General features: G+C 50.1%; 3 protein-coding genes and 1 non-coding gene across 6 annotated transcripts; 3 read left to right on the top strand and 1 right to left on the bottom strand.

Moving 5' to 3' along the window:
- Positions 1 to 20630: 20630 nt before the first annotated feature.
- On the top strand, positions 20631 to 20735 carry LOC117017150 (U6 spliceosomal RNA). The gene has a single exon (XR_004422024.1). It is a non-coding gene; the product is annotated as a U6 spliceosomal RNA (small nuclear RNA).
- A 2349-nt stretch (positions 20736 to 23084) lies between these two features.
- On the top strand, positions 23085 to 27798 carry RPS14 (ribosomal protein S14). Of its 2 annotated transcripts, none has more exons than XM_033096965.1 (5): positions 23085 to 23238; positions 24416 to 24566; positions 25236 to 25397; positions 26482 to 26558; positions 27673 to 27798. In XM_033096965.1, the coding sequence occupies exons 2-5, from the start codon at positions 24418 to 24420 to the stop codon at positions 27738 to 27740; spliced, it is 456 nt and encodes a 151-aa protein (XP_032952856.1). In that variant the 5' UTR covers positions 23085 to 23238; positions 24416 to 24417; the 3' UTR covers positions 27741 to 27798. The 2 variants fall into 2 exon arrangements, with proteins under 2 accessions (XP_032952856.1, XP_032952857.1); XM_033096966.1 differs by lacking the exon at positions 23085 to 23238 and adding an exon at positions 23285 to 23442.
- A 15755-nt stretch (positions 27799 to 43553) lies between these two features.
- CD74 (CD74 molecule) lies at positions 43554 to 52227 on the top strand. Of its 2 annotated transcripts, XM_033096567.1 has the most exons (9): positions 43554 to 43878; positions 47281 to 47453; positions 47662 to 47741; positions 48273 to 48335; positions 49077 to 49172; positions 49499 to 49586; positions 50578 to 50769; positions 51276 to 51338; positions 51614 to 52227. In XM_033096567.1, the coding sequence occupies exons 1-9, from the start codon at positions 43802 to 43804 to the stop codon at positions 51619 to 51621; spliced, it is 840 nt and encodes a 279-aa protein (XP_032952458.1). In that variant the 5' UTR covers positions 43554 to 43801; the 3' UTR covers positions 51622 to 52227. The 2 variants fall into 2 exon arrangements, with proteins under 2 accessions (XP_032952458.1, XP_032952459.1); XM_033096568.1 differs by lacking the exon at positions 50578 to 50769 and having other exon boundaries at positions 43618 to 43878; positions 51614 to 51687.
- A 1232-nt stretch (positions 52228 to 53459) lies between these two features.
- Positions 53460 to 91356, bottom strand: TCOF1 (treacle ribosome biogenesis factor 1). Its single transcript, XM_033096663.1, has 27 exons — positions 91164 to 91356; positions 88727 to 88782; positions 85751 to 85890; positions 82390 to 82463; positions 81504 to 81672; positions 80838 to 80911; positions 78704 to 78934; positions 77230 to 77256; positions 76641 to 76835; positions 76303 to 76503; positions 75984 to 76166; positions 75566 to 75817; positions 75317 to 75475; positions 71039 to 71176; positions 70683 to 70844; positions 70339 to 70545; positions 67692 to 67802; positions 63367 to 63550; positions 62103 to 62236; positions 60419 to 60532; positions 59899 to 60142; positions 59284 to 59366; positions 58564 to 58741; positions 56107 to 56634; positions 55354 to 55451; positions 54611 to 54654; positions 53460 to 53838 (listed from the first exon to the last, which is right to left on the bottom strand). Exons 1-26 carry the CDS (start codon positions 91269 to 91271, stop codon positions 54628 to 54630), a joined length of 4077 nt encoding a protein of 1358 aa, XP_032952554.1. The 5' UTR covers positions 91272 to 91356; the 3' UTR covers positions 53460 to 53838; positions 54611 to 54627.
- Positions 91357 to 121886: the final 30530 nt, after the last annotated feature.

The raw sequence follows: 121886 nt of genomic DNA, 5'->3' as shown, positions 1-121886 counted from the left end.
GACAGGTCTTGCAGGGGCCGTCTCCTCCCCACCTTTGCCTTGACTCTCGAAAACCCCTTTATTTCCTTTATTTTGATTATCTGGTTCACTTACTGGTTTCATTGTTTACTAGAACATCTGCCCCCAACAAGTTGTTCCCAGCTGAATCCCCACAGCCTGGCACATAAACAGGCAAATGAAAAGGTGGATGACCTTCGAAAATCTTTTCTCCCACTGAGCCTCAGTTTCCCGCCTCCAGTGTTACTTCAACAATCTAAACGACCCTGCAAGTTAGGCAAGGTTACAGTGCCCGTCCTGATCAAACACATGGGGAGGAAGCCCAGAGAGTGAGATGGTTTCTGGGAGTGTCACATGCAGCTGAGAGTCCCAGCCTGCACTCAGCTCTGACTGCTCCAAGCAAGGGCCTTTGGCCATCCATGAGCCAGCCTGTAATGGGGGTGGGGGGTGGGGCGTGTGGATTTGATTAGTGAGCCTTAAGGAGCTTGCAGTTATGCAAATCATCAGTCACCTCCCCTGGGGATGCTGATTCCCTGGGCCTGGGGTGAGGCTGGGGCACATTTGGAAAACAGTGCATTGGCGATTTCCTAAGGACCTCCAGAGGCTCAAGATTATCTAAGAGCAAAGCAAAAACATATGAGCAACCAGAGCAAAGCAAAAGGGAGGTAGAGAAGACAAGCTTGACCAAGACAGACTCATCCTGCTTCCGTCAAAGGGTAAACTCCTTGTGCTGGGTTTGGGGAAGGGGAGTTCAGCTGGCCTGCTCATATGGGGTTGGGGGAGGCAAGATGCTAGGAGATGGGCCCAGGCTTCTAACTCCTGGACATGTCCATGTGACAGCTTTGGCTACAGTGTAGTCAGACAAGACCAAGCTTAAGCTTCAGTCCACGTTCAAATACAGCCTGTGCCCACCAGGGCAGCCAGGGAAATCGCACCCACCAGCAAATTCTCCTTTGTAACCTGTGTTCCTGTAGTCCTCGGGTCCTTGAAGGTGGTCTGGGTCTTGGGCAGGTTAAACAGGCCCCTAGATTCTTACTCATGTAAATCTCTACTTGAGAAAACCATTGCCGTCCACCTGAGGCCCTGTGGCCATCTTCTCTGCCAGGCACTGTGCTCCCAGTAAGGAGATGCAAGGTTGAAAGAGACAGGGGTTTGGAGATGATCTGTGAGCCCCTCGCTGTGTCCAGAGGCTAGCAGAGCTGAAGGCCTGCAGGGGACGCCGAGAGCAAGTGCCATGGCCCCCAGTAAGAGGGAAGCAGAGTGAGGGAGCTGTTGGGGGCGGCAGCCTCTGAACAGGGTCAAGAGGAATGGGTGGGATCGCGGTGGGGAGATGGACATTCTCAGTGCAAAGGACAACCTGTGCAAAGCCGCAGGGAAAAAGCTGAGTGTTACGAGGGCAGGAGGCCGGGGAGGGGGAGAAAAGTGGGGGAAGCAGGAAAGAAAGAATGAGCAAGAACACTGGAGAGGAGGGTTAGGGGCAGATGATGGGTGACCTTGCGTGAGGGGCTCCAGGGATTGGACATCTGAGGGCCTGGTGGAGTGAGAAGGCTGTAAGCAGGGGCAGGAGGTGATACGAGAGGGGAAGGGAGGCCACCTGAGCTGAGCGAGAGGCTGCATTTGGCCAGGGGAGCTGCAGATCCACCCAATTTGGGGAGCATGTGTGAGCGAGGGAAACTTGTCACTAGCCGCTCTTCCTATTCTCTTTAAGTCTTCAGAGTCGCTGTTCACCATGCTGGACCCAAAGCCTTCCGGTTCACTCTCACCCAGAAAGCCTGTAAGGAGGCCAGGCCCAGGCCCCACTCAGGGAAGTGGCCTCCCCAGGAGGTTCTGAGGAAGACTGTTGAGATGTCCTCCTCCTCTATCCCCTCAGGACTCACCATATCTCCCAGGACTTTAGGGACTTCCTTTGTGCTGGCAGCTTCCCCTACACAGACCCCCTCCTCTGCCCCAGATGGTCTCACTGCCCACTTGACACTCCCCTTAGCTGTCTCAAGGGCGCCTTTATCCAGCTCCACAAATCAAAACCTGAACTCATTATCTTCCACCCAAACTTGCTTCGCCCCCTCTTCCTGTGTGCCCAACTCACATGTCCAGTCCAGAAATCTGACACCAGCCCCTTGTCCCAAATCTCACCCATGAGCCAGTCCCATTGGTTCCGCCTCCAGTTTTTTCCTGTAACGCAACCTCAATTCGTCTTCATGACTACCACCCTAATCCAGGCTACCGTCTTGTCTTAATGTCTTGTCTTGATGGTCTCTTAGCTACTCTTCCTCGCTCTCCCACTTTGCCCCTTCTAATGCAACCTCATCATGCCTGTTTCTTACTTAAAACCACCAATGGCTTCCCGCTGCTCTCAGGAGAAATTCTCCGTTTTGTTTTCCCAGCCTCATCTCTTGTCCCAAATAGTACACCCCACCCTACCTTCCTCTTTACCTGACTAATTCCTCAGTAAGAGTATGGACTCCATCCAGACTGAGTTTGAATGCTGGCTCTGCCGGACAAACTGTGTGACCTTGGGCCAGTTTTTCAACATCTCTGTGCTCAGTTTCCTCATCTCTAAAGTGGGAATAATAATAGTATGCGCTTCATAAGGCTGTTGTGAGAATTAAATAAATTAAATATGTAAAGTCCTCAGTGTGGTGCCCTTCACATGATACGCACTATATAAACATTAGCTAAATGATTAATTATGATCCTTTGGATATCAACTTAAATTTCATTTCCTCCTGGGGCTTTCATTACACCTCTAATCCAGACCACGCTTCCTGGTCTACATGTCTTCATCACCCGTGTAGTAAGTTGTAGGTTGCCTATCTCTCTCTAGAGTGTAAGCTGTGTGTGGGCAGGACCACCACGCTTGTCTCACAGTGCCAGGCACAGGATAGGCAACCCAGAGATACTGGCTGACTAAACAGACGAAATGAAAGTAAATAGATTCGTCACAAAACAGAGGACACTGTCTGCCTACAAAATGCCCAACCATGGTACTTCAATCATTTATTCATTTGACATTGATGAGTACCTCTCGTATAGTCTTCCTCACACCATCCTGTGGTGACGGGAAGCAGAGGGAAACAGAGATGAACAAGACAGTCGTAGCCCCTGTCCTCCGGGAATGTATAGTCTACTATAGAGACAGACATGTAAATGCATCAGATGATACAATGTAGCCTAACAGGGTTGTTACACTGGCCTGTAACAATTTTGTTCTGTGAAGCCTTTGGAACAATAAAAATAAAAAGTAACTGAAAACAGACACTGTTGCCTATTTTAGCTATCATCCCCAGTTCCCCACAGGGATGTCTTTATAGCAGGAAGGGTAGGTCCTGTCCCAAGGGCATTTAGGCCACCCACTCCTTCTCTGCCTGGAGACCTCCTTCATCCTTCAGGGCCTCATTTAAGCAGCACCTCCTCCAGGAAGTCTTCCTGCTCCTGCCAGGGATCTGTATGGGCCTTAGTCATGGCTCTAGTGATTTTCTTGGACTATAGTGGGATTTGTCAAGAACAATCCAAATTTCATGTCATTTGCTTCTTTAGAAAAGTAAAAGGTGATTCAATGAATGTGTAACTACATGTGATTTCATGTTGGACTTCAGTGGAGGCAGAAAATAGCTTCTGTCAGACCACGTGACCTGATTTGTGGTTTAGAGAACATGGTCACCATAATTACAGCACTGACCACATGGTGTAACAGTTTCCTCTCTCTCTCTCTCTCTCTCTCTCTCTCTCTCTCTCTCTCTCTCTCTCTCTCTCTCTCTCTCTCTCTCACACACACACACACACACACACACACACACAAACAGCAAATCCTTCAAGGATGGGACTATTTGCTTCCTGGCAGACTTTGACATCTGTTAAACAAGGAGAAATAAGGAGAAAATCTGTGAAATGGGCAGGTTATCAATGCTTCCAATGGACAACGGATATAAAATGTTCTGGAAACCAGGCCAAGACTGTCTGCGGTGGGAGATGGGAGCAATTAACAGCAACTGATTACTGGTGCATGTCACCTGCTTTCTATTTGTTACTCAGCAACCCCAGAGAGCGGGAAGCTCAGAGAGGTGAAGCAACTTCCCCCAGGTCACCCAGACAAGAGTGGCAGAGGAGGTGTCAAATCCTGATCCACACAACTAACAGACTAAGTTCTTGTCACGGTTTGTTTCACTCCACCTCCCGGTGCTCAGGGGCCACAAGTCAGCGAACTGTGCACGACCACCTGGGTCTGTGCCTCCTCTTTGCTTCCCCGGGGTTTCCTTCCCTCTCTTCCCTCTTGTGCATCCACTGGGTTAGAAGTTGCTGCTGCTCGAAGGGAAACCAACTTGCAGCTGGTGTCCAAAGCAGTCCCACCTCGGGGGCCAGGTTTCCTGTTCCAGGCAGAATCTAAGGATAGGTGTCACACCTTCCCCACGCCATCCCTCACTCCAGGAGCTGCCACTGGGCCAAAGACTCTGGAGCACAATCCCTTTCATGTACAGCATTTTTCCTGGGTTTTTGTTTTGTTTTGTTTTTCTTTTATAAAGCATTTTTCCATTCTGTAAACCAATTCCTGGGGACCCCACAAAAGTCCTGAGAGGTAGTCACAGTGGAGACTTTTCACTCCCATTTTAAAGATGAGAAAATGGAGGTTCAGCCAACCTGTGGGAGATCCCCTCAGCTTGCAAAAGAGCCAAGCTGTGCTAAACACAGTTTCGGACCACCTGCCCACATTCTTCCAAGTCCCTGGAGGGTTTAAACTTGACTTAGAGAACAGGGTTGGGGAGTGAAAGATCTTCAGAATCCTCACACAGAGAAGATAATGGCTTTTGCAAACAAATGTAAATCGCTTAATTTCCCTTTTTACAATGCTCATTGTGATGCACCAATTACAACCTCACAAAGAAAAACACTCAGAGGCACGTGTGGTCTCTAAACGACATGACAGCTATCAGCTCCAAGTCCTCTGAAGGCATGGCAGGGCGGGGCCGAGTTCAGGCTGAGCAACCAACGTGGCAGGTGCCAAGGTCTGCGGTAGCTGGACGCACTTTACCAAACCTCTCAGGTGCTTCTCAGAGGGGCTTTGTCCCGACCTTGCCTCACCCCCAGGCCATTTCTCAGCCAGTCCTCCACCATCTAACCTCCTTATTCTTCAGTTCTCTTCACTCGATCACCTGGAGCGAAATACTTTTAAGGGCACGCAAATCAAAAGATTGATCAAAAAAAGGGGGTGGGATTTCTCCACAAGATTCCCGTTGATTGTTCTAGTTCATTCTCACCACTCGCATGGGGTAGGGGGTAAGCATTACAACTCCCACTTCCTACTTAAAGAAACTGAGGCTCAGGGTCCTGGTACCCCCACAGCAGAGATCTAGAAAGATCCCCCCCAAGTGAAACAGGGAAGGGTGGTCGTTGAGTCATCTGGTCTGGGGGTTTGCTGCCCAGTTTTCCTCCCTCCCACCACTCCACACACCACCCGCAACATGTTCTGTTCATTTGCGTTATTCTCCTGGGCCCCCTTGCATCTTAGTTTATAATTCCTTAGAAAAAAATCAATCCACCTCCTTACAGAAATGGAGAAACCAAGGCCAAGGGGGGAGCAGGGGCCTGCCCCCATCGCCCGTGACAGAGCTGAGCTAGGATGACCTGGGGAGGCCTTGAGTGATTTACTTGTCACCTGTCCCCACCTGCCCAGCTGTGTGTGCACCAGCAGCTGACAAGGAAGTAGCACCAGCAAGGCAAGAACTACCGAGGTCAACTCTAGATATCATTCCTGGGCCCTTGGAGCTGAGCCAGCGTGGGGGGTGGGGATGGGAACAGCGTTGACTCCAGCGGGAAGTTGACTCTGGACTGGCCTAGTGGTCAGACCTTTGTCTGGGGCTCTCTGCTCCAACAGGCATGTGGATTCTTCTCATTCCGAGGTCCTCTGCACACCCACCTGTCTGGGCTGGGTCTGTCCTGAAGTGGAGCTGGGGTTGGGGAGGGAAGAGTGAGGGACATGGGAGGGATACTCCACACACACACAAACACACACACACACACACACACACACACACACACACACACACTTGTACACTGCAGACATCGCTCACCCCCACCCACCTCCCTCCATCCAGTGCTTAAGAGCTTTGGAGCCAGACTGTCCTGCGTTGGAATCTAACTAAGGTCAGCCCTCACTTACTGTCACTTAACTTGGCTTCAATTGTTTATTTTTAGAACCGGGATAATAGTACTTACCTCAAAGCGCTGAGAAGATTAAATGAGATATTAAGGAGCCACTTAGCATAGCTATATTGTTACTGTTATTTTATCTGACACGTCTCTGTAGCTCAGTGGGGTTCCCTTCTCTCTATTGTATACACATACATATGCACCCACGCACCCACGCACCCACAGACACGCACACACCACAGGCTAACTCCCAGGCTAGCCTTAGCCAGCTGACCCCCCTCACAGCCCTGCCACCCTCTGACCCCTCTGCTCTAGGCAGCCTGGAACTTTCAAGGCCTGGGTATGTGCCACGTGTGCCCAGCATCCCCTCTGCCCAGAATGCCCTCACCTCGACCTCTTCACAATTCTAACCCCTCCCCGCTTTCCTTCAAGTTCCAGCTCCAGTCCCATCTCCTCCAGGAAGCCTTCTCTGACTGACCTCTGCTCTTCTTCCCCCGAACAGCTGAGGCCATCTGAGTGAGTCACTGCCACTTGGTACTGCTTTGGAATGCCTGACTTTGTTGGTGACAAAGCCTCTTCCTTCTTCCTCCCCAGAGCCTGTTGAAACTGAAAAAAGTATTTTCCAGGCAAATATGGGATACCCTAAATCAACCTCAAGATTCCTGTGTCACCCCACGTCCTAGCAACTGTAGTCACCATCATACATCTTCCTGGAGCTGGACACAGGGCAGGACCTAGAGGCCCCAGGCCAGTGACCCAGGTGGACAAACAGGATAATTACAAATTGGGAGAGGCTGGAAGGACCCCCACTCCATTATTGGGGTCCCAGGAACAGTTCTGCTGAGGGATGGGGAAGCAGAGAGGGTCATGTGGAGCTGAGAGTCCCTGAAGCCCACCTGTAAGAAAAAGTGTCAAGGTAGGCCCACAGCCTACAGGTCAGCAGCCTGAGGTGAAGGGGAGAGGAGGGCAAGACCCAGACTCCCCACCTTTCATGGGGAAGGGGATGCAGACTTGTTCTCAGAGGCCTTGGAAGGTGCTCTGGGAACCAACCGTGAGGGTGGAAGAAGCTGCGGGAAGCAGATCCCACCTGATGAGGGGAAACCACTCAGAAAGCCCAGTAGACTTGGGCACCGTTTGTTCTTCACCAGGCGACAACTGGGAGAAAGGAGGGGGTAGGCAGAAGCTGGTCAGCCCTGGTCAGGATGGGCTGGAGGACCCCTGCGTTGGGTGGGAGAAGGGCCAGGACTCCTCAGATTCTTCCAGGTTCTCAGAGTAACTAACTGCCTAAGCTTCAAAGTCATTGACGTAAAAATCTGGAAGTCTGGTTCTAAAATTCTGTCCCTTTAAAGTTCTGAAATGCGACACACAATTTTAATTGTTTTAGTAGATATTTAAAAAAAGTAAAAAGAAACAGGTGAATTTTTATAATATATTTAACCAAATATACCCCAAATACTATCATTTCTACATGTAACTGATATAAAGAAATTATTAATGAGATGTTTTAAATTCTTTTGTGCCAAGTCTTCAAAACTTGCTGTGTATGTGACGCTTATAGCACATCCCCTTTTAGACAAGTCCGATTTCAATGCTCGATGGCCACACGTGGCTAGTGGCTACAGTGTTGAACCGCACAGTTTAGAAACCTAAAATCTGTGACTCACTTCTCTAAAATTCTACCATGTTGTGCCTCTGAGATTCTAGAATTCTGCAGCATACTAAGTTTCTGTAATGCTACAACTGTGATTCCACCAGATTAAAATGTTTCCCCAAGTCTGCTCATGGATAAGACTTCCCCCCACACGTTTTGTGTGTGTGTGTGTGTGTGTGTGTGTGTGTGTGTGTGTGTAAAGAAATCCAGGTCCCTGCAGAAGTTTTGGGGGTGAGGGAGCAAGGAGCCCTCCCCTCTGCTGCTCCATCAGGCCCAGCTGGTGGAAGCAGGGGTAGGTGTGCCCACGTGCCCAGGGTGCCGGCCTCTCCACGTGGAGCTGCCTCACCCGCCATCCCTCTGGCTCGTCATCTGTCCATCCATGCGCACAAGCCTGGCAGTGAGACTCCTGTCTTTGAGTCCCTCCGGGTGGGGGTGGGGAGTGTGCCCTTGCCTCCCTCCGACTCTGGAGAGCCTCTGGGGGCAGGTTGTAGCAGATGGAGCTGGGGAGTGTGGTTAAAACCCCAGATGGAATCCCCTGAGGGTGGAACTGGTTTCCATTTGCTCGAGGCTGCAGCCTGGAGGGCAGAAGTCATGCCCGAGGAGGGCAAATGTCAGAGACCCACTGTTTGGGGCTGGGAGAGCCAGAAAGGCTCTCTGAGGTCGTATGATGTATGCCTCGAATGGTGCAGATGGGGAAACTGAGGCCCGAGAGAAGAAGGGGTTTCCTAAGCAAGCCACAAGGTGAATGTTGTACACAGCCAGATGAATGCCTCCTGGTTAGCCATGGCTTTTCCTCTTCCTGCTCCAAACTCCCGTCTCAGTCTGGGGAAAGTCAAGGTGCAAATCTGCATGGCAGGATGTCAGGGAGGCTGTGGGAAGGCCCCACACGTGTATCCAGGTGACTTCCTGGGCCTGCTTGCTCCAGGCCCAGATATCTCCTGGTTCCAACCTTGCTCTAGGCTCAATCTTGCCCCAAGTTCACCCTTGCCCACAGGCCCACAGGTCCTACAGAGGGTCTAGGAAATCAGGGTTTAGGCACAAGCAGGGGTCTGGGTGAGGCAGAAGCTGGAGCTGGACAGGGAGACTCCCAGTCAGCAATGGCTCTGTTATCCAGCTCTGGATTCCATCTCAACGTCCTTTTGTAGCCACAGTCCCATTTTATCCTCACAAGAGCCCAAGAAGCAAGCTGGGCAGGAAGACTTGCCGTCCGTACATAAACTCCCAGCCCAAATGCCATGCAAAGAGCCAGTGCTGGAGCTTTGTGACTGTTCCACTTTTTGCAGGTGGGGACTCTGAGGCCCAAAATGGGGCTATGACCAGTCTCAGCTTACAGAGCCAGAGAGAGGCCCCTGGGGGATTCACTGGCTCAGCACCCATCCAGGTGGCCCTCCACCTTGAGCTGCTACTAGGTACCCAGATGCTCTGCAGCCGAGAAGACAAACATCAGGAGTCACCTGCAGCCACATTTTCCAAGCTGGGCTGTTTCCAGGCCGGGTTTCCCCTCCAGAGAGAGCCCCAAGGCCATTCCCCATGGTCAGGAGAACCAGGGAGGAAATGACAAAGATCCTGCTATAGACGGCAACAGAAAGCAGCCTGAGCTTTGGTTTTTGGGATCTGGCTCTGCTAAAGTTGGGGGGGAGGTACAGCAGAAAGATAGACCTGGAATCTAGATTTGGAAAAACAAACTTAGGGCTGAGGTGGGCCTGGGTTCGAGTCCCAGGGCTGTTACTTAGCAGCTGTGTGATCTTGCGTCTGTGACGTCACCTGGGCTTCTTCCTCTGTTGCCGGGCTAATACCCACCTCCAGAGTAGTGGGCGTCTGCGTGTACACAAGCTAAGCCCATAGTTAGTGCTGAATAAATGTTAATTCTTGCTCAAATGCCCCTCCAGGAACCAGTCAGGTCTGCGCCAACACCCCTCCCCCCGCCCCCACAGCTGCTGCCCTTTGCTGCCATAAATATGGTCCATAAATATTTATTCAACAAACAAATGAATGAATGATTATCGCCAGTCCAAAATACAGCAAACTATAGGGGAAGGCTTTGAATTAGTCTATCAGAAGATCTGACAGACTCTGTCACAACTCACTGGGTGGCCTCATTTTTTTAAAGGACATAATAATAACTAACCTTTCTAAAGCACTCACTGTGTGGCCAGGCTTTGCTAAGAACCTTAGCGCTCTTAGTTCTCCCAGCAGCTCTCTGAGGTGTGACTATCACCTTGTGTTCCAGATGAGGAAACTGAGGCACAGAAAGGCTAAGTAGCCCCACCGTCAAATTGCTGGTTGGCGGCCATGCCTAGATGTGGGCCAGCCATCCTGTCCCCTGAGCTCACGGTAGTCATTCTCGGTGGCCGAGGGCCCTTTTCATTCTCCCTTCAGGGTTCCTCCAGCCAGCGCTCCTCTGGGGGACGGCTCCCCTCCGCAGGCTGCTGCTGCTGCTACTCAGGGCTTCCCACAAGTTTTGGAGGCTCCACAAATCAACCTTTGGGGTGTACATCAGAGATGAAGTGGGGGCTCCGAGACTGTCAGACTGTCGCTTGGGCCTTTTCTCAGAGACTAATTCTCACCCCTTTCTGGGTGTTTCCTGTCCAGAGGGAGACAGGAAGCTCTCAGCTCATCCTCCCCCACCCTGGCCCCAACTTCTGGACCTTCCTCTTCCTTGTGCAACCACTAACCTTGAACTTGAGGTTCAATCCCGGGCAGACTTCCCAGTGTGAAGACAACAACTCAGCACTGGGAATCCAGGCACAGAATTCTGTGCTCTGCTAAGAACCAAAGGGTGCTTTCCTCTTTGTGGGGGCAGGTAGAGAAATCCTGCCCGAGACGGGCGAGACAGGATCAGGAATATGCCAACAACTCACATCAGTTTACAAAGAAGCTCCACGGTGATGGTGCGAGACTGTCCCGACCACCCGGCTTAGACACAGGTTAGACGCTTATCACTCAATTTAACAGGAAAGGAAACTGAGGCCCGGGAGGATTAAGGGACTTGTTCATGATTCTGCAGACATTTAGAGGCAGAAGCAAATGTTTATCCAAGTCTCCAGAGTGTGCATGATAATAATAACTATTATTATTGCCGCAAATATTTACCAAGCTCTGACTCTGTCACGAGCTTTCCTCTCATTACCTTATTTAATCCTCTCAGCGACTCTCAGCAGTGACCCCCATTTTATAGATGAGGACGGAGGCACAGAGAAGCAAATCCCCTGCCCAAGTCCAGTTATTTGCATCCAGTATTCAGAGTGTCAAAGCCAGATTTGAACTCAAGTCTGTTTGGCTCCAAAGTTTCAGTCCTTACAGGCAACGTAGGGCCACCTCTTACTGGGGTGGAGGAGTCACCCTGTTTCCCAAAATGGGGCCTGGTATGTGCCTGGCCTTACCCCCGTCATGGAGCTGCTCTAAATCTGGTGCACACAGCTCCTGGAAGCCCCTCACGCTGCGGGCCCTGGGAAACGTAGCAGGCCCTGCAGGACTTGGGGCATGTGGAGGCTTGAAGCACGTGTGTGTGAGCCCTCTACACGTAGCAGCAGCCACTGGTCTAGGTCAACGTGGCCCTGTGACAGCCATAGAGATGAGCTCACACGTATGCACAGATTCCTTCCTTCCTTCCTTCATTCACTTAAGACCAGCCAAGTGGCCCTCATGTTTCTACACACAGATATTCACTTCTTTTGCCCACCTCCCCAACTCCGGACAGCTACATAATTTATGGGGCCCAGTGCAAAACAAAAATGCAGAACTCCTTGTTCAAAAATTAAGAATGTTAAGACAGTGACAGCAGAGCATTCAACCAAGTGCGGGGCCCGTGCGAGTGCAGAGGTGGCAGCCCACGCATGGCCTGCCCCAGCGCCTCTCACTCCTCCCCTCTAGCTCACCCCTCCTGCCACCCTACCCTCCTTTCATATCCTCGGCATTCCGAGCTCTTTCCCACCTCAGGGCTTTTGCAAAGGCTGTTCTCTCTGCTGAGAACCCATTTCTCAGTCTTCTCTCATAACTGGGCTTTTCTCATCGTTCAGCCCAAATGCCGCCCGCTTAGGGAGGCCCTCGTGGCCCCTGTCTAACGTGGCCATCCACATTGCTCTCCATCGTATCTGCTGTTTATTGCATCCCAGGGTGCATCACAATCTGTGACCTCACACGTACCGGTCAGTTTACTGTTTATTGTCCATTTCCCCAAGCGGAGGGCCCATGTCTGTCCCATTCAGCACCAGATTGCCAGGGCCCAACCCAGTGCTTGGCACATAGTAGGTGCTCGATAACTATCTGTAAAACAGTAAATGAATACATGAGTGAATGGACACAGACATCCTAACACACCCCTCTCCCCCCCAGTCGCCTCCCACCCTCCCTCTGCAACCCAGACAAGCCCCTGGCACCCCAACACAGAGAGCTGACAAGACCCAGAGGGGTAGATGGCTACTGAAGCTTCCAAGCAAGAACAGATGGAAGTGGCAAGGCCTGGATAAAAAGGGAAAGAAAAAGAAAGAGGAGAGAGGGAGGAGGAGGGAAAGAGGAAAGAAAAAGGAGACAGAGTTGGAGGAAGGAGAGGAAAGGCAGACAAAGGGGGGAGGATGAGTTGGGCTTGGTGATAATCCTGTTTCTTCTCTTTATTAGTGAAACTAATAATTACTATTAATACCTGGCCTCTCCCTGGCCCTTTCATCCAGGATGGTGGGGAAGTTTTGAAGATGAAAGTCTGGGGGAGCCTCTCAGATGCAGGTTACAGGGCTTCACAACCACTAATTAAACTTGGCAGCCCCTCCAATTACCCCCTACCCCCACCCCCAGGATGCTGAGCCACCTAATTCAATGCCTTTCCAGGTGGGCACGCAGTAGCTAGCAGTAGCTACTCTCTGGGTCTGGCCCTCCTCCAAGAGATGCTGAGTAGCTGCCATTGGCGTGGGGTGGGACTGTCAGCAGAGATGGTCATGGGGGAGGTGCCAGAAAGAGGAACCTCGTACCAGGTGGCGCTGAAACAGAGGAGCCTTTCCCTCAGCTGAAATTACAGCCCCATGCCTGAGGCTGCCCCTCCAACCCCACCCCGGGGTCTGTGTCTCTGGGCCCTGCCAGATGGCAGTGGGGGACGTGCCACTGGGAAGGAGGACCTAACTAGACAAAGAGACGGAGTCAGCATGTCCGGCTCCTCCGTGCAGCCCCAAGACCTCCTGGGGTCTTGGTTTCTGGCATCCTCAGAGGCCAGTTTGTTCCACTTCCCTCAAAGGGGCCTCCCCTCCCTAGCCTCACATAAGCCAGGCTCCCCTGCACGTGTGCAGGGATGGGCCCTCACTATCTCCTGTTGTTGAGCTGCCTGGACTGTGGGCTGTGTGATCGCATCGAATCCCTTGACATTCAGTACAATCTAGAGGCTCCTGAAGTTATATTAGCAGCCCCCTCCTTTCAGATGAGCCCCCACTGCCTGCCCCATCTTTCTACTGGGAAATCACATGGGTGGCTCCAAAAATAACAGGGCCTGAGCTTGATTCCCACTCTCCACAAAGGTCATGAATTTCCCACCTTGGTAAGTGGCCCCACCGTCTACCCTATTGCTCAATCCTAGGACCTGGAACCATCCTCACTCCACATCCAGTCCATCTGGAAACCCCAGATTCTCTTGCCAATGTATCTCTCAAATCTGGATGTTGTCCTCGTGCTCACAGCTGCCATCGTGCTCTGAGCCATCCTCATCTCTGTCTGAACGCTGGAGGTGACAGGGGTGGGCTCATTCTCTTCGAGGGGGTGGGAAGCAGGCTCTGAGGAAGAGACCAGAAGGGTGAGAAGGTGCAGTTAGGAGACGGGCTGGAGAACCAGCCAGCGTTAGACAGAGGGAACAAGAGTGCGCAAGCTGCCAAGGATGAGAAGGGCTGCAGGACTGTATGGGGGTGGGGGCAGGTAAGGGGAGGGGGAAGAGGCGAAATCATCCAGGAGGCCAGGGTTCTGGTGGGCCCTGGTGAGGAGCATGCATGGTGTCCTACACACCGTGGGAAGGCCGTGAAGAACTCTGAGCAGGGGGCGGCGTGTTCTGATTTGTATGTGTCAAAGTCCGCGCTGGCTTTGTTTGGAGAATCAGGTAAAGGTAGTCGTGCTGTTCCCTCTGTCTGAACGCTGGCTGGTTCTCCAGCCCTCCTCATAACTGCACATTCTCACCCTTCTGGTCTCTTCCTCAGAGTCTGCTTCCTACCCCCTCTAAGAGAATGGGCCCACCCCTGTCACCCCCTCAGTTCTACCTGTTTCCTTCACAGCACTTAGCAGGATCTATAATGATAAAGTTGCGGGCCAGTTTACTATATACCACCTATCTGTCTCCCCCACTAGACTGTGCCTTCATGCCTATGCTGTCCACTGCTTTTCATTCACCAACGCCTAGCACAGTGCCTGGCATATAGTACATGCTCAACCAATGTGCTAAATGGATAAGCAACCCAGGATCTATATCCTAGTACCACCAGCCCACTGGGTCCCGTTTTTCCCTTCTGGGCAACTCAGAGCAAGTCCTTTGCAGCCTGGTCCTGCAGTGTGGCAAAGGGCATGCAGGGATGGCAGCAATCAGTGTCCCTTGATTCCACTGTGAACCACCCGAGTGGCCTTAGGCACATCCCTGGCCTCCTGCCTCAGCTTCCCACTCTGAAAACGGAAACAATCACCTGAGTGAGCTCCTGGGGGTGACGAGGCAAAGGGGAGAAACTACACCAAGGCCACGTCACACCCACGTCCCAGGCACATGTCTTGACTGAAGTGCAGATTTACACACTGACTGACACTCACACTCCGCAACCGCCTTCTAGGCTCAGAAACCACAAAGCCCCTCCCTAAGAGCCCCCTTCACCCCCAAACACACACACACCAGCCTCTGCCAAGGCCCATCCTTGCCCCGCAGTGTGGAGATCAGGCGCCATCTAATGGGCTCCTCGGGGACAGGAGGCAGGCTCCGCCCCTGTGTTCCACTTAGGGTGGGGCCCCCACTCTGGACGGAGTTGGGCCGAGCAGCAAACAGAGGGGCTGCCCATCGGGGTGCTTAGCCTCCTGCCCAACATAAAATCTTAACCCTGAACCCCGCAGGCCTCCTTCCCCCCAATCTTTGAGCTTACCTTCCGCCCTTCCCTCCACTGCAGCCACACAGAACTTCACGAATGATCCTGAATGATGGGAGTTTTCCTTTCACTCAGCACCCTCACACAGGCAGTTTTCGTGGTCTGGGAATTCTCCCCACCTTCGTCTCCCTGTCCTGGCTGGCTGAGCTCTACTCCCACACTGGGCCTCTACTTCAGGCCCTGCCCAGGCTAGAGCTGCCCTCCATTGCCTGAAGCCCCCGCCCCACGCCCAGGGGCTACACCTGCTGCACACGATTCTCGCCTTCCTGCTCGTCAGGCGAAGACCTTGACAGAGACCTGTAATTCTCTCCTCTCGCTCAGTGCTGAGAGAGTCCGGGGCCCTGTGCTCAGACTGCAGTGAGTCCTGTCAGCATCTGAAGCAGGAGGATCACAGCCTGTGGAGGATGGAAACTAGAGGTTTCCAGGAAGGATGCAGCGTGCTGCTTCAGGCTGGGCCCCACCTCCAGGCCCAGCACCCATTGGGCTGCAGTTGGTCTCTGACTCCTGTATGTGTGTCTACGGTGAACTAACTTAACCTCTCTGGACGACAGCTACTGCTCCCCACCTTCTCCTTGCTACTTCTTGCAAGACTTCCTTCCAAGGGGAGGAGAGGACAGATCCCACGGACTAATTGAAGTAGGAACTGTTGCTAAGAATTGGAAGTATGGAGCCTTCCAGGCTGGGCTTGAGGGTCCAGGAAAGGGCTTAGGTTTGGCTTTTCAAGGACGATTGCCGGCTCTTCATTCATGTACTCGACAGATATTAGGACAACGCCTGGATCCAAGATTTAAAACATTTGGGCTCTGGAGTTAGATTGCCTGGGCTCAGATCCCAGCACCACTACCTACCTGTTGACTGCTTACTGGCTTCCTCAGTTGTAAAATGAGGGGAGTAAAAGATTTCTACATCACGGGGTTATTGAGAGCATTCAATGAGATGATACATACAACTCGCTTAGTACAGGGTCTTGTATATTGTAAGTGTTCAATTAACATAGGGCTGTCTTTGCTACTGTTATTCATAGAGCAACTACAGTGTTCAGTCTCTACTCTCATGCTGCCTTTATCTGCCTCCTTCGCACCCAGGGCCTCCCTTGTCTGCAGCATTTTGGTTCCCATGGGGCCCTGGGCAACCCCTCCCCGGCCTCCCCTGGATTCCTCCCGAAGGCCTCAAAGCCTTCTGCCGCCTTCAGGACTTCCAGAACCTCTGCAGTGGAATCTCCTCTCTCCTAGTCTTTTCTCTGAGTATTTCCATCTTGTCCCAGGGAACCTGGCTCTCCCCTGAGGATGCGACATTCCCCCTCAGGCTTCCCAGTGGCTTCTCCTTTTTCTTCCACAGCCCGTGGAAGTGAGAAAAGGGGGTGGGGGCGAGGGAAGAGGGACATTACAGGACGTGAGCACATCGTCCTCCCTGCTCCCCACTGTCACTTTCAGGCCGTTCGCCCTCTCTCCTCTCTAAAGGACACTAGGTTTGAAGCTTGTCGCTACCCCGTAGTCCTCCTTACCTTACCTCAGCACAGCCGTCCACCAAGCTCTGGCTCACACCTCTCATCCCGGAGGGCTTTACCCTGGACTCAACGCCACTCTCAATTGGTTTGTCCATGTCTTAGTTCTTGGCCATTTCCATATTCACATAGATGATGCTGCCATCACCCTTACTGTTTTCTTCTCTAATGACCTTGTTCCCCGGCCCATCTGGGCCACTCAGTCCCACGGTCAGTATCCACGCCTGCAACTCCTCCCTAAACCACCACCTCAATCTCACGGCCCCCAGTCCCTGATGGCCAATCAAAGTGGCAGCCAGTCCCGGACCCCAGCCGTCCCTTGCCCCATCAGGACCACTAATCCCTTTGCTCCCCTAAGGGCCTGTATACTGTCCCTTAGCCCCTTGATGCCCCCACTACCCGTTATCCACCTTCCGTACGACTCTCACTCGTGCTCATTGCTCCTGTGCACTCACCCTTCATTTCTCTGCCCTTCTCTCAAGTTCTCTTCTCTTGATAACACCACAACTCTGGTTAAATCCAACACTCTGCCTACTCCATGCCTACATCTATGCAGCTGAACATGGCTGCGGAAAATACCAAGCACCAAACTCCAGGAGACCCTTAATGCTACCCCGGAATCATGCTCTAATCCCTTAGACCTTCATGATCATTCAAAACCTTCTCTCAGCTCCAATCTTCACTATTCACTCCACTGCCCAGCCTCATAGCTGCTGGATTCCTACTTCCCTTTTGAGAATGTTCACAGCTCCCACTCCCGATGCGCTCAGCCTCCAGCGTCTTCCTTCTCCCTATGTGCACAGATGCACTGTCCACACTCCTATACAGCGCCAATTCCTCCCTCTGCACTCAAGGATGTGGCTCCATCATCAGTTTTTCTCTCTGGACTAGACCATTCCCAGTGGTGTGCAAGTATCTGTTATTGATGAATCTTAAAGGAAAAACAAAGAACCTCTTGATCTCACTTTCTCACTCTTCTGTCCCTTTGCACATTTTACCTTCCTCTTTCTCTCTTGTTTATTCCATTCAAGTATTGGCACTACACACACACACACACACACACACACACACACACCCCTGAAACTGCTCTTGTCGAGGTCCGCAGTGCCCTCCGAGTTGCTACATCAGCCGTCATTCTCAGCCCTCGTCTTCCCTGACCTCTCAGTGCGTTGCCATGGCTGCCCATTCCCTTCTCCTTGACTCCCCTTCTTCACTTGGCTTCCTGGACATCCCCTCTCTTGGTTTTCCTCCCTTCTCCCTGTTCCCTGCTCCTTTTCCCTTGGCTATCTCCTTCTCTTACCCCCATGTTTTGATGTTCAGTCCTTGGATCTCTTCTCTAGCTACACTCAGGCTTTCGGTGGTCACAAACAGTCTCATTGTTTAAAATATCACCTCGATACAAGCCGAAGACTCCCAAATTCACACTGCGAGCCCAGATCCTCTCCTCAGTTCCAGACTCATCCATCCCAAACCTCCTCAGCATCTCCACTTGGCTACGTAATAACATCTCAGGGGCGGCTGGTTAGCTCAGTTGGTTAGAGCGTGTGCTCTTAACAACAAGGTTGCCGGTTCCATCCCCACATGGGCCACTGGGAGTTGCGCCCTCCACAACTAGATTGAAACAACTACTTGACTTGGAGCTGATGGGTCCTGGAAAAACACACTTAAAATAAATAATAGTTAAAAAAAACCACGTCTCAGACTCAGGCCTAAGACTGACCATCTGCTCTTCCCTCCAAAACCTACTCCACCATCGACATTCCCCATCCCAGCTGATGGCAACTCCACTCCTCCAGTTCCTCCAGCCATAAATACTGGAATCATCTTTTTTTTTTTTTTTAAGATTTTTATTGGGGAAGGGGAACAAGACTTTATTGGGGAACAGTGTGTACTTCCAGGACTTTTTTCCAAGTCAAGTTGTCCTTTCAATCTTAGTTGTGGAGGGCGCAGCTCAGCTCCAGGTCCAGTTGTCGTTGCTAGTTGCAGGGGGCGCAGCCCACCATCCCTTGCGGGACTCCAGGGATTGAACAGGCAACCTTGTGGTTGAGAGACTTTATTGGGGAACAGTGTGTACTTCCAGGACTTTTTTCCAAGTCAAGTTGTCCTTTCAATCTTAGTTGTGGAGGGCGCAGCTCAGCTCCAGGTCCAGTTGTCGTTGCTAGTTGCAGGGGGCGCAGCCCACCATCCCTTGCGGGACTCGAGGGATTGAACAGGCAACCTTGTGGTTGAGAGCCCACTGGACCATGTGGGAATCGAACTGGCAGCCTTCGGAGTTAGGAGCATGGAGCTCCAACCGCCTGAGCCACCGGGCCGGTCCTGGAATCATCTTTGATAATCTCATTTTCTCATGTCCTTTGTCTAATCTATCAGAAAATCCTGTTGGGTCTCCTTCCAAAATACAATCAAATTTTGACCACTTCTTTTTGGCCCCACTGATGCCACCTTGGTCTTAGCTACCAATATCTTCTTTCTCCTCTTAACCATGATCCCTGCTTCTATGTTAGCTTTTTACCCCCGTCACTGAGAATCTATTCTCTACGGAGCATCTATAGGGAGCCTATTAAATCATAAGTCAGATTCTGCCACTCCTCTGCTCAAAACCCTCCAATGGCTCTGCTCAGAGTAAGAGCCCAAATCCTTACAATGACCTAGAGGCCTACATAGTCTGCCCCCACTACCCATTATTTCCCATCACTTCATCTCCTTGTCACCCACCTGTCCCCTCACTCATACTCCACTCCAGCCACAATGTCCTCCTTGCTATTCCTAGAATATACCAGTGGTGATTCCACCTTAGGGCCTTTGCACGTTACTCCCTCTGCCTGTAATAATCTTCCCTTAGATATTGGCATGTCTCGCTCCCTTTCCTCCCTCACACCTCGGCTCCAATCTCTCCTCAACGTGGCGATCCTGCCACCTCTGTTTAATTCCGCCACCTGCCCCACCTCTTTCCTCAGACCTCCAATACCCTTTACCTTGCTTGATTTTTATTTTTCCCATATTACTGATCACCTTCTAACATAATAGAAAATTTACTTACATATTATGTCTCTCTTTCTTGCCAAATGTTAACTCCCAGAGGATGGGGATCTTGTTTTGGTCACCAGTGTATCCCAAGTATCTAGAAGAGTGCCAGACACATACTAGGTGATCAATAAGAATGTACTGAATGGGGGCCGGCCTGGGGCCGGCCCGGTGGCTCAGGTGGTTAGAGCTCCGTGCTCCTAACTCCAAAGGCTGCTGGTTCGATTCCCACATGGGCCAGTGGGCTCTCAACCACGAGGTTGCCAGTTCAGCTCCTGTCCTCTCAACCACAAGGCTCTCAACCACGAGGTTGCCAGTTCAGCTCCTGTCCTCTCAACCACAAGGTTGCTGGTTCGACTCCTGCAAGGGATGGTGGGCTGTGCCCCCTGTATCTAGCAACAGGCAACTGGACCTGGAGCTGAGCTGCGCCCTCCACAACTAAGACTGAAAGGACAACAACTTGAAGCTGAACAGCACCCTCCACAACTAAGATTGAAAGGACAACAACTTGACTTGGAAAAAAAGTCCTGGAAGTACACACTGTACCCTAATAAAGTCCTGTTCCCCTTCCCCAATAAAATCTTTTTTTTTTTTTAAAAAAGAATGTACTAAATGAATGAATGAATGAATAAACTACAAGAGAGGATGGTAAACACATTCCCTGTGCTCACAATGTTGACAGTGAGTGGGGTGGGATAGGATGGGGAAAAAAGACAAGGCAACAGGGAGCGAAGACACTGCAGAAAGTGCCTCCTGCCATTCCTCCAGCCTGAACTTCCTTCCATCTCTCTTTTCTCACACACAATATCCCAGCCATATTGGCTGTGTTTTGAATTCCTTGAATTCTCCCAGAGCCTTCCCACCTCAGGACTTTTGTATAAACTGTTTTCCCTGCTCAGACCAGTCTTCCCCCGTCATGTCATTTAGCTAATTCCTACTCTGTTTTCAAGTCTTAGCTTAAATGCCATTATTATTGTATCTCAGGGCTTAACACTGAATAAGACATATGTTTCCCAATAAAGACATATGTTTCAATATACATTTTTTTCAATACTGTTATTATACCATTTTACAGGTGAGAAAACGAAGGCCCAGAGAGGTAACAATTTTTGCCCAAAGACCCACCACTAATAATATTTGTAGAAGTAATAAACATGTTGATTAAATAATCAAAGTGGAGTTTGAAAACAGTGACTTTGATGGTTTCTGGGATGCTGATTTCCTGTGCTTGCTTTGGAAATCTAAAATTGAAACTACACAGAGAAGAATAACAGGGCCCCTGTGTGAGGATGACATGCAAACTCGTGAAGGTTTCCATATTTTTGCCAGATGGGAGGGGGCTTGGGGGATAGGGGAAAAAAGAAAAGGGATTAAGAAGTACAAATTGGTAGTTACTAAATTGTTATGGGGATGTAGGGCACAGCATAAGGAATATAGTCAACAATATTGTAATAACTATGTATGGTGTCAGATGGGTACTAGATTTACCAGGGTGATCACTTTGTAAATTATATAAATGTTTCATCACTACGTTGTACACCTGAAACTAATACAACATTGTATGTCAACTGTAATTGAAAAAAAAGAATTATTTGTAAAAAAAAATTTTCCTGTGGAAAAATTTGTCCTGAGGGGATGGGGTGGACGGCCTTCAGCCGCAACATTAAGCTATGCTCTCTTCAGCAAGCCTTCCCTCTCTGAGGTTTAGAGGTCTGTTTGTTTAATACAAAGTGGGACCCACTCCACAAGGCTCCAGTCTCTGCTAACATAAGGCCCCTATTGGGGAGCTCACTACTCGAAAACAAAAAGCCCTCTTTTTCAAAGAATATAAACAGGCAATTCACAGAAGAGATGCAAATGCTCAAAACAATCCATAAAGACATGTCTGACCTTACTAATCCTGGAAGAAGCACAATACAACAAGGAGATATATTTAGTTTCTCAGTTTAGCAGAAGTAAAAATTGATGTGAACTTTCTGGAGGGCAGTTTAGCAACACATATCAGTACATAAAATACCTGTTCCTTTTGACTTCTGGCAGTTTACCCTGCCAGAAGGAAATAGCACAAGTGTGTTCTTGAGAGTTTCGTTTATATTTGCAAATTCTGGAAATAACCAAAATGTCCAATGATATAGAACTGGTTAAATGAATACTGGTACAGCCGAATAGCGGCCGAATAGCTCAGTTGGTTAGAGCGTGGTGCTCTTAACAACAAGGTTGTTGGTTCAATCCCCACATGGGCCACTGTGAGCTGCACCCTCCACGAGTAGATTGAGACAACTACTTGACTTGGAGCTGATGGGTCCTGGAAAAACACACTTAAATAAATAAAAGTTAAAAAAAATTAAAAAGAAAAAGGCCTCTTCTGTAAGTATATGCATAGATGATATTGGAGAAGGACATACACTGAGGTGGTAATAGCTGTGGGTAAAAATGTCATTTCTTTTCTCTTTTTTGTTCTCCATTCTGCATGTTTCTATTTTATGGGTTTTTTTGTAATTAATTTATTTTGTGAAGGGGAAAGGAGGCACTACAGCTTTAAGAAGTTCTTCCTTAAATGAAGCTCAGGTTGTTCAGTGGCATCAATTCCAATGCACAAAGGGCTATATGCTATTGTGCATAATCGCTCATTTTGTTCAAAAACTTACAGATATATGCAATATATATACACGTACATACACATATGTATATGTACACAGAGGGTGCCAAAAAATGTATACACCTTTTAAGAAAGGAAAAAACTGAAACACTGGGCTGGCCCGGTGGCTCAGGTGGTTGGAGCGCTGTGCTCCTAACTCCGAGGTCACCAGTTCAATTCCCACATGGGCCAGTGAGCTGCGCCCTCTACAGCTAAGATTGTGAACAACAGCTCTTCCTGGAGCTGGGCTGTCGTGAGCAGGTGCAGGTGGAAGAAAAGGGGGGAAAAAAAGAAAGGAAAAAACTGTATTAAAATCGTAGTCACGTGTATACACTTTTTGGCACCCCGATATATATATATATATACATATATGTATATATATATATATATATATTCCATTTCATGGGTTTTACATACATGTATAGGTATATATATGCACCTATACATAAATACATATACACACACACACACACACACACACACACACAGCTATAACCTGCTTTTTGGCCCTTCCCCATATCTCTATCTATACATTCTCCCAATGTTTCAAGGTCCTCCAATATTGTTATTAGATCGATATATAGAAGTAGCTATTCAACCTATAAGCTTTGAAGTCAGAATTCCAAATTGGCCACAAATGTATGATCGCAGGTAAAATTCCTCATCTGTAAATGGGAAATCAAGACAGCATCTATTTGATCATGCTGTAAGGATTAAATGAAGCAATGCATATTGCTTAGCTCAAGTTGGTATATAACAAATACTGAATAATTTGTTCTTACTTTCCCTAGCACATATCTAGTAGGCCTAACTCGGTTCTTTGTTGTTGTTGTTCCCCTCCGCGCCACGAGGTGCGCTGTTGCTTCCAGGCTGACCAGGCCTGGGGTCAGACTGGCGGAAGTCCTTCGAGTCGCGGCAGCCGCCATCTTAGGACATAGATGTAGCTGCTGGTACAATCTCAGAGGCCGACCCGCTCGGGGCGACACCCAGCTCCTTGCCACCTTTGGCGCTCCCTTAAGTAAGAGTCTTTTCAAGAGCGAGGCTTAATCTCCTTGGAAACGCTAAAGCCAGTGTCTTCCGTGAGGCCTCGCCCCGTGACCTCAGACGTACACTTCCGGGTACGCAACGTGACCCATCGCCCCGCCCCTCCTCTCTCTTTCCGGTGGCGGAGTCTGGAGAAGACACGCAGGTAGGATTGCTGGTCGAGGACAATCGGGTGGCATCCTGCGGCAAGGGGGTCCAGCGGAGTTAGGGGCGCGGGACTGAGGTCTTTCCGTGGAAGTTGAACCAGGTGCTGGGCGAGAAAAGCGCGGCCAGTGGACCCCATACGCAATTTTTCGCCTTGTCTCGGGAGGCGGCCTCCTTGCTTCAGGAAGGAGCCTGTAAAGTGGGGGTGAGTGAGGGTCTAGCTTTGAAGGCCTTGGCCCTGCGCTACGACCCCCGCTACGTTTAAGTGGCGTTGCGGCGTTGTTGGGAAGGAGCGGGTATCCTAGTCTAACGTGGGCTCCCGCTTCTATTCCGTCAGTTTCTTCCTGAGCGGTCGCAATCAGGCGCCTAATCTCTCGTTTGGAAAATTAAGCATAATTATGGCGCCGATTTCGTGGGGTTGTAGTGTGGATTCAAGGAGGGAAGGCTGGGGAAACAGCTCCGTGTTTCTTAAATCTGGGCGATTGCAAAGTCGGGTACGTTGCAAGTTCAGGGCGCTCAGGGCCGGCCTCAAAGCCAGAAATTGGGTGTAGGGACGGCAGGCACCTAAGTGTTCGCTGAGTACCTGCCATGCGACTGTTGCCCCTGAAAGCAGAGCAGAGAAGGGGGTGGAACTCAGGCCTGTTGGGAGGGGCTGCGGCGGGTATTTTGCAATAAGACCCACCTGGGAATCCTGTTTGTGGGAGTGTTCGCAGCTGCTGAAGGCCCGTGCGTGTCCTGGGCACTTCTCCGGGTCCTTTGCAGGACATTTGGTCCCTGCGGAAGGGTCCTTGATCACGTGCCATTGCCCACCTAGGCTAGTTAGGCAAGAAGGGTTATTGGTAAACAGCCACAGTACGATTAACTGGACCAGTAAAACAGAATGGTGGGGTTTTTTTTGTTTTGTTTTTTAATAATCTTGTAACCCAAAAGTATAAACGTTATGGGCTATTTGAACCCAGGGACGTTTTCTAAGCCTGGATTTTTTTTTTTTTTTTTTTTTTTTTTGACAAAGCCAAATGTCTCCATGGGCATTTTGGACAGAACCAAATGTCTGCTAATCCTTGGGAGCAGGTGCTCATAGAGAAGCAAAACTTGGGGTTTTCTTTAATAGCCAGGGAAAAGGGTTTCTGGAAACCCTTTGTATGTTAACTTTGTGATGTTTTAAAATTTTCTTTTAGAAATGGCACCTCGCAAGGGGAAGGAAAAAAAGGAAGAACAGGTCATCAGCCTCGGACCTCAGGTAGCTGAAGGAGAAAATGTATTTGGTGTCTGCCACATCTTTGCATCCTTTAATGACACTTTCGTACATGTCACGGATCTTTCTGGCAAGTGAGTATCTGGGTGGAGAGGTGCAGGACCCAATTAAACAAGGGGTGTGGGGGAAGAAATGGTCCTGGAAGAGGGTGGCAGTGTAAGGGGTTTTCTTGAAAGAATTAAAAAGAATGTTCAGGTGAAATGTGCTTGGTTGTTTAGTCCACAGATAACTCATTTCCTAGGCACTGGAGTTACAAGAGAGATGTTTTGTGCCCTTCTGGCCTGTCAGTGTGATTATTGAATCCTGTCTCTTGGTACTTTGTAGAGGCAATGGTGGACTGGACGTTAGCCCTAGGTACAGGTTTGGGCTGCCATTAGCAAGTTTTTGTGACTTGTGTGATGTCACTCATTTTAAGTTTTGTTTTCTGCAGATGTAAATTACGATAATAGTGCCTGCCTCACAGAGTAATTGGGAGAAATTAATGCAAAAGTAACTAACCATAAAGTATTAATACAGACTTTAGCTGTCTTGTGCCTTTGAACCCCAGTAGACTGAACCCCAGTAGACTGAACCCCATGAAGGCAGAACCTGTAGCAGTCTTGTCAGAGACCAGGATGCATGTTCCAGTTGATTTTCATCCTCTGTCATACCAGAGCTGTGGATCTCTTTACTCATTAAGGCAGGATATGCACTCTGAGTCCTTGTTAGACAGAAAAGAAATGACCCTGTGCTTTTGTCCCCAGGGAAACCATCTGCCGTGTAACCGGTGGGATGAAGGTAAAGGCTGACCGAGATGAGTCTTCTCCATATGCTGCCATGTTGGCTGCCCAGGATGTAGCCCAGAGGTGCAAGGAGCTGGGCATCACTGCTCTCCACATCAAACTCCGGGCCACGGGAGGAAATAGGTAGGTAAGGCTGGGGCTGGGTTGTAAGCTGACTGGGTTTGGCTGCCAGAACATCTTAATTTGAGGCTTAGTTTTTCTTTTCTGACTTTGTACAGGACATCTTAGCTACGTACGTAATTAATAACTGGTTCCTATATGCTTCCTCCGCCAAGCAACTCACTATGTTTATTAAGCATTCACTGCATACCAGGCTGTGTGTTCTGGGTACGAGAAACGAGTGATGGGGGAAAGTAAAGATAGCCTCCACCCTCTTGTGTGGCACCTAGGCTTTTGGAGACTTGGAACAACATAGAGCAGGGGAGCACGTGATTTCTGTTTGCAGAAAGTGCTGGGAAGTGAAAATACAGTGTCACGGGTGGATTGGTGAAAAAGTGTAGTTTAAACATAAGACCTAAATGTGCCAGAAGTCAGTTCAGTGAAGGAAGGATGAGAGTATTCCAACCAGAAACAACTGCAAGGAAAAGGTCCTAACAAGGGAATGAACTTGGCACATCTGAGGGAAAGAGTGGCATGGGGTGTGATCAGAGAGAGAGGCTGGAACAAGGTCCTGTTAGATCATGAAGGATCTGGTAGGGAAGAATTTGGACCGGGGGCGGGGCATAAATACTGTTTAATAGTAATGACCTGGTGGGATTGGGGGTGTGTGATTGTTTTTTGTTTGTTTTAAGATGACTTCTGTGAGGAACCGACCAGATAAGAAGTTAAACTGGTCCAGTGGAGAGATGCTGGTGTCTTGGGTGGGTGGAGCAGTGGGAAATGGACAAGGCACCAAAGAAGATTTAGAATCACAGCATGTGGCTGGAAGGGCAGTGCCTTAAACAGGCTGTAGGCAGAGCAGGGTGCAAACTGACCCATGGCTCTAATGTGGCCTGTCACTTATTTTTGTATGGTCTGTGGACTGAGAATAATTTTTACATGTTTAAAGGGTGGTTTCTTAAAAAGTACGTGACGAAACTACATAAACCATAAGTGACCCGCTAGACCTAAAACATTTACTATCCGGCCCTTTATGGCAAGTGCACATCCCTGAACTAGAGGGTTGTGAGAGCTCGCAGCCTATGATAACTGGGTCTTCATTTCCTAGGACCAAGACGCCTGGCCCAGGGGCCCAGTCAGCGCTCAGAGCCCTTGCCCGCTCGGGAATGAAGATCGGACGCATTGGTAAGGGCCCTCCTCTAGCTGGTGCTTGCATTAGCTTTGAAGCGTTGGCCCCAGAAAGCACGTGGTGTGCCCACTGGACATAGGGCCTGATCTGGTGACTAGGCAGTTAGGTTACTTAATGCAGGCTGCAGCACGCACGGTGTGACAACATCTCTGAACACCGGTCACCGTGACGTGAATGTCCTTCCTTTCTACATTCGGTCAGTACTGTGTCACTTCTGAACCTCTTCCTGACAGTGGCAGGTGGGACTAAGAGGTGAATTTTTACAAATTGAAGGTTTGTGGCAACCCTGTATATCCAGCAAGTCTAAAATCAGCACCATTATTTTTCTAATGTTCTCGGTGGTTAGCTTTTTTTTTTTTTTTTTTAGCAATAATGTATCTTTTAATTGAGGTGGATGTACATTATTCTTATAGATAATGCTGTTGCACACCTAAGACACTGTAGTTTAAACGACTGCATAAGCACTAGAAAACGCCCCAAATTTGTGTGGCTCACTGTATTGCAGTGGTCTGGAATCGAACCCGCAATATCTTTGGGGTATGCCTGTGTCAGTGTGGAATGTCAGTCGATGTGATAATGAATGAAGGTGGGCAGCAACTCCCATGGTTGAGAATCACAGCAAGTTCCCTACATTTGTGTAGTCACAGGTCTTAGCCCTATTCTGTTGTTTGTGTACTTGGTGGCAACATATCCTGATTCTTCAGTCTGATGGTCCAGTCCTCCTATTTTAAGATTTTTTTTTTCCAGAGTGTTTTCAACTTCCTTTTACCTATTGAAAAGGAGATAGTCTTCAGTTACACTGTTCAGGAGGGCTTTTCTACTAGACTCTGGGCTAGGTGTCACGCACCTGGATTTGTTGCCTGCCTCAGACATCCTGTGCAAGTTGCTTAGCCTCTCTGAGCCTCAGTTTCCCTTCTGGAAAGTGAGTTCAAACCACATTGAAAGTTTTGAGGAAGCAGCGGGGAGGAGGTTGCAGCTCCATGTCCATCTGTTACATCCGGAGGACTCACTTGGGGACCAGCTCATCCACTGCACTGCTAGCCTAGGGAGGCCTGGACACCTTCCCATCTACCTTCCAGGCAATGATGTTTTTTCTCTTCCTCCCCACAGAGGATGTCACCCCCATCCCCTCCGACAGCACCCGCAGGAAGGGGGGTCGCCGTGGTCGCCGTCTGTGAACAGGACTCCTCAAGTTTCTGTTTTCTGTTAATAAATTGCCTTTATATGAGCTATTTCGACTGTAGTTTTCTCTCCTTCATGTAGAGGCCACCCCTCAGGGAAATTTGATTCCTTTCTCCTGTCTGTTGAACCAGGGTGTGGGACTGAGTTGAGATCACAGGTACAGTGCTAAACCAGCAGGCATTTAATACATACGTCGCTTCAGAGGTCGCTTCAGAGGACGGGTATAACCTGTCCAACAGGAACTCCAGAGGGTTTGATTCAGCCCCTGACGTGGGACGGTGTGTGAGCCTGGTTCTGCCAACTGGCTTCCTGAGAGGAGGAGCCTAAGGAGAGGTGAGAGGTTGGTGCTGCGGTGGACTCGTGCACACACTCGTGTTGTGGCGTTAAGTTACCTCAGGTATCTAAAGCAGACCAAGGCCTCGGAGCTTGTTTTAAAAGTGGAGGTTTTGATTCCAAAAATGGACCAATTCTTAAAGAGCCAGAGTGGAGTGGAAACTTGAGCCAAGTGTAGCCTGAGCAGAGGAGGAGACTTCCAGACTTGAGCCATATATACACATGTGTGGGTGTAGACTCGTCCCCCATACCTTCTGTGCAAAACTGGTAGCGCACTTTTGCATCTTGCTTTTTCTCACTTGGAAGATCTTGGAGACTGTTCCACAGCAGTACATAAAGTACATAAAGATCCAGGCATCCCACAAATACATACCAAGCCCTATTTTCATCAGCGATGAAAAAAGTTTTGCTTTCCGGAAGCTTGTATCCAGCTCCAAGGACCCAGTGGCACCAGAAGGTACTGAGTGTTCTACAAGGGATTGGCACAGGGCCCTGTGGTGGTGACTGCTACACCAATGGATTATTAGGAGACGTAGGACAGCAGCAGAATGTTTCCAGGTTCATCACATAGCTTGTCAGTACTTAACATTCCATTGTCTGGAGACACGACATTCCCCCTTGGAAGAACCTTGGAGACCCAGGCCTAGCCATGGCTCCTACTAACTTACCCATGGGGGACAAGTCAACCTTTTTGGACTCTTCATCCTAAAAATGAATGTGATTACAACCTAACGTATAAAAGGAATCCATGTTGATAATTGATTTTAGTAAGTGAAGAAAATACAAATCTAAAGGAATTCCAAATAATACAGAAACTCCCCTACCAGTAAGTGGAAATTAATTTTCCCTCCCCTTGAGTGTGGGCTGGGCTTAGGGACTCACTTCCCAAAGAATAGAACGTGGAAGAGGGAGATGTTCTGGAGAGACCTTAACCAAACTATTGAGGGTGATACTGCTTGTGAGAAATGTTGATGACCACGTACTCTGATTTGATGAGATGAGAGCACCACCTCTGGGATAATTCTTGCCGAAAACCCATAACCCAATTAGAGGACATTCTACAAAATAACTACTTGAATTGTCAAAAGTCATGAAAAACAAGGACAAAGACCAGAGGAGTTTAAGGAGACATAATAGTGCAATGAGACCCTGGATCAGAAAGTGCATTTGTGTAAAACGAAATCTAAATAAAAGTCTGGTGTCTAATTAGTTCCTTAGTTTCGAGAAGTGTATCATTAAAGTGTTTAGCACAGCGCCTGGCACCGAAGAAGCTGCTATTCTTACGCTGCTTCGGTTCTTATTGCCAAGCAGCGTGAGTGACAGCTGGCTGGAGTCCTGGTGGGAAAATGCTGGCAGGTGCTGGGGCATTCTTTATTTCCTGTGATGGGGCTTTGCAAATTGGCCTGCTGTTTCTTGGTAACCAGCGATGCAACCAGCCAGGTCTTTGAAAGCAGTTCTTTTGAGGGTTTTGTTTTCAAGGAGAGCTAATTTCTGCAGCTCAAGTTGGAATGTAGCGGCCTATAGGCCCTGAGGCGGGCAGGACTCCATGAGGTGCTGGCCACCTGCGATTACAGACCTTGGAAGCCCAGCCTTGGCAGATGAGCCTGATGTCCCTGGCTGTACCTGCAAGCCCAGTCAGGCCCCTAGAGATGGTCCCAGCTTCTCTCCTGGCTCCTTTCACCTGAGCTCCTGCAGCGGTCTCCTGACAAGTCTCCCTATCGTCTCTGGCCCCTGCCTACCCCCACCCCTCCACCCCCACCTCCTGCCCTAGCTAGGTGATCTGAAAGTAACTGGATTATATCACTTCCAGGGGCTTATCACTGCTGCACCCTGTTGTCTTCAGCCTAGAATCCAGTCTCCTGCAGGAATCGCCAGTGTTTTTTATCTGGCCCTGCCCTACCCCTTCACCCTCTGCCCAAGCCAAACCTAGTCCTTTCACTTGACCAATTCTTCATGTCTAAAGTGTTTTGCCCATGCTTCCCTCCTCCGAGCTTGGCTCTTTTAATACCTGCTTTCCCTACTTGTCCTCACTACCTTCTGCTAATCTGTTAGAATCAGTTTTTCATCGCTCACAAAGTTATCTTCCTGGCTGCCCCTCAAGGTGCTTTTCCACTGAATTTCCAGAGCACCCTTATTCTCTGTATGGTCACCCTTTATCCCAATAGCCTGTTTTCCCCACTAACCTCTGAGCTCTCAGAGGACAGGGAATATGTCTTGTTCAGTGTCTGCCACCCTAGCACCCATCCCAGTCTCTGCAACAAAGTCGGAGCTCGATAAAGATTTGTTTGATGAATCATTGAAAGAATAGATGAATGGGCTTCCACATTCTGTAGTTAAGTCAACTACATAGTTTGAAGGGCCTTTCTAGATCATGGATAAATTAAAATCCGTAAGTTCCTGGGCTCCAAAGAAGTAAAGGGCATTAAAGAAATGAGAAAGACATCAAAATGAAATGGATTAGGGAGCAGAGAGCTGTAGGTAACGAAAGCTGTGGTAGCCATTAGGGCAAATACCAGAACCAGTGCCAGGAAGTTAAACTTAAGCTCTGTCCCTAACCCCAGGGTGAGGGAGCTGAACTTGACCTTCACAATAAGCGGGAAATCCTCAGATTTCTGAGCTAAGGTCCCAGGTAGGACTGTCCCCGGGCTCTTGACAGAAACAAAAGCATATCCTCTGCGGAGAAAACCACTACAATTGAGGCCTTGCCAGCTGCTTCTGCTTCTAGTTAGTCTTCATTGACCTGGGTGATGAGGTGGCTCTCTGTCGTCCCGGAGGCTACTGTCAAGGCCATTCTCAATCTCCTAATGCAGGATCAGGAAAATCTTTCCTGATGTAGCTTCAGGGGAGTATTACTGACCTTAGGTGGTTCAAAGAGAAGATGTGTAAGGGACTTCAAATAGGGAAAGTTCTATCCTGGGGAAGAGGGAGCAAGCAGTCTTATTGCATGTAGGACTTGGCCAGTGGGAAGGAGTTGTAGAGAGGTAGACTTGAGCATCAAATAAAGAAGTTTCCTAAGAGCCGCTCGGTGGGAATAAAACTGCTTCATGAAATAGTTATCTCCCCATCATGGGAGGCATGGAAATACAAACCAGACTCCAAAGCCTAGTTACATCAGAATTTCTTAGTGAGGCAGAACCCCAATTGTACCCCAGTTGTACCCCAATATGCTATTCCTTCATCTTCTATTGTAAATAGGAGTCTCCACTTTTAGCTGGATATATCGCTGATTAGAATAAAACTACAATTCCCAGCTTCCCCAGGCAGCTAGGTGTGGCCCATATGACTAAGTTGTGGCCAATAAGTTAAGCAGAAGTTGTGTATGCAATTTACAGGAAGTATCTTTAAAAATTTTTTTTTTACGTTATGGTTACTGTGCTCTAGATACAAGGTGTGATCAAAGAAACAATATGGTGAATGCTGCTGCCGAGTGCCATCCAATGGAAAGGCAGGGATCTTCAATATAGTAAACAGCACATCAAACCTTAGTAAGTGTGTGTGACAAGTTGCAACTTGTTCAGTGCAGTCAATCGGGTGTGAGCTACGGTTGAGAGATGTGTTTTAAAGAGTGCGTAAATCATCCTCTATCATGACAATGTTCTGTGTAACATCGCTTCTGGTAATATATGGCAATTTCTGTCAAAAAACCTTACAGTATGTTGTCATCCATCTTATTCACTGGATCTGGCACTGTGTGACTTCTGGCTTTTCCCCAAAGTCAAAATGACCATGAAAGGTAAACGTTTTGAATCAATTCAGGACATCGAGGCAGCATGACAGTGCAACTAAAGACACTCATGAAAGAGGACTTCCAGAACCGCTTCAGAAAGTGGCAAGAACGCTGGGATAAGTGAGTTCATAGCGAGGGGGAGTATTTTCAGGGTGATTAATGGCAATGTGTCTTTTACTGTAGTAAAATTTTTTTAAATTTAGACATTCATCGTAGTTTTTGATCACACCTCATAACATCCCCAGGATCTATTTATCTTATAAATACAGGAATTGTTTTGAATGGGAAAAGGCATGTGCTTTTCCCCTTTCCTCTAGATAATTGCTTTTAGATCTTTGCTGAAACTTGTCACCTTATCTATTAGTCTTTCACAGATCAATTAGTGTTCCCCACTACTACCTCCGACCATCATTCTCAAACTGTTCATCCATTTTCCTGCCATATACACGTAACCCCACCTGATATGTATGTCTGTCTCCGAGTCTAGTGGTGCTAAACCTTGAGCATGCGCCAGACTCAGAGTCAGCAGATCTGGGATGGAGGCCTGAGGATTTCCATTTCTAACAGGTTCCCAGGTAGTGCCGATCGCAGTGGTCTCAGGACCACACTTTGAGAACCACCAGACTCATCTGTTTAGGTCACTGCTGTATCTTGACCCTGGGAACAGTGCGTGAGTGATGGTGCTCTGTAAATATTTGTTGACTCCCATTTCAGGCATTATCTCTTTCAATTACTTTGAGGTAAGTACTGTTACCCACATTTTACATATGGGGAAATTGAGCATCAGAGGAATTAAGTGACTTGTTCAGGGACACATAGCTAGGAAAAGGCAGAGCTGAGGTGCACACCTGTGTTTGTCTGTAACCACAGATTGTGCTCTTACTCGCTCCTGTCATACCCCCCTGGCAGGTGGGGTTCAGTGCAATCAGTCTGGCTATGAGGTTGAGGCAGAGAAGGACCCTCCCTGTCCCTGTGTGTCTGCAGAGGGTTGGGCAGTAGATGGCAGCAGAGTGCTGCACCTGAAGGGAGCTCAGTTGCACCTGGAGCTTGCAGCCATCAGATATCAGTGACCACCAGGTGGTGGCATCATTTTGACAGGAAGCTCCTGCTGGGATGGGGCGGCATCTGGGTTCCGCTGTCATTACTTATGTGGCTCTAGGCATATCCCATTTCCTAATGGGTCTCAGTGTCCCTGTTTTTACGGAGAGGAAATTGGATCTCCATAATCTCCAAAGGGCCACAGAGTTTAAATGCATCTATGAGACAAATGTAGCCACTAAAATTCAAATGCCCCCAAATCAAATGTACGAGTCTCTTCTCCTCCACTGGAAAAAAACAAAACAAATCACCAAAAATAAATAAATAAACCCCACTATCATAGCACTATCCAAAAGAAATATAATGAACGTCACAAAACTGAGCCACATATGTCATTTCAAATTTTCTAGTAGCCATATTAATTATAAAAATTAAGTATTAAAATAAAATTAAGTATAAACATACTTTAAGTATACATTAAGTATACATTAAGTATAAAAGTAAAATTAATTGTAATACATTTTATTTAACCTAGTATGTACCAAATATTTTCAACATATAATCAATATAAAAATTACTATCAGGATATTTGACATCCTTTTTTCATACTAAGTCTTTGAAATCGAGTGTATATTTTATACTTAGAGCACATGTCAGTGTGGACTAACCGTGTTTTAAGGCTTCACCTGCCACACGTGGCTCGTGGCTGCGCTGTTAGACAGTGTAGCCCCAAGATATTAATGGCAACCATTTAGTTAGGTAGGCACTGTGCTGACTGCTTTCTATAGATTATTTTAATCCTCACAACGCCCTGTGAAGTAGGCAAGATGATGAGTCTAATTTTGCAGATGAGGAAACAGGTTCAGAGAAACTGTCTTGGCCAAGATCATAAGCAAGTAAGTGGGAGCGTCTTGAATTTGAACTTGGCTCCGTCTGGCTTTGGTCGGTGCTCTTTATCTTAACATAATCCTGCCTTGATGGTAGATGCTTAGGATGTGTAATCAGTGGGCCCACTGACAGGGATTCCAAATCCAGGGCATGCAAAAGCCTGGGAGCCAACAAGCAGGCCTTTGTGGGCAGGAGGCCAGGCCCTGAAGCTTTCTTTCTCCCACCCCCAGTTATGTGTTTGACAGCATCAAGCTTGCCTGGCAAACAACCAGTGACTCTGTCAAGGAGAAATCATGACATTAGGAAAATCATGTTTGTGTGATGAATAACTGAGCTTGAAGAAAAAAAAAAAAAGTCTGGCATCAGGAGAAAATGAAAATTGAGAAATGCAGAACAGGAATAACCTACAGGTGAGTGCAGAAGAGGACAGAATTCTAAGGGACAGGGCTAAACCCCAAGTGTGGAGGTTACAGGGAGGCAAATTGTAGCTCTGCCTCAGGAAAAATATCAATAATGGTGTTGTCAGTAAGTAAAATTTATTAAGCATTTACCAAGCGACTTAAACGTAGCATCTCTTTTAATTCTCATAATCATGCTAGGAAGTAGGTACTACTATTATTGCCGTTTTATAGATGGGGAAACTGAGGCACACAATGCTAGTAGGTAGCAGAGTTGAGATTCAACCAAAGCAACTTTGGCTGGCGTCCGTGCTTTGGACGGCCATGCTGCTCATGTGCTTAGTGAGCTCTCTATCTCTGGAGGCATGCAAGCATGAGAGGAAGTGCTCAAGAAGGGTCATTCCTGAGTGGGAATCTCGATGGATGCTGCTCTCCATTGTACATCAGTGCCTGAAACCTGGGCGCCCTCTTTGACCTCACTCCTAAAGCAAGTCCTCACGGTTCTACCTTCAAAATAGCTACGAATCTGTCCGCTTCTCCCTCTCCAACAACCTGAAGTCACCACCATCTCTTAACTAAACTATTTCAACTTCTAATTGGTTTCCTGGCTGCCACTCCTGCCCCCCTTAAGTCTGTATGGCACATGGCATTTTAAAACATAAACCACAGCCCCTCCCTGCCTGACACTCTCCATTGGCTTCTTACTGTTTTTAGAATAACACCCAAGCAGCTAACAGGCCTATCCAGTCTGGCCCTGGCCTAACGTCAACATCCGAAATCACTCTCCCCTTTGCTTACTAGTTTTCTTTCTGTTCCTTAAATGTGCCAGAGACTTCCTGTTTCTATGAATGACGTCATCTTCTCCATCACCCAAATAGGAAAGTTCAACAGCGTCTTGGCCCTCACCCCCACCCCCACCTGTTATATCCAGTCTGGCCTGAGTCGTGTGGGCTGTCATCCTGACGCTTTTACTCTTCGTCCCCTTTCTTCCAGCTTCCAGCCACAGCCTCCACCAGGCCTGCTTCTCCAGCTTAACTTTGCACCACAGCCTCCTGATTGGTCTCCCTGTCTTAGCTTCAGCTGTGACCTGACCCCAGCCACAGAAGGACCCCTGACCCTTAAGCCCCACCTGTCATTGACTGGTCTCTGACTGAGATCTGAGTCCTGTACCACCAGAGACGGGGCTCAGCCCTCGCCAGGTGTCTCCAAACGCCCCTGTACCTTAGCGCCTGGCCTAGAACTGGTGTTTAACACAGATTTCTTAGATGAATGACGCTTAGGGGAGGACTCAGTGCTGCTCAGTTGCACTGGTGGAGATGACGCGTCCAAAGGTCATGCTATTTACCTACCTGCCAGATGGTGCCTCGCCCTGGAGAAGAGGTGGGGAGTCCCAGATCCTGAATTGGTTGTAGGACATCTGAGCTTGGGCAAATCAAATCCCCTCCCGGCTCAACTGCCACTTCAGTAAGATGGGAAGGAGCCGAGCAGCTAGTCTCTTTCTCCCAGAAACACTGTATTATATCCAGGGCCTTTTGTTACCCAGTAATTTCCCACCCAGGCTCTCCTTGAACCTTCACAGCAGTCCCATGAGGCAGTGGGGCTTATCTGCCCCTGTTGTGGTGATTCTCAAGGCAGCAGCCTGGGCCACCCTTTTAAAACACAAGTCAGATAATATCTTTTATAGCTTTTTTTTTTTCTTTCAAACCAGAATGTTGTCAAGGTTTACCAATTACATGTGGTGGTTGTTTTTTGAATCTTTTTAAATATAGAACCCTGTCTACACATACACCTTTTCTCATGACATTGACTCTGAAAGTACCACTGTTGTCTGCAGACTGTCCCTGGATTTGTCTGTTAGCTCGTAGTGTGACTTGTTCTTCCATCTCCCGTGTTTACTGTACACTGGAATTTAGGTCTAAAGGCAGATTCAGTTTAATGATTTTTCAGCAAAGATACTTCCCAGCTGGTGCTGAGGATTTTACCCCATTAGGAAACATGTGATGTCAAGTTGTCCCACTATTGCTGATGCTAAGTTTGATCACTTGGTGGTGACAGCAGGACTGCACCATTGTAACGTCCCTTTCCCTGTTGGCAACCAGCAAGGAGCTTTGGGATGATACTTTGACGTATTCTCCTCAGACATTTATCTCATGGTTTTTGCATCCATTGGAGGGCTTTGCCTGAATTAATTATTATACTGGGGGTTACAAATAGGTGATTTTTCTAATTCTATCTTTCCTTTTACATTACTTAGCTTACATTTCTGTGGAGTGTTCCCCCAGCAACTGGGATTGAATTATAGTTCCTTCTAAAGATGTGGGATAAATTATTCTAAATGATGCTGGAATTGTCCTATATTTGGCTGGCAAGTGCCCCTTCAAGTTGGCTCTGGGGTCCTTCTGACAAATGCCAGTAGTCTTTGAACACTTCTTTGCTTTCTAGAAAAAAAGATGTCTCCGACTCACCTGTATTCTCCCTTCCTCAGCTCTGCAATCTGCCATGTTGGACTGGGACATGAACCCAGGAAGTCTGCCTCAGAGCTCTTTTGTTTAACACTCATGTTGAACTGTGGGGGTCAGTTTCGGTTCTGTGTGACCTTGGGCCAGTTCTTTCCCCCCTCTCTATGCCAGACTTTCCCCCTCTCTATGCCAGACTTTCTCTGTATGAGCAGTGGGGGAGCTGAATTCTGCCTTAATCCTGTACCCCCCTAAGGGTGCGGCAGATACTAAGCTCTCCTTGTCACTCTGTCTCTTTCCCCAAGCAGGAAGAGTGGGTGGGACAGGGCTCCCCCACTGGGTAGTGGGGCCTGTGTGACAACGGAGACCTCCTACCCTGTTAGAACAGGTTGGGGGAGCCCTTGTCTGGCTCACCCTGGGAAATTCAGAAATCTCTAGCCTATGGCAGACAAGGACAGGATGACCTTTGGGGGTCACCCTCAGCCTTAGCCAAAGCTGCCTCAGAGGAAAAGGCTTCAGACTGCCATTTGTTATTGCAGTTGGCTTAGACTCAATTGACTTGGATGCATTTTTTTCTTTTAAATTAAGTTTTACGTTGTATCGAAGTTACAAATTGCCATATTTAAATAATCAAATCCTTCTATAAGGCTGGCTGTGAAAAACAGTGCCTCACCTTTCACACCATTTTTAAATTTTTAGCCGATTTCTTTGATTTTTACCTCCATGTCTCTGAATAACTTCTGGTATTGTTACTTCCTGATTTTTCAGTTTTAAACATTATCTGGTTGGCTTTTCACGATGGAAGATGAAGATTTAGCCCCGTTTCCTCCTTGGTCCCCCTAGGTCACTCTTCTTGTCCTCCTAGTCTCCCGTATGCCTCTATTGTATGTTCGGTTAGATCGGTATTCAATGTTTACCACATTATGACAATGTAAATGCTATTCATGGCTGAGCTACACCGTCTACTAGGATTCCTATTCATTTCCTAAATAACTTGTTTTCCTAAGGATTAAGAGTTGTCTTGGTTTTTCATTTGCTTTTCTATGAAATTATTGTAATTTAACCTCATATTCTCCACAAATGATCTCACTTTCCTCTGAGCACATTCAGGCATATCCGATATCTATCAGTCTAACTTGCCGAGGAAATGTCTTTCAGAGCCTTCAGGCCTCGTCCAATGAGGATCTGCTGCTTTACTCCTGGGATTTTTCTGTCCTGTCATCCTGGGGGGGGTCCCCATTCTCTCTCATGAGTTGAATTTCAGTTTCCCAAGTCCCAGGTCTTCCTTCATTTTGGTTGAGCATACCTTCCTGAAGCTTTCTGAGAAAGCAATTTTTTTAAAGCACTGAATGTCTAAAAAGATATCGAGGACACCCTCACCCATTTAATATTTTGGCTTAGTAAAGATTCTAAGATGAAAATCATTTCCCCATAGAATTTTGAAGGCATTGTTCCATTATTTTCTGATTTCCAGGGTTGCTGTTTAAGAGGTGCTAAGTCATTTTGATTCCTGGTACTTTGTCTTGTTTTTATCTTTCTGGAAATTTGTGGAGTCTTTTTTTGTCTTTATTTTTCTGAAACTGGATGTGCCTTAGTAAGAAATTATTTTCATATCTCGTCCTCAGAACTCACTGGGCCCTTTCAGTTTGGAAATTTATGTCTGAGTTTTGCAAATCGTACTGTTTTATTTCACTGATGATTTCTTTCCCTCGATTTTCTCTGTTCTCTATTTCTGGAACTCTGATATTTAGGTGTTGGGCCTACTGAATGGTCTTGAGTTCTTTTATCTTTTCTCTCTGATTTCTTTTTATCTTTCTGGTCTACTTTCTGGGAGATTAAAAGAAAACCTTTACCTTCCATCTACTGATTATTTAATATCTGTCCTTGTATTTTTAATTTTAAACAGTTATAGTTTTGTTCTTCTAATAGTATTTATATCTTTATAGTATTCTATTTGTTTCATGAGTGTAATACGCACGTAATACCTTTTAGTTCCCTACGGCTATTAATAACCCTTGTTTCCTCCATGCCGCGTTTTGGGGGTTGGTTATTTGTTTTGTACATTCTGCTTTAGTGGCTTTCTTCAGATGTTCCATGATCCTTAATTTTCTAAAAAGCCAGGTGGGAGCTGGAAGCCATGAGTAGGGCTTATCCACTGAAGGCTTTCCTGGAAGGTTATTTGGTTGGGTTGTTTCATCAGGGAACGCTGATGTCAGAATCTTTAGGTCATTCCTTCTGGGATGGTCGTGCTCCTCTGAGAAGGATCCTCCCGTTTATTGCCTGGAGGGAGAAGGCCCGGCTTCTGGCATTCTGGGAACGGGGTTGAGGAGAAGGCTGGGGCTCTCAGCTTCGGTACCAAGCCTGCGCCCTGCACTTGCCTGGGGATAGCCTTCCAGGCTCCTCTCGGACGGGAGGGGTGTTTGGGGAGGGAGAGGACACAGGTATCCAGCTGTTTCATACACCAATCCTCCTCTCTTTAGCCCACCTTTACTCCCACCCAAGTGCCGAATACCCAATTCCTGAGCCTGTCCTGCCACAGAAACAGGAGACCTCTCAGCTTTTCTTGCTACAGGTTTAGGATTCAGCTTCCTGGGGTCTGCTGAGGGTCTTACCTCTATTCCACCTGCTTTCCAGCTCCCCTAATTCTGCTGCTGTTTTCTCATCTGTTCCTTCGTCCTTTAGATTTACATTTAAACAAACAACCCCCCCCCAAATATTTGTTATTTAGTGACAGAAGTAAAGTAGGAGGGAAGCAGATATGTGTGTTCTAGCTATCATTACCAAGAAATCTTTTTTCAAAGTAAGCTATAATTCACATACCATAATATTCAAACTTTTAAAATTGTACAAGTCAATGGCTTTCTGTATATTCACAAAGTTGTGCCTCTATAGAATTCCAGAATATTTTCATCACCCCAGAAGGAAAGCCCGTACCCATTAGCAATCATTCTCCATCCCCTGCTTCCTCCAGCCTCTGGCGACCACTGTTCTACTTTCTGTCTCTATGGATTTGCCTATTGTAGACATTTCACATAAGTGGAATCATGCAATATGTGGCCTTTTGTGTCTGGATTATTTCACTTGGCATGATGTTTTCAAACTTCACCTATTTTATGGCACAAATCAGAACTTTGTGCCGTTAATAAATGTTTTATTGAGACATTAATTCCTCTTTATGGCTATATACAATATTCCATCGGACCAGGATACACCGCATTCCAGTTACCTACTCATCAGTTGATGGACATTTGGATTGTTTCATTCTGGGGCTATTATGAATATTGGTGCTACGAACATTTGTGTACAGGTTGCTGTGTGGATGTGTTTTCATTTCTTATTTAGATATCTAGGAGTGGAATTACTGGGTCATATGTTCACTGTTTAACTTTCTGAGGAATTGCCAAGGTGTTTTCCAAAGTAGCTGTACTATTTTACACTCCTACCAGCAATATATGAGGGTTCCAACTTCTTCACATCCTTGCTATCCCTTGTTTTTGTCTGTCTTTATTACAAAAATCATAGTAGGTGTGATGTGGTACCTCACTGTGGCTTTGATTTGTATCTCCCTAGTGACTAATGATGTTGAGCATCTTTTCATGAGCTTATTGGCCATTTGTGTATCTTCATGGGAGAAATATCTATTCACACCCTTTGCCCATTTGAGTTTGGGTTGTCTTTTTATTGTTGAGTTGTAAATATTTCCTCCCATTTTTGGGCTGACTTTTCAATTATTTTGATAGTGTCCTTTGAAGCGCAACTTATGTTTTTTTCTTCGTTGCTTGTGTTTTAAGAAATCTTTTTAAAAGGTCTTATTTTTAAAACAGCTTTACTGAGGTACAATTGACACATAGTAAACTTTACATATTTGAAGTGTACAATTTGGTAAACTTGGACATATGCATACATCATGCACATATGCCCCACAATCAAGATGATGAACATAACCATAACCCCCCAAAGTTTCTTTGTGCCCCTTTGTCATCCCTCCCTCTTGTCCCTTCCTGCACCCCACACCCTCAGTCCTCAGGCGACTATTCATCTGTTTTCTATCACTATAAATTAGTTTGCATTTCCTATAATATTACCTAAATGGGATTATACAGTATATACTCTTTTGTTCTGGCTTCTTTCATAGAGCACAATTGTGTTGCGATTCATGCAGGTGTGGGTGTCAATAGTTCAGTCCTTTTAATTGCTGAGTAGTGTTCCATTGTATGGCTGAACCACTATTTGTTTAGCCACCTGTTGATGGATATTTGGGTTGTTTCCAGTTTTGGGCTATTCCCAATAAAGCTGCTATGAACATTCATTCATTCATGTGCAAGTTTGTGTGGATGGATGTCTGACTCCATTTTCTTGATTATCCAGAAAATATCTTTTTAAAATTATAGTTTGCATACAATATTAGTTTCAGGAGTACAACGTAGTGATTTGACATTTATGTATCTTACACTAAGTCTAGTAACCACCTGTCATCCTGCAAAGTATCACGCTATTATTGATACATTCCCCCCACCTTTTCACCCCTCCCGCCACCCCCCACCCCTCTGGCAATCATCAGTTTGTGCTTTGGTTCTATGAGTCTGTTTTTTGTTTTGTTCCTTGTTTGGATTTTTTAAAAAATGCTACATGTAAGTGAAATCATGTGGTATTTGTCTTTCTCTGCCTGACTTTTTTCACTTAGCATACCCTCTAGGTTAATCCACGTTGTTGCAAGTGACAGGACTTTATTGTTTATTGCTGAGTAATATTCGTGTGTGTGCACATGCGTGTATCCGTTAATCTATCAATGGACACCTAGGTTGCCTCCATATCTTAGCTATTGTAAGTAAGGCTGCAGTGAACATAGGTTTGCGTGTATCTTTTTTTGCGTGTATCTTTTTGAATACTGATTCATTTTCTTCAGATAAATACCCAGAAGTGGAATTGGAATTGCTGGGTAATTGCATGTGGTAATTCTATTTTTAGTTTTTTGAGGACTCCCAATACTGTTTTTCCGTAGTGGTTGCACCAATTTGCAGTCCCACCAACAGTGCTCAAGGATTCCCTTTTCTCCACATCCTCGCCAACACTTGTTATTTGTTTATGTTTTGATAATAGCTATTCTGACTGGTATGGGGTGGTATCTCATTGTGGTTTTGATGTGAATTTCCCTGATGATTAGTGATACTGAGCATCTTTTCATGTGTCTGCTAGCCATCCGTTTGTCTTCTTTGGAGAAATGTCTCTCCGTGTCCTCTGCCCATTTTTGACTGGATTAGATTTTTGTTATTGAGTTGTATGAGTTCCTTACATATTTCGGATATCAACCCCTTATTGGATATATCATTTATGAGCATATTCTCCCATTCAGTAGGTTGTCTTTTCATTTTGTCGATGGTTTTCTTCACTGTGCAGCTTTTTAGTTTGATGAAGTGCCATTTGTTTATTTCTGCTTTTGTTTCCCTTGCTTGAGGGGCCATATCCAGAAAGACATTACTCAGATCAGTGTTAAATACTTTACTACCTACGTTTTCTTCTAGGAGTTTTATGGTTTCAAGTCTTACACTTAAGTCTTTAATCCATTTTGAGTTTATTTTTGTACATGGTGTAAGAGAGTGGTCCAGTGTCATTTTTTCCCCCGTGTATCTGTCCAGTTTTCCTAACACCACTTGTTGAAGAGACTGTCATTTTTCCATTGTATAGTCTTGGCCTTTGTTGTAGCTCAATGGACCATATAAGTGAGGGTTTATTTCTGGGCTGTCCATTCTGTTCTATTAATCTGTGTGTGTTTTTGTGCCGGTACCGTACTATAGCTTAGTAGTGTAAGCTATTTTGTTATAGCTTAGCAGTATAGTTTGAAGTCAGGGCAGAAAATACCTTAATAGTAAATATTTGAGTAATAACAATTTCATTTCTTGAGTGTCTCCTATTGTACCAGGCTCTGTACTTAATGCTTATTTAATCTAGCAACTCTGCAAGTTTAGTATTATTGTCCTTACTTTACAAAGCAGAAAACCAATTCAGAAAGGTCGAGGGACTGGGTCAGGTCGCGCAGCTAAGATGTTTCTGACTTGGTGTTTGAACTCGGGTCTGGCTGCATCAAAGGCCATGTCTGCTCTTCTTCCTCCTCCCCACAAATAGATAGATATACTATCTCCTTTAATTCTTGAAATCTGAAACTCACTGAATATTAGAACCACAAAGTCTTTAAATAAAGAAAAATACATTAATGCAAATTTTAAAACATGCCAATTTAAGATTAATGAAACCAACATGGAATACACGCCATAGATAGTAAGAAACCAAACCTTGCCAACACAGTTAAATGTCCCCTCGGTACCGTTCCCAGTCCCCCTCCGTGCCTCCCTGCAGAAGCCCCCACTCTCCTGAATGGGAACCACACGACTCGAGCATCAGGAGGCAGAAGGGGAGGGTGGTTAAAAACACGGGCTCTCCCAATTCCTGGATGCACGGTCCTGAGCAGCCTAGCAGCCTCTCACAGCCTCCAGGTCCCTATTTGGACATGAAGAGCAAATAAAACAGTCCTCAAAGGGTCACTGTAAAGATGAAATGAAATAAAGCATGTAAGCTGATTAGCATGTGGCCTGGCACACAGGAGGGCTTAGAACATGGTGGCAAGTATTAGTACCAGAGCCTTAGAACCATGGACTCAGGTTCATAAAATGCTCAGCTTAGAAGGGAGCAGAGGGAACACTGAACCCAACTTTCTTCCCGTTTTTGAGATGAGATCAGAGAGAGGAGAGGGACTTGACTAAGCTCACAGAGGGTGAGAAGCCACTGTCTGTGCCCATTCATCTATCAGTGAGAAAGGGAGACAAACAAAGGCATTTTCTGCTTCAAAGTGATTTCCTGTCTAGGGACTGAACATTTCTGGAATATCCAGAGAGACTTATGAATCCAAAGGTCTGCCCAGAAACAGATGACGAGGGCCCTGGGCAGCCAATGGACATGTGCTGGCCTTTCTACCTGCTTGGGGAGCTTCCCCCCGCATCCTGCCTGTCAAAGTCTGCTTTGCCCCAGTCAGGGTATTTCCAGCTTTGTGGGTTTCATTTCCACTTCTACTTGGTGGGCGGAGTGGCCTTCTGTGGACGAATCAGATTCCTCCTCAGCCCCAACTTCAAAAGTGAGCCAAGGATTCAGGGTCTCAGACACGCAGGCAGCAGCAGCAGTGGCAGCAGCAGCAGGAGGCGTGGGGAAGACCAGAGGCCAGAACTATGGAAGACCAGCGAGACCTCATCTCCAACCATGAGCAACTGCCCATGCTGGGCCAGCGCTCCGGGGCCCCGGAGAGGTATGTGTAAGCTGCGGGAGACAGCACACCAATCCTGGGCCGCACAGATGTGCACAGGTGCTGGGGAAGCAGTCACCAGAGGCATGGAGTCAGGCTCTGACTCTAACACTACTTGGGTGACTTTGAGCAAGTCTCTGGCCTGCCCTGGGCTACGGTTCTCCTTCCTATAGAATAAGGGAGTTTCTCTAGGGCAGGGATTTTAACTTTGTTCCCATCATGCGCTTCCCTTCTCAAAATCAGAGGAGAGCTCTGGACACTCCCTAGAGTTTCATGCAGTATCAGGGGCTTCATGGATCACCCCCACCTAAAGCTGAGCCGTGAACCCTAGGTTAGAAATATTGGACCAGATTTTGAACATGCTATGGAGCCTAGATGGAGAAATAGGGTTTCTAAAAGAGAATGGAAGAGCAGCTCACCGTAGAGGAATTCTTTCCTAATAAGCATGGCTGGCTATAGTACATGTTTGTATGATGGGAATTATAGTTGCAGGTGTAGATGGAGACATCGGCCATCACAGGAGGGAGTGAGAGATGTTGGAAGGCGGGTCAGAAAGGGCAAGGAGGGGCTCTGGCTCCACTACTAGAAGGGGCTGAGTGCTGACGTGCGTCATGTTCTGCCTGTGCCCCTCTCCCTTGCAGTCAGGGGCCGGCACGAACATCCAGAGGACCCTGAGCCCCTTCTCCCATCCCCTAGATGGCCTTACTTATGTGTTTTCCTGAAAAAATAGGGGGGGCTAGAATGCAGTTACCCCAATGCCCCCCACGCCCTTCAACCTCCAAAAAGTACTTTGTGAATTACTAGGACTTACAGCTAGATGTGATGTCAGCTGTTGCTAGGCAAAAGGGGTTTGAGAGCGACACTCAGAGATGTCATGGGGACCTGCCTTCTGGGGTACAGGTAACAAGATCTAGACCATTAGAGCAGCGACCTGTGAAAACTCTGGGGAATCCCATGGCTAGGAGGGCCGTGTTCTTGTACAGGTCTGTCCTAGCACATGTGACTTGGATAAATCACTGCTTCTTTCTGGGTCTCAGTAATGTAATAACAATGACAGCAGTCATGATAATAGTTTCCATTCACTGTGTACCTGTTACGAGTTCTCAACCACTGTTAGTAATTACTATGATTAGTTATGTGCTGTGACGTAACTAAATGCTAAACTCAATCCTAATTCTCACAGTAACCCTGAGTTAGATACTTTCATTATCCCCAGTTTTACGTAAGAGTTTTCTCTTATGTTTTGAGGCTCCTTTTGGTGACTTATCTAAGTTATAGCCAGTAAATACTGGAACTAGAATTTGAACCCAGGACTGATCTGGTTTCAAAGTGTGAGCTGACTACCATCTGACCCCCTTCTAAAAGTACAATTTGCAGGGAAAAGAGGTGGGACCCCTTTGAGCTCAGACCCAGTTGCTGACCCAGTGTGGGCTCAGGGTGCCCCCTCAGCAAACCTTTGTCTGGTTTTCCCTTTAGTTGAGTTACTGCTTCTAAAACTGGCGCGGCTCCCTGTGCTCAGGCCATCCCGGACCTTAGCCTGTTTCAGACCCTCTCGTGAACACTTCTGCCTGGCAACATCTGCATCATCATTCCTGCTAGTTTTGGTTGGCTCCCGACTTTGACTAATTATTATTTTTTTTTAATTGAAAGAGGCAGTAGAAAGGAGGAAATGAAGAGAGGGGTGACGAGTTGGCTTTCATCCGGAACCCAGGGGACAGACATTTAAGATATATAAAGGGGAAGGAAACCAGATGTTCAAGTGAACTCCCTTGGGAATAGTCAGTGTTCCTTGTGGAGTGCTAACTATATGTTAGTAATGGAGGTGAGAACTTGACCTTCATGATCTCATTTAATATAACAACCTGTCGAGTAGATGTTCTTACCTCAGTTTACTCAGAGAGGTTGACTTGTCCCTGGTCCCTAAGCTAAGGGAGCAACAGAGCAGCTCTAATTTATGTGGTCTTATCTTTAATATGGGTCTGGATTCTTAGGCCTTATGAGAAACTGAGGTTCCGAGAAGGGAAGGACTTCCCCGAATTCACATGGTGAGAGGCAGAGCTGGGACGAGACTGAGTATGGGGTTGCCGAAGGAGTGAGCATGTAGATAGTGAGCTGGAGACCTAGAACCCAGGCGAGACCCAGGCTTGGGTGGGCTTTTCACGACCTTCAGAGGCCAGGCCACTCCTGTTCCTGGGAAAGGCCAAGAAATGGGATTTGTTTTCCCTTCCTGTATGGTTTCCTCCTTTTCCCCCACACAGGGCTTTTGTTTTCCAGAATAACAATCCCTTCCACTGGACCTGGGCCCAGAAACAGAGGGCTTGCAAGCAGGAAGCCAATGAGAATGAGCTGTGTCTGTGATGCCATGAGTTACTAGGCAAAAGCATCTCCTGGAGCTTCCTAAACCTCCTTGCTGGTTGCCAGAGTAAACAGGGTGCAGTCTCATCCTGACAGTTTCCAGGGGGTTCCTGGTAGTCCCACCCCTGAGTGGAGGTGGGAGAAAACAGGTCGGGAAGTCTCAGGGTCCTGGAGCAAGATCCTTCCATCCCCCATACTGTAACAAGCATGTGCCCCCAAACTGCATCCAAGGCCAACAGCTGCTAAGGCTCCCTGAGGTCTGTCTGGCCATCGCTCCTTGTGCAGCCATTCTGTCCAGAGAGTGTGAGAGATCTTCTAGGTCACACAGGCTCAGGCCCCACACTCCTGCAGAAATCCCTCCGGAGTGGACATTACCATTCAAAATTCTCCTGTGCCATTAGCTCTTACTTCAAAGAAGAAAACTACCAAATCCTAGAATTGCTGGGGTGACAGGTTCCCATGTGACAGGCCCAGAGAGTGGCAGAGACTTGCTCAAAGACACACAGCTCTGGGGCAGAGAATGTGCCCCCGTGGGGCAGACGCCTGGCTCTGCTGCAGCCTGGCACTGCCTGAGGCCTCCAGCCTCCTCCTCCAATGTCAAGGCCTCACTTCTCTTTTTCAGGTGGGCTGCAAGCTCTGCTGTCCAGGTCCCACTTCCCTTTTCTCTGATTTCACTGCAGGGGTTGGGCGGCTAGGAGGGTGAGAAGCCGCTTCCCCTTGAGGGCAGCCCTGGCAGAGGGAACCTGGAGAGACACTCCACCTCAAGCCCTCATGGCAGAGGTGGAAATGAGGCTCTTCCCCACTCAGCTTGGGCCCAGGGGCAGCTCCAAGACTTCAACTTGTAGGGCCAGCGATGGTTGGAATGGTAGGGGCCGGGAAAATGTCTTTAAGCTGCATGTCCACAGACACTTGTTTGTGCCTAAAGTGTGTGTTAGGGGTAGCTGAGGGAGTGGGTGGGAAATGGGGGACACATTCCCCCACTCGCAGCCCGTCCTAGGGGCAGCCACCTCCATGAACTCTCCTCTGACGTATCCCCCCTCTCTCCAACAGCAAGTGCAGCCGTGGAGCCCTGTACACAGGCTTCTCTGTCCTGGTAGCTCTGCTCCTGGCTGGCCAGGCCACCACTGCCTACTTCCTGTATCAGCAGCAGGGCCGGCTGGACAAGCTGACGGTCACCTCACAGAACCTGCAGCTGGAGAACCTGCGCATGAAGCTTCCCAAGCGTGCGTGCTCCATCTCCGTTGTGACATCCCCCACCATCCCTCACCTCAGAGACCCCATTCCTGCACTTAGCTAGGCCCACTGTCCTCTCCCTCTGATCTGGAATTCCAGCCCCTCCTCATCTGGGTCTGAGGTCTTGGTCCCTGGATGTGAGTACTCTCGTCCCTGGGCACTGGGGCCACACTCATGCTGTATCTCCTGACCCTATAGCTGCCAAGCCTTTGAGCAAGATGCGGATGGCCACTCCCATGCTGATGCGGGCGCTGCCCATGGACGGCCTGCTCCAGGGGGTAAGAAAACCCCAGGGCGGTGGAAGGGAAACTGTCCTCTAACCCGGATGGAGGGCAGGTGCCAAAGGACAGGAGAACAGCTGGCTGAGGAACAACCCAGCGGCGGAGGGGTCCTGACTCCTGGGGGAGGCCAGGGCCCACCAGAGCTGGTGGAGGAAAGAGCCCCTTGGGGTTGTTCCTGGGAGGGGGGCCCAGCCCTCCACAGTTTAAGACGGAGCTTCTCATGTCCCATAGCATCTCACAGTCCCCACCCATTCTCAAAGCCTTCACCATGTATGGATAATGTCGCAGTTCACAAAACTATCTGCTGTCCACAAAGGCCCGGGGGGGCTGTGTACGCAGATTTGACCAATAGGGACCTTGAAGCAGGTAGGTAGGTGACTTGCTCGAGCTCTCACATTTGGAGGTGGCAGAGATGGTCCTGGTGAGCATCTGGGACCACAGACCCTTACCCGGGCCCCAGCTGCTGCCTGTGCGAGGGCCCCTCCTCTGGGGGCCAGCACTGGTAACCCCCATTCCTTCCTTGTACAGCCCATGCAGAACGTCACCAAGTACGGCAACTCGACAGAGGACCATGTGATGCACCTGCTCCTGGTGAGTGCGTCGTACAGGCCCGTACAGGCCCCCGGCAAGGCCGCACTCCCCGGCCTGCACCGTGGTCTGCTCACAGGACACACCCAGTAGGGGCTCACCAGATGAGCGAAGGAACACAAGTGGCCCTTAAACATATTGTATTCCACGTCCCACCACTCCCTGGTTTTGTTTGAGATGGAGAAACCAAGGCCCAAAGCGTGGCAGTGTCTTGCTCAAGATGCCCATTTTTTCCATCCCAAGTTTTTACTGCATGTCTTCTCTGTGCCAGGAACTGTGCGAGGCTTTGGGCCCGCAACAGGGAGCAATCAGACCCAGCTCCCAATCCCATGGGGATCCCAGGTTAGCATGGGAAATAGGAAAGTGAACAGGTGATGAGGGATATGCAGGTGGCTTTGTGAGGAAAGACTCAGAGGACCCAACCTAGCTGGGGGTGGGGTCCAGGAAATCTGCCTGGAGGAAGTGAAACCTGAAAGATGAGTAGGCATCTGCAAGTAGAAGACTGGGGGTTATTAGTATAACCGGGCCTGGACTGGCTCTCCCACCTTCCAGCCCTGGGGTCCTATAGCTGTGCCCTTACCGCCCCCTTTCCCCCAGCTCCATCATGGCTGAGGTCCAGGGTCCAAGCTTGGTGCAGCCTGGGTCCACCCTCAGAATGGAAGACCAGGGGAACGTAGGCTCCACATTGCATTTCACCAGCCAGGGAGCTCTTTTTAACCTTCCTTCCTGCCCTGCTATCTGCAGAAGGCTGACCCCCTGAAGGTGTACCCGCAGCTGAAGGGGAGCTTCCCAGAGAACCTGAAACACCTTAAGAACACCATGGAGGGCCTGGAGTGGAAGGTCAGTAGGTCTCCCTGCACTGGTGACCTCTTCTCCTGCTTCCTAGGGCAGGGCTGGGAAGACGGGGGTGAGGGCTGGGCTGGGGGAGCCATTCTCAGAAAGCTAGAGGCTTCCCAGAACTTACAAAGCCACACACACGGGAAAGTGCTTGGAGTTGAGGAACTACCTCAACCAAACCCTGTGGGTCTCTAAAGGGGAACCAGGATGCAGCTGGATTCCAGGGTGTAGGGGCCTGCCTGGCCCTCCATATCTCTGACCTCTGGGGCAAAGCCAGGCAGGGTTGGAGGGAGCTGTTGAGCCTGACCCCCTGCCTCTGTCCCCATTAGGTCTTTGAGAACTGGATGCATCAGTGGCTCTTGTTTGAAATGAGCAAGAACTCACTGGAGGAAAAGCCCACTGAGGTTCCACCAAAAGGTACAGAAGTTGGGAGCCTTGGGGTGCTAGGGCTTCTGGGAGCTCCCTCAGGGCTCTCCTGGAGCTATGGAGGTTAGAGCCTAGAGCACTCCCTGATTGAAGTACTGGCCTCTCCAAGTCTCTCTCAACTCTCTCCTGTCTGTCCTGCCTGTCCCTTCTGGGCTTGGCTGCCCCCCAGCCCCCATCCTATCTGAGGGCCCGCAGGGGACAGAGGTGTCCCTTCAGAAGTGACCTCGCTTGTGGAGGATGGCACTGCACAAGTGGGCCCGGAGCAGAAAAGACTGGAAACATCCCAGCAGTCATCACAGTGGCCTTTCCCACCTTCCAGAGACCTCCCTGAAGTCATGCTTACAGGGGCCGGACAAGAGGCCCTTGGGGTTTTTCCATCTCGTGGATAATGTGTGCCAGGATTTTCAGCCCTAAAGCCTTTAAATGCTGTGTTTTAATCCTGGTGATACTCTGCTGTGCAACTTTGGGCATCTCTTCCCTCTGGGCTTCAGTTTCAGAAGTGGAAGTTCAATGGTCCACCCTGTGAAGCGTCCGAGTTTTCCATCATAGATTCATAGACGGCACCTTAAAGATGTTATCTTGACCAACTCCCAGCTGTTTGAATCCCCTCTATCACATCCACAAACAAACCCCATTTCTGCTTGTACACCCCCAGTAACAGAAGCTCAGACTTACCAAGGTGTTCATTGTTTTTCCTTAGAAATCAGAATCACAAGTGCAATTCCAAACTTTAAAAGGCATTGAATGTGAAAAGAAATCAAGTTCTGGGATGAATGCGCCACAGCCATTCACTTCCTCTTTGAGATCTTGGACCTTGTTGGTCCAGGCCTCAGTTTCCCCATCTGTGCAATGGGTAGAGCGAGCACAGTCGCTTGGGCAGAAGGCATTAGGCCCACAACAGTGTTATGTGGATCTCTGGTTCTGCTGAGACCCTGGCCCAGAGCCTGCTCACTCACTGTCTTCACCATGCCTGTCGCTTCAGTATTGCCCAAGTGTCTGGAAGAGGTCAGCCACATCCCCGCCGTCCACCCGGGCATGTTCAAGCCCAAGTGCGACGAGAACGGCAACTATATGCCGCTCCAGTGCTATGGGAGCATCGGCTACTGCTGGTGCGTCTTCCCCAACGGCACCGAGGTCCCCCACACCAGAAGCCGCGAGCGCCGTAACTGCAGTGGTAAGCAGAGGCCACTGTGCCAAGGACTGTCAAAGAAGCAGGAAGGACCAGGAAGGCTGAGGGGCAAGTGGTCCCTCCTGGCACATGTGTGGCCAGGACACTCGAAGTGGTCGCTCCAGGGGAGGAGAGGGGCAGCCATCAGCCACGCACCCACCCCTTTGTCCACCCGCCTATTCCTCACGTTTGTCCAGCTATCATTTCTTTTCTTAAATCCACTCATCTTGCTCATTTATCCTTTAATCCTTTTATTGTGATTTTTGCTCATCCATGCACTATTCACATCCAGAAGCCCTACAGATCCACTCATTGCATTTCATCATCCCTGCCTGGCCTTTCTCTCAATCCCCCCCCCGCCCACCTCGTTGCTGCCATCCAGCACGCACCCTTCCATTCAGAGCCTGCTCTCCCAGGCCAGGCCTGAGGCCAGGTTGGGAAGAACTAGCCCCTTACGAGCGGGTGTGCTCGCTGGACTGCAAACCACAAACGGCCTTGCTGCTCCTTTGCAGAGCCCCTGGACATGGAGGATCTGTCATCCGGGCTGGGCGTGACCAAGCAGGATCTGGGCCAAGGTGAGGGTCCCTGAGGGGGCAGCCAGTGCCCAGCTGAGCCACCTCCCTCACACGTGGATGCCTGGCATGGCATGACTCTGGTCTGTTCTGCAGCTGCCCTGAGACGTACATTTCAGAAATGAGGAGCAGGGTTATGGGTGGCTCTGATGTCAGTATTTGTACCCAAACAGGAAGCAGTGGAGGGTAGAGTCCTCGACTACTCTGAGGCCCCAGAATGCTGGGGAGGGGCAGGGACCACAGGTGACCCCACCCTAACCTGCTGCTTCTCTCTGTAGTCATGTGAGCAGCAATCGAAGACACCAGCACACAGCCAGCCCTGCACGACCAGTTTCCTTGCTCCCGTTCCCCAACCCGAGCCCCATGTTCCTCCCTCTACCTCCCGCCCCCGCTGTCTCCCACCCTGCACCTCATTCCATGAGATTGGCGCCGGCTCTCCATCATCCTTGGACACGACAAATCACATGACAACAGCACAGGTTAACAGTGCAGGAGGGACCTGCTGCCCAGCCCTCCATCCACCAGCAGGGACGCGAGGCCCAAGGAGGCGGACCAGGAGCTAGGCCGGCCATTTCCACCACCACAGCAGCCTCCAACATGGAGCTCCAAGACCTAGATCCATGGACAAGGAGGCCGGTGCAGGGAGAGGGGACGATGCTCCCCCAGGCCCCAGGCCCAACCCCGTGGCTGTCCCTCCCCTCTGGCTTGAGCCCTGGCTTTCCAGCCTGTGTAACTTGGGGCACGAATCACTCTTCCCTCTCCCCAGGAAGAACCATCCTCTCCACCCATAACCCCTCAATCTCTGCCAACCCCAGTTCCCTCTGCGCAGCAAGCTTATCATCAGCCCTCAGGGCTGTGGCTCCTGTGAGAATAAAAGGTAGGAAGTAGAACACTTCCGGCTCCTGGCTGTTCTGTTGGGATCTGGTTCGTTTACCCCAAGGAGGTGACCGAAGACCTTGAATCCAATGGTCTGGGCGGGAGGACTCAGCCTGGGGAGCCCACACACACACACGCCTGTGGGGCCAGGCAGGGAGGGGGGCTGCAGTCTGTGGACAGACCTGCTTGGTTCCCAGGATTAACACAGAGGAATGCTCTGCTTCCAAAAGGAAGGAAGCTCCTGCCCCGAAGAGCTTAAGTACCATCTCCTCTTGGTCCCGCTTCCACTTCCCCGTACCCCCATTTTCAATGCTAAAGTAAGGACGAGCGTGATGACAGATGACAGCAACAGAGGACCCCAGCCCGGTTTTGCCAGGGGGGAACAGAGGCCCTTGTTGCCAGATTTCTTTTCAAGAGGAGCCCCAAATCAGGACATTCAGTGAAAACTCCATTTCAACGAAGCCCTCCTGGACACTCCTCTGTGCCCTGTTCCTGGACCAGCTCACGTATGGGGACAGAGATTCTGAGGGCCTTGCCCAAGGGCCCTGGGTTAAGGGTCCCGCCGGAGACCAGCCTGGGTCCCTAAGACCTCCCCAGCTCAGTGCTCTCTTCCTACACGGCCGCTCACGGTCTCTAGCAGAAGGCTAAAAACCTTAGAGAACCATCCCCACGACCTCAGGTGCCCCACACTACTTTGGGCCCAGGGAAGTGGGCCTCTGCATTGCTGGCCATCGCCAAATCCTGTAGAGGTCACCGTGACATATATTTCACGTTCATTCACTTCTTGCCGTCATCATTACAGCACCTTTATTACCTGGCACAACAGTAACTCAGTCCTAACTGGTTTTTCTGCTCCTGCCACAGCTATTCTAGACCAAGTACCTCAAAAGAGCCTTACCCCAGCTCAAGTCCTAACGTCAAACTTCAGAAGATGGCTTGGAAGGCCCCCCTCTTCCATTTCTTACCTCTGGGTATTTGCCTAGCCTACCCCAGCACGTGGAAACCCACCATGACCATGCTTCAGCTTTCCCTTAGCTAAGATGCCACCTCCTCCAGGAAGCCTGCCTTCCCCACCCCAATTCAGCACCAGACACTTGACTGAGGAAAAATGTTCTGTTCCACTCACCACCAGAGCCTTCATACACAGTCAAGAACAAATCCTGAGTGATGGTTTGTTCACCTCCAAGTGTCAGCCAGACTCTCCCTTCCAAGAATAAGTCAATTGCAAAACATCTGCCCCAGGTGCGTCGGGAACGTGCACCTTTCCTTTAAGTCTTTTTATTTTAAATCCTTACCAAAAAACAACAACAAAAACACAAAATGGGGAAAAACTGACAAAAGGGGGACAAAAATCTGTGTCAGTCAGGGACCAGGGACATGGAAGGAGCGACAAGGCTGGGCCTTCCTCAGTCTGCAGGGCAAAGAGGTGGAAAGTCCTGAGGCTTCTGAGCATGTTAGGTCTGAGAAGAGAGGGGCAGGTCACTTAAAAAAATATATATATATACTGTACACATCTATACGAAGCATCCTGTGTTAAGGACAGACGTGGGCGCGGGATCAGTGAGTGGACTTCCTTCTCTTCCTTGGCAGGGCTCACGGGCTCGGCCAGCACGAACACTGCCATCTTCTGGGAAGGGAGGGGAAGTTAAAATTCAATTCCAACCTATGGTGGGCAGTGGGCAGAGGGCAGAGGCATGGGGCTGGGCACCACCTGCCTAAGGAAATCCCTGGGGGAAGGACACACATCTAGACGGAAGATTTCCCCACCTTTCTCTCCATCAAGGAGAATCAAATCAAACCAAAGCAAAACCTGGCATCTGGACACAGGTCGGGACACAGGTCGGCCATGTCCCTGGAAGTGGGCTGAGTGCTTTAGTGCCTAATTTCCTTCCTCGCCACCAGCCCTGGCAGGCTCTGTATGGCCCCCATTTACAGCAGGATGGTGGCTGCTGGGCCTGCCCAGCAGGTGGGGCACTTAACCCCTCCCCCTCACCCAGGAAGCACAGGTCCATCGGAACAGCTGGTCTTCAGCAACCCATCTCCTTTCCCTGTGCAACTGCCCTCAAGTTACAAACCATAAGGAAAAGGAACTGGACAGCGACGGAGGAAAGACCGAGCTCAAGCCTTCTCCTCGTCGACCCCAGTGCCCACCTAAGGCATGCAGTGCCTGCAGCCAGGGAACAGAGTGCCAGCCATTTATGGCTGTTCTGTAGCTCCAGCTCCTGGCATCATTCCACTGACCTTGACGAACAGAACCTCACCCTCCAGCCCCCTTCCCCTTGGTGCCCACCTACCAGGTCCTGTCTGGCCCCCCGAGACCACACAGCAATGCTGGAGCTGCCCTCCCGCCCTCACCAGGGAGCGGACGGTCAGAAGGGGCCCTGGACCAGGAAGCCTACCTGCTGCTGCATGCCCCTCAGACGGTCTGTTCTGCTGTCTTTTTCTGTAAGGAGACAGGTGGGAGACTCTTGTACCCATGCCGCGGCCACCAGGAGGGGACGTCACAGTTCCCTCCTGAGGATTCAGGGCTCTCAGAACAGGTACTGGATATACAGGGATCCCCAAGGCCAAGGACACTGCCCCACGTGAGTCCAGGAGTCCAGGCCTTTGCAGCAACAGACGGTCAGTTTTTCTGAACACAGCTGAGGCCCTGCTGGCCAGTGAGAGCTTCTGTATAGGGTACCGACCCCCCCACCCCTCTTCCTTCAGGTGAACGGCCTTTAGCACCCATGAAGCCGACGAGTATGAGGGTTTCTGTGGAGGGGACCCCTGGCAGCTGGGGCACACATCCAGGGAGTGTTTCCTCTCTCACCTGAAACCTACAATAGCCTCCCTGTCCTTCCTGCTCCCTAGGGGTCTCCTTTCTTCACCCACCCCCCAAACATCCTTCTCTCTCACAGACAAGACAGGGTGTCACTTCCATGGCTTCCACATGCACAGACCTTGTCCTTCCTCGGGGTGTTTCTTCTCTAGTGTCCCAACTCACAAGCACCCCACCCGACCCAGACCCTGAGAATGGGGGCAGGCACCTGGTCTGGCTTCCATCCCATCCTGACATGCACAGGATGGCTGATCACGTCCACCCAGGGCACTGGCTTTGGGTCCCTTTTCTAACCTGAAACCCCTCAGGAACTCACTCTACCTTTTTCTTCTTTTTCTTCTGGAACTGTGAGTCAGGCTCTTTGGTTGAGGCCTTTTTGGCTTTCTTCTTCTTTTCCTTTTTGTCCTTGTCTTTTTTTCCTGAGGGAAGAGAATGAACTTCCTAAACAACAGATGTTAATCTTAAGCATTGGGGTCAGCGTGTCCAGGAATCCTAGAACTCGCTCGATTTGGGTCGCCCAGCTCTCTCCACACCCCGGGGAGCCATGAAAACACAGGCTTTTGTGACCACCTACTTGCCCGAGAGCTCTCAGGCTCAGCCAGCCTCAAGAGTTCTGCCCAACCCATGGCTCACCTGGACTATTACTATTTTCTTTAACTCACTTTAGAAAACTACATATTTATTTCAAAGACACTTTCTGCCTATAAAATGGGAATGAAATATCCCCTCTTATACAGGGTTAAATGAGGTCCCATCACATAGAGTCTAGCAGAGCTAACAATAAGGGGCAGCTTTACCTCTGAGGAAACTGCTGTCTAGGAACATGGACCCCCAAAAAGCCCGAAGCTGAAAGTACACGTGACCACAGGCAGCTCCGAGTGAGCTCCGGGGGAGGAGGCCACACCCTGGAGCCCCAGGTCTAGTTCTGGCTTTGCCACTACCTGTCTCCATGACCCTGGAAACAGCATGTCTCATTCGTTCCCTTCTGTGTTGGCTGAGGGCCCGTCCCACCCACCTGGTGACTGACAGCCCTCAGCGCAGGCCCAGGGAAGCACGCTCCAGGATGGCACTTACTCTTGTCAGGTTTTTTTTTCTCCTTCTTGCTCTTTGAGTTGGCTTGGTCTCCACCCTCAACCTTCACCATTTCTGGCTCCCCTTCTGGCTTCTCCTTGACCCCTTGGGAGCCAGGAGATTCCTTCTCCTTCTTCTCCTTGCTGTCGCCACTTGCTGTGTTTCCCTTAGATTTCCCCTTGATAGTCCTGGGGGCCTTTCCTGGGGAAATAGCACCCTCCCCACCGTCCCCGGCCACCGGCTGCTTCTTTTTCTTCTTGCTCTTCGGGGTCCTGACAGCTGCCTGGTCTCCTGACAGCTTCCGCTTGTGGCCCGCCCGGCCCTTCTTGCTGCTCTCCTTGGCGGCATGCATAGCCTTCTTCCTTTCCTGTTCCAGCAGCTCTGTCAGCACCTTCACCACGGTGGCCTGGACCTGGGCTTCGCTCACGGGCCACGGCTCACTCAGGAGGCGCTGGGTGATGTCACTCTGCAGTGCCAGTGCTGAGGCTGGGGGACTCCCAGCCCCTTTACTGGTGCTAGCCTCTCTTCTGCCTGGAGAGAGAGAGAGGGAGACGTCTTGTGTCATGGATCTGAGAGACTGGGAAACAGACCTGTCATGGTACAAGAATCAAGGGGATCCAAGGACAGAATTGACCTTTAAAAAACGGTAGACGGGAAAAGCGAGGCCCTGTGGTCACTCTACCCCCACCGGCTCTCCGAGATGACATCTTTCCACCACCTTCTAACTTAGAACTCGTTTCCTCATACTAAAATCTCAAGTTCGGGTTGGGGATGGAAAATGGCTTCAGAATGTTAATGAAAGGTCAGACAGGAAGCAGATGGCACTGTCTAGTCAGGAGTCCAGAGCTGGGAGGCAGGAGACCTGGGTTCCAGGTCTACCACCAACGTGCTCTGTAACGCTGATCCTCCCATGGCCTGTTTCCGTTTGTAACACGAGGGCGTGAGACGCACAGTGACGTTACACCATTCGACACTGCAGGTTCGTGATGAAAGGGAAGGCCATGTAGCCATGTAACTCATGCCCATCCACACACAGTGGGCCCACGGCCCTTCCTGCCCAGGGGTCCAGGCGGCTTGCAGGTGGGTGGGGTGTATACACACGTGGCAGCTGACTAAACAGGTTTACTGCTTGCCAGAGCGACTTCTGGTGCAGCCTTTGTTTAGAATTTTTCACACCTCTGTTCTCCTTTGATAACTGTGCTTACTACACGTGTGAAGAAAACCTCCACAGCCCCCTTTAAAATGTCACCCTGGCACACCCGCCTCTCACAAAGAGAAGAAAACTGGGGAAGAAAGTGAGCAACGACTCCTCTGCTGACCCAGCACCAGGCAAGCTGTAGTGAAGAGCCCAAGACTTGGGGGTATGGGAAAATAGCACGTGTCCCAATACCACCCCTAACTTCCCAGGTGACTTGGCAGGTCTCTGCTCCATTCCGGGCCACACAGGCCAAGAGCTCCTCCATGCTGGGCTCTGAAAGGTGCCCGTGACTCGGCCCTGCTCCATGTCAGGAGGCTGGGGCTGTTCCCTGCAGCATGCAGTGGGCCCTGGTGTGGGGCCTGAAGCAGCTCTGGCTCCAGAGGAGTGCTGGGCAGGGCAGGCTCAGCAATGGGGTCCCAGGACGAAAAGAGGCCCAATTCAGTCCTCTGGTGTTTCCTAGCAGGGGCAGGGATTGGCTGGAGGGGAAGCAGAGGGGACAGTTGGCCCTGGCAACCTCTTTCCCTGCAGCCCACTTCTTCTTCCTGTTCACAAACTCTCCAGAACACCAAGGCCGGGGACCCCTAGAGCTGACCCAGGTGTGGCCAGCTGATACCTGTCCCTTAGGACTGGCAGAGTCGGCGTGGCTGATGCCCCAGCCCGGGTGACAGGAGCGTTCCCATATGCCCTCCAAACAGCACGTGACAACTTTCTATGTGAGCCATGCCTGGAAACCGACTGCCACGTGTGGTTATGACACACAGGCCCAGAGGGGCCAGGGGCTCGTCTGAGGCTTTAGAGCACGTCAGCCCATTGCCGGGGGTCTTCATCATGTGCTGGAGACTTCTCCCAAAATGCCTTCTGTCTTTCATCTGAGCTCCCTGAATCTCTATACCCCACACCAGGAGCCCATTTATCAGGAAGAGAAGTCAACAGGGACAGCCAGAGAGCTGAGGCCTGCTCCAAAGCCAGGGTGCACTTCCTCTATGGCAAGGGTCACCCCGCCAGGTGCACCAGCATCCCACAGTGCTGGATACCCTGACTGCAGGCTGCCCCACACCTGGAGCCAGACACCTGTGCACCCCCCCAACCCCAGCACCTTGAGGAGCACCTCCAGGTTTGATGCAGGGGTACCAGGCCTAACTTGGAGAGGCCTTAGTGACGGACAGGACGTGCTGGTGGGACTATTCCTAAGGAAGGGAAAGGAGGATCCACTGCCTTGTTCTTCCGCATCCTGCTAGGTCTTTCTGTGGCCCTCAACTCACCTGTTTTAGGGGACATCGTGGCTGCTTGTTGGGGCTCCACTGCCCGCTTGCCATCTGGGGCATCCTTGGTGGCCGGAAGGGAGGAAACCGAGGACGTGAGGTCTGGCTTGGGAGCGGCCTTTGCAGCCTGGGAATTGGACGAAGTCAGTCCAGGGGTCACATAACCTGAGAGGAGAGACTGAAGAAGCCCAGTGTGAAAGAGGCCAGGACCCTACCCACCCAGCCCTTGAGTGCACGGCCTGCTGTGCAGGCACCAGCCCAAGGACCCCTACGATCGGGCCAGCCCTCTCGCTGTGCGGTGCGCACACCAGCCCTTTGTGTGTACTTCCTGTGCTATTTTAATTAACACATACTTTCGACAGGCACATTTAAAAGGAAATTTCTTATTACTAATGCAAAAGGAAAATCATTAGCGCTTATGTCTAGATGATAACATTAAAAGAAATCCCATCTGTTAAAGAATGTTTTTATATGTGAATCACCTACAATCAAGGTGAGCCCTTTCTACAGACTCCGAGAGTCAGCTACTCACGGCTTCATGCTAAAATGGGGCCTTGGGGGGCCTGGCTCCACGCAGGACCCAGCCCAGAGCCCCCGGGAAGGGGAAGGGCAATGACCTCTGACCTGGGGGGTTACCTCAGCCTAAGGCTGCACCAGGTGGGCAGAGCCTGGCTGAGGCTCCTGCCCCCCGAGGTTGCCAGCCCTCCCCTGTGTGGTTACCTGGGAAGGTGACACCACGTCATCGTCGCTGGACTCTGCTGTGGTCTCTTCCACCAAGGTGTCCTTCCTGGAGGGTGCTGGACCTACTGGAGGAGCACAGGTATCCTGTTGGGAGTCCCAGGTACCCCCTGGCAGCTGGGCAGGGCAGAGCCCTTCATGAGGGTCCCCAGGATAGCCGGGTCCCTCTCTAAGCACCTCTCCCTTCCACCTACGGCTTCATCTGCTCTTCTTGCTCCAAGGTCAACTGCTATTCACAGCATTCCAGGCAAAATACCGAATACTCAACCCTTCCATTCTAATTGCCGAGATCTCCTTACACTTCCCTGCTTTCCTGCAAGGGGTGGATGGCCCTGGGATTTGGTGTGTGTGTGGGGTCAGCTATGGGAGCCTGATTCCAAAAAGCTGGGAGTGGTCAAACTGCGCCAGAGGGTCTCTGACAGCATTTCAACCAACTTCCTCTGGGGTCGTACAGGTGGGGAAACAGGCCCAGTGTGGGATGACTAGGCCAAGGTCATAGAACAAGCAGAGATACAGAGCAGAGACCTGAGCCGAGGGTTCCACCAGGCCGTTTCTCCCCGCCTCCAGGCCCACCCAGCCTTCTCCTGGGACCCTCACCCTGCCTGTGGGCCAACGGGGCCATCTGGGGCCTCTCAGCGTCCTCCTCGTTCCCTGAAGAGCTGCCGCTGCTGTCGCTGTCATCTGAGGTCCCAGAAGCCTTGACTCTCGTGCATCCCGAGGGAGGGGCCGTGGCCTGCTGGACTACAGGAACCTCAGGCTTTCTACGCTTGTTGGTCACTCTGGCCTGCACAGGGGTGCCCTGGGGGCTTGCCACGGGGAGTGTTCCCAGAGCACCGTCAATCTAATTTGGTGAAAGGAGAAAGAGTGGAAGAAAAATCAGAGGAAATAAGATCTGGTGCTTAATGAACCTCAGCTGAGGGCCAGGCATTGTGCTCGTTTCTTCCCACAACGCTCTACGACCTGGGCAGGTAAGCATGCATGTGTGCTCAGGTTACAGGGCAGGTAAGTGCTGGTGTTGGGACTCAGGCCCCTGCCTAGGTCTCCCTTCTACCCTCTGTGGCCTTTGATCACTGTCCCCTCCAGAGTAGGGCTTGGGGCCCCTGGCTCCCCAGCTCACCCCACTTGAAGACAGGGTCCTAGCAGCAGGAGGCTGGGCCTCACTGGCTTTCTGAGCAAGGACCTTCAGGGCAGCCTGGGTCAGTGGGAGGTAAGCCAGGTTCCTGTTTGTCACCTGTGGACAGCCAAAGGCAGCCCTGAGACTGCTGGGTTCTCAGGGGCCCTCTGTGCCACGCCCCGGTCAGATCCCGTTTGGCTTCGGTGGGAGGGGACCTGTATCAGCAGGGAGCCATGGGGCTGGAGTGAGTGGTGGGCAAAGGGGCCCTGCCACTATCTGGGCAGAATATAGTGCCAGGCTTCAGGTTATGAGCTAGTCATACAATTCTCGGAGAGTCCAAAACCGGTGCCAGCCCAGGGGAGGTAAGAGGCACAGGCCCCACCCCCGACCTCACCACTCAATCTGAGCCTTGACTGGGGACAAGTCTATAGCCTGGTGGTTGCAACAGCCTCCTCAGTGGTCTCCTTGGTGCTACTTGTGCTTCCCACACCCACCAGCAATCAGGGAGAGAACACTGGTAAGAGAACTGGGCGTGACTCCTCGCTGTACACCTCCCAGCCCCAACTGCCCGTCAGTGGCCTTTCAGGCCCGACCCTCACTCCACATTACTTCCTCCAGCTTTCCGACCCCCAAGCGCTTCCCCAGAAGATCCTTGCACCGGGATTTCCCTGCCTGGAGCGCTCCCCAGCTCACCCTGGCCTGGCTGCTACTTCTGATTCCATGTCACCTCTTCGGGGAGGCCATCCCTGCTCATCCTTTCCAAAGCAGCTCACCCCGTTGTTCTCCAGTCTATATTGTTTCCTTCAAAGCACCCGCCAGCAGGTGAGCACTGCAGTTTTTGGTTTCCTTTAGTGGCTGCCACCCGCCTTGGGAACTCCATGAGGGCAGGGACCTCCCTGTCTGGTTCCTACTGGACCCCCAGTGCCCAGCACGGACAGACAGACACTGAGCACCACCTGCTTGCTCAATGGCTGAACGGTTGCAGTGACACGACCCGGATACCCCCCCAGCTCATGGTGAGCCCTGAGGTGCCTAACTCCTCTCTGGCCTCCCCCAACTCTCTCCTGCCCTTTCAGAAAGAAAGGGCGAGGAAACAGGAAAGCTGACATGGCCCAAAGAGCAATGCACCGGGAGCCAGGAGACGTGGGTCTGGCCCTCCCCAATCCTGGACAGCTCTCAGCCTTCCTGTCAAGGGGTGGTGCTGCTTTATCATCTGAACAATGAACGAGCCATTCACTGTACCCTGCCCAGCTTTTAGACCCAGGCAAGGCCCACATACAGATGCACCGAAAATGGGGAAGGTTGGGAAGACAGTAAGTCACTAGTGTGAACACTGGAAAAGTTAACCAACCTGCATTCACAGCATTGAAAACGGGGAGGAAAACACAAAACAAAAACCAAAGGCCAACCATGTCGGAAAAGCTGAGGGACTCAGGGAGCAGCGCTGGCTCTGCCTGGTACCACGTTCCCAGATTACTCTTCCTGGCCACTCAAAGGTAATCTGGGAGCTCGGATCGGGGTGTAGCCAGAGCGCAGGAGAGGCTCTGGCTGCGAGGGGCAGCCACTTCTGCAGGGCTGGGTGAGAGCAACCGCAGTCCAGCCAGTGGCATGTGTGGGTACGTGGGGGAAGAGCAGGGGGGCCCCTCACCCCCGCTGGTGTGCACAGCCCTCCTTTGCCCTCCAGTACCTGTGTGGCGGGTGCTTCCTGTTTTTTGCCTTCTGTCACCCGACTGGACTCACTGCTCCTGGCCCCAACAACGCTGGTTCTGAGGGCTGTCCTTGGCTGGGCCTTGGGCACGGACACCACGCTAGTTCTAATGGCTGAAATGGAGCAGGATGGGGTACACGTCAGGGCACAGAAACCCCACGGCCTCCCCAGCAGTGGCAATCTCCAATTTATCGTACTCAGGGCTTATGCAGTAGCAACCTGTGTAATGCCCTCCCCAAGCCTTCCAGGCAGGAGCTGTCTCAAACTTCACGTTACAAGGCTCGGGGAGGTCACAGAGCTACCGGGGCAGCGACCCCGCTGTCTCCTCAGCCCCTCCCCTCACTTCAGTCCTCTACAACGTTCCCCCTCAGCGGGCCCAGCTGCTACTCCTGAGCAATGGGTGGGAGCAATGGTGCCAAATGAGACTTCCTGTGCGTTGAAAGCAGTCTCTCATGAGCATCACCATGGTCATGTGCAAAGACTGTTACACGTGCAGCACTATTTATAAGAGCAAAAACACTGCCCAAACAAAACCCTCAGCTTCCTGCTATGGCACTGGCAAATAAACTACGGTACTGCAGTGGTAGCCAGCAGGAATCATGCTGTGAATATGTAATGTAACAATGTATCAAGTAAAGATAACTGAGCACGTGTATAGTACAGTCTCACTAAAAACAGGTATAGCTGAGGTTTCCATAAAGTTAACAGTTGTAAAATGTTAACAGTAATTATTCCAGGCAGTGGGATTACAGGTGATGTTTCTTTTGTGCTAGTGTGTATTTCTTAATTAGCCTACCAAGATTAGGCATTATAGGCTCATTAAAAAATGTCACAATAACAAAAATAATAATTAACCATTTTCTTGCTATCACTGGTAGAATCAGATTCTCAAAAGTCAAAGAAATCCCAGTTCAGGTTCTGTCTCCCACTGAGAGATGAAATCCTTCCCTGTGACGTCTGTTTCAGGATTACCTAACCCTCTTTACATGCCCCCAGGAACGGGAGGCTCACTACTTCCTCACAGCACTCTCCATGTTCAGGGTCAATTACAAAGCTCTTCTTTAGACCTGGCCCCAAGTTCCCCCAACCGGCAACTTGCTTTGTGACTCTGCCAGCGTCTTTCCCCTTGTGGGCCTCAATGGGGCGGGAGGAGAGGGGGGAAACAGGGTGTGGAGTGGTGTGTGTGTGTGTGTGCGCGCCCCAAGGCTGGCGGGTGTGGCAGGAGAGTCAGCCCCGCACTCACCGGGAGTCAAGCACTGCGTAGCAGGGATCACATCGTCATCCTCGCTCTCTGAGGAGGAGCTTCTGGCTGTGCTCTCCGAGGCCTGGGCCTTCCTTGGAGTGTTCGTAGCCTGGGCTGGTGTGGGGGTAGCAGCTGGGCAAGCTGGACTACGATTAAGTTCAAAAATCAGAGGGGTTTTAATCACCTTGAAAAACAAAAACAAAAAACAACCCCCCAGTGATTAAAGGCTGAACCAGGAGGAGGGGAAACTGGGGTGGGGGAGGGTGTGACAAGGCAAGAGGGTCCTGAGAGCTTGGGGCAACCGGACACAGAAGCAATGCCAGCTGCCCCGGGCACTCGCCACTCACTCCCAGCCCATGCACCTGCTGAGACCCAGAACAGCACCTCACAGCTCCCAGGAGCCCTCCTGCCCCTCACAACGAACCCTTGAGGTCGGCAGTATTAGCTCCTCGTACAGAGGGAAAGAACACAAGTCCAGAGAGAGGGAAGGAGCGTTGCCCAAGGTCACACAGCGTAATGGAAGCAGTGCCAGGGGTAGAGCACTGAATTCAGCCTTCTTTCCTCTGGCTGGCTTCAGAGACAGACACCTGCTGAATGGTCACAATGCATGTCTACTTGGGGAGCTGTTCAGTCTAGCTGTCCCCACCCCAGAGATTCTGATGCAGCTCCTGAGACGTGGCCCAGGAGGCAGTAACCCAGCTGCACTGACCCAGTGTCTTCAACAAATAAACTGCGCATGAGAAAAACCAACAGTTAAGACTGAAAGGATCCAATGCGGTGTGTGCCCCTTATTTGGACACATGATATAAAAAAAATACCATTGATGAGACAATTGGGAAAATGGGGACACCGACTGGGCAGGTCGATTTTTTAGGTGTGCTATTGTGTTGTGGCTGTGCTTTAAAAAAAAACAAAACAAAAAAACGTGATCAACTGAGTGGAGGCTTTGGAAGAAATGGGCCTGGACTCGAGTTCAGAACTGCTAAGGCTGGGGAGGGCTTGTGGGGTCCTTTATGTTGATTTATCTTGATCTATCTTTGGGTGCACTTTAAATTTTCCAATACGACAGCCAAAGAAAAAGCAAGCAGCAGCTGCTCCCTGGTATTTTGTGGACCAGTCTTGGAACTGCAGCTTCGGTCAATGTGCCCACTGCATTCTGTGAGCCAGGGAGTGGGGCGTCTGCTTTCCACTCCCCAAAGGTCAGGAAAGGCCTGCGCCACGTTCTGTTCCCTCTCTGGACAGCAGGAAGACAAAGGGTAGCAGGAGGGAGCTGCCCGAGGTCAGGGTCTGGGACCCACGTCTCCTCCTCTCCACCCTGCCCACCTCTGGAGCCTGATTCCTCCCCCGCCCCCAGGGTGCTGTGGGAGAGGAAAAGAGAAAAGAAAAGCAGAAAGGTGCCGCCCAAGGCTGGAGGCTCTGCTGGGTTTGGGCCCTTCCTACCCCTGCCAAACAGCCGCCCCCATGGCTGCTCTGATCTGCCACTTCCAGAGCCTTCCTGCCCACGTGATGAAAGAGAGAAGGATGGAAAGTGGGAGAAGGCTTATAGTTGAGGGAGGGGGGAATCTATATATATGTGAGAAGACAGAGGAACAGATTGTCGAGGACGAAGAGAGGCAAGGAACCCACTGAAGGAAACAATAGCGTCTGGGATGTTAAAAGCGGCTCAGCAGCAAAAGCCGCCTCCTCCTCGTTCCACCTGCCCACACCGCCCGCCCCAGCCTCTGGGCTGCAGGGGCACAAGGGACCACGGCCGAGCCTTGCTTCTGATCCCTCCTCTGCCATGACCTCCCTGTGTGGCTGAGTCCCTGCGCTTCGTGAGCCTCAGTTTCCCCTGTTGAAAGGGCTGTTAGCAATGCCAGTCTGTGTTCACCCACTGGAGGGGCTCTGATGTGCTTTGGAAGCTGCAAAGCACAGCACACATAGCGCTGACGAGGGCCTTCCTTCTGGGGAGATTAGAAAAGGCTCATGGGAAGTTGAAGCAGCCTAGACATTTGCTGTGCCTCCCGTAGGTGCTGGGCAGTAAGGCCCTAGAGGGAATACAGGGCTCCCTACTGCAGGGTTCGATGTCTGCAGAACCAAACCTGGGGGCAGTGCTCATTCCAGGCTGAAGCAGAGTGGGGGGTGGGCTGCAGGCCCTGGGCAAGGGACACAGCGATGAAGGGCAGTTCCAGAGGGCAAGCTCTTCTCCAAGGGCCTCGTTCAGGACTGTCTGGGGCCTGACTGGTGGACAGATCCTGGGCTCCCCCATCCCAGGGCACTGAGAAATCCCACACCCTACCGATTCCCCCAGGGAGTCTAGAGGACTGAGGCTCGGAGAGGGCAAATGGCCTCACGCACGGTGACAAGCTAACAGGTACCAGAACTGGAAGTCAGTTCTCCAGGCACCAGACAGGAGCTCCTTCCAGGACCAACCAGGCGAAGCCTCCAGTTTAATACCCCAATTGGGTTTCTTACAGGTCTGTCTCCCTTTTCTCTCTTCCTCGACCTGAAACTGAGGGCAGGGCCTAGGTCTTTTTATTTTGCTCCAGCACAGACCCTCACCTGGGCTTCATGCCAGCACAGCAGGGCTGAGCCACAGACCACCCCCCTAAAAGCCAGAGGGGAGGCCCCATCCCCTGCAGGTGGGGAGACAGAAGCACAGCGGGGGCCTGGGGTCGGAGCCACACCCCCTCTCCGTTCCCAGCCTGGGGCTCTGCCCACGACCCTGGCATCGAACCCTTTCCCCCACTGATGGGCTAATAATAAAAACAGCGAAACTCGTCCGTAGAGAAATGCTTGATAAAAGCATAATAACGATAATAATCATAATTAGTGAGCTGGGGATTAAAAAGCTAAAACTCCCCCAGTCGGAGGAGGAAGCAGTGTCCCCAGGCTGTGCCTTTTCCCTGAATCCTCCCGGGGGAATGCACAAACTGCCGACTTTTTTCCCTTCTTTTTAAATAGAGGCCCCGAATCTTCAGGACTAACCTACCAATTACACGGTTCAGTTTAAGCATGAAGTTCATTTTAATTGTGTTAGTCCGGCCCCGCAGAGAGGGGCAAAGCGGCCCCCCTCTCCCAGCTGTTTAGAGCCTCCCGGAGAAGGAAGCCGCCCCCGAAATGAGCAGAGAGCAGTGCCCTAGTCCTGCTTTCCTCCTTCCCTGGACCAGGGCGTGGGTCAGAGCGCAGGCGGCCTGGGTTCCAACACCAGGTCTGTCCACTTGTCACCAGCCATGTGACACTGGGGCCGTTCATTCACCTTCTCTGAGCCTTATTCCTTCCTCTTTAAAATGGGAACAACAGAAGGACCTGCCTTCCTAGGGTTGTTGTGGGGATTAAACAGGTTAATGCACTGGGGCTTGGCACAGAGCCTGGCACACAGGAAGTGACCAGGCTGTACTTGTTTAGCATTACTTTCGTGACGTGGAGAAGAGAGCACCCTATCACTGCGTGTGCAAGCAGCATCGGCCCTGACTGATGCCCTGATCAGCACATGATACGACAAGTAAGGGGAAATGGTCTGGGAGTTGCAGAAGCCCAGCATTTCCGAGGGGCCTGCAGAAGCTTCCAGGAGTTTGGGGCTAGAGGAGGACAAAGGGCAGTGCTGTCTGCCAGAAAGGCCTGGGAGTCACACAGAAGCTTGGATACCAGCCCAGTGGACGTGGGTCTCTGAGCTGGAGATAGGTGGGCTTGGTGCCACCCTCAGGGCACCACCTGGGAAGGATGGCTGGAGCAGCAGAGCACGTGGAGCAGTGTCGCAGGTGCTTGAGCCAGTCCTGGGCAGGCCCATGGGATTCTGATGAGCCTCACAGAGGGCACCTGGTCCCACACAGGAAGCAGGGATACACAGGATGCCTGGGGACCAGCGTGGGCCCCATCCCTCGGCTCCTTATGGGTCATGAGAATTTGGGGAAATCGCTTCACCTTGTAGGGCCTTGATTCGACAGCAGATGGGCACCATGTGCCCTCCTACAGGAACAGGCCTGACTCACGGTCAGGCAGTGTGGACGTGCGCCAGTGTAGATGCAGGAGGGAGGACGCTGTCCTGCCTGTTTACAGTTGAAACTTTCGGGCCTCAGAATGGCTAAGGCGTGCCCAGGATCACAGAGCTGGTGGGTGGGAGAGCCGGCTCTGACCCCACACTGTCTGGCTCTGAAGCTGGACGATCAACGACACTGCTGCCTACCTCACGGGGTGATTGTGAAGACGAATATGTCAAAACAGAAGAGAGAAGGGCTCTAGAAACTGTGAAGTGCTGTTTAAATGGGGAAGGTCTGTCCTTGTCCCCCAGAGGCCTGCCAGCCCAGCTCTGAGCCTGCAGTGTCCTCAGAGAAGGATCGGCCTACCTGGTGCGCCGGCCTCTCCTCCTCACTGCTTTCTGAGGACATCTCGGCATTCTTCTGCGGGGGCGCTGGGGCCGGGGTCTTGCTTTTGGCAGTTTTGGAGTTACTCTCCTTCTGAGGGAACAAGCACAAAATTTGGTAGGGGCCAGGGGGTGTTAGCTGAGCGGGAGCACAACAGAGGGACCGGTGAGCAATGCCCTTCACGCACGCTGGCTCAGCAGGGAAGGAAGCCTGGCCCCTTCCGGCATGCATGTGGGGGGGGTACAGCTGCTGGCTCTGTATGTCCCACAGTCACTGGATACATAAGCCTCTACTCTGCTTGTCCTCCTGCCAGAGCTGACTTTGAACTTGAAAAGGATATATAAATCAGACGCCACTAACACCTGACCACTAACGTGCTGTTGGCTGCCAATCTGAACGAGAGGTGACAGCAGATTGGGACAAGGTTACAGGGGTGAGCCATGGCCCCAACACCGCTCACATCTGGCTGTAATACCTCCAGTTAAATGCAGGAGCTGACTCAGTGTTCTGATGGCTGCCATCTCCTCCTGTCAGGCCAGGCATCGACGAGGGGGCCGGCTGGGTAGAACCAGCAGTCAAGGGGCCAGAGGAGTGGGAGAGCAGTGAGGAGTGGGCACGGGTGGGGACCAGCTCAGGGGAGCTCAGGGCAGGGCAGAGGGCAGCTTCATGCTTCCCTGCTGGCAGGAAGGCCCCACCTTCCACTACTCAGCCCAGCCAGCAAAGTGAAGCCTAGGTTGCCGCAGTCTCCGATTTCTTGAGAAGCTAGAAGATGCTGTTTTGTACGTGTCATTTCCCAGGTTTTAAATGGGCCAACTAAACTGCACACTGCAACTGCCATGTCCGTGTCTTCCTTGCTAACAGAACCCAGCTTGGTTCTGGTGGTCCCCATCCCAGGCTTTGGGGAGGGCGGGCCTTTCTCCCAGCCAATCATGGGAACTGCAGGCCCCTCATGAGTAAGTTGGGGGCAGGGTGGGGAGGGGCGAAGGGTGGGGGAGATCGCTTGCACCATAGATCTGGACAAAGAGACAAGGTGAGGTGAAGTCGGCTGGGGAGATTTCCTCTCTCTTTAGGAGACATGGCAGCCCTGACGATGAGGCAGGTAGGGCACGGAGATGAAAGAAATCTGGGTCACCCCTGATGCTGAGCTTAAGGAATCCCCTGGACAGCAGCCTCACCCTGGGACTTGGTGTGCCATGAGAAAGCAGTCCCCTTACTACCTAAGCTCTCATGAATTAGGTTTCCTTCTGCAGATCAGGATGTCCTGAGGGATACAGCCACCTAGCCCAACTTAAAAAAAAAAAAAAAAAAAGGCTGCACAAGTCAAAACCTGGCTGGGGCCCTGGTTTTCTTAGTCTAGCAACTAGGTCTCCATAAATGTTACCAGTAACAAGCAACTAGCAGAAGTGACTGTTGCCTACAGGTTGGCTGGCCTTTGCTGAACCCACCTGACGTCGTGTCCCCTCCCCGTGGCACATACTGTGCACACCCCACCCCCACGCGGAGTGCCTGTTTCCACTTTTGTGTCTGGTGAACCTCGGGTCTCCCTTCAAGCTTAGCTCAGTCACCTCTTCTGGCCTGAGATCTGTTCTCCCAGTTCCAGACAGGGCATTACTAGGACTTTCTCCAATCATGCAGTCACATCGCCTTGCCCTACAGACTGTAAGATCCTGGAGGGCAGGGCCAACATCTTGCATCCCTTTATCTCTATCAGCAGGATGGAGGTTAATGCTAAGAGCGTGTAACAGGCTTCTCAGTGCTTGTTTTACTCAGGAAGAAAACAAATCTACGGGGACGGAGCATGGCCTTGGCCCATTTCTAGCTTCCTTAAGAAACAGAAGATCCAGCCACATACTTGTAGAGGGTATATTTCTACAGGGTCACAATTGGCTGGAGCTCACAGAGACTGTCTATCTAGATGGGCCAAGGGCTCTCTAGTTTGCCCGAGTTGTCACCACTCCCTACTGTCTCACCTGAGACCAAAGCTCAGTGTCAGTTGCCATCTAACACATCTACCAGGCCTATGTCAATCATTTCCATTGTACGTCTAAGTCTTGTACGTCCTGGAGTTTATTACCCCGGGCTTCTGCAGGACACAGCCACCCCTACTGCCTTCTGCTGGCAGACAGAGGGAAACTCATCCAGATAAAAGTCAGCTCTTCACTCTTCTCTCCCCACACTCCAGGCTTCATACTAAGCTGGGTGAGCTCTCCCTGCGGAGATACACATGCCAATGTGAAGCCCCAGGCCCAGGAGTGGGATGTGACTTCCTCTGGCTCCCCAGGGCTTTGTGGTACCCACACCATCATCCAAGCCTCTCCATGACTCTGACTGACAGATTTTAGGCCCCATGTGCCTTGGCGGGAGTTTCTGGCTTAGCCTTCCATGGGACTGGTACGTCCACTCAAGCTGTGGAGGCCTTGGTAGATATGGGAGTGCTTAGGACACCTTCCATTGGGGAGGCCTTGGTTTGGGGTTTTTTACAGCAGGTTTCAACGAAGGATTGTGGAGGCATCCTGGAGCCAGAGCCATCATCTGGTCTTCCTTCCCTACCTGCTTCTGAGCCCAAGTTCTGACTGAGGGATGGGTGGCGGTGCCCTGGCACTGTAGCCGCTTCCTCGTTTAGTCTCACCTGGGTGGGGGTCACAGCTCCTGGTGTCTCCTCCTCACTGTCCGACTCTTCCTCGCTGCTGCTCTCTGAGCCCTTCTTCTGCTTCTTAGCCTGGGGGACTTTGGTTCCTGTCTTTTGTGGGGTTGCTGGGGCAGCCCCTTTCCTGGGGGACCCCTTTGTGGGGGCTGAGGCAGCTCTGACCTGCGTGGTCTTCCCTGAGGGCTTTGCCTGGGGTGACAGAAACAGAATCAGGGAAGAGAAAGCAGAGACACAGGAGCTGGACGGGGCATTCGCAGCTGTGCTGTGGGCGGCTCCTGGCACAGAGGGGAGCCACAGGGCTGCTCTCCTCCCTCCCTGGGCCTCACCTGAGCAGGTGCCTCCCCCTCACTGTCCGACTCCTCCTCACTGCTCTCTGAGTCCTCCTCGACTGGCTCTGGCTGGGCCTGGGCCTTCCCCACAGCTGGCACGGGCACCTGGCCCCTCACGGAGAGAGCACTGCTCTGGGGGTTTCTCGCCGGTGGCTTTACCTGAATCGCAAGGAGGTAACAATATTGAGGAAGGAAGTAAACAGCATGGTTCTTTCTAGATTAAACCCCACTCATGGCGTGATGGTGGTGAGGGCACTCCTGCCTGTGCAGGGCCCTGTCCAGGCTCGGGCCACTGCTTGGTCTTCCTCTCAACCACACCCCTGGCACCTCCTGTGACTTATGGTCCCACTTGCCTTGGCTGGGGACCCCTGTTTGGCTTGAGCAGCTGCAGTGACCACTTTCCCGGGAGCTGATGCTGCCCCTTTGGCTGAAGCCACTTTAGTGGTAGCTGGGTTGACTTTGGTCTGAGGGGTTTTCACCGAGGCCTTCACCTGGAAGGAGAAAGGGAATTATGGAAGGGAGAAGGTGAGATGCAGTAGAGCAGTCAGCCAAAAACACTGATTCTGGAATCAGATGCCTGCATTTGGATTCTGGCGCCTCCATTTAATAGCTGTGTGAAGCTGGGCAAACCATTTGACCTCACTGGACTTCAGTGTCCTCTTCTGTAAAATAGGGATAAGAATAAGGCCCACCCACGGGTTATTGTGAGGATTAAGTGAGAGATTCACAGTATTTGACATAGTTTCTGGTACATAATAAGCACTCAAACTCATTATTGTGAGCACTTTTCTTAGTGTTAGCTAAGCATAAGACTACCCAGAGCAAAGGTGTTTTCCAGGCTCCCTTTCAGCTAGGTGGCCATATGATTGAGTTCTAGCTAATGGAATGTAAGTCGAGTACACATTCGACTTTCTGATACATGTAGGAAATGTGTCTTCTTCCTCCTAGCTGGCTGGAATGCTGAGGTAATAGCTGGAGCTTAAGCAGCCGTCTATGAGGTGGGAGCCAGGTACTGAAGATGGCAGAACAAGATAGAAAACCATTGTTGTTTGAGTTTTTCTTTAGCTTAACCTAAACTGATATCCAGGGAATTCCCAAAATACCTGTCAGGGTCCCCAGCAAATACAGACCTAGAGGGATGAGAGCAGTGAAGAGTGAAATCCTTGACAGGAGTATGAAAGCAAGCCCGGCTAATGTGAATCAGAATGAGGATCTCGGCAGTATGTCAAGGCCTCTGTCTCTGTCAGAGATGTCATTTGATCAGTGCCAGAAGAAATCCCCCACATTCCAGATTCCCTCTTCCACATGAGAACAAATGAAATTGAGAGTCAGGACTTAAAGAAAGACAATCCCTTAAAGCCTAGACCATGTGTGACTTAAGGCCAAGATGCCCATCAGTACAGCTCTCAAGTCATCCCAAGCGGAGTGATGTCTTTTCTGTAGACAAGAGACACTAAGCTGAACCTGACCTAACAACGTGCCATAAATGTAAAAGGACTGAAATCATATAAAATATGTTCTCCAGCCATTAACAGGATTAGAATAGAAACCAACAACAGAAAGAAATCTGTCCCAATCCCAGATATTTGGAAATTACCAACTTCTAAACCCACAGTTCAAAGAATAAAAATAAAAACAACATTTCAAATTTCATGGGATGAAGTTAATGAAGTCCTTAGAGGGAAACTGATAGCTTTACATACTTATATTAGAAAGAGTTAAAATCAAAAATTTAAATCCCCCCTTAAGAAACTAGAAAAAGAAGAGCAAATCAAACCCAAAGTAAAGGAAGGAATAATAAAAATCAGAGTGGAAATTAATGAAATAAAAAGAGGAAAATGATAGAGAAAACTCAATGAAATCAAAATTGTTTCCTTGAAAAGCACCACAAAATTGATAAGTCTTTAGCTAGACTGACCAAGAAATAGGACAAGACACAAATTACCAAAAATTATTAAATAAAGCAGGACATCACTATAGACTACAGAAATTAAGAGGATTATAAAGGAATATTATGAATGAATTGTCCCAACAAAATTGACAACTGAGATGAAAACATGAATTTCTAGAAAGGCATAAATTACTACCTATGCACAAAATTATTAAAAGGCATAAAACATAAACTGACTCAAGAAGGAAAAAAGAATCTGAATAGACCAATATCGATTAAAGAAATTGATTTAATGATAATAACTATGTGTAGTGCCAGGTGGGTATTAGACTAGTCAGCAGGATCACTTTCCAAATTATCGAAATGTCTAACCACTATGCTGTACACCTGAAATTAATATAAAATAATATTGAAAGCTAAAATAAATAAATACAAAAAAAGGAGAAAAAAAAAGAAATTGATTTAGTAATTAACTCCCCCCACCCCAGGGAGTGAAAATAGCCCCGGTCTAGATGTCTTCACTGGTAAATTCTATTAAAAAAGAAATAGTACTAATCCAACACAAACACTTTCAGAAAACAGAGGAAAGAATACGATCCAACTCATTTGATGAGGCCAGTTCACCCTGACACTAAAGCCAGGTAAAGACATCACAAGAAAACTACAGACCAATTATTTCTATGAACATAGATACAAAAATCCTTAACACATGATTAGCAAACCAAATCCAGCAACAAATTAAAAAGATGCATGTATACACCACAGCCAAGTGGGATTTATCTCAAGGTTGACTTAGTAATTTAAAATCAACTAATGTAACATGTAAGTAGAACAAAGGAAAAAAAAAACATAAGGTCACTACAATAGAGAAAAGCTTTTGACAAAAATCCAACTCCATCTCACAAGAACTCTCAACAAACCAGGAATAGAAGGAAACTTTCTCAACCTGATAAAGGGCATCTATGAAGACATCACACTCAACAGTGTTAAGACTAAATGCTTTACCACCAAGATTAGAAATAAGGTAAGAGTGTCTGCTCTCACCACTACTATTCAACACTGTACTGGAGGTTGTAGTCAGTGCAATAAAGTAAGAAAAAGAAAAAGACACCTAGATCAGAAAGGAAAAAGCAAAACTGTCCTTTTCTGCAGATAACATGACTATATATATTTACTACAAAAGCCACTAGAACTGATAACCAAGTACAACAATGCCACAGGATACCAGCCCTGCCTGTTTTAGCAAGAGGCTCTTCAGACCTCTTGAAGCGAGGAAAGGCTCCATCTTCTGACAGAGCATCAGGCTAGAAGGCTAAGCCCCTAGAGAGGGATTAGCTGCTCTGTGCTTCACTGTGAGAGAAAGTCAGGCCCAAAACCATAACCATTTCTGCAGCTGGAAGTTTTGGCCAAGATGCAGCAGAAGGAAGTGGGAAAAGCAAAAGGCTTTTGAGGCAGGCACTCTGGGACACAGGCCCAGCTCTGACCCTCACTGGTGGCCGAGCTGAAGCAAGTCACCAAACAACTCCTCTAAACTCCAATTTCCTCTTCCAGAAACCAAGGCAAATGAACACCCATCTCGTGGTACAGGTGAGAGGCTCAGATGGGAAGACAAATATTTAAGTGATGAGCACACTGAAACTTTTAAGGTATTGCTCTGGAATGTGCCTACAGCTTGGAAAAAAGGGGACAGGAGCCTGTTGGCTGGGACTCTGAAAGGGACCATGCAGTTTTAAACCTCAGTAGAGGAATCATAGGACCTTGGGTCCCACAAGGTAAAAGAGGGGGACCAAAAAAATCCATAGAAATGTGTGCTCTGGTACAGGAAAAAAAGAAATGACTAATTTCTAGAGCAGTTATTCAAAAAAAAAAAAAGCAACAATTAATAACAATAAACGGTGGGTGGGTGAGTGCAGGGAACGAGCTACCTTCCCTTCGCCCAGTTCTTCCAGGCTTGATGCTGTGGCACAGCAGCCTGGCCCGCCTCAGGGAGACGAGCTTGCTGTGTGCAGGCCCCTTGCTCAGTGTGGCAGGTGAGATCTTGTTAAATATGTCAACCCTAGGAGGGTTGATTTTCAATTTACAGAAGAGTTAACAGGCCCTGATGGATGATATCACTTTTTAGGGACTTGAACACAGGCAGTCTGGCTCCAAACCCCTGCCGTTCGCCCCCACCACACTGTCTCCCCGGTGATCCCACTGGAATGCTGTGCTTGGGGCAACTCACCCAAGCCAGGCACTCTGCCACCCCCTGGCCTTTGCAAGCGCTGGGGTTTCTTGGCCTGGAACAGTCCATGTCACCTCTTTCAGCCCAGTTTAGATGTCACTTCTTCTAAGAGGTCTTCCCCTCTGAAAAACCCCTAGATGCTGTCACCGGCCATGCTCTGCTAGACCAGGTACACATCACACCCTCTATTTCAGCCCTATTCCCATGCTGGAATAATCCACATATATGTCCACACCCCACTTCTAGGCTGGGAAGTTCCTGAGGGCTAGGACCACAGGAGCCCCAGACAGGAGAGTACCTGGCAGACGAGGTACTCCACGGAGCCTATGGAAAGTACAAGGAATATCAGCGGGAGCTCAAAAGGCCATACGGGAGCCCCTGGAGCTCTGATGGGCAGGAAACAGAGTGAAAAGTGGGGAATGAGGCTGAGCTGAGCTGCCCCCGCGGCCAAGCCCATCCTCAGCCCTGTCCCGGGCACTGGGTGGGTGGGATGGGCCGGCTCTTCCTAGACCTCACCTGTGCTGGAGCCGAGGCAGCCTCCTCACTGTCTGATTCCTCCTCGCTGCTCTCTGAGTCTTCGTGCGTCTCACCTTGGACCTGGGCCATGGAAGGCCTTGCCTTCCCTTGTCCTGAGGGAGCCTTGGTGGGTGTGAGGCTTTTCCCCACAGCCTTTGCCTAGGATGACAAGAAAGAGAGGTGTGTCACAGGAGCCCGAGGGACCACGTGGGGGCTGGCCCTGAGTCAGCCAAGCACACGTGGCCTCACCTGTCCCCGTGCAGCGGCAGGAGCTGTCTCCTCCTCACTCTCTGACTCCTCGCTGCTGGAAGAGCCCTCCCCTGGCCTCTGGGTGTCTCTGGTCAGAGCTGGGGATGATGTGCTGGCTGGTGAATTCGTTTTTCCCGCTTTCCAGGGGGCTGGAGTGTCTGCTCGCACTGGGGGGACCTTAGCAGATGCGGGAGTGATGGGGGTGCCTTTCCTTGGGGAGGCTGTGGCCTTAGTTTTCATAGCCGGTTTTGCCTGAGAGGACACAGAAGTCACAAGCTGGAGAAGGATCCTGCATTCAGAGCCCCCGTCTGTTCTAGGGTGAAACCCCACTACCGTCCTTCTCCATAGCTCTCTTTGGAGCTGACCAATGGGGGCGGCTCAGGGTCAGACTATGTAGCTGCCCCTCCTGGGGCCTTACCTGGGCTGGAGTCACGGCTGCAGACGCCTCTTCCTCACTGTCCGACTCCTCACTGCTGCTCTCCAGGTCTTCCTTGGACCTGTCAACCATGACCTGAGGGGCTGCAGGCCCTGCCTTCTGCAGGGGGCCCTTGGTAGGGCCTGAGGCAGATTTGACCTGGAGAACTTTCCCCGAGGACTTTGCCTAGAATGAGACGCATGGGATTGATTGTGTGCAGAGACACAAGAGACGGAGAGGGCAAGCAGTCAGAGTGTGCAGAGGGAGGGGGCTCCCAGCACTGAGGGGGAGAGAAGAGCCTTAGAGGTAGGCAGGAGCGCACCTGGGCTGGGGCCACAGCTGCTGGGGCACCCCCCTCGCTGTCTGAGTCCTCGCTGCTGCTCTCTGAGTCCTCCTCCTGATGCCCCGCCTGGGTCAAAGCGGCTGCAGACCTTGCCTTCCCAGGGGGTGCTGCGACAGTGCCCTTCCCAGAGGTCACAGCTGCGGTGCTTCTGACCTGGGAGTTTTTTCCCAAGGGCTTCGCCTGGGAGTGATAAAGAAGAGAATCAGGGTAGGCGGCCCCCGGGGCAATGTGTGTGAGGCAAGACAGCATCTGAGGAGGACAGGCCCGCAGGCAGCTTGGCAGGCAGGGTGAGGCCGTGCAACGTCCTCCAGCCTCACCTGAGGCGCGTTCGCGGTTACAGGTGCCGCAGCCGGTGCCTCGCCCTCACTGTCCGACTCCTCACTGCTGCTCTCCGAGTCCTCCTCCGGCCGCCCTGCCTTGCCAGGGGGTGCTGGGACGACCCCTTTCCTCGGGGACCCCTTGGCAGGGGCTGAGACTGCTTTGACCTGGGGGGGTTTCCCTGAGGACTTTGCCTAGGATGAGAGAGGCCAAATCAGGGGAGAGAGCCAGCTCAGAGCGTGGCTGCGAGGATGGAGAGGAGACCAGACAGGGCCAAGGGCACCACACACCACAGTGAGGGCAGGGGGAAGGGCTCTGAGCCAAGGCTCTTGCTTAGCAGGAGAGCAAGTCTTCAGACGGCCTCCTGGGAGGGGCATGGGCTGCACGGCCCCCCCCAGGCCTCACCGGCAGTGGGGTTTGGGCAGCCGGGGCCTCGCCCTCACTGTCCACCTGCTCACTGCTGCTCTCCGAGTCCTCCTCTGCCCGCCCTGCCTTGGCCTGGACAGCTGCAGGCCCTGCCTTGCTAGAGGGTGCTGGGGTGGCCCCCTTCCCAAGAGTCCCCTTGGCAGGACTTAAGGCAGGTCTGACCTGGACAAGCTTCTCCGAGGCCTTCACCTAGTAAAAGAGAAAGGACAATCTGTTCCCTTCCCCCAGGAAACCCTTTGGTGACACCTTAAGGATAAAGCCCAGGTCTTAGTGGGCGGTCTCCACACCCCTGCTTCTCTTCTCACTCCTCACCTTGACTGGTGCTCTGACCTGGCCTGTCAGCTCCACACTTTCCCTCCCGAGGCCTTCACACCCCATGCCCGTTTCACCTGGAAGGAGGCCACCACTGCCTCATCCTCTGGGTCCCAGACACCAGTTCCTTGTGGCAGTTCTCCCTGACACTCCTGCCCTGCCCCCACAGTTGCCCTGCACACAGGGTGTTACAGCCTGTCCCTGGCTGGGCTGCCCAATCAGCGAGAAAGCTCTGTAAGCGTTGGCACAGTGCCTGGCCAACCCACTGCTGTACCGTCCGTGCCGCAGGCCCTGGTGCATATCTCACTGGGCTCGGGGGAGGGAGTATGCAATGGCCCAGAGGGACTGAGGAATTGGAGGAGCCTGGCTGTGGTGAGTGGAGAGTCCGAAAGTGACGAAGGGACAGAGGGAGGCCCTCCCTGAGTTTTCGACACGTGGACAGCTGGAGGACCCCTGGGAAGCCTGTCCTCGTCTCACTGGACTAGGTCCCCAGGGCCTGGGCCTCCTCCTCACTGACCTACTGACTCCTTGCTGTTGTCAGGCTCTGCTCATGGCCTCAGGGCTTTAGCACGGTGGCTACAGGCCTCGTCTTCCTTAGAAAGGTCACAGCTACTTGGCCCCATCTCACTAGAAAATCAGCGGCTCTGATCACTTTCCTTCACAAACCTTCCCAAGCAGAGGGTGCAGGCTGCTTCAGACAGGCTTTACTCGGCTTGCACCTTTTCAAATTTTTAACTAACATCTAGCAAAGTCAATCTGATTGAATGTCTCCCACTAACCAGACTGCCATTTTCTTCCCTCTTTCCTCTGATTCCAACAGCTTTCCAGCCCCTCTACATCTCCCTTGGGATGCACCCAGAGCCTCGGGGGCTGCAGCCCTGGCCACCCGCCCAGGGGAAGGGGTCCCAGCAGATGGAAGATAACCAAATTCCTGTTAGCTAACAAGCCACGATTTGGCCTGAGAAGTCAGAGGACCAAGTCAATTAAAACTTCTCAAGTTCCTTCACAGCAGTACTAGCTGGGATGAGGACCGCAGCCCATTTACTAGATAGGGAAACTGAGGTAAAGGGGAGTTATTAACAGAGTGGACCACTTTCTGGGAAGCAGCCATTCAAGGCTGTTGATAGAGCAGGAAGGCGATTTCCACAGGTGGCTGAAATATGCCCAGCTGCTCTTGCCATTCAAGTTTCACACCCTCTCCCCGAACTCTAAGGAGAGTCTTCTCATTACACAGCTACTCTGCCAATCTCAGGGGGCCATGGGAGAGCTCCAGGCTGCTGGGAACCCATAAGACCCCGAGGGCCAGCCCTCCCCTGCACCTCACCTGGCCAGGCTTCCCTGCGGGGGCCTCCTCCTCACTCTCAGATTCCTCCTCGCTGCTCTCCGAGTCCTTTTCTGACTTCTTGGCCTTGTCAGCTGGGGTCAGGGCACCTCCCCTGACTTGGGGTGTCACATTCCCGGCCTTCCCAGGGGCTGCAGCTGCCCTTTTCCCTGGAGACTCCTTGGCAGGGGCTGGCGAGGCTTTGACCTGTGGTGGTTTTACCGAGGGTTTCACCTGGAACAAGTGGATGGAATTAGGGAAGGAATAATCCTTACCCCAGGAGGGTGTAAGATGCTGCAAGGTTTATAAAGCCCTTTCCTGATGTCTTTGACTCTCAAACAATTGTTGGAGACAGACATCACCTGTACGTTCATTTTACAGAAAAGGACAAGTGGCTCTAAGAGGTTAACTCACTCGAGACTGATAATAAGGAGAAGAGCAGCGACGGAAGCCCATGGCTGTGTGGCTTTGGGGGCAGAACTCTCGCCCACTGTGCTCCTCTGCCACCTGGCACAGAGACGTAGCACCTCCATCAGGAAAGCCGTCCTCGCCTGCCTCTTCAACTACAGTATCTGATCACGTGGCCGTCCCGAGGGCCCGGAGGCCAGGATCTCAACGCCCGTCTTGCTGATACCCTGGGCACATTCTGTCCCTCTCTGGGCCCTTTCTTAGACTTCTGAAAGTCTGACACTTCCAAGGCAGGTCGTACCCTGCCTCAACCTCTTATCAGTTAGACCTCACCTGACCCTGGGTTTCTGGGGTAGCCAGCTCCTTAACTCAAAGTCTTCCTTACTGCTGCTGGAGCTCTGTGCTGGCCTGTGGCCCACCAAGGCCGCCTGTTTAACTGCTGGTTTCCTAAGGCGTCCTTATGGCTGGCAGTATCTAGGGCCCAAAGGCAGGGGACAGTATGTGGGGAGCACCTGCAGTCAGGCCTGGGGTAGACAGGGGTGAGGTACTGCTCTGGAATGTGTCTCCACCTTCGTGGGTTACTGGGTGAGGCAGGAGGAAAGGCGGGAAGTGCTCTGGGCACCAGATCAATCCATGCCCGAATCGTGCTTCTTCTCCCTCCCAACCTCTTCCCACTGGGCGCCCTGGTGCCTGCCACCAGCACCTCCTGCCAGCATACTCCAACAGTCCGTCAAGGTCTCACCACTCTCCTTCTGTCCTCCAATCCAGGCCACAACCCATGAACTTCATGAAACATAAATCAGGCCATCTTATCTACGTGCCTGAAACTGTACAATGGCTTCTCACAGCCCGGGGAATAAAACCTAAACTCCTCCCCTCCCGGTGGTCATCACGGTCAGGCAGCAGATCTGGCCCCTGGCTACCTCTGACCTCATCTTACATCACCCCCCCCCCCCACATTCATGAATTGTAGACCAATGTTCCTTAAAAGCACCAAACTCTATTTGTCCCTGTCTCTGCCCATGCTGTCCCTTTGTCTACCTCACTTCCTGTTACTGCCCCGCAGGGCTCGCTACCTTTCCCCTTCACAGAAACCATCACCGTTGTAGTTAAATTTCTGAGGACCTTTCACTTCCCCCACAGCAGCAGGAACCCCACCCAACTTGCTTACCACTGTACCCAAGGCCTGGCTCTTGGCAGATAAACAGCAAGAAACGACTCCCTGGTCACAGTTCAGAGAAGAGACAAGGCCACAGATGAAGACCTGCCCATCTCGGGCCAAATACCTAGGACTGGCATCTGCCAGTGGACCCAGAAACCCCTCAGCAGCCTCACCCCGTACCCCCTGATTGCACCACGGGACGGCCACCCTCCTGTCCCTGGGCCTTTGTGCAGCAATTCCTACTTGAACACCCTTCCCCCTACATCCCTTTCTGGTGAAGCCCCTTGTGCCCAAAGACCCTGCTTGAGCGCCACCTCTCGCAAAGAAGCATTCCTTTGCCTCACAGACAGGATGGCGTCTCTGCCCTACCCGCCTGGACACTTCTCACGCCCAGAGTGCAACGAGCAGCATCTGGCTCCTCTCCCCTCTCCAGGCCTCAGCCTTTCCAGCTCCCGGTCACCCTCAAGCACTTGCTGAACTGATCTGGTCCCACTGGTCTGTGAAGCCAGGCTCCTGGGAGGGTTAAAGGTTTGCAGAGAGCAACTCCTGACGATGGGTGGCAATTACCTCCACGTCTGTCTCATCGCTCAAGCTGGAGGTGTCCTCGCTGGAGCTGTCGACCTGGCCCGCCGATGCCACTCCTGAGGGATGAACAGGGAAGGCACTGAGGGCCACCCTTTCCAGGCCTGCCTGCACACCACCACGCCAGCTAATCAGAGCCAGGTGCTGGGCTCTCGTGCCTCGCTTCAGCTCGTTTTCTTGAAGCACCACGGCTGAGATGTGTACCACTAGAATGTCTACGTTCCGGCACACCCATGAGGCCCTGGGGAGGACTAGAATAGGTCTTAACACACACGCGCCAGCACCTGATAGCTTACAAAATCTTCCACCATCACACCACGGAAGGCAGGGCAAATGCCTATTGTACATGAAAAACGGAGGCTAAGCCAGACCTCTGAGGTTAGTCTCTAAGCCTGAGGTGGGCCTCGTATAAACCTGAGGGCAATAAACAGAAGATGCTTCACCACCACCCCGGTGCTCAACTCCCTCGGCAAAGCCTGATGCCTCCCTGCATCTAATACGCCCTCATCGAGGAGACGGGGAAATGGCCTGAGGTGGGGGGCCCTCATTGTCAGACAAGCACAAGCCTCTGAATTCCAGAATGTGCTAGAGCTTGACAAAGCAGTACCCAGGCCTGCCCCCCACCCTGCCCATACTCAGGGGGCTTCTCACCAGGCTTGGCAGTGGTTCCAAGGGCCGGGACGCTGCCCTCCTCAGTTTCTGAGACCACGATGATATTTGCTGAGGGCCCTGCTGACTTGGCTGACTTCCCGGGGGGAGCGTGGGCCACTGCCTTCCCAGAGGCAGGGTGTGGTGTGGAGTTCACTGTCTTGCTCTTTGCCTACAGGGAACAAGTGACCCACACTTGGGTATGGCCCGGTGAACTGAGAAAACAGACCACATCTGAACCCAGCTCTCCCACTTCCTAGCTGTGTGAGATTGGGCAAATTACCTCCCTAGGTCTCTGTTCTTCATCTTTCAAGTGAGGCCAAACATGGTGCCCCCCTTACCAGGACAGTGACTTGCTAAGGGTAAGCAGCATTTTCTTGTGGTTATCACCATTACTCCATTATTTGTTTACCATTGTTGCTTATGCTGCAGGCAATTTCAGGGACACAATTCTTTACATGTCTGTAACACTGCTCCATGAATTACCAGAAAACGATCCTCTCCTTTCTAACTCGTTTCCAGTCTAGAAAATGCTCTTAGAGCTTGCAGAACCACAAGTGTCTTCTTCACTATGGTGTCTCACTGCTTCACACTGCCCAGAACGTAACTATTGGCACAGATTTGCCGAGTCAACTGGCGAAGAGAAGCCATCTGTTCCAGGTGCATAAGGTGCCCAGTGTCCCATGGCAGTAAGCATCACCCCATCTTACAGAAAAGGACACTGAGGCCCAGAGAGGTGAAGGGACTCATCCAAATCACATAGCTGGTGACTTAGGCTGAGCTGTGAATCCAGGTTAAGCAATTATCCATAACCCTATCCTTCTCTGACACAGGGGACTGTCCCCTACGGAGCACTTCAACTCCCATGGGTAATAGCGGTCCCACTCACCTTGGCTTTTTCTTTCATGTTGGATGTCAAAACTGCCCCCACGACTGAGGAGTTGGTAGATGCTAGTCTTGGGGCTGCAAGACACAAACACCCGCTGGATGAACCAGGTGAGCTTTTTCTCACCTAAGAACAGCAAACAGGTTTCAGCTCACCTAACAATTCAATTAGTGTGGCTGTCTAGTGCTGGATAAGGATCTGGGGCTGAGCCCAGACTTGTGGGAAAGAGCACCGTGGTGCATTAGCCACGTCCACCAGGAGAGGGAAGGAGGGAGAGGTGCAACACGAAATCTCCATATCTGCATCCCTGATGGAGTCCCAACTCCTTGGTAGCATGAGACCCTGGAGCCCCCGGAGGAAAAGGATTGGCACATGGTCCTGCCGCATGCTACCACAAAGGCACTGCACAACTCCAGGGGGTGCCATTCCCACAAGCTACCACGGAGCCCTGATAGTCGCTCAGCAAGACAGGGGCAGTGGTCAGCCAGCCAGCCCCAGGTTCGCAGAGAAAGCTGCTCGGAATTTCAATGGTTTCTTAGTGGGGAGGTAGCTGAACCATGAGACTGGGGAGCCGGTTAGATGGTGAGATGTCTAGATTCTTGGTGCTTTTACATCTCCTTCAATCTCAGATAGGAAAAGATTTCTAAGATATGCTGTGAAATAAAAAGGACGCTGTTAAGATGAATGGCATGATATAATTATTTTCCTGGCATTTAACTCCATCTCTTTTTTTAATTGTGGAAAATTTTAAGTACATTCCTAAGTAGAGAGGAAGTATACTGAACCACCCAGCTCTAAACATTATCAACTTGAGGCCAATTTTATTTTAGTTATTCTCTCACTTGCCCTTCCCCAGTGAGTATTATTATGAAGAAAACGCCAGACATCATATCATGTTGCCCACATGTATTTCAGTATGTTTCTCTCAATGAGGACTCTTTTAAAAAGAATTATGATTGCATTATCACAGCTTTAAAAATTCGTTCATACCGAGTAGCCAGTAAGAAATTCTGTAATTTTTCTTTTAAATAGTATATAGATATGTATGAGGCGTAATCAAAAAATACTGTGAATGTTTAAATTTTAAAAAAATTTATTACAGTAAAAGACACATTGCCATTAATCCCCCTCAAAATACTCCCCACTTGCTTCGAACACACTTATCCCATCGTTCTTGCCACTTTCTGAAGCGGTCCTGGAAGTCCTCTTTCGTGAGTATCTTTAGTTGTGCCGTCACGGCTGCCTCCATGTCCTGAATCGATTCAAAACGTTTACCTTTCATGGTCATTTTGACTTTGGGGAAGAGCCAGAAGTCTCATGGTGCCAAGTCCAGTGAATAAGGAGGATGAGGACACACTGTAATGTTTTTGACAGAAACTGCCGTACCAGAAGTGATGTGTGACACAGAGCCTTTCCGTTGTGATAAAAAAAATAAAGTGAATGCTGTTGCCGAGTGCCATCCATTGGAAAGGCAGAAATCTTCAATACGGGAAGTGGCGTATTGAAAGTACTTAGTAACAGTGTGTGACAAGTTTCAACGTGTTCGGTGCAGTCAGTCAGGTGTAAGCTATGGTTGACAGAAGGTGTTTTTTATTTTTTTAAATAATTTTATTGGGGAATGTTGAGGAACAGTGTGTTTCTTCAGGGCCCATCAGCTCCAAGTCGTCGTCCTTCAATCTAGTTGTGGAGGGTGCGGCTCAATCTTAGTTGCCGGGGGCGCAGCCCACCATCCCATGCCGGAGTCAACTGGCAACCTTGTTGTTGAGAGCTTGCGCTCTCCACCGATAGCTCAGCAGCAGCTCGTTGTCTTCAATCTAGTTGTGGAGGGTGCAGCTCACTGGCTCTTGTGGGAATCGAACTGGCAACCCTATTGTTCAGAGCTTGTGCTCTAACCAACTGAGCCATCTGGTCACCCGAGAGAAGGTGTGTTTTAAAGTGTGCCATAAATCATCCTCCATCATGACAACGCTCCGAGTGACACATCACTTTGGTACGCAATTTCTGTCAAATAAAAACATTAGAGTGTGTCCTCATTCACCTTATTCACTGGATATGGCACCGTACGACTTCTGACTCTTCCCCAAAGTTAAAATGATTCAGGACATTGAGGCAGCCATGACAGCACAACTAAAGACATTCACGAAAGAGGAGTTCCAGAACTGCTTCAGAAAGTGGCAAGAACGATGGGATAAGTGTGTTTGAAGCGAGGGGGAATATTTTGAGGGGGATTAATGACAATGTGTCTTTTACTGTAATAAAAACTTTTTTTTATTTAAACATTCACCATACTGTCTGATCACACCTTGTATGTATGCATGTATGGGCGGCTATCTGTGTGGCTGTACAGGCAAAGGAGAAAGTTTTAAGGTTACCTACCAAGAGATACTTTTAGGGGATGAAAGAGGAGCAGAGTAGAAGAGGAAACCTCCCATTTTTCTTCTATATGTTTTTGTATGGTTCAAAGTGAACGTATTTTGCATTTGTAATTTTAAGATTAAGCAAGATGCAGAATATATATTCAGTATGATTGCAAATATTTTAAAAGCACACTCAGGAAAAATAAATGGAAGAATAATTTGCCAAATTATAGGTGGCAAGAATATGGGTAATGTTTTCCTGCCTTTTTTAAAAAGTAATTCGCATATATTCTATAATGAATACTCCCTAATATAGTCTATATTTCTTTTAAAATCAGAAAATATATTTAAAAATTAAGACATTACTTTCTATGTAAGCAAAAACAATACAATACAGAGAAGAATGACGATTCCTCTGTGGAATTACAACTACTGTTGGTTAAAGCACAAATTTCCCTGAGAACTTGGGGAGAGGGGGTGTGAAGGCCTCACTGGGTCACCCCTATGGAACCAGAATGCCCAGGACAGCCTCCCAGAACTAACCGGTATGCATCCAAAAACGACAGGAAGATCATCAACTCCAGAAGCAGCCCGTGGGCCACACAGAAGAGGTATCCACCAGGTGCCCTCTCTGAAATCTAGCAGTTCTGAAAATGTGGGCTTCTTTCCACCTTTATTACAATCACCTGGGGGCTTGTCAAAATGCAGCTCCTGGGCCCAAATTTGATTGTAAGGGCCTGTCTGGGATTTTGTTCATCAGATCCCCAGCAACTGGGGACACAATGTTTGCACGACGAAAGGCTCAAATAAATACTGAAATAGATATGTGGTCCCTCCTGATCTTCCCCCTAAAAGGTCCTGGTCTTCCTCGGGCCCAGTGAAGAAGCTGAAGGTGGGCTCCCCCTGGAACAATCCAATATCTAATAGCCTGTTCCCAAAAGGGGCCAGGCCCTGGGCTGAGCCGCCACAAGCACCGAGGATGGGGGCCCCACACGCAGGGCTCTTACCGGCTTTGGTGGTTTCAGCCTCTGCCTCTTCCTCCTCCTCTGAGCTCTCCGAGGTGCTAATGGGATCTGACACACGGTTCTTCTTGGCCTGCAGTGCTGCATCTTCCTCTGCCTTCCGCTTCTGGCCAACCTCTGAGGTTCTGCAGGACACGGTGACTGGCTATACCAACCAGGTAACACGGACAACTCCAGGAGATGTGAAAAGAAAGACCTTCCCTCATCCTCCCACCCTTCCAAAGGAAATACGAACAGAGAGAGTTTAAACAGCTATTGAAGGCACAGTGTAGATACAATTCTACATTTTCACTCATTTCATCAAGTGTTTTTATAATTGTCTAGTGGACTTCAAAATAATCAGGAATGGTCAGTAACATATAGTAAGAGTAGCCATAACAGTGGTACGTGCTGGCACCTGTAGGCACTTCACAGGGCCGTCCGGGCTCCTCCCTCCCCCAGAACTTCCGGCACCTTCCTGGAAGACTCTGCCCAGGTCCTGCTTGTCTTTCAGGCCTCAGCTCCAACATAGCTTCCTCAGAGAGGCCCTCCCTTGCCACTTCCTCCCCCAAGACATTCTCTGCCCTGTCATCCTGTTTCATTTTCTTCAGAATACTTTCTCTCTTGTTATTTTACTTACTTCCTGCCTGATGCCCCCACCACACAGTAAGGCCCCGGGAGTGGGGAGGGCTGGCGGGAACCTTTCCTAGCTCACTAAGGCATCCTTAGCACACAGCATATGTCTCAAAATGTGAATGATTGAGTGGCTTGCCCAGGGACAAAGAGCAAGTTGGGGGAATTAATAGGATAAGCACTCAGACGGCTGAGTCCCAGGAACTGTCAAGTGTCATCTCCTTTGACCCCACCCTCCCGACACAAGACAGTCACGCTGTCTATGCCCCATGTGGTCCAGCTGCGATAGACATTGCTCTGCCACAATTTGGGAAGCGCTGCTCAGGTCCCTGGTTCCCAGGCAGGTTGCTTGTTGAGAATGTCTTGCTAAAAACAGATTTCGCTTATTACATGTATCAACTTTTTCTGCCTCTCTTTTCCCAGTAGAATGTAAGTTTCACAAGGGCAGGAATTTTTCTCTGGTTTGTTGCTAGTCATATCAAGAATGGTCCTGGCTCATAGTAGGTGTTCAATAAATACTGGGGGAGGGGAAATGCCCCCAACAGCCAGGTTTAGCCCTTTATTTACTATTATTATCTTCATTCACTTTACAGACGAAGGCACAAACCCAGGGAGGCCAAGTTTGCCCAAGGTCAGCTAGTCGCTAGGTTTGAATTTGTCAGGAACCACTAGGCTAGGCTGCCTCAGGTGGGTAGGAGGTTCTCGTCCCACTCAGTCCCCCTTACAAATGAGGGGACAGGGGCAGGGAAGGGCTTGTGGTACAGCTCACTGAGGCGGTTCTCTGTGGAAGTGCTGTGAACAACACGTGAGATACCTGGGCAAGTCGGAGAGGGTGAGGGCGAGGAAATGTGTGGTCTGCCCTGTGCTCACTTTAGCAGCAGAGGAGATGCAAAGAACTGAGGGCTGACAGGGCTTTCAAAGACCTTAGCTCTCCACTGGAAGCTGGGATCCCGTCCATACCATTCCTGCCTTTGCTTATGCACCTCACGACACGAAGCTCACCACTCCCACTGTAGCCTATCTCAGTTTTGGATAGCTCTGATGACCAAGGGCTGGAAGCTGAAACCTGTGTTCCTAAAGCAGGTGCAGACAGGTCCCCCTGCAGTCTCTCAGGGCCCCAGAGACCAGCACTCCGTGTCTGCAGGGATGTGCACACCGTGGTCCGTCACCGGCCTCTCTGCCATCTCTTTTCCATCACGGACAACTCAGTATTCTCTATCATTCCTCCTGGGATATGACTACAGGTCCTTCACTGCCCTCGTTGGCTGTGGTCAGGCCAGTGCATGGAGAGAATACAATTATCCCCTCCTCCATTCTCAAACCATTCCTCTGTGGATACACCCTTGGATTATTTCCCCTTCCTTCAAAAGTATAAGTTCTACATGTTTCACAGACATTTCACATTCAAACATGTCCTTGAAGTCTTTCCTTCCAAATCAGGCTCCCTTCCAGCTCCATGCGCAAGCCAGACACCTGGGAGGCGACCTGACTGCCTCTCCAAACCATCCACAGATCCTGGTTTTATCCCCGAATATTCCTGGGATCCACTTTCTGCCTCCTGTGATTCCTGTCTCAAGCCCCACTAGCTCGTGCCTGTCCCCAGCCCCAACCAGTCACCAGGCTGCAGACCGACCTTACCACTCTGCTTCACCCTTCCGTGGCTCTCACGGCTCTTGGGGTAAAGACACAAGTTCTCACCATGGACGATCAGGTCTTACCCGGGGTGGGCCCTGCCGACGGCCCAGCCTCACCTATAATGTGCCCACAGGCCACAGGCCTCAGCACCAGCAGCTCCCTCTGCCAGGTGCACTCCACCTGCTTCTCCATACCTATTGCCTAGTTCATGCCCCTCTCCCTGCAGCTGCCAAATCAAAGGTCACCTAAGGGAGGTTTCCCCTAAAACCCTAAATGATGTTTATGTGGTTTGGGCCTTCTTTTTGGAATCCTTACTACCATTGTAATGTTACATTCCTTTGTTTCATTCTTTGCTGCACGCCTACCTCCCTGCTTCCAATGTCAACTCCAGGAAAGAAGGAACCATGTCTGTCTCACTCATGACATGTCCGTGCTTAGAACAGGGTCCAGCATTCATTGAGAGATTAATGTTTGTTGATTGAATAACAAATGCTGAGAAGCTTTTGTCCTTATTGTTATTTAACATTCATCATACCTCTCAATATCCTCTCCCACTACCAGACACCCATACATGTGATCTGGCTTCTTGGGGGTGATAATGGTGTCCACAGTGGGCTCTGGGGACAGATCTTAGAGCAGATTAGTACCCCAGCTTATTCCAAGCTGATAGCTGGGGGTGTCCTTACTCTAATCCTTCAGCCCCATCAGACTTACTGTTGCCAGTGCGTATAGATGTCCAGAAGGGTTACAGGTTGAGCTGGGAAACTTTTCTGCAGAGAAGTAAAAAGAAAGCAGCAATTAATCCCCGAGCGCAGCAAGGGTCCTCCTTGGGCCCAACTCTCCACAACCGCAAGACTTGCACAGATAAGTGGTTGAAAAGGAGGTTATTTTGCTTTGGGGAATATGTCTGCTTGACCCCGCCAGTACCACCCAAACCTGCCAGAGACAAGCAAGGCAAGTATTTCCAGTTAAAACCTTTTACGACAACATGTTTGTGAGAGGTGCCTGTGAGCGATTGGAGCCAGAATGTTCCAGGCCAGCATTTATCCAGCCCCCAGCCTCCCTGGCACTCTCCATGCTTGCCACAGGACAGGGCTTTCTCTACCCCTGACCTTTCAAAAGGCTTTCAAAGGTCAGCCGGTCAATCTCCCCAGGACAGTATAAATCACAGCCCAGACGCCTGAGGCATCCAGGTGGCATGACCGCCATCCACTCCCCCTCCAGTGGGAAGAGACTGGAAGGTTTCAGTCCCTTGGGAGAAGCAGAGGGAACCAGGTAGAACCCAGGCCTTTGGAGCCAAGGCCAGAGGGCCTAATGTCTCTGCAAATGTCAAGAACCCAGGTGTCAAGTGCCCCAAGGTTTAGCGAGCAATGTGCAGCGAGGGCAGAGGGTGTCGGGGATCTGGGTGGAGTAGCTAAGAGGGTGCACATAGAATCTGGCAGAACTCCTCCGTTAACTGGCTGGGCTAATCTCCTCACCTCTTTAAACTTCAAGTTCCTTCTTTATGACACACCCACCTAGCAGGTAGCTATCAGGCCTGAATGACATAATCTAGTCATTGCTCAGCACGGTGAGCCAGAAACACTGAGACTTCAAGTGCCAGTTTCACTCTACTCCGTCCTAGGCACACTGGTCTCCTAACTGTCCCTCAAGTGTGTCAGGCCACCCTGCCCTCATCAGGGCTTGCTATTCTTCCTGTCTGCAATGCTCTCCCCTGCTAACAACACGACTCACTCCCTTCCTTCAGGTCTCTTCCTAAATGTCATCTTCTCAGTGGGGCTTCCTGACCACCCTATTTATAATTATTTTTATAGCTAGCACCTACCACCACCTAACACACAGTATCATTAACTTTTTTTATATTTGTCACTTGTCTGCTCCTGCTTGAAGGTATGCTCCACGAGGGCAGGATACCTTTGCCTAGGCAAATGTCCTAATGAAGACAGGTACTGTCTTTTGTCCTCCTCAGCTGTTAAGGGATGTAAGTGGAGTAAGAAAGGCAATGGAGGTCCAGAGTGGCTTAGAAAAAGCATAGATAATGTCTTCGGGCCCATTACCCTTTAGTCGCTCCAGGAGGTCCCGAGCAAGCAAGCATCAGGACTAGAGCTTCCACTATAGCCAAAGGGATATGACTAATCAGGCAATCACTTCACCAGCTTAAAACCCTCCAGGGGTTTACCACTGGTCTGCAGATTAAGACCAAACTGCCTACAACAGGGATCCAGCCAGCACCTCCCCCCCCCCTCCCCCGGGACCTCTGTCACCCCTGTACTCCACATTTCAGCCACAATGGACATTCCCAGGGCCAACACATACATAACGAGTTCTCTCCCACCACAGGGCATTTGCATCTCTGCCTGGAATATCCACCTCCCTTCTCTCAGATCTCAAATCAACATCCACTTCCTCAGGAACAGTCCTGGATATCCCTCACAAGGGCAACCTGCCATCCCTGCCTCAGTGCTCTACGCCTCTCATTCTTGCCACGTACTGCAGTGTTAAATGTACAGTGACTTTTGTGATTCTTTGATTTACGTCTATCTGTCCTACTAGATTTAGACTGTAAACTCTAAAAGGGCTGGGGAACAGGGCTCACCACTTCATCACCAGCACCCTGAGCGCCAGAGGAAGTTGTTGAAAGAATGAATGAAGAAGTCATTACACGAGTTCGAACCCCAAAGCTGTCCGACTCAGCACAGAAGAACTACTAAGGGCCGGAGCTCCAGCTCAATTAAGGTGCCACAGACCTCTTCCCTTGGCACTCTCCTTCGCCCCGTGGGGCGGGTCGTAATCCACCCCTCAGACTCGCAGCTACAGTCTCGCCCCAGGGGGCCGCGCCGAGCCACGTGGCCCGGGACCCAGGAAACTTTAAATCGCCGCTACTAGGAAGAGGGTGGAGGTACCGGACGCGGGAATTACAAAGTCCTGCGCGTCTGATCACACGTCCCGGCACGCCCACTGCACACATGGGGAAACTGAGGCCCAGAGGGACTGGGAGCCACCGCGGGAGACAGACTGCGGCTCCTTCGGCACCCCTGGTCGCCGCGGGATCCGGCTCTGGGCTCCCGCCAGGCCGCCAGGAGAGGGGGCGCGGGCCACACCTCTCCCAGATCTTGCACGCGGCCCTCGCACACGGCCTGCGCACGCTTACCTGACTGCTTTGCTCCTTCACTTCCCGCGCCGCGCGCACAAAGCCCGCCTGCAGCAGATGCTGGTAGATCAGGGGAAGCAGTTCCCGCCGCTTCCTGGCCTCAGCCATGGCCACGACCTGCGGCCGGACAGCTCACCAGCACACCCCACGTCAGTCCACGCCGGCCACTTCCCTCGTGCCCTTAGACCTCACGAGCCCCACTTCCGGCTCCTCTTTCGCCCGGCCGCGCGGCACGCCGGGAAATGTAGTCTAATCTTCTGGAGGGGGTCCGGCACCGGCGGGTGAAAGGGGCGGAGGCTCGGAGGGCAACGAGACCTCCTATTGGTGGGGGGGCGTGTTTAGACCTGGACCCGCCCACTAGGCCGGCCTTGATACCTAAGTATGACTCCCTCTTAAATCCTTCAGACTTGCTCCTTGAAGGGATTGCTCTTCCATGTTAGCTCCCTGATGGCTGCTATCGAGTTTTATTCATCTCTGAACATCCTAATCTGCATCTCTTTCTAGACTGGAACTTCCAGTTACCAACTCATTTATTCATTTCACACTTTTTCAGGACTCATGAACCAGAAACTACTTGTCATTATCATTCATTCACTGAACAAATTGTTATTGAGCACGGTACCTTGAGCTAGTACGTGGCTAGTAGGATGGGGGGATAAAAAGACAAATAAGCCATGGCGGCTGCCCTCAAAACTCACAGGGACAAGAGACTTGGTAACCAAGCAACTATGATTCAATCCCTTATGTGCACTGTCGGGGAAAGGCAGAGCCTATAGGAGCAGGGACCAGGGGCACCTAACCCCAAAAAGACATCTAAGACGAGGCTTAAATTGGGAGTAGGAATTTCTGGGTGCAGAGGAAAGAACTGGCATCGCAGGCAGAGGGCACTACCTGAGAATAGACAGGAGAAGCCATAGATAAGTTGGCATAGGTTGGTAAACCCAAACATAGAACCCAATCTGTGCTGTTGGGCTGTAGAGTTGGTGGAGGGAGAGGGAACAAGTGAGGATGCAAGGGGATGGAGAAATAGACAGGGCCTACAGCACCCCCAACCCCCCCCCCCAGCAGAGTTTGCACTTTACTCCAAAAGCAATAGATAGACAGTCTCTGACCGGCGTTATGCAGGAGGGTGGCCTGTGTTTGTGTTTTTAAAAAATTGCTATGACCCACGTGTGAAGGATGGATTTGCAGAGAAAAAAAAACTAGAGGCTGTTGTAGTTGTTGAGAGGAGGTTGTCAGGGAGAGGATGAGCTAGGCTGGGGAATATTGGAATGAGCTGTTCTTAAAGTCATGGCCTGGTTGAGAATCTGAAGACAGCATGAACCACCTAGACTTTGCTCGAGAAAATTTTGGATGTGTACAGACACGTAACATTTTCCATCAAATATCAGGACATAGATAAGCACATACCTGAATCTCCTAGGGTTAGAAATGCTCCAGGAAGAAACAGGGACAGGACCGTGGGAATGACTGAGTGCATTGAAGGAAGAAGAGGGAGGAGACTACTCTACAGTCAGCCTTTTAGCCAATATTTACTGGGGAATGAAACAGTCTTTACCCCAACAGCACTTATGGTCTAATAGGGGAGACACATGCTAAACAAATCGTCATACCAATCCATTGTTACCATGAGTAAGTGCAGAGAGAAAAAGGATAGTATTTATCAGAATAGTGTTTAAAAACTATCCTGGAGTCACACTGCCAGGGTTCAAATTCTGGCTTAGCCTCTTATTAACTAGGTGACCTTGGCAGTTGCGTAACTGCTCTGTGCCTCAGTTTCTCCATCTGTAAAATAGAGATAATTATAATTTCTACCTCATAAGGTTGTCATGAGTACATGACTTCTCAGTGGAAGTGCTCGGAAGAGCTGCTCGCCATAGTGCTGTGTATGTATCTCAGCCATTATTGTGAAAGCAGGAAGCCATCATTTAACAGGAGGGAGAGATCGATCTCTTTTTGGGTGTTAGAGAAGGATTCGCTGAGCAAGTGGTGTTCATGAGGGAATCTTAACTATGTTGAGGGGAGGGTGGGGGGAAAATAGTGGGCAGAGGGAAGAGCCTGTGCAAAGGGCCTGAGGGAGAAGGTACAGCTGAGAGACGAGGCAGGCAGGTAAAGTCCTTTACAGCAGGACCTAGAGAGAGAGCGAGCAGGAGTGTTGGGGAGTACAGAAGGTGGGCAGAGGGTAGATTCCACATCAAGGATCTTTCTCTTCATCCTAAGAGTGACAGGAAGCCCCTGACAGTGTAGGCCTGAGCGTGACAAGATAACATGGGAATTGTAATGCGACCTGCATGAGTGCCCACTGGAGAGTGGCGTGGTGCGTGTATGAGCAGATGCAGAAAGACAAGTTAAGGTTAGGAATGCAAGCAGGAATCCAAGGAGAATTTAATGGGGGTGGTTCTGGTGGCAGTAGAGTGGGAGAGTGGTAGAAGGCTCCAGAGTTATCAGAAGTAAAATCGTCATAGAGCTGTATTGCAATGGAGGGTAAGGGAGAGGAAGTGTCAGAATGGATTCGGGTCTCTGTCCAAGCAGGCAGGCTGTGACTTTCACTGAGATAACAAAAACTGGACGGGACTGGGATCGGGAGTGGGGGGGGGGGTTGAGCCAGAGGGGAGGGTGTGCAGGGAGATATGAAAAGTGCAAGTTCTACTTTAGACATGTGGAACTTGAAATGCCTTTGAGACAACAAGTGCCCTTGAGAAGGCACTGAGAAACCTGGGTTTGGACACACAGGGAGATGTGAAGTTGTCAGGAGAGACGCGATAATTGAGACGGTGGATGAGGGCGGATTTCCCAGAGACAAGAACATGAAGAGAGAAAAGGAGGTGGCCCAGGACGGAGCTCCGAGGCACACTCAGAGCTTAGGGCTGTACAAAGGAGGATATGCCTGCAGAGGCAGAGAAGGAGCGGACAGAGAGGGAGGAGAAAACCCAGGGGAGTGGGTGGAGGGAAGGAAGGCAAGACAAGAGTTTCGGGAAAGTGGGAAGCGTCCATGGAGGATACTCTGAGCGGTGGGACGGGATGAGGATGGAACCGGTAGCTTTGGTTTAACGACAGGCATGGGGATTGTTGGTGGCTCCAGGGAATGCTACTTCTGTGGAATGATAGAGAAGGTCAGATGGCAGTGGTCTGATGAGTACAAGAGGGCTGAGGGAGGCAGTGGGTCTTTTGAGAGGTTTTTCTGTGAAGGGGAGGAGAGAGCTGCTGTGACAGGTTCCTTGTGTGCTGGGGGAGGTGTGTTATGAGGTGGAAGACGCCCGAGTGTGTTTAAAGGCTGATGGCAGATCCAGGGGAGAGAGCTTAATGAAGGGTGTAGGAAACAGGGAAGATAATCAGCGAGTGATTTTCACAGGCACGTGCAAGGGGATGGGATCGGGCGTGTAGGTGGAGGGCGTGGTCTGGGAGTGGAGGGGGCGTGACTTCTCCAGAATGAGAAGAAGGAACAATGAGAGGACGAGTGCGGATGTAGATGTAGGTTTGTTGTGGGATGTTAAGGGAGATTTCATCTTGAGTTTCTATTTTTTCTGCAAAGTGGGAGGCAAGGTCTTCCACTGAGAGTGAGGAAGACGTGAGGAGGAGTTTGAAGGGAGGAGGACGGTGAGCATTTGGAGAGTTGAGGAGCAAACTTGCCCACAAAATCCCCATTTGCCTGATAGTGTTGTCAGCCCAGTTGAGGGTGGTGGTCATTCATTTATGTGTGTCCTGTCCTGTCCTGTGGAGTCATTTCCCCTTTCATGGCTCACCTACCCAGATGTAGGGAGGGGCAAAGCACTTAGTGGGATCAGTTTTCAGGGAGACAGAGGAAGCCTTCATGCAGTGGTCCACCACAAGTCTGGTAAGCAGGAGCCTGAGCTCTGAGAGGGTTTTAACTTAATTGATTGTGATGCCCAGGTTAGTCGCTGGAGGGCTGGGTGGGCCACTCACTGAGACAGTGAACAGGGCGATGAGCAAACAAAATATTGGAAGATCAAAGATATTTCCCACCGCTCCAAGAACCAATTTTGCCCCCTTGAGGTCATGATCGCCTCAGTAGAATACATGCTTTAGCAAATTCCCTGGAGGCAGGGACGTCTTGTTGGCTGCACCCCAATCAATAAATATTGACAAATGCAAGGGTGGTTACAGCTTGTCTCCTGAAGAACAGAGGGCAGAACAGGCTGGCACACACTGTGAGTATAGGTTTGGAAGCAGAAATGTGGAAGGCTTCTAGAAGGCAATAAGAGAAGGAACCAGGGGCTGAGTCCTTGGCTGACCTTGGAAGAAATGGAGAACTGGTATTAAATTAAAAAACAAAAACAAAACCAAACCAGGATAGTCTAATACCTTCTGTCTGCCAACAGGTTGTTTGTTTTTGTTTTGTTCCTAATAAAATTCATTTGAGGCACTTATACTTTGTCCTTGGCTCCTGGGAGGCTGCCTCTTCTGTGGACAATTTCTTTATTTCCTTGATTTTCTAAATCATACCCTTCACTGAATTGCCTTGGGGCCCAAGCACAAAATTAAAACATTAAACTGATAAAATATAACATGGCAACAATTAAGACAGCAGCAAACAAAACAGTGCATTAAAAAAAATTAGCCTCAGAGCATTTTTCTACCAGTTAGAAAAAGATGTCTTTGTCAGCGGTAGAAGCCAGAAGCTTCCAAACCACTTGACTGCGAGCACCTCTCGGGTAAGCAGCATGCCTTAGTCATCTTGAATTCTTGAGCAGGGCACAGTGAGGGCATTCAGAAAATGAGTGAAGGAAGGACTGACAGAAGAGAAGGAAGCTAAGCAGGTGAGGCATTATACCCTTTTGTTCTCAGCAGGAGTGGCTCCAGCACAGAGGTTGGAGGTCGCATGATACAGGGAAGACACTACTAGACCAGGAGTGAGGAAACTACCCTTTTGGCCTGGGTGTGCTGTGTGACCTTGGGCCACTATCTTGCCCTCTCTGATCCTCAACATTTCTTTTGGTTGGAGAGGTCAGACAAAGACCCTTTCAGAGAGGGGCCCATTTGGGAAGGCTGCCCTTGCCCTCAGGCCCCAAAGACAGCCCCTTCATCAAGGGGTTCTCCCAGGACAAAGTCACTTGGGCTAGTAGGTTTCCCATGGCCTCCGTTCCTGTCGTGGGATGACAGTTTCTCCATTTCTTTTTTCTTCAATCTCCTTGGAGATTTTGAAGATTTACAAAAGGTTGAAAAGTTATTACTGAAGTAACAAGTCAAATAATTCATAGGTGTATAGAGACCAAGTTAACCTTTCCTCCCTCTCATCCATTCCCAGCCCACTTCCCACAACTCCAGGCCCTCCTCCCCCAACCAACCTAGGGGGGTGGCTGGTGTCAGATTCCTTCACACCCTTTCTTTGCCTGGACAAACACAGACATCCTCCATAAGATTTTAATCCCATTTTCTTTTTTCATTTCTCTTCCTTTTTTTTTTTTTTTTACAAAGGGGGATCATACTAAACACACAATTGTGCAACTCACTTTTTTCACTTAATAACATATCAGAGCCATTTCTCCAGACATTTGGATCTGCCATAGCCTTTTGAATCACAGTAACAGCTAACATCTATAGAATGGGTACCCTGAGCCAGCGCTGTGCTGCCAGGTTTACAAGTACTGACTGGTTTAATCCCCAGAGCATCCTATGAGGCATTAACTGGGTCTCAGCCCTATTTATAGATGAGGAAACTGAGGCTCAGAGAAGTCAAGGCCAATGCAGCCAGTGAGTGGCAGGATTTGGACAGGCTTCTGCAGCCAGGGTGCTCAGTCCTTGGTGGGACGATTGACAGACAGCGGTGGGAGACAGCATGATATAAATTATTCACATCTGGTTTTCTGGCTAATACAAACAGAGCTGCTCTAAATGCCCTAGTAAATACATCCTCACAGCCCAGAGCTTTAATTGTTGTAGGATGGAATCAAAAGTGGGCCAGAGGGGAGGCATGGGTTTATTTTAACAGCTAAAAGCCAGATTAACTGCCAAAAGGGTTATAGAAATTCACAGTCCCATCAGTGTAATTTCTTATGTATGTGGTTTTATTTCTCAGAGCTGGAAGTGTCCTTGGAGAACATCGAAACTGCTCACTCCTCCTACTGATAAGGAGACAGGCCCAGAGGTAGGAATCGACTTGGCGAGGTCCTCTGTGGGGTAGAGGCAGAGACAGGCCCTGCCCCTCTTTGCCTGGACCATTGCCACATCACTCTTCCCTCCAGGCTGCCTCTCCCTCTGCTCTCTTCTCCCCTGTCCATTCTTCCTGTTGTACTTAGCATCATCACATCACTCTCTGCTTATCAAACATCCCTCAGGTGAACCACTGACCAGAGGATCAAGTCACAGCTTCTCTTAACGGGCACTCAAACCCATCCCAGTTTGTTCATCCTTCAAATCCAAGTGTAAATGCCACCTCTTCCATAATGCCTTTCCTGACTGCCCCAGCTTTTCGCCTCAGGCAGGATAGGATCATCTCTGTTCTGCAGCAAGGCCCCTCTTTGGAGGAGCCACATTGCAGAAGGACCTGCCAGGAGGGGGCAGTGCACAACCAAAAAAAGGTCTCCCAAAAGGTCAAGGTCACCAGGGTGCCTGAGGCCCATCACAGACCTTCTGGTATGTACCCCTCCATCTCCAGTGTGGATGCCTGTGGAATACAGGGTCCCACCCCAGGGGCATGACCTTTGGCAAGCCCTGCCTCTCCCTGGGCCTCAGTTTGCATCTCTGTAAAACCAGAGGGTTGGGCAAGTTCAGTGTTTCTGGAATGCAGTGCTGCAGAAAGTAACATCAGGAAATAAATAGATGGACATTTAAAAATGGAAATCATTATGTGCTTATTTTAATGTGTATTAACAAAAAATAACTAGCACATGAAACCTGTTATTTCACAGATATTATTGCTTACAATGAGGCATAAAGTAGGCATTCAAGTAAAAAAAAAAACCGTGAGTCAATGTAAAAGAAAGTGCCAATTAAGTAATAGTACAGGTGGTAAGACGGCGGTGAATGGCTGCAATGGAGAAAACACTGGTCTGCCTTTGTAATTCTAGAATTCTGTGATTCGCAGTGACTCCTGTTCTTGCTAGGGGTGGAAGCAGGAAGGAAAGAAGGGGCACTGGGCTTGGGGTGGAGGAGCAGGAATGCAGCAGATGGGTCTGTCCCTACCACCTGACCCTCCTCCACCTGTGGAAGGGTATCGGTGCCTGCCCTCCTCCCCGCCTTCTCTCTCAGCTTCCCTTTGGTTACTAAGGAGTGGGAGGCTGAGAGGGGCTGCATTCTGGAAGCTCATCTGCTCCCTCATTTTCACCCAGCACCCTGCTTGGCATAAACTATTCAGGGTGATGATTAGCAAGAATGCAGAAAGGCACTGGGGGTGGAGAGAGAAAATAAGGCCATGTGGACAGAGTATTCTTACGTATGTGAATGTCCAACCTGGAATGACCCAAACTGGATGATTCCCAAACTTGGCCATGCATTGGAATCACCTGGTGATTCAACAGAAATACAATTCCAGGGCCCACCTCAGGCAATTCTGATTATGGGGCCCCCACATCTGCATTTTTAAAAGCTCTCCAGTCAATTCTGATGCTTCTAGGTTTGTAACTGCCATGTTAGACTGTACATCTTCCGCAGTGTACCTGTGGGGACACAGGATCAGAGAGGTTGTGTCACTTACCCAGAGTCAGCCAGCAAATCAACAGCAGATGTCCTGACTCTCAGCTCACTTTTTCCCACTGAACATCCCTTGTTGAGCCTAGCTCGTAGTTAGCAGAGAACTCCGCTGACGAATGGGTGGGATTTCTCTGAGCCTTTTTTGCCTCTGGGCTTGTCAAGGACTTCCTATAGAAGAGAACATGCTGTGTGAGCAGCCATCTGCAGAGCAGGCCAGAAAGGGGTGGGAGGCCAGAAAGTGGAGGTAGATGGGAATGGAGGGGGTGGCTGGGAGATGCAACCTCCTCCCTGCAGTTGCCAGCCTACACATTAGCCTGCTGAGGGCAGGAGCCAATTCAGATGTAGGCCACCAGTAGCTGGGTTTTCATGAGGGATCCGTAAGGAACAGAATTAGGAGCAATGACTACGAGGAAAATTCCAGATGGCATTTTCTCCCCACCCCATCTTCTGCCTACCACCCCCCCCCCCCACTCTGGTTCAAACCGTTGTTTCTCAGTCTAGTTGTGTAGGACCCAGCTCCCTGGCCCATGCTAGTATTGCGAGCCTTGTGCTCCCCTGGGCTGAGGCAGTCAGTCACCAGTCGTTGGTCGGCTGCTCACAGCAGCTCACGGCAGCTCTCGCTGGCTGCCGGCCGCTCACGCTGGCCACAGGCCACTCACAGCGGCACACAGCAGCCCGCAGCAGCACTCAGCAGCCCACCGCAGCTCACGCCAACCTCGCACTGCTCACGGCAGCCCAGCTCCAGGGAGAGCTGTTGTTCACAATCTTAGATGTAGAGGTCGCAGCTCACTGGCCCATGTGGGAATCGAACCGGCGACCTCAGCATTAGGAGCACGGCACTCCAACCACCTGAGCCACTGGGCCAGCCCCAAATGGCATTTTCTAACAGTGATCAGTGACCTGGGAGACAACTAACCTTGGAGCAATTGTCAGGCTCCCTGCTTTTTATAAAATTATTATACAGTATTTAACATATGAAAAATATGGTGACAAATACATACAGATCCCATGTTCCCAGGACCTGGACTGTGAAATAAGACACCAGAAATAAACACGAGCTTCTCAGCCCATTCTCTTCCCTTCTGCCCAGAGTCAGTCACCACCCCATTCTTTGAGGTTGGTGTGCATTGTTCCTTTACATGTTTTCATATTTATGCTACATATGCATATATTCATAAAACATGTAAAGCATTGCTTTGCAGATTTTTAAAGTTTTTGTAAATGATATAATATTGTGCATAGCCTCCTGTACAAGCAACTTGCTTGTTTTGATTCAAAGTTTTGTTTGAAATTTATCCATGTTGACGTGCAGAGCTCTGCATATATGTTGCCACATATATTTCATTAAGTATGTACCACAATTTATTAATCCATTTTCCTCTGGATGAGCATTTGAGTTATTTCCAGTTTTCTGCACTACAAACCACATTGCTATGAACATCCTTGCACGTGTCACCACGTGGAGTCGCCGGGTGTCTGAGCTTCTTCCGGTTCACCTGCCTGCATCTGAAGGGCTCGCGGCCAGTTTCTGTTCTTCCACATCCAGACTCATGTTGCCAATTGTCAGACTTTGGAATTTATGCCACTCTGGTGGGGGGCCAGTGGTCTCTCCTTCGTATTTTTAATTTGTGTGTCTCTGATCAGTGGGGCTGAAGCATTTTCATCATTTGACTGGTGGTTTGGGTTTCCTGTCCTGTGAATTGCCTTTGTCTCCCCAGCCGTGTTTCCCTGGGTTGTTTGTGTGGTTCTTATTGATTTGTGGGAGCTCTAATCCTGGGTCTGTTGCTACTACCTTCTGCCAGTTGGCGGCCTGTCTTTTCACTTTATTGATGGAGCTTTTTGAGGCACAAGGGTTTTACATTATAATATAACCAACAGCGTCAATCTCTTCCTCTGTGGTGTGGGCTTCTGCAGTCTGCAGTAAGCTGAGGACATTTCCCCATATAGGGCCCTCAGGACGCCTTGTGGTGAAGTGAGAGGAGTATGGGCTCTCAAGCCAGGCCAACTTGGGCGGAATTCAGACTGAGGGATTTACAGGCCAGGTGAATTTGAGAGTGAGTTGTTTTACCACTGGGCTCCAGCTTCCTCACTTGTAAAATAGGGGTAAGGATAGTGTCCAGCTCTTTGTGATGCTGTGAGGCTGGAAGGAGGAGGACAATGGCCGAAGAGCTAAGACCCCAAGGAGAAGGGAGGACCCTCTGAGAAAAGTCTCTAGAGAAGCTGTCACCTGAGACCCAGCCAGTGTGGATGTCCCAATCTTGCCCAGCCCAAAGAGATTAACACAGTGCGTACAGATCTAAGTGCATCTCAGAGTAGGGCTGGGTCTCTGGAGGAACTGGGATTCGTGGAACCCAGGTCTACCACCCTCTCCCTTCCACCATGGCCCGGGGTCCTGAGCTCATGTTTGGGGGGACTCCGGAGGCAGGGACACATGTGGGGTGGCATTCTTGATCTCGTAGCAGAGGAAGGAGGGTGTACACCACGGCTGTTGAAAGCTGCCCGTTCACCAGTGGCAGCAAGCTTGGGAGAGCATCTGATGGTTCCAGGGGAAATATTTGTCTGGGGAGAGAAAAGGGCACACGTGCCCGATCACTTTCACTCAGATGTGACCACATGCCAGCCCACACAAACAGGTGTTTTGCGATCACAGTAGAGGGGTACCTCCAGAAATTTGTCGTGGGCACAGCACCCTGTTGGGGCATGATCAAGCTGGAGGTAAGGTAGGCAGAGCCCTCTGGGGTCAGCGGTCTTTGGGACAAGGCCACAGAGCCCATGGTCAACATGGCCAAATATGGCTTCTTATTCACCCCACTTACTGACCCCAAATCACTCCACCACCAACACCACAGAGGGGTCAGGCTGCTTGAGTGGTCAGAGCACGGGGGGGTCAGTCCGCAGCGTTGTTTACAATGGAAACTTACTTCTGGAGTAGGCAATATATACTCATGGTACAAAATCGTAAAGGTAAAAAGAGGATGCAGAGAAAAGTGCGTGCCCCACCTTCCCAGGAGGACGTAGCACTGAGGGAGAGTGTACGCATATAGGTATTTGTAGAAGAGAGATAGCAGTACATTATACCCACTGTGGTAAATCTTGCTTATTTCTTTTTCACCTCATCTTCTCTCTTCCAAATTTCAGACCTGGAATATAATAGGCAGGCGTGAATGTTAGGGAATGGATGGATTAGTGGACGGGGTGGGGGATTAATGAGTAATGTTCATCCAGGTCTGGGCTTTTTCCACTCTGTATTTTGAGACTCATCCCTGACCTTGGGAAGGTCCCTCTTCCTTCGGTATGTCACTGCAGGTGGGTAAATTCAGACCTTCTTGACCCTGGCACAGAATCGTAATGGGGGAACGAAGTGAACCAGGCAGCTGAACAGCTTAATTGTCATTTCCACCAGCAGATGGTTACCAGGGAAACTCAAAGAATGTTAGAACTGAGAAGGGTTTTCAGGCAATGTGGAGGCTGCCCGACAGAATCTCAAATTGGGTGGGTCCCCACAAATTATTTAAGGCTTTACTTTTTTGTGTGTTCATTTCAATAATATAAAACAATTGAAAATTATGTTTTTGGATCATCTGAATGTCCGCCTGGTAATGTGTGGCCACGTGACCATGCGCATGTTGGCGTGTGTCGTTATGATCACACTGGCAGTGGGATAATCAATGACTACACGGCCTCCTGAATACACCAAGATTTTCACATCGATTGAACATAGGAGGTTCTTATATTTTGTGTCTGCAAAACGCTGAAGATCCCTGATGGATTCGTAGGACCAGTGAGGATTTTTTAAAAGACATCTGTGAGATACTCAAGTATAAGAAACATAAGGACCAAAGAGCACCAGGTCAGGGTCAGAAACCTGGATTCGTGTCACATCTCTGCCTCTTCCTGGCTGGGTCATCTGGACTCTTTTGTTTCTTCTGCTTTACCTTTCCCATCAGTAAAATAGGGATCAAAATGCCTTCCTTGCAGGATATTATGAGGGCAGAATGAGACAGTGAATGTGAAAGTTCTGTCTTTATAAGCATGTTCCACCCTTTCATTTTCTAAGGGAGGGAAATGAGGCCTGAAGAGGTGATCTGACTTTTCCACGTCAGTTATTGGCAGAGTTGGGCTGGAACTCAAGCTCCTTACCCCACCTGGCACTTCCTCCACTGTCCCGGTCACCTAGGCCATTAGCAGGAGTGGTGTGATTCTAATTGCAGAAAGTATAATAACAACATCTCAGGTGGGACCTGTCCCTATCTGGGCAAACATGCTATCTCTATTTTTATATGTTAAAGAGATTAAATTAAGAAAACCAAACATAAATGAACACACTGAACTCCCCACAGCTATACTTCTCTTCCCAGAGCAAAAACAAATTGTTCCTCAGGCAAAAGGTCGAACAGGAGTCATGTGGGCACAGGACACCTAACTACGGACTGCAGTGTCAGACGCTTCGATCTGCCACTTTGCCAAGTTGAAGGGCCATTGAGCTTGGCTCATGGGCTTCATTTCAGCACCTGCTGCTCTGGGGGATGTGGTCTCAGGGTTGGTGTCACCAGGGCAGCTGTAATTTCCAGTTAGCAGGGACCATGTCTGGTCACTGCTGTTTGTCCCAAGCTCAGCTCAGGGCTTTGCACAAAGTAGTTGCTCGATCAACATGTGGAGAATGAAGGAACGAGTGCCTAGAATCACGTTCTTTGTATTTAAAGATTTGGAGGGAACTCTCAGAGAAGATGTCTCACAAATCCAGGTTCAAAATCAGGAGGTCAGGAAGCAAGGGAACTCAGGGCAGAAATGGCCTTCTGGCCTGGATTTCAGGAACCAGGCAGGAAGGAGACAAGCAGGGAGTGAGGCCCGGTCCAGAGGCTGAGGTCAGATCCAATAGGTTGATTGACTCATTGTAGCAAATCTCTGGGCTGAGCATCCTCTACATGTCAGACTCTGGGCTAGATGTTGGGGATCCTGAGTGAAGAAAGTCCTGCACCCCACGAACCTCCCGTCTGTGGTAATGAGCCCACAGTGGTGAAGAAGAGGTTGGGCTTTGGAATCAGACAGATGTGACCTCAAACCCTAGCTCCACAAGTGTGACCTTGGGCAAGTTACTTGATTTCTCTACGTTTCAGTTTCCTTCCCTGCAAAATTGGATGAAGAACAGCCATTGCCTCCTCAGCTGGGGAATCAGATACAATTCTAAGGAAGTTAGCACCTGGCACAGAGTGAGAACTTAGTACCTGACCATCCAGCATGACCATCTGACTGGGCCTGGGCCCTGCCAGAAGATGGGCCCATCTCCTCCGCTCACCCTGAGCCCCGAGCAGCTTCTCAGACCAGACAGGATGGGTATCTCTGGTCCACGCAAGTCAAGTTATTTATAGTTGATTTGTTATTGGGTGGTTGCTGTGGTTGTTGTTTCTACTGAGAACATTGATGCTATGAATAAACTTGTGCATTTCCCCTGGTGCATGTGAGCAAGAGTTTCTTTAGGGTGTACATAATAATAATAATAAACAACCGGAAAAGAAAGGGCACTGAGCAAACAGAGTGAAGTCTATGGAGCTGGAGCCTGCTGCTAGCAGTCTTCTGAGAAACCAGGTGTTAACCCTGTAGTTGCTGGATCATGGGGAATGTTGCGAGGGTCCCCAGGGGAGGAGCTGGGGCAATCAGAGTACAGGGGCTCACACAGCAAAGGGATTGGGGGAAGAGACTCAGAGTAGTAGCTATTTACCAACTGGCATGAAATCATTTCAAAATGGTCAGATGGTAAGCACTGGTGTATATGTGCTTGGGAGTATATATGTCTGGAAGTGGAACTGCAAGGTTGTAGGAAAAGTGAACGATCAACTTTCTAAAACAATACCAGCTTGTTTTCCAAATCACTTATCCCCATAGACACTCCCTCTAGCAGTAAGCATCCAGTTGATCCACATCCTTGCCAACACTTGATATTGTCAGGTTCCTTATTTTTGCCAACCTAGTAAGTACAAAATGATATCTCATTATGGTCTTAATTTGCATTTCTCTGAATCCTCATGTGGTAGAACATCTTTTCATATGTTTGTGGGCCTAGAGCTATTTGCTTAAAGGACTTGGGCCTCTGATACCACAGAGAACGTTCTGCTACCTGCCTTGAGTAACAAACAGGTTGGGTGGTAAGAGCACCTGGCGGGGAGCCAGGAGACCTGGGTTCCAGCCTCAGCACGGTCACACCCCTATTCTGCGCCCTTAGGCAAAGCATTTACCTTTTCTGAGCCTCAATTTGACCATCAGCCAAGTTGGGGGGAGCCTTATTCTGTTCATAGGAGGGAGGCTAAGCGATCCAGTGAGATCATGGAAGTAAGTGTGCTTTGGGGACTGAAAAGTCCAGTACCAGGCAAAAATTAGTATTCCCTCCTTGCTAATAATTTAGGAAGGCTTTGAAGCCTGGGGGAATAGGAACAGCCAGCCAACCTCCTGGAAGCAGAGAGCACCGGCTCCAAGTCTTAAATGAAAGTCTCCTGACTTCCCCCCACCCCCAGGCACCTCTACTCCCATCAGGCAGAGAAGGAACAAATTCCATAAACTCTTGGCACAAACATGCCTTAGGCCACCTGAGGGACTTTGGGAACCAAAACTCATGCCCAGGCTGCTCTAACGTGAAGCTGACTAGCACCCTGGGACCTGGTGCTTCCCTGAAAGACCTGCCATTGTAGTTTGTTGGGTCAGGAGGTGGTCAAGACTTAGCTGTCCAGGGCAAGACAGAGAGGCAGCCACACGACAGTGCCTAACACTTAGGTTCAGGGCTCTTTCCTCTGTTCCTTCTGGTCTCACACTCCTCATCTGTTCAACAGCAGGAGGGTTAGCCTAGAAAAATCTTTCTCAAAGCCTGTGGATGGTAGTTCACAAGGGGAGGAAAGATGCTGTGGTGAAAGAAAATGAAACGCTGAGTTAGATTATCTTGGCAGCTAACATGTGCTGAATGTACCAGACACTGAGCTAGGCATTTTACAAGCATTATCTCACTGACTTCTCACGACAGTCTTGTGAGGCAGGTACTATGGCTGGCTCCATTTTACAGGTGAAGAAACAAAGGCTTTGCGAGGTTAAGTGACTTACCCAAAGTGTCTCAACTGGTACGCGGCAGAGCCATGATTCAAACCCTGGCGGTCTGTCTCCAGATCTGTCCTTAACCAGGTTGAATTAGCAGAACTGGGTGAGTCATCCTGTTGTGGGGTGACAGGGAGGGGAAAGAAGAGTTCACATGCCCTTTCCTTGATTTGGCTCAGTGTTAGACGGTGTCCTGGTGGCTAGTGGAGAAATACAATGAAAAAAGAAAGAAAAAAAAAAACCCACCCAGTTTTACCTTCTCCCCCCAGAACTTCAGGTAAGGTGGTAAACCCAGCAGAGTATGAAAGCACACTGAGTGGGCGTGAGGAGATAAGCTCAAGGGACTGCTAAACATGGGAAGAGGGCAGGAAAAGGGAGCCTGAGGCAGGGAGAACAGCATGTGCAAAGGCCAGGAGTTAAGGGGGAGCATCCAGTCACATACACAGTGGATCAAAAAGGTGGGGACCTGGGAGATGAGGCCTGGACATCAGCAGGGGCAGTCACCCAGGGCCTTGACTTTGCGGCTTCTAGATTGGGGCTGGGACAAAGGAGGGGTGAGAAAGCTGAGGCAGTACTAGGGGACAAGTGGGCTGTTGGCTGAAACTGGGAACGTGAAAGAAGGAGTAAGGGAGAGGGCAGAGAAGGTGGTGATAAGATGCTTGGCTTTGGTTTCCCCAGTGTGGAGGGGGTCACTGCTAAGGTCTCCTCCAGTGCTGACCTTCTCAACTTCCCTGGAAGGAAGGAACATCTCCCTGCAGCCCCGCCACCCCCAAATATTCTGGGCAGGAAGGAGCGGGATCTGTTTTGTCAATGCAGCTTGCAATAAAGAGTCTCATTCAGGCAGGCAAACAGCTGCTTGACTATTAATAGGCAGGGGCCTCGGCCGCAGCCTGCTGGGAGGGCCTCGGCACGCAGCGCTGCAGGGGTGAATCAGTTCCTTCTGCCTGTCTGGATTTTGCACCCTGTAGTGGGACAATTGGCTGGGTGCTTGTTTCTCGGAAGGTCAGTCACCTAGAGCCTTCGCTGGGACAGTTCGGAAAGTGTATGGCAGGGCCTTGCTGGAATGCTGGCCCTCCTGCTTCATGGGGACCCAACCAGAGGGAGAGGGAGCCCAGGGGACCCAGAGCTGGCCAGAGAGGCAGCCATCCATGTGGACGGGGACTGGCTAGCTGGGGTCTCCACAGCTACTCTCATGGAAGATAGGCACCCACACAGAAGGGGGTCACAGAGAGATCAGAGTTGGGTGGCTGGAAGGAAACAGGGTTTAGTCTAGAAACAGGAGTACTGATGAAGAGAACTGGGAACAGAGAGGGTGGAGATTGAGCCTGGGGTGAAAGGGAGACCCCATTCATGGAGATCCCTGGTCATGAGCCAGACGAGGACTGAGGGGAGCCTAGAAGTCCAGACCTGAGAGGGTGAGGCCTAGAAAAGGCCACAGGCTCCTCCTGGCTGTCGCCATCATGACATATGACTTCATTTGTGGCCAGCCGGCTCACCCATCTGAACAAGCCTGTGGAGAGGGTGGCTGGGAGCGAGCTAATGGAAACCCGACGGGGACCCGGGGCCCACACTGAGGCCAAGTCCTGCCGTGCTGGAAACCCCGTGATGCCTGCCCAAGCGGGCGCAGGGCTCACAGGCTGGCTTTGTTCTCCGCCCTCTCAGGTGGCTGCTTCAGGTGGTGGCCACTTCAAAGAAGCCCCGTTTAAAGCATGGCCTCGCCTCAAGTTTCCTAAGGGCCCTGTCCGGGCTAATGAGATCATTAAGAGGCTCCTTGTTAAAAGGGTTTAAATAGAGTTTGCCTGTACAGCCTCTGGCTGAGCCCTGTGCCCTGGTGTATTTACCTTTTTTTTTTCCATTTTAATGTATACGTATTTGTATCTATGTACGTACAGGTTTGAGAGTGTAGGCTCTGGCCTCCGACTGCTGAGGCTGAATCCTGCCCCCTCGCCCACTTTCTGATAGTATGACCTCAGACCAGTTACTTACCACTCCTTAGTGCCTCGGTTTCCCCATCTGTAAGAGAGGGCTAATCATTGTACTGCTAAGTTGTACCATAGAACCCTCCCCCGTGTCTCCCCATCGTCCTCAGGAGAGTGTCCAAGTTCCTAGGAATGGTCAAGCTTCCCTGGCCCCTTGACCTCATTTCTTAGCAGGCCCATTTCTCATACTTGCTGCTTCGACCATATGGACCATTGATCCATCCTTCACATGTGCCGTTTACTCGTCTCCGAACACTCTTTCCCCACCTAACCTTCCTTCCTTTAGGTCTCTGCTGAAGTAGTACTGCCTGGGAAGTCTCTGCCGATTGCTCACGCCACTTCCCTGTGTCCCCGTGATGGTGCCCGTTGCCTTGTACTGAAATCCAAGTCTTTGTGATTTTTTCCCCCCAAAACCCCAAAATATCGGAGTCAACTTCGTGTCCAGATTGGTGGATCAGTAGGGCCTTGGTGCTCGGGAAGGTGGGAAGCCTAAGGGATGGTGCCTCACTCCGAGTGGGGGTCGTCTGCAGGCTGTCTGGGGGGTAGAAGTGAGGTCAGGGTCATTACAGAGTGAGAAACAACATCTTTCAAGTCAAAAGGGTGAGGAACGGACAGATAAATGGGAGGCAGAATAAGAGAACTAAAGCTGGGGGTGAGACAATCAAGAGAGAACCCAGGCCGTGGTTCGAGGAGTGAGTGGAGGCTGGTGGGGAGGACCAAGTGTGCAGACAGAGCGAAACAGGTCAACTTGTGCTGTCGGGAGGACCGGGTGCCTCACAGGAGCCCCTGAGGCTAAATACGCATCTGCCCCCTAAACCAGGAGCTCCTCAAGGAGAGGGATGGTGTCCTTTTCACATCTGTGACCCCTGGAAGGCAGAATGAACCCCAAATCCTTTCATGCAGTCAGTGTTTTACAGAAGAAATCCCTCCTCTGGGCGTTTGAAATAGATATCATTTGTTGAGCTTTTACCACGTACCAGGCACTGTGCTGAATACTTCCCGTCCAGCATCCCGAGGATGTCAGGTCCACAAGAGCAGGATCAGGGCCTGTTTGGGCTCACCATTGCATCCCCAGTGCCTAGCACCCGCCTGACACAGAGTTGGCACGAAATACGGATTTGTTGAATGAAAAAAACCATCCTGCCTAAGATAAGAAGCTGAATCTCAAACAAGCTAAGTAACTAAGGTTATTCAACTAGTGGGTTGGGGAAGTCAGGATTTGAACTCAGGTGTGTCTGGCTCCAAAGTCCACAGGCTTAGCCATGCTCTACCGTCACAGCCATTACCTCAGAGCTCACTGTCAAAGGGTGGCCGGAGAACTAGTGTCATCAGCATCACCTGGGAGCTTAGCAGAAATGCAGAATCTCAGCTGCACCTCAGACCTATTGAATTAGAATCTGTGTTGTAACAAGATGCCCAGGGAATTCAGACACAGTACCTTAAAGTAGGAGAAGCCTGTTTTCCAGGGCACGCATTTCCTCTCTCCTCCCCAGCCAGTCTATTCCTATAGCCACTGAAGGGGTCTACATCCTCGGCTGACAAGCAACCTCAATCAAAATGCACTTGGTCTTTGGCTCCTCTGTCCTTTGCCACGAGACTGCTGGGTGTAATTGTAGTGCTGGCAGCTTTGGCCGTGACTCTTAAAATTATTACCACTTAAGGATCAAAAGCATATTTCACCTTTTAAATCTTGCATGTCTATCATGTTTCTAGCACCCCGAGGAACATGTTTGTGGGAATGGAGACAGTTTTCTAGCTGGTGATTGCCTCTGAACAGAATCATCTTGGATGGGGGTGAGGGTAGGGGTGGGGGTGTCTCATCACAGCAGGGGCCCTTCCTGTTCTCTGCTCTTTACCATCCAATCACAGAGCTTGTGGACTCTCAGCCCAGTCTCTGTTTATTATGTACAGACAATTTAATCCAATAATTATATTCATAAACAATTCCCCAATGATTTAAGAGGCTCTGCTTGTTTATGTTTTGAAGCTTATGAGTTTGGTCTTTCAAAATAGCTTAAAGAATTGCTTTGTCTAGCAGAAGGAACACAGAAGATGGCTCAGGTTTATTTCACCCAAGCTTCCCCATCCCCTTTTCTCTCTCTGGTTGAGGCCCCCCAGGTCCCTGGGCCATCAACCCCGTGCGTTCCTAGCCTCTCCTAATAATTTGTTTGGTGCTCTTGTTCAAGAACTCAAGTGAGGGACTTGCTCCTGACTCACCTGACTTCTGTGTATGGGTTTATCTAAATCAAGAGTTCTTCACCTGAGGTCTGTGAGATGAACTAGGAGGTCTGTGATCACCAAGAAATTGTATGTGAAGTTTGGTGCCTGTGTGCATTTTTATGGAGGAGAATCAGTGATTTTCTCAGACGTTCAGTGAGGTCGGTGAACCCTAAAAGATGACTGGTTTCTCCTGCCTCTAAATTTTTAGGACCCACATCTGTTTCTCTCCTTGTATTCAAGTTACTTGAATTCTATCTCCTTTTCAAAACTGTGAGCTCCGTGCAAGTCAGGACGAGAGCCCATGCCGTTCATATCAGAGGTTCTGCCTTTTAAAGTATGAGACCATTTTGCAATGTGCAATGGCCTCCTTCCTCCAACCCACATGAAAGGAGTTGTGCTTTCATGCATTTAGTTTACAGTGCATGCTTGATGCACCCGCAACTTCCCCGACCTCTTTTTTGAAAAAACCCTGCTCTCCTCCAGAAATCTGTTGCTCACAGGTTGACACTTCGATCATAGATAATAAGGATTGAGAGATCTTTAGATATTATCAAGTCCACCTTCCCCATTTACAGATGAGGACATTGGGGCCCCTAAGAAGAGGAGTGACTTGCCTAAGGTCATACAAAGAGAGTCTGTTGGAGCTGGGGTTGGGAACCAAGTGTTCTGACTGCCCAAATTCCATGCCTGTCCCTCGTGCCCCCTCTGTAGTTTCACCACACAGATGTTCTTATGAAATGTCTGTGAAATGAATGAATGAATATTGGGCAAAGTAAGGATGCCTGCAGATTTGAAATTTTCTCTAGTTAGCAAAGTTAGCTAAAATAAGTGAATAGTCTTGTTCTCTCTCTATCTCTCTCATACACATACACCCTAGACTGAGCCCATGTAGTAGTTTGAGCCCCGAGGAAAAGACAAAAGGTGGGCCTTCTCTCTCTGGAACTTAAGGTTGAGGAGCTCTACCTTGACTTTATTTGATTCCAATCTCAGTTTCTAATAATATGTATCATACTGTTTTTCCAGTTCACATGCATTCGTTTAATAACTATTTCATGAGCAATTTTATGTGTTGAGCATGGTGCTGGGCTGAGGATGTGAAGGGCAGTAAACATGGTCCTGTCCTCCGGTTGCCTACGGTCTGCGAGGTGATGGCTCTAAACCTTCCCAGGCCAGCGAGTCGATTGCCCCATTCCCCCGACTGCAAGTCTGACAGGTCTTCAGTGAGCCAAGGGAGTCCAGTAGCCAAGATTACTTTCTTTGTGGTTGGCACTACTGTACCTACCATTCCCAGTGTCAGGACTGCAAGGATCTTGGAGGTGACGCAGTTCAAGATCTTATTTCATATGGGGAAACTGAGGCCCAGAATGGCCATGACAGGACTCACCCAAAGCAATCAGAGAATCCCGGGCTCAGCCAGGACCATCACTTGGGTCTCGGAGGTTGGTTCTGAGACCTGGATCTAACAAGGAGGAGAGAGGAGGGTGTTCCAGAGGAAGACGAGAGCAAGAATGCACATGGGGAGAAGAGATCCTGGAGAAAGGTTTCCCCAGCTTTTCATATGTTACTCGGGAGTCAGACAAAGAAACGCTGCCTTGGATGTGAGGCTGAGGTCGCTATCATGGAGAAGCTGTCACGCGGCCAGCTCTAGGGCAATACTGCCCTCAGGCACCAGGGGGCCTGGCAGGAGGGAAACAGATGAATTTTTATCAATTTTTTTTTTAAAGATTTTTTTTTTTATTGGGGAAGGGGAGCAGGACTTTATTGGAAAACAGTGTGTACTTCCAGGACTTTTTTCCAAGTCAAGCTGTTGTCCTTTCAGTCTTAGTTGTGGAGGGCGCAGCTCAGTTCCAGGTCCAGTTGCCATTGTTAGTTGCAGGGGGCACAACCCACTATCCCTTGCGGGAGTAGAACCGGCAACCTTGTGGTTGAGAGCCCACTGGCCCATGTGGGAATCGAACCGGCAGCCTTCGACGCTAGGAGCACAGAGCTCCAACCGCCTGAGCCACCGGGCCGCCTCCGGTATCACATTTATGAAGTCCTCCTGTGTACCAAAACATTTATATGTATTGACCCTGTCAGTGAGAAAATTGCCGCTGAGGCTACTACCCTTCCTCAAATAATCGTGAGGATCAAATAACAATTATTATTGTTATAACAATAATAGCAGCAGCCATTTATTTGAGTGTGAACATGTGCTGAAGATAGAGTCGTGAGCTAGGAAACAGTCAGATGCGATAGAGCCAGTATAGCCGTTCCTCTTTTACAGTGAGGAAGGGGCTCTACCGAGAAGAAGGGCCTTGCTCAGGGTCCCGCAGTGGGCGGGATTGGGACTCAGATCCTCCTGCCCCCAGGTCAGGGCCTGATGCCTCCTTAGCTCTGCAGCCAGCCTCAAAGAAGGTGAGCACAGCCGTGAACCTCCAGGGGTGCGCTGGGTCATGAAATGTTCTTGCTGCAGCCCCCCCATCCTTCCTGACACTAAGGGTGCAGCACTACTAGGGTTGTACATGCTCTCTCTTCCCCATCAGCAAAGGCAGCTCCTGCAGGCCCAGCTGTCACCAGACCTCCGCCGAAGCAAATGCATTTCTGCCTGGCTGAGTCCTGCTGGTGGCTCCTGGACCACGGATATTGCCAACAGTCTCCAGTGGTAGACTTCCAGGGGTTCTAGTCTTCCTTCACTTAGCTGGAGGGATATGAGCACAGGGAAGCTCCAGGCCTGAAGCTGAGGGCCTGCTTTTGCAATCATGCAAAGAGGACCTGGTGCAAAGTTCAGAAGAGAAGAAACCAACTGGACAAAGTGTGGACAATGGTCTCTGGATGATGTGTGTGTGTGTGTGTGTGTGTGTGTCTGCGAGGCGAGAGCTCCAGGTTCCTTCACCCATGTAGTAGAGTGAGGTGATCTGCGTGGTGAAGGGACACGCTCCTGTGATGAACGTAGGTGATATCCAAGGATGGCACTGAACACAGAATCACTTAATGAGAAAGAGATGAAAAGTACTGTTATATTTTCAGCCCTTCTCATTATACCATTTTAATTTGATGCTAGCATGTCTTTAATACTTCTCTAAGCCTTGCTAGTGTGTGTGTGTGTGTGTGTGTGTGTGTGTGTGTGTGTGTATTAAAAAAAGATTTTTTTTTTTTAAAGCAGGCCTTGGGCTTGGAGCCTTTGGCAGGCAACAGTATCTAGTTAGAATTTAATAACATTGTTTTTATTGTATTTATTTTTACTTTTAGCTCCTATTTATGGCAGGTGAGACCAGTTTTCCATTTGCAGTAGTGATATAAAGTTTCCATTTTAAAGACATTTATTTAAGTTAAAAAGAGTCTATTTAAAGAAAAATACTAAATGAATAATAATACAGGTGGTATGCAGACATAGCCCTGCTGGTAAAGGTGGTACAGTTACAACTGGTATTTGGGAAACGCTGACATATGCAATTGTGGAACAAAAAGTCATATATTCTCAGAATCAAAGACCATTGCATTTTAGAAACCCAGGATTCTAGAATCCCAGAACCCAGAATCTTAGCACCATAAATCCTGAAACGTACACTATATGAGATACCATAAAACATAGTCTCTCAGAAAACATTGGCATGTGGGGGAGAAGGCCTTGAAGCCATCTGTTGGTTCAATCCCTTCATTTTGGTGTGGGGAAACTGAGGCCCCAGGAGATTAAGGATAAAATGAAATAACATATGTGAAAGAGCCTGGTAAAATGTAATGTATTCTTCAAATATTAGGGATATTTGTAAAACGGCCCTCTCAAAGTCACTGGGTGTTCTAGCAGAGAACTGGGACTGCAATCAGCTTTCTTGATCCTGTGCCTGCATGTGTTGCTTTCTTGGCCCCCCTCAGCTATAATGAGGTCCTTGAGGCTCCTCTGGCCCAGGCCCAGCCTCTGCTGGGAGCTGGGGGGACATCTGCAGAGAGACAGCCTGCTGGCCCCCTCCAGAGATAGGAACAGAAGAAGGGGAGGCCGCAGGGTTCCCACCTGCAAAATCAGCGTGTTGCCAGAAGGCCTCCCAGGGGAAATCCGCTTTATGAGTCTAATTCAGCTTTTTTCCTGGGGACTCAGTTTCTTGTTCCATCCAACAGTCAGGAACCTAACCAATGCTTTTCCTGAGCCCTAGGGCTGTAAGTATAATTTCTGGGTCTTATCCTTAAAGAGAGCAGGGCTCCATCCCATGGGCATCTTGGAGCGTCTCAGTGGGGCCCAGGATACAGAGCCGTGGATGTGATGAAGGGAAAACAAACGCATCACCCTGTTGGGAAAGACCCCCCCCCCCCCCGTTTCCACAAGAGTGACATTCATTTCTCCATATACCTGGAATTGATGGGATCTCCTTGGCCCAGAGCCAACTGCCCTGAATATTGGGGTTCTGAGTTAGGGAGACAGTGGAAAGTTCTGCTACGGTGCTCTGACTCAGTACCTCTGGGTACCTGGCTTTTAGAATTGCCTTACTATACACGCAGTGTGGCCCCATCCACATCCCACTGCTTCTTCACATAGTAGGGACACAGGGCCTCTGGCAGGGATGCGGTGGGGTAGGGGGCAGCAGTTTCCTCCAACGACACAGCCAATGGAGCCTTGCTCCTGAGGACCAGACCTAAGGGAACTCCTTCAGACTGCGTCTCCAGGAGATTCAAGCCCACAAAGTGGCCCCCTTCTCATGGAAAGCACCTCATCTGCCAGGCCTGAATTTTCACACCCACTTCTGAAGTGTGTTCTCTCCCCCTCTCCCCCAAGAACTGTTTCATGTGGCTCGTGGGAGGGGAAATATCATGGGCAGCTGCTTCTCTTATAGCTGCCTGGCTGGGGCCACGGCAGCCCGTCTTCCTGAGGTGGCCCACAGTCCACCTCTCAGGTGCCAGAGGCCCTGAGTGTTCAGTGATGTGGATTCCTGTGTAAGTCCCAGGCGGCCCAGCAGCAGCCCCCACCCACACGACTGACCCTTCCCGGCCCACCATGCTCCAGACAGGCGCCTGAGGAGGAGGAAAAAAAGGACCACTTCTCCTCGCAGCCGGCCCTCAAAAACGCCTAAGCCATTCTCTCCACATTAATCATGGAAAAGACAGCATGCCCCAGCCTGGGAGGGAGAAAGCACCTTTTTCATCTGTCTGGCTACATGGGTCTCAACACAAAAGTTCAGTCCTGGCTAAGCTCTCACTCTTGACAGCTGTCCCGCCATCTCTGACCCATCTCAGCCTCTTCAACCCACACCCACACAGGATAGATAACAGGATTAAGTCAATTTCACTGTTTTTCTGAGACAACGCTCGATAGCCTGTCTTGTCCTCTGAGCTGTGCCGTGGAGGCCAGCTCACGGCTCCTTGGCACCCATCAGCAGGCTCCCACCCTCTCTGGCTGTTACCCTGGGCTGGGACTGTTAAGTATTTCCTCATTAAAGCCTTGGCAGCTCTGCTCAGGTCTGTGAGCCAACACCAATAGTTACAACTGCCCTGGAATGTTTGGACAGATTTCTGCAGTTACGAGTTTATGAAGTTGAAAGGTTTTATAGATAGGGGACCATGTTGGTGTTAGGGGAGACCATGTCTCTGGGGGGCCGGAGTCTGCTGTCTTAAGGTTCGAGTGGCAGAGAGACGAGAGAGAGGGCCAGAGGAATCAGGAAGGCCAACCCAGGAACAAGAAGGAACAGCTGGACCACCGAGGGGATTGCCGAGTTAGGGACAGAACTGCGTGGGGCACCCAGGGCACTTTTGCCTCCACATGAGGAATACAAACTCTACAAAAGGCGAGCATCAAATCCTGAGCACGTTTGGCAACCAAAGGAGCAGCCATTGGTCTTCCTGGTTTTCTGTTCCCAAATCTGAAACCCTCAGAGGAGGATCAGGGAGTCTAGGGTAGGTGTCCAAAGGGAGGTGGCCCCCCTCTCCAAACACTGTTTGTCTGCACTCCCTGGGGGAGAGGATCCCTAGCTTGTATTATATTTGAAAAGGTATCTGTGACCAGAATTACGGAGTGATACCTCCCCTCTTCTTGTGGTGATAGGCAAATTGAGGCCCATTTTCGTCATTCATTCCCTCGTTCATCACATATTTTTTAATGTCCAAGGACTGAGGTCATAGTAAGGAACCAGACAGAACGTCTCGGCTGGCCTGATGCTTGTTGTCACAGGGGGGGAAAGGGGGAAGACACACACGGACATCAAACATGCAAACAAATAAGGAATGTTCAGAGGGTAGTGAGGCCTGTGGAGATGCTGGCGTGCGGATCGGGGCTGGCTGGTTGGGGAAACCTCTCGGAAGAGCGGCATTTCAGATGGGGCTCCAAATTCAAGAAGGAGGCAGCCATGTGAAGGTGTAGGGAAGAGAGTTCCAGGCAGAGAGAACAGCCAGTACAAAGGCCCTGAGGGCGAATGAGTTTGGAGGGAAGGCAGGGGCTAGTGTGGCTAGAGGGGCATGAGTAAGAGGCAGAGATGGGAGCACGTGGATCGGGGCCAGGAAGATGGATCGTGTAGGGCCATGGTAAGGAGTTTGGGGTTTATTCTTGGTGCGGTTGAACAAGCCCCGGAGAATTTGGAGGAGAGAGAACAGAGATCCCAAGAGAGGCAGGTACTGCCCCTCTAGAGAATCTCCAGCTTAGAATTCCTGCCGGCAGGCCCAGTGCACTTCCCACTACAGCACACAGTCTCTCCTCAGGCTGCGCTGCCCACTCCCTCTCTGATCTTTGTGGCAAAGGAGGAAAAGCAAGAAATGATCCTGGTGGATGGGGATGCCTCCTTGACCATTGCAGCAATTGAGCTGTAGGCCACTTTGTATGAAAGGGCCCTATTGTAACGTCAGGCCCAGAGAGGGAAAGGGGTTTGCCCACGGCCACAGAGCATATAGGAGTGCATTGCACAGCAGGAAACAGACCTAGTTTTTCTCCCAGGCTTGCAGTCTCACCACTGGTCCACATGCTCTGCTTTAACACACACACTTTAGTCCCGATCGTTAGCTATAGGCCAGGGCCAGGCTTGGCCCCAAACGGGGGTGCGTAGGGGTCCAGAGTCAGAGGAAATGACAAAGAGGAACCAAGTGGCCCTGGAAGAGAAGCAGAGGCAATGGCCAGGAAACTCTATGATTCTTTCCTGTCATATAGGTAAAACCACTAAAGCACAACAAAGCAAAGAACCCACTTCTTTTCTATTTTAAAGAAACTCTCATTAAAAATTAGTTACACAGAAAAATCAGGGGAAAAAAAACCCACCTATGGTCTCACCCCAAACACAGCCGCTGATGAACAATCTGACACAGTGTAGATTTTGGTTGTGCTTTCTGTTTCACTTCAGTCCACCACCTGATGGAAAGCAGTGGCATGTAAAGGAAAGGGCTGCACTTTGCGGCCAGGTAGCAGGGCTGGTGTCACGGGGGTGTGACCTGAGCAGTTGCACAGAGCCCTGCACTTAGGAGAGCCCATGCTTGGTGGATGTTCTGTGGTCACCATTTTGTAATTCTTAATAATGTTTGAACCAGGGGTCCCACATTGCCACTGTTCACTGGGCCTGCAAGGGGTGTCAGAAGGGGATAGTTGGAGGATGCTCCTTACAGGGTTGTCATGAGAAATAACTGAGATTGGTTTCTCGGGGAGTCTTAGGGTCGTTCTGCTTCTCCCCCACCCCCCATAGTTTTGCTCATTTCCTGCCCTCTCACTAGAGTAGTCCCTTGGCCCTGGGTGTGCAGTGGTCCCTGCCTTTCCTGGACGAGGCCAACACCCCCTCTTCCAAGAAGCCTTCCCAGGATTTGTATCTGGAGAGACCACCCCTGAACCTCCAAGGCACTTTCGTGGTGTCTTATGAGGCCCCTGTTTCTGCCTCGGATTGTGATAACTGTGTCCAGCTCTTTCTTCATCCTCAACTGTACGCTCACACCTGGGATTTCATAGACCAGAAAGTCCAAAAAAAATTTTAAATTAAAATCTGGGAGACTGAGAGATAGGATTGGCAACTATTTTCTTTTGCTAAAAACATGTTTAAAAGACTTGTTGTTTAGTATAGCCACAATCTTCTTAAAGGACTTTTGACATTAAACCAAGCAGGAAAGACATAACTGCTGAGCGAAAGACAATCCTTTAAACTGCATGAGTGGAACTTCAGGAAAAACTACATCGTTCTTCCTTTCACGTTGCTATCCACCTATGCAGTCTTCCCCGGGGCCCAGCATTTGTGGCCGTTCCTTATCAGAGACAGCCCAGTTCTTCTTAAGGAGACCCTTCGCACTGTTCCCTGCCCCAGCCATGATTTTCAAGGGGTTAGTTTTTTTCACCTTGAAAGAGCAGCAGCGTCCGTGGATTCCAAAAACTGTTATTAATCCTTTAAAAAACGCCATGTTCCAACCAAAATGTGGACATGCTTTTAAATGTTTGCAATGCCTCCCTCTCCCTCTCAGCTTTCAAGAAGTGAGGACTTCAAAGGCCATTTCCTTGCCGAAATAAACATTCGGGCTGGAGGTAGAAGAGAGAAACATGGGCTCATTGAGTGGAAAAGAAAATTGTGTTTTTCTTCTAAAAGGCATCCGGACCCATCGCCATGAAAACGGCCTCTGGTCTGGAAGACAAATGTTTCGGAGGTTGAGGACAAAGGCTGGGGGGTATATGTGGATTGTGATGACCGGTCCCTTTGCCCTCATGTTCCAAGTTGGAATGACGATTCTGTGTACAAGCGCTGTTAGTGACAGAGAAATGCTTTACCAGTTGAGATTAAGAGGCCAACTCTGGATCCTACCAGCTTCAATCGCAGCACTGTGACTTAGCAATTGTGTGGATGTAAATTTTCCTCGCCTCAGTTTCCTCATCTGTAAAGTGGGACTTACGGCTTTTGTGAGGATCAAGCCAGTTAATGCTTGTGTAATTGCTTAGAACAGTGCCTGGCATATAGTAAGCACCATAAATACACGATAGCTGTTGTAATTATTATTATTTATGAAAATGTCCAGAGGGCAGTGTGGCTATCTAATTTCCTTCTCCAAGGTTTGGCCCAAACTTGAAAAGTTCTGATTCTGATTGCCTCTCAACCCTATCCCATTCCCTCATTACAGGAAACAGTTGGACTCCCTGGAAAGGGAGCAGGCCTTTGGCTCACTTGGTGGCCCCTGGCAAGCCCTGCCATAGGGGTGTGGAGAAGATGGCGCTGCTTTTCTGAAAGGCGTGGAGAGAGAGGTGGCACAGAGGGCTTTGGTTCTGGGGCCCTGGCTTGGACCCCCTGCTCAACCATCTACGAAGGCAAGATTATAGGCTGTCATCTGTAAAATGGGACTATAAGAGTCCTTATGAGGATGTAATGAGATGATGCTTGTAAAGGACGTGGTGTGTGAAGCAATTTACTACTACTATTATTATTATTATTGTTATTTGGAGCCTGCCTGAAAATAGCCTCTTTGGATGTCCTCCAAAATCACCTGGGGTTGGCTAGGTCCTGGCTCTGGGAAGAAACGTGGGGTTGCATCCAAGCCTCAGGGGAAGGCAAAAGATGAGTAAGGAGAGAAAAGCACAGAAAGAGTCAGAGAGACAATGCTCTCAGAAATAAAGCTGGAGAGAAGGGAGCCTGGTCTGGAAGCTGCAGCAGGGCAGAGGTCAGAAAAGTGTCCAGAGCCTGACCCCAGTGTGTGTCAAAGGGGGAGGGCAGGGAGTGCTCCACGTTGGGGAGGTCAGGCAGCCAGAAGTCCATGGCCAGACAGGGACGGCACAGAGAGAAAGGAGCTGGCCACTTCAATATGCAGAAAGTGCAGACAGGACCCTGGCTTGTTTGGAGGGGGTGTCCAACTAGGCAGCTTGGGAGAAAGGGTTCTCTGGGAAACAGGTAAAGGAGGCCCAGGCTGGGACACTTGAGCCCTGACCCTGGACTGCCATGGTCCACACCAGGGAGCCAGTCCAGTTCCACCCAGTTTCCTTCTCCATCTCCTGACTGACCACTCAGGTCCCCTGTCACTTCCTCTGAGAAGCCTTCTCCCAACTCCTCCCCACCCCCCACCCTTTCCCCCCACCGTACCTGTCCTCAATCCTGTTGTTGCATTGCACCCTGTTCTCCTTCATCGCACTGACTGCAAGCCTGATTTATTGTGTGAGTTAAATCTTAACTTGTCTCTTCCTCGGAAGATAGAAGATCTAGGAGGAGATCCCCAGGGGTATCAGGTTCACCTCCATTTCCCCTGGGCTCAGATCCATGCCTGGGGCAGAGCCAGCCTGAAATAAGTATTGGTTAAACAGACAAATACAAGCTATAAAGATGTAGCTTAGCAACAGCAATGGTGAGAAAGAAAAGGATTTTAAGTTAAATTCATGGATATAGGTAATGTTTCCTTTCTTCCTTCCTTCTTTTCTTCCTTCCTTCCTCCCTTCCTCCCTTCCTCCCTTCCTTCCTTCCTTCCTTCCTCCTCTTCCTTCCATAATATATCAAGCACCTATTATGTGCGCAGTCCTGTTAGGCACTGGGGTGCTGTGTTGAACAAGATAGACAAGATCCCTGCCATTATAGGGCTTATATTCTAGTGGGGGAGCCTGGGGAAAAGTAAGCTACAAATAAATGTGTAGTCTGATGTCAGGTAATGAATGATAAATGTTTTAGGGGAAAAAAACATGTGGCTTTATGTAGGGTGGAAAGGGAAGGCTTTGCTGAAGACCTGAGTGAAGTGAGGAAGTGCACCATGTGGCCGTGGGGAACGGTGCCCCTGGTGGAGGGTGCAGCAGATGTTAAGACCAGGTGGTGAGGGCAACCTTGGCATGTTCCAGAATGGGGCTGTTTGTTGAACTATAGAAAAGCAGACTGGAAAGGTTTTGATTCCAGCCAGGTTCTTCTGTAATGAAGGAGGAAAGAGCCCCAATGAGGAGAAGGAATTGCCCAAGCATGTCGGTGGCAGAACAGGAGCAGAACCAGGAATCCTGGCCTTTGTCTGAGCTCCTGCCACTGTGTCTATCCTCTGTCCCTCCTGGTCTGGGGCCAGAGCATACTAAAGGAACACTGCAGGCTGGAATCACCAACAGGAAAGCTGGTGGGCCTCTCAGAGATTGCCAAGCCTAACGCCCCATTGTGCAGACGAAAAATCTAAGGACCAAAGAGAGAGGGGCCATTACCCAAGCCACACAGCAAGCTTATCCAGCAAGATTTTTAAGAAAACCAGATCCTTCCTCTTTGGAGCCTGACAAGGCATTGAGTAGGGGGCTGAATCAAAGGCTGCTGTGTGAATGTGTGAATGAAGGCCCACGGGCTAAGAGGAGATACAATGGCCACGAGGCACTGCCCATCTATATGTTGTATGTGCTATTTCCCTAGAGTGATGATCAAATCAGTATCAATGAATATTTATTCATGTTTACCATGTGTCAGGCACCATGCTTACATAACTGCTTTGCAACAACCATACTGAGTTGCCACCACACTTCCCACTTTACAGAGAAGGAATCTGAGACTTGGAGAGCCAAGTAGCTGAACTAAGGAACCCAAGAGAAAGGATGAATTCACACAGAGAACTGTGGGAATGCAGAGGGTGGAGCGCTGAGGGCCCAGCCGGTGTGTCTAATTAGCAGGGTTAGTAGAAAAGCTACAGTTGCAGTAATGGCCCAGCTCATGTGAGAAGCGAAAGAGAGAAGTTAAGACCTCAGGTCTTCTACCTGCGCATGGGTTTTCAGGCTGCAAAGCCCCTTCACATCTCCTGCCTCATTTGGGTCTCACAAGAACCTGCTTGGGGGTGGGGGCTCTTTTTCCCATCTTACCATGCAGAGGAGTAAGACCTACGAAAAGGAAGAGTGCCCAAAGTCATGCTGGGAGCTAAAGGCAGAGTCCAGGTATCCTGGCACCCAGGC

The sequence above is a fragment of the Rhinolophus ferrumequinum genome, chromosome 24 (genome assembly GCF_004115265.2).
Source record: "Rhinolophus ferrumequinum isolate MPI-CBG mRhiFer1 chromosome 24, mRhiFer1_v1.p, whole genome shotgun sequence".
Lineage (NCBI taxonomy): Eukaryota > Metazoa > Chordata > Mammalia > Chiroptera > Rhinolophidae > Rhinolophus > Rhinolophus ferrumequinum.
The sequence above is the reverse complement of the archived record's forward strand: the minus strand, read 5'-3'. Positions and strand labels throughout refer to the sequence as shown.

What these genes read in the sequence shown, in the direction of transcription:
- RPS14 (XM_033096965.1), top strand. Translation starts at nt 24,418, where the DNA reads ATGGCACCTCGCAAGGGGAAGGAAAAAAAGGAAGAACAGGTCATCAGC. An exon ending in CGGGCCACGGGAGGAAATAG is followed by an intron (nt 25,398 to 26,481) that starts GTAGGTAAGGCT and finishes TTCATTTCCTAG; the next exon opens with GACCAAGACGCCTGGCCCAG. An exon ending in AATGAAGATCGGACGCATTG is followed by an intron (nt 26,559 to 27,672) that starts GTAAGGGCCCTC and finishes TCCTCCCCACAG; the next exon opens with AGGATGTCACCCCCATCCCC.
- CD74 (XM_033096567.1), top strand. Translation starts at nt 43,802, where the DNA reads ATGGAAGACCAGCGAGACCTCATCTCCAACCATGAGCAACTGCCCATG. An exon ending in GCGCATGAAGCTTCCCAAGC is followed by an intron (nt 47,454 to 47,661) that starts GTGCGTGCTCCA and finishes CTGACCCTATAG; the next exon opens with CTGCCAAGCCTTTGAGCAAG. An exon ending in CGAGCGCCGTAACTGCAGTG is followed by an intron (nt 50,770 to 51,275) that starts GTAAGCAGAGGC and finishes GCTCCTTTGCAG; the next exon opens with AGCCCCTGGACATGGAGGAT.
- TCOF1 (XM_033096663.1), bottom strand. Translation starts at nt 91,271, where the DNA reads ATGGCTGAGGCCAGGAAGCGGCGGGAACTGCTTCCCCTGATCTACCAG. An exon ending in TGGAACCACTGCCAAGCCTG is followed by an intron (nt 80,912 to 81,503) that starts GTGAGAAGCCCC and finishes TTCATCCCTCAG; the next exon opens with GAGTGGCATCGGCGGGCCAG. An exon ending in AGGAAGCACCCGCCACACAG is followed by an intron (nt 60,533 to 62,102) that starts GTACTGGAGGGC and finishes GGCTGTCCACAG; the next exon opens with GTGACAAACAGGAACCTGGC.